This window comes from Harpegnathos saltator, unplaced genomic scaffold (genome assembly GCF_003227715.2).
Source record: "Harpegnathos saltator strain DR-91 unplaced genomic scaffold, Hsal_v8.6 scaffold67, whole genome shotgun sequence".
In the NCBI taxonomy this organism is placed as follows: Eukaryota; Metazoa; Arthropoda; class Insecta; order Hymenoptera; family Formicidae; genus Harpegnathos; species Harpegnathos saltator.
The window spans coordinates 67,180-211,358 of record NW_020230504.1 but is presented as its reverse complement, the minus strand read 5'-3'; the positions used below and the strand labels follow the sequence as shown (position 1 = coordinate 211,358).

General features: G+C 36.6%; 8 protein-coding genes and 1 long non-coding RNA gene across 12 annotated transcripts; 8 read left to right on the top strand and 1 right to left on the bottom strand.

The window, feature by feature from the left end:
* Window positions 1–16,930: 16,930 nt before the first annotated feature.
* On the top strand, window positions 16,931–17,575 carry LOC112589951 (uncharacterized). The gene is made up of 2 exons (XM_025305053.1): window positions 16,931–17,025; window positions 17,164–17,575. The coding sequence occupies exons 1-2, from the start codon at window positions 16,931–16,933 to the stop codon at window positions 17,573–17,575; spliced, it is 507 nt and encodes a 168-aa protein (XP_025160838.1).
* Window positions 17,576–31,197: 13,622 nt separating this feature from the next.
* On the top strand, window positions 31,198–65,084 carry LOC105180516 (phosphoglycolate phosphatase 2). 2 transcript variants are annotated; one of them, XR_003113879.1, is made up of 7 exons: window positions 31,198–31,471; window positions 34,141–34,304; window positions 49,133–49,267; window positions 61,201–61,402; window positions 61,730–61,874; window positions 64,071–64,319; window positions 64,925–65,084. XR_003113879.1 is itself a non-coding variant. In XM_025305040.1 (6 exons), the coding sequence occupies exons 1-6, from the start codon at window positions 31,381–31,383 to the stop codon at window positions 64,258–64,260; spliced, it is 927 nt and encodes a 308-aa protein (XP_025160825.1). In that variant the 5' UTR covers window positions 31,198–31,380; the 3' UTR covers window positions 64,261–64,331. The 2 variants fall into 2 exon arrangements, 1 of the variants encoding a protein (XP_025160825.1); XM_025305040.1 differs by lacking the exon at window positions 64,925–65,084 and having other exon boundaries at window positions 64,071–64,331.
* An 8,511-nt stretch (window positions 65,085–73,595) lies between these two features.
* On the top strand, window positions 73,596–82,252 carry LOC105184621 (mitochondrial amidoxime reducing component 2). The gene is made up of 7 exons (XM_011143513.2): window positions 73,596–73,769; window positions 78,387–78,696; window positions 79,048–79,319; window positions 80,782–81,045; window positions 81,142–81,280; window positions 81,551–81,756; window positions 81,942–82,252. The coding sequence occupies exons 2-7, from the start codon at window positions 78,685–78,687 to the stop codon at window positions 82,072–82,074; spliced, it is 1,026 nt and encodes a 341-aa protein (XP_011141815.1). The 5' UTR covers window positions 73,596–73,769; window positions 78,387–78,684; the 3' UTR covers window positions 82,075–82,252.
* A 163-nt stretch (window positions 82,253–82,415) lies between these two features.
* Window positions 82,416–89,632, bottom strand: LOC105184617 (uncharacterized). Its single transcript, XR_849891.1, has 2 exons — window positions 89,564–89,632; window positions 82,416–83,603 (listed from the first exon to the last, which is right to left on the bottom strand). It is a non-coding gene; the product is annotated as an uncharacterized LOC105184617 (long non-coding RNA).
* LOC105184616 (uncharacterized) lies at window positions 83,625–87,713 on the top strand. Its single transcript, XM_011143510.1, has 7 exons — window positions 83,625–83,959; window positions 85,264–85,396; window positions 85,494–85,713; window positions 85,825–86,076; window positions 86,162–86,297; window positions 87,047–87,258; window positions 87,461–87,713. The coding sequence occupies exons 1-7, from the start codon at window positions 83,939–83,941 to the stop codon at window positions 87,642–87,644; spliced, it is 1,158 nt and encodes a 385-aa protein (XP_011141812.1). The 5' UTR covers window positions 83,625–83,938; the 3' UTR covers window positions 87,645–87,713.
* On the top strand, window positions 88,750–95,825 carry LOC105184618 (mitochondrial amidoxime-reducing component 1-like). Its single transcript, XM_011143511.2, has 7 exons — window positions 88,750–88,943; window positions 89,258–89,381; window positions 89,493–89,706; window positions 89,825–90,076; window positions 91,050–91,185; window positions 95,021–95,232; window positions 95,426–95,825. Exons 1-7 carry the CDS (start codon window positions 88,923–88,925, stop codon window positions 95,535–95,537), a joined length of 1,071 nt encoding a protein of 356 aa, XP_011141813.1. The 5' UTR covers window positions 88,750–88,922; the 3' UTR covers window positions 95,538–95,825.
* A 2,704-nt stretch (window positions 95,826–98,529) lies between these two features.
* LOC105184615 (mitochondrial amidoxime-reducing component 1-like) lies at window positions 98,530–105,134 on the top strand. Its single transcript, XM_011143508.3, has 8 exons — window positions 98,530–98,707; window positions 98,813–98,937; window positions 99,477–99,612; window positions 99,708–99,912; window positions 100,029–100,280; window positions 100,362–100,497; window positions 104,523–104,734; window positions 104,949–105,134. Exons 2-8 carry the CDS (start codon window positions 98,917–98,919, stop codon window positions 105,064–105,066), a joined length of 1,080 nt encoding a protein of 359 aa, XP_011141810.1. The 5' UTR covers window positions 98,530–98,707; window positions 98,813–98,916; the 3' UTR covers window positions 105,067–105,134.
* Window positions 105,135–111,211: 6,077 nt separating this feature from the next.
* LOC105184614 (mitochondrial amidoxime-reducing component 1-like) lies at window positions 111,212–117,400 on the top strand. Of its 2 annotated transcripts, none has more exons than XM_011143506.2 (7): window positions 111,212–111,445; window positions 112,520–112,649; window positions 112,747–112,945; window positions 113,062–113,310; window positions 114,668–114,803; window positions 116,140–116,348; window positions 116,544–117,400. In XM_011143506.2, the coding sequence occupies exons 1-7, from the start codon at window positions 111,425–111,427 to the stop codon at window positions 116,713–116,715; spliced, it is 1,116 nt and encodes a 371-aa protein (XP_011141808.1). In that variant the 5' UTR covers window positions 111,212–111,424; the 3' UTR covers window positions 116,716–117,400. The 2 variants fall into 2 exon arrangements, with proteins under 2 accessions (XP_011141808.1, XP_011141809.1); XM_011143507.2 differs by having other exon boundaries at window positions 111,369–111,445; window positions 112,546–112,649.
* Window positions 117,401–121,258: 3,858 nt separating this feature from the next.
* LOC105191277 (mitochondrial amidoxime-reducing component 1) lies at window positions 121,259–140,253 on the top strand. Of its 2 annotated transcripts, none has more exons than XM_025305050.1 (7): window positions 121,259–121,472; window positions 121,855–122,008; window positions 122,103–122,310; window positions 137,651–137,902; window positions 138,000–138,135; window positions 139,683–139,894; window positions 140,069–140,253. In XM_025305050.1, the coding sequence occupies exons 1-7, from the start codon at window positions 121,413–121,415 to the stop codon at window positions 140,196–140,198; spliced, it is 1,152 nt and encodes a 383-aa protein (XP_025160835.1). In that variant the 5' UTR covers window positions 121,259–121,412; the 3' UTR covers window positions 140,199–140,253. The 2 variants fall into 2 exon arrangements, with proteins under 2 accessions (XP_025160835.1, XP_025160837.1); XM_025305052.1 differs by having other exon boundaries at window positions 139,683–139,918; window positions 140,069–140,135.
* The last annotated feature ends 3,926 nt before the right edge of the window (window positions 140,254–144,179 follow it).

The window sequence follows — 144,179 nt, the reverse complement described above, 5'->3', positions numbered from 1 at the left end:
CTAAAACTTGAAACTTACATGTTCCCAATCCAAAACCATATGTGCCTTATCAGTCAACCAACAAAGCTTACTTTACTGATAGTCGTAAAATCTGATCTGAGCCTTTGATTTACGGCATTTTGATTTTTCTAGCCGGCCACTTGTATACATTTCTCTATCTCAAGAATCCACCACCTCCACGCTTGTCGCGCCTAATTCATTCAGCCAATCATATCATATCCACCTAAAACTATGAGACACCCACGCTCCACCCTTTAGCCCTTCCATAATCATATCTCCAAAAACTAACTGTCTCCTTCCACGATGTCTTTTAACTTCGCTAATGGCTGAGACTTTTTCCCACTAAGACCAATTCACCCCTTCCTCAAAGGCCATCTCTCTACCCACCCTGATAGCTTCTGCCTCCGATTATCACTATAAAAACCGCGGTAATTCGCCTCCGCGACACTACTTCTATTCTGAGAGACAGGAAAAAGAGCAGATTCACATTCACATAGATTCTAGATTCAAAAGTCAGACCTGTAAAAACGCGTCCTTAGACTCAAATTCGTCTTCAGTTTTGTTTCGGCACTACACATACTCTTACGTCCTCTGTCTTATTTTTTTGGGGACAAAAATAAAAATTTAGAATCAGTGCTATTGTGCCATAATTGGACAATTGGAAGGGAGTCGCACAACCCATCCCAACCTACAGAGCAGGAGCCGCCTATCAACCGTTATATCTTGTTCATTTCTCGCATCCCAGGAATCACCAGTAAGTTACATTTTCTTTACTTACTAACTCTTTACTCATATTCCTTCCTTTTTTTATTATTTCCTCCTTCTTTCACTTCTCATACACACACACATACACACAATATCATTCAAGTAAGTTGTAATAAACCGCGCCGCATAACTTTCTGTTGTCACTCTTATTTTAATAAATTTGGTATTAATTTATTTCCATCAGTTAATTTCAAAATCACCCCACCCTTCCAACAGTCAACTCATGGTCCTATCCCCGGTAAAGGGATTCGCGTCCCTGACCGAAAAACGGACCGCTCGTCGTACGTCGGTGCCCGAGTAAAGGGACCCGTCGGGTCCCTGACCCGTCCACTGACACGCGTGTACGAACGAGGTTCGTCTTACTCGCGAACGAAAAGGTTGCGTTCCTCCTCTAGGACGTAACAGTACTATTCATCGTTTCGAGGACATTGGTAGCGTTAACAGCCGCCCAAGATCTGGTAGACATAAAACAGCAACAAATAATAATAAGTCATTAGATGTTTTACAGTCTTTCGTTGAAAGTCCCCACATTTCCATCAATCGCGTTGCACAAGAACACGAAATCGGTCATACATCTGTCAGTAAAATTCTGAAATTGAATAAATGGCATCCATACAATCTCCATTTGGTCCAAAAGTTGTCCGAAGACGATTTTGATAGATGCATCGAATTTTGTGATCTTATGATGGAGATGATTGTCGACGATCCTCTATTACTTAATAATATCGTTTTCTCTGATTAGGCAACATTTGAACTGACCGGAAATGTAAATAGACACAATTGTAGATATTGGGGTGACGTTAATCCTCACTGGAAAAGAGACAATCATACCCAATATCCACAAAAGTTAACGTATGGGCTGGTTTTCTTAATGATAGACCAGTTTGCCCTTTCTTCATTGAAGGCAATTTGACAGCACAATTATACACAGTCATGCTTCGCGAACAAATTGTTCCAGCTATTCGAGACATAGCTGGTGGAAATATGGATGAAATTTATTTCCAACAGGATGGAGCTCCACCTCATTATGGTGTCATTGTCCGTCAATATTTGAATGAGGTCTTTCAGGACAGGTGAATAGGGCGAAGGGGTCATATTGAGTGGCCACCTCGGTCTCCGGACTTGACCCCACTTGACTTTTTTTGTGGGGTTACTTGAAAAGTAAAGTTTATGCCACCAAGCCTCAAGATATAGATGATTTAAGAAGGAGAATAACTCGAGAGATAGAACTAAGAGTTAGATACCGCCGGAAATGTTCCGGAATGCGGTTTCAGCTGTTTATAACAGATTGGTACATTATCAGGCTGTTGAAGGGCAACAATTTGAACATTTGTTGTGAATTGTTTGGTACAATTGAATATTTTGCCCAAGCTGACCAATTGGAATGAAATTCGCCTTAACTGGTCGGAATCACACACCACTCTTGCCTTAACTGGTCGGAATCACACACCACTCTTGCCTTAACTGGTCGGAATCACACACCACTCTTGCCTTAACTGGCCGAAATCACACACCACTTAACAAATTGTTAACTTCAAACCTTTATAATTCAAAAAGTACTTAATGAAAAAATGTTTCATTATAGTGTTTTGGAAAGCTCTCGAGATAAGCTATAAGAATATGTAATAAAACGTTGGAGGTTATATTTAAAAAAATAAGGTTGACCTTGAAATGACCTTGAAGAACATGGTGAAGGTCAATGTTAAGGTCATCATCTTACTCCCCGCTGGAAACATATAACTTTGCTGTTGGACATTTTCTACAAAATGCATTCTAACTAAATATATTAGAGGGGTCCGATACTTTTCGATGACCCTGTATATAATATATATACAGGGTGTTTGATAGCTAATCATGCAGACGAAAGTTGGAGATAGATTGGGTGTAGCCGAGAAGAAAAGTCATGTACCATAATGTCAAATTGGCAATAGTTACCGAGTTTTTTTATTACTAATTTTTTTATTATTAATTAAAACATGTGTGCCAACGAGCGCGTAGAGAGCGGAGGGCGGCTGCAGTAAGCACGTAGACATTTGATACAGACGAAGTCAGCGAGTGGTGATAGGCCAGCGCGCGCGGCGAGGGGCAACGTAAGCGACAAGAGGCGATCGCGCGCGACGAGGAGCGAGCGAGCTTTTTCTTTATATAGCTTTTTCCTGATAGTTTGCTCGCTCGCTCTTCGTCGCGCTCGCTCGCCTCTTGTCGCTTGCGCTCGCTCGCTCCTCGTCGCGCGTGCTCGCCTCTTGTTGTTTACGTTGCCCCTCGCCGCGCGCGCTTGCCTATCACCACTCGTTGACTTCGTCTGTATCAAATGTCTACGTGCTTACTGCGGCCGCCCTCCGCTCTCTACGCGCTCGTTGGCTCACATGTTTTAATTAATAACTCGATAACTATTGGCAATTTGACATTATGGTATATGACTTTTCTTCTCGGCTACACCCAATCTATCTCCAACTTTCGTCTGCATGATCAGCTATCAAACACCCTGTATATATGGTTTGAGATAATGAAATTAATACATACTACATGGGCTGAAAAGTCTTTGGCTTAACAATGAAAAAACGATTTTTTTAATGAAAAAAATGTTTTATTCCTCGACATAATCTCCATTTAGAGTAATGAACTTAGTGTAACGGTCCGCTAATATTTCGATGCCTGTCTTATAGTGCTCGGTGTCAAGTCCCTCAAAATAGGCATTTGTTTCCAACTTGACCTCCTCATTCGAGTAAAATCTTTTACCAGCGAGCCACTGCTTCAGTCGGGGAGAAAGGAAATAGTCGCTGGGGGCCAGGCCTGGAGAATACGGGGGATGCGGGACCAATTCATAGCGCAATTTCTTTAATTTATCGGTCGTATCGCGAGCCGAGTGAGCTGGAGCATTGTCTTGGTGAAACAAAATTTTTTTCTTTGCCAAATGTGGCCGTTTGACCTTGACCTCGTCGTCCAATCGATCCAGTAATGTACAGTAATATTCTTTATTGATAGTTTTATCATGTTCAAGATAATCAATGAATATTATGTTATGCGCATCCCAAAAAATACTGGCCAAAACCTTGCCGGCTGATTGTTGTGTCTTCGGGCGCTTCGGACGGCTTTCACCAGGCAACCACTCCGCTGACTGCCGATTGAACTCCGGTGTGTAGTGATGGATCCATGTTTCATCCATTGTGACAAATCGACGCAAAAACTCCTTCTTATTGCGGTTAAACAGGGCCAATTTTGCTTTGAAAGTCGAACACGTTCCGCTTTTTGCTCATTGTCAAACAAACGTCGGACATACACCATGAAATGATATGACCAACGCGTTCCTTTGAGATGCCTATGATGTTAGCTAGCTCACTCAATTTCATTTTGCGGTCATTCAACACGATTTCACTGATTTTCTGGATGTTTTCTGGAGTAACTGCCTCATTTGGCCTTCCTGAACGTGGTGCATCATTTGTGCTCGTACGGTTACGACGAAACTCAGCAAACCAATATTTGATGGTTGAATTCGGTGGGGCAGATGTGCCGTAACATTTATCAAGCCATGCCTTTGCTTCAACAGTGTTTTTTCCCATCACGAAGCAATGTTTAATCAAAACACGAAATTCACTTTTTTCCATAGTAAAGATAAATTCAGAGGTAACGTCACTTCGAAAGCTATAACTTGTACATGAGTCAACGAAATATCATGAAATTTTTACAGCATCTAAGTTAAGATTGGTACTCTATAGGAAATATAAGGATTTTTAGTTTGTGGCGCCATCTATATGTCAGGCCAAAGACTTTTCAGCCCATATAGTATATGTAAGAAAGACATATATATATATTGTTAAATCAATAAACATATATATATATTGTTAAATCAATAAATAACATATATGTTGTATTGTGAAGGAACATCTGACGACGGATTTTCTTAATATGAAATTTACACTTTTCATCTTTGGCTATAAATAACTCAGTAACGAGAACATTTAGGGCAAAAATAAATTTTATTTCCAATACTACGTAAAAGCTCCTGTTGATTCGATTGCGCCTACTTAGAACTTGATCCGACCAACCGTTACAGAGCTACAGCTATTTGTTTATTTCCTAACTCAAGCTGTTGCGTAAAGTTTGCGCTCATTTGCTCGCTTCGCGTGCACTTGGCGCGAGATACTACCGTATCTCTTGATTTATTTATGACATGGTAAATAAGTTGCATATTATATTTGTGTCGCGTAGATTGCTATTACTGATTGCCATTATCAGAAACAGCCGAGACAAAATGCAAAGTTTTGCGTTCAAAGTACGTCGTATTATGTCAGACGAAAATATTAAGCGGATCAAGTGTGGTACTACGAAATCGGGTAACTAAGTACATCAGTTTATATACTATCGGTACTGTTGTAACGACATTTTATCATTCATTAACCTTTCTGAAATATTTAAGAGATCTTTATATGCAACAATGAATAAACTGTTAACAAACTAATGATTAATTAGCCTTCCCCCGTTATTCCCATGCACGTTCCATTAAGGATTGGAAAATTTATAGCAAATTGCTGCTCGTCGTCGACCGTACGAGTAATACTGTGCGCAATTGCAACGTTCCGATCGTAAAAGTTTAATTGCATACTGCTGTCGCTGATAAAATGGCTGTCGCGAATGATACGCGATGTCTTTTAGAATTGTTAAATTAAATTATATAAAAATATAATTAAGTTTTAAGAATTAGTTTTTAATATCTTTTAGAATATTTTATTTTGCTATTAAAGAAAGGTAAAATTAAATATATTTCTAATTGTGTATATATATTAGTACTTGGCTTAACTTATTTGATATCAGATATTTTGTAGAAAATACTTTTTTTGTAGAATTTTTTTAAAAAAGGTTATTGGTACACTTGGCGCTTTTTTTAACCTTATTTTAAATAAGATAAGTTTTTTATGAGTTCTTCATTAGGATATCTTTTATCAGGATATCAGTTCTTTTTTTGAGTTTGTATGTAATATAAATGAAATAAATTTCATGTGGGTGTGTGTATATATATATATATACAGGGTGGACCATTTTAACCTTTAATGGAGAATAACTCGACCAGTGAGCGAAATAATGAAAAAAGTTTCATACAAAAGTTGTTGGACAAGGAGGGGGACGTATGACCATATCCTTGAATTTGACCTTGACTTTGACCTTAGGGGTTATTTGAAGGTCAAATAACATTTTTTAAATAGAATTGCCTATTTTCGACCCCGGATTTGGAAAGAGCGGGAAATTTTAGAATAGGATATGGTATGATCGATAAGATCAAATGTCATGTTTTGAGGTCATTTCAAAGTCAAAAGGAACTTGTACGTGTATTAATGCGAAAATCGTATCTGTATACGGGGATTTCTAAATTATCTTCTACACTTAGCATTACCCAGAGACAACGATGTGGACGTGGTAGAATTCTGCCTCTTGCGGGGTGCTTGTTTAGAGTGAGTCCCCTTGCCTCTCACTATGCATACTTTGCTATTGTTAATCTAGCTATTCAAAAGGTTTTCGAAAGTTGCACCGTTAGCATTTATGCAATAATTGAGCCTTCTTTGGAAATGGGCCACTGTGCTGAGCAAGACATTTCGTGGAATCGCTTCGTCTTATGCGATTTTCCATATCTTCTCTTGTTGTTGGTTCTTCTTTGAAAACAACTTCTTTCAAATAGCCCCAGAGATAAAAATCGAGTGACGTCAAATTAGGAGAACGAGGAGGCCATGCAATCGGACCCTCTCGACCAATCCATCGGTTCCGGTACCTTTCATCTAAAAACCTCCTGACTATACGTGCAAAGTGCGGTGGTGCACCATCCTGTTGGAAGAACATCCTTCTCCTGGTTTCCAAGTCTACGTTCTCCAACAAATGAGGGAATTGGTCTGTGAGCAAATCGAAGTACGTCTTTGCATTCACAGTACGTTCAAAAAAGAATGGACTGACCAAGTATCCATTAACAATCAACACCGCTGGAGCCTCAATGTCTGGTGCGGGATTGTTAATGGATACTTGGTCGATCCATTCTTTTTCGAACGTACTGTGAATGCAAATACGTACCTCGATTTGCTCACAGACCAATTGCCTCATTTGTTGGAGAACGTAGACTTGGAAACCAGGAGAAGGATGTTCTTCCAACAGGATGGTGCACCACCGCACTTTGCACGTATAGTCAGGAGGTTTTTAGATGAAAGGTACCCGAATCGATGGATTGGTCGAGAGGGTCCGATTGCATGGCCTCCTCGTTCTCCTGATTTGACGTCACTCGATTTTTATCTCTGGGGCTATTTGAAAGAAGTTGTTTTCAAAGAAGAACCAACAACAAGAGAAGATATGGAAAATCGCATAAGACGAAGCGATTCCACGAAATGTCTTGCTCAGCACAGTGGCCCATTTCCAAAGAAGGCTCAATTATTGCATAAATGCTAACGGTGCAACTTTCGAAAACCTTTTGAATAGCTAGATTAACAATAGCAAAGTATGCATAGTGAGAGGCAAGGGGACTCACTCTAAACAAGCACCCCGAAAGAGGCAGAATTCTACCACGTCCACGTCGTTGTCTCTGGGTAATGCTAAGTATAGAAGATAATTTAGAAATCCCCGTATACAGATACGATTTTCGCATGAATACACGTACAAGTTCCTTTTGATTTTGAAATGACCTCAAAACATGACATTTGATCTTATCGATCATACCATATCCTATTCTAAAATTTCCCGCTCTTTCCAAATCCGGGGTCGAAAATAGGCAATTCCATTTAAAAAATGTTATTTGACCTTCAAATAACCCCTAAGGTCAAAGTCAAGGTCAAATTCAAGGATATGGTCATACGTCCCCCTCTTTGTCCAACAACTTTTGTATGAAACTTTTTTCATTATTTCGCTCACCGGTCGAGTTATTCTCCATTAAAGGTTAAAATGGTCCACCCTGATATATATAATTTATATTTATTAGCAACACGTTTCAAGAAAAGTATATAAAAATTTTTAGAGTTGTTTGGCCATTTACTTTTTCTAATTTGCATATCATCCATTTCAGTCCAAACATTAGAAGTCCCTTCTCTACATATATTAGTATAATGACCATTATCGATATATGAGCCACGATGAAATATACCACTTATTACTTTATAAATCTGTCCAGCTATTTTTGCTTTAGTTGTTGGAACAGCGTGCAAATTTATTTTAAGTGTTTTTTCAAATTTACCATTTTTTAATTAAAACAGTATAATATGTATTATAATTGTTTTTGGATAATATTAATTCATTTTTAATTATAATGTCATTTCTTGCACACTGTTCACATAATTTACTAAATGCTTTATGCCAGTGTGAGAACGTAATATTTATCAAATCCTGAAGATTATAACTTTTTGAAGATTATAACTGTATTGTTAAATCAATAAATAACATATATATTGTGTTGTGAAGGAATATCCGATGACGGATTTTCTTAATATATTTACACTTTTCATCTTTGGCTACAAATAACTCAGTAACGGGAGCGTTTAGGTCAAAAATAAATTTTATTTCCATATATACTATGTAATAAGCTCCTGTTGATTCGATTGCGCTTACTTAGAACTTGATCTGACCAACCGTTACAGAGCTACAGCTATTTGTTTATTTCCTAACTCAAGCTGTCGCGTAAAGTTTACGCTCATTTGCTCGCTTCGCGTGTATTTGGCGCGAGACACTACCGTGTCTCTTGATATTATCATAGTGCAAACCGTCGTCTGAGTGTAGCATAACGACATATTTGATGATTATAAGATAGAAACGACGCGAATGCTTCACTGAAAATGGCAACTTAGATAACAAATCTTCAGACGGGACGTGTTTTGCTGGAAAATTATTCGTTGAAATTTAGCTTTACGTACAGCGATACGTACAGCGAAATCTACAATACAGCCGAGAAAAAACAACCAATCCTACGGTTACAATTTAAAGCGGACTTTTGTCGTGCTGAAATTTCTCACATCTAATTTCGCCGCTTGTACATAAATATGACTAATGCGAGCGGCGGGCTACTGATGTGTCAATTTCAAGTCGAAGGCCACGCGGCGTGTATCTTTGCGTGCTAATGAAAACTAACCGACCTTCAAAATAACGTTAAACAATATTTTGCGTTATCATTGTATGCGATGCGTTGCCGATAACGGATTGCAATCGCTGGTGACATCGGCGACAGAATAATTAATGTAGCTTCCATCTTCGACGGACAGAATATACAGGGTTCTCAAAAAGTCTTCGAACGATAAAATATCTCGAAAACAATCAGTTTTTGGAAAAAATGTTTCAGGCAAAAGTTGTAAGGTTTAAAATGATCTATTTAATGCTCTTATCAGCTTGACCTTGGCAAGCGTCAACAAGGTCAGGACAAAGTTACCATGAACTTTTCAAATAGAACGCCCTACTTTTTTTGGCATATTCTTATATCGTATTTCAAGAGCTTTCCAAAACACTACAATAAAATATTTTTTTGTTAAGTACATCCCAAGTTATGAAGCTTCAAAGTTACAGTACCGTCGGCATTACCCAAGGTGTACCGCGTGGAGGTAGCACGATCGGATTTACACCTCTTGTGTGTGTGTGTGTGTGTGTGCGTGTGTGTGTGTGCGTGCGCGTGTGTGCGTGTGCGTGCGTATGTGTGCGTGTGCGCGTGTGTGTGCGTGTGCGCGTGTGTGCGCGTGTGCGTGTGTGCGTGTGCGCGTGTGTGCGTGTGTGTGCGTGTGCGTGTGTATGTGTGTGCGCGCACGTGTGAGTGTGTGCGCGCGCGTGTGTGTGTGTGCGTGTGTGTATGCATGTGTGTGTATGTGCATCTGCGTGTCATGTAACAGAAACAAGGACCCCATGGTTCGTCACTCCGTAGTATTTCATGACTCCAAACCCTTTCTGTTGTGTAAAGTGACTTTATCTCATCTTTTAAAATGTGCAACATTTTTCAATTAATTAAATGTTCAAATTGTCTTCCTTCTACCATTTGACAATGAGCTAAACGTCCATAGGGATAGCAGTATTTCAGTAATAATTTGGCCACACATACACACACACACACACACACACACTCACGCACACACACAAGAGGTGTAAATCCGATCATGCTACCTCCACGCGGTACACCTTGGGTAATGCTAATGCCGACGGTACTGTAACTTTGAAGCTTCATAACTTGGGACGTACTTAACAAAAAAATACTTTGTTGTAGTGTTTTGGAAAGCTCTTGAAATACGTTATAGGAATATGCCAAAAAGAGTAGGGCGTTCCATTTGAAAAGTTCATGCTGACTTTTCCCTGACCTTGTTGATGCTAGCCAAGGTCAAACTGATAAGATCAGTAAATAGATCATTTTAAACCTTACAACTTTTGCCTGAAACATTTTTTCCAAAAACTGATTGTTTTCGAGATATTTTATCGTTCGAAGACTTTTTGAGAACCCTGTATAAAATAGTTGATATAACATTCTTACAAATAATGGTACAAAAAGGGTACAGTTACAAAATTTTGAAATTACATAGTTTCTAATTATTTAGTCATATAATATTTACATGTGTTCAAAAGTATTGAACCGTATTCTTGTTGTGACTTTATGAGCCTCGTTTGTTTACGTTTCTTATAAAACTCCTTTGTAAATATTTGCTTTAACTAAGTTTCAGTCTATTGTCTACCGCAATGCCGAAATATACAAGCCTTCAGTAACGCAAAGCCGTGATTAATCTTTTTTAACAAGGAAAGGTTTCTCGCGAAATTGCTAATTGCTTATTAATTGATAAAAAACTGTAAATAGGATTATTGTTAAATATAATATAAATATAGTTGATGAACTCTCTAGCTGATAAACCACAAAACGGTAGACCTCGCAAAACTACAAAGCGCGTCGATAAAATGATGAAAAGAAAGACGATAGCAGATGTTAGGAAAACTGCCATGGATATTTCTCGAGAATTAGGAGAAGAAAATCTTGCTGATATTAGTCGAAGTACAATATCTCGACGTCTAAAGGAAGTAGATTTTTTAAGACGTGCTGGTGTAAGAAACCATTAATTAATGCAAAAAATAAGAATGGTCGATTAAATTTTGCAAGGAAGTTTGAACATTGGACTGAAGTTGATTGACGAAAAGTACTTTTCTCTGACGAATCAAAGTTTCAGTTATTTAGAAGTGACGGTAGAAAGTATATATGACGTCCAACAGGCACAAGATATAACTTAAGATACCAAATTCCTACCGTAAAACCATGGTGGAGGTAACGTGATGGTTTGGGGATCATTTTCTTATAATGGAGTTGGTCCATTAGTTGAGATTACTATGGTTGAGGGTACTATGGACGCTATAATGTATCGAAATATATTGACACAGCATATATTGCCATATGCAATTCGAAATATGCCGTGGTTGGATTTTCCAACAAGATAACGATCTCAAACATTCATCAAAACAAATAAAAACAAAATAAATTTTTCATCGTGAAAAAAATGTGAGTTCTTGACTGGCCCTCGTATCGCCGGACTTGAATCTTATTGAGCATTTGTGGTAAGAACTCAAACTACGCTCTCCCGGGACGCCACCTTGCCGTGGTGGGGGAGCTTGAAGGTCCCGAAGCGAGGAGCTATACCAGCGGGATATCGACCCCTGGAAGGTTCTATCATGCCAGGGAAGTCCGAATGGAGGGACTGGACTAAGAGCGTCCATAGTACTCCTGGATGGGCAGCTGCCTCCAGGTTTTATCAGGGACTGGAGGGTCTCACTTCGGTGCGGCCCAAAAGTCCTTACAGCGCGGGCAGAACGGGCTCGTTAGCCTTGTGAAGGCAACCATTCTAGGGGAAGGAAAATCCTGATTGCAAACCCGTATTTGTAAGGACGTATAACTTTACACTATGGGAGGGGCCAGGGTGTTTCGGCACCCTAGTACGGGGAATCCAGGCAAACCCCGGCAGACCCTAGCCTATCACACCGTAACCCTAGGTCATGTCTCTGAGGCCGGGGGTCTTGCCTTAATTGGCCCGACCGCGAGGCGGGTCCTCTATAAAATACCACGTAATCCTACGGTTGAGGCATGCCACGCCTATGGGATGAATGGCAGGTGCGTGACCTGTCGCTAGTGGTTCCTCACCTGGGGCACCTGGCGAACCCCAGGGACATGCTAGCCTTACCCCGGGTAATGCGGGGGCTCTACCCGGGGTCGACGCCCACTTCCCGCCGAACTCGTGGGACCAAAAATGATCTCAAGTAAAATTTCTTTAAACAACCCTGAGTCTTCGGACTCAGAGTCCCGTACGGGCGGGTGCAGCAACCCGCCCAAGGACTAACCATCTGCTCAGGCAGGTGATTTTTCACAAGAGAGAGAGAGAGAGAGTGAAGAGATAAGGGTGGACGGAAATCAACCGGCGGGTGTTATCTCCCCACCCCCGGGGGTGGGGAGAGAGTGCAGATGGACCTCGGAGGACTAGCCTCCGAGGGGTCATCCCTCGAGGGAAGTCCATCCCCCTCAACGGCTGCTGACGGCAGTAGCCGGGAGTACCGCCCTGACTGCGGGGTTAGTGGTACGGTGAGCCCGTCGGATAGGTGTTTACGGGCGGCCACCCAACACGGGACACCAAAGTCCCTGGGGTCCGGGGTTTCTCCGGTATCAGGGGCCAACAAGCCCGGCCTCCTCTGCTCTAAGAAGGAGCAGAGGGGGTCTGCCCCCAATGAGAACGCGGGGGCACTTGGGGCCAACTCGGGAAGGGAAATGGCGGGAACCAGGAAGAGGGAGGGGATGTCGGAGTGGAGGACCGGTGGTTCGGTCATCCGTTCGAACATGCTCCTCTCTCAAGGGTCGAGAATACAGGTCCGAGGAGCAAGGGGGCGGCGCCGATACAGGAAGCAAAGGCCACCAACGTCAGCGGTGGCGAGAAGAGGAAGGCCGACTCCACCATCGTCGGGACGAAGAGGGCCAGGGTGCCCACCAGCAGCGAATCGTCGGCGGCGGATGCAGCGGAGGTCCCGGTCCTGATCCCGGAAAAGAAAAAGCAGGGAGGCCTGCCACGACCGGGAAGGGAGTGGGCCTAAAGGAGAAGTGGGAAAGGGAGAGATTGGAGAGGAAAGAGGAGCAGAGCAGGAGGTTGGAGGAGGAGGCTTGGGGACTCCTCGACAGGGGGCTCTTCCAAACTTTGAAGGACAAGCGCCCTGCCGAGGAGGTGTTCCGAGACGCTTCCTCCTTGAACCTCCTCAGGGAGGCGAGGTCGCCGGAGCTGGCGGCGGAGGTGGGCCAAGCCCTAGGAGCTATTAAGCTTGTGGCAAGGTGATCGAACACCTTAAAAGGGACGTTCGTGAGCTTGTTGAACATGGCAGTGGCCACCTCTCAAGCGGCTCTGGCGACCTTGATTGCGAGGACGGCGGAGCTGGATGAGAGAGAAGGAGAGGTGCCAGAGGTAAGAAGGGAAACGGAAGAACTCTGTGAGGAGATAAGGGGGCTGAGGGTGGAGAACAAGAGGCTCCAGGAGGAGCTCCAGGCCAATAAGGCCTTGGTTGTTCCCACCCCGGCCCCCCTCTTCCTGCCTCCCAGGAAGAAGAGGACTTATGCTGAGGTGACCAGCGGAGCGTCCACCTCGACGGAGGAGGAGACGAAGTCGGAGAAAAGGAGAGAGAAAAGGAGGAGTAGGAGAAGGGGGGTGAGAGATCACGCCTCCTTTTCTTCCTCCAGGGTAAGGGAAGTAGAGAGAGAGGGGGTACCCCCGGAGGTCGGTATTCCGGTATTGGACGACAGATTTCCGGAGGAGGCTCACCCTCCCATAGAGAAGCCGGATTTCGGAGAGGTGCAGAGGGCCCTGGACGCCTCTATAGCAGCCACGGCTCGTGCATCTGGTGGCGAGGAGGAGCAAGGTCTGATTCGCCAGATGGCTCACCTCATCGCCAGATGGGACGAGATCCGGGCTGCCCGAGAGGCGGGGACCTTTGCACCGACTTGAACCGGAAAGGGAAGGGAGGGGGGGTGGAATGTTCCAGGAAGGAGATTCAGTCCCAGGCTCCGTGCACACCGACGGGTCCCAGAAGGAAGGAAGGGGAAGGAATGAAGGTGAGAGCCAAGGAAGGGAGGAAGAGGAGAAAGGCCAGGGCGAAGCTCCGAAAGAAGATGGAGCGGGAGCAAGCCCAGAGAGGAAGGACAGCGGGCATCCCAGCCAAGGATCTCGTGGGGCTGGGATCATTACCGGCTGCATTGGAGTGGGTGCTTGGGACCAAAGAGAAGAAGCAGGAGACTTGGTCCCAAGTGGTAGGAAGAAAGGAGAGGAGGAGGGGAAAGGAGGAGGAGAAGAAGACTCCTGCTCCTCCCCCCTCAAATCAGGTAGGGATAAAGAGGGTAGTGAAGGGGGCGAGGCCGGGTAAGCCGAAGCCGCTAAGAACAGCGGCCGTCACCATTACATGCTCCCCGGATAGGTACCGGGAGTTTATGGCTGAGGCGAGGCGCCGGATCAAGCCAGCTGACCTTGGAATAAATGGTTCCTTAAAGGTCAGCCAGGCCCTGAATGGGGCCATGTTGATTAAAGTGCCTGGCCTCAGCCAAGCGGGGGCAGCCGTCGACCGGCTTGCGGACGCGCTCCGCAAGCTGGCGGCTGAAAAAGGCCCCGGTTTTCGCGTCCAGAGGTCGGTAAAGGTCGCCGCGTTGCTACTTTCCGGCCTGGACGCGACGACCGGGGCCGACGAGATGGCGGTCGCTGTGGCCCTCGCCGGGGGGTGCTCACCGGAGGAGGTATCCTTCGGTGAGGTGGTCGCCTCCCGGTAGGGGACGGGGTCGGTAGTGGTGCGGTGTCCGCTGGCGGCAGCTGCGAAAGTTGCCGCTGCAGAACGGGTCCAGATTGGTTGGACTCGTGCTGGGGTGACGGCGCTGCCCGCTCGCGCAAAGTTATGTTTCCGGTGCTTGGAGCCGGGACATGTGCGCGAGCGGTGTGCCAGCGCCGTCGACCGCAGCGGATTATGTTACCGCTGCGGTAACCCCGGCCACCGCGCCAAAGAATGCCAAGGGGCAGCTCGCTGCCCGGTCTGCACCGAAGCGGGCAGACCCTCGGATCATGAGATCGGAGGGCCTGCCTGCAAGCCCCCTTCTGGAAAAAGAAGGGTGGCAAGATGAGGAAGGACAAGCATGGGGAGGTGGAGAAGAAACTCCCAATCGCGGTCGGGGGGACCAAGGAGGGGGAGGCTCGAACCCCTTCCCGAGGACCCTGAGGATCGGACCCTATTGAAGAAGGAGGTGAGTCCAGCCCCCTCCACAATGAGGGAACAGGAGGAACACCGGGAGGGGAACCAGGACGAGGAGGACTCCTCTCTTACGTCGTGGGGACTTCGACCCGGGAGGACATCAACTCCGGTCCCAATGGAAGCAGAGGCCGCGCCTCTTTCACAGAGGAAGAGGCGAGTAACGGAGAGGAAGGAAGAGAAGACGGACAGGACCAGCGGATCGTCGGAAGAAGATACAACGGTCAAGTTGAGGAGGGTGCAGTCCTCGGACTCTCCCCCAACCACCCTAGGAAAAGGGGAGCCAGTGGGCGTGCCACCCCTGTCTCCCCTGGTAGTTGTTGACAATTTCCCCTCGTACCCCCGAGAGGAGGAAGTTGTCCAGGTAGGGACTCCCTGTAGGCAATCGTTCTCGGCGGAGGTACCTGAGGATGTAGCCACCAAGGTCGAAGTCCCCTCTGGGGAGACTGAGGTGGCGTTGCCGCCAGAGGTCTCCCAAGAGGGGGCGAATGTAGTCAGCCCGGAGAAGGCGTGAAAGGCCTAGCCTTCACGCTACTCCGGATGCTACAGGTTAACCTCGGCCGCGGCGCCCAGGGCCATGATCTGTGAGTTCACAGAATCCAGGAACTGGGCGCCGGGCTGGGGGTGGCCACCAAGCCGCATTGGGTGCCGGTCAACAGTGATCGCTGGTTCGGCAGCCTGGACGGCTCGGTGGTCATGGTGGCTGACCCTGGGATCGGGGCATCGTGGCGTCGGCGTGCGACGCCGCGATGCTCCGATCCCATCCCCGTTGGCGCCGGGCCGCGTACTGGTGGTCGGAGGACATCGCGAGACTTCGCGAGGCCTCCGGCCGTGCCAGGCGGGCGTACGTCCGGGCCCGGCGACGGGGATGTCACGAGGGCAAAGGAGGACTACCTCGCGGCGAGAGTGGTCCTCCGGAAGGCCACCAAGGAAGCCAAGCGAGTAGCCTGGGAGCAACTGGTGGGCTCCCTGGATGAGGATCCGTGGGGGCGCCCTTACAAGAGGACGATGGGGAAGGTTCGTCCATGGGCGCCCCCGCCGACGGAGACTATGGACTCCCAGGCCCTTGATGGGCTCCTGGACGCCCTCTTTCCGAGGGCGGAAAGGGGCCCTCCCACGATCCCTTCCCCTGAACTGGGAGAGGGAGAGTGAGAAGAGGGCCTGGAGGTCACTCCAGAGGAGCTCACCAGGGCCAGGGAAAAGCTCGGTGGCAAGGGGAAAGCCCCTGGCCCCGATGCGATTCCGGGCCGCGTCTGGGCTCTCGCTTTGGCCGAAGGAAATTTGTCCACGGCCATGCGCAGGGTCATGACCGGGTACCTCAGGGAGGGGGTATTTCCCCAGAGTGGAGGAGGGCCAAATTGGTCCTCCTCCCTAAAGAGGGCAAAATACCCGGGAGTGCGTCGGCCTACAGGCCGATATGCCTGCTGGACGAGGCGGGCAAGATGCTTGAGTGCATCATTGCCGACCGCCTCGTCCAACACCTCGTCCTCGGAGGGGCCGAACCTCCACGATCACCAATATGGGTTCAGGCCCGGACGGTCCACGCTGGATGCCATCCAGTGGGTCCGAGACCTGACCCGGGTGGTCGTGGAGAGGAGGGGCGGGGTATTGCTGGCGGTGTTGTTAGACATAACAAACGCCTTCAACACCCTGCCCTGGCCGGAGATTGGACGGGCCCTCGTACATCACGGGGTGCTCGTATATCTCCGGCGGATCCTGTCGGCCTACTTCGGGGGCAGGGACCTCGCCTTCACTAAAGAGGGCGGAGTCCAGGGCTGGCGCACGATGGAGCGCGGTATCCCGCAGGAGTCGGTACTCGGCCCCCTGCTATGGGACATCGCGTTTGACCGGGTGCTTCGCACTCCACTCCCTGACAGCTGCCACGTCGTCTGCTACGCAGACGACACATTAGTGGTGGCCGAAGGGGAGAACTGGGGGGATGCCCGCCTCCGAGCGGAGGCGGCAGTGGTTATCGGTGGTGGGTATCATCGGAGACCTGGGTCTCAAGGTGGCGCCCCTCAAGACTGAAACCGTGTACTTTCACGACGGCAGTCGGGGGGCGCCGCCGGAGACCCGGGTCCTGGTCGATGGCGTCCACGTCCGCGTTGGGCCGACGATCAAGTATCTTGGCCTGACGCTGGACAGCCGATGGGGATTTGGGCCTTATTTCAGGCAACTGGCCCCCAGGGTGCGCAAAGCGGGGACGGCAGTTGCCAGCCTGCTGCGCGCCCAAGGGGGCCCAGGATGGCAGGCTCGCCACCTGTACGTCGGTGCGGTTCTCTCGATCGCCCTGTACGGGGCGCCTATATGGGCGCCCCAGTTGCAGGTCAGCGCGGCGGCCAAGCGTCTGCTACGGCAGGCACTAAGGCCGCTGCTGATCAGGGCGATCCGGGAGTTCCGCACCGTGTTGTACATGGCGACGACCACCCTGGCCGGTTCCCCGCCCGTGGAGCTCCTAGCCGAGGAGCGGTATATCCTCTACTGGAAGGTAAAGGAGCTCCACGAGGCGGGAGAGTTGACGGCCAGGGGCCTGAAGGCCCTGAAGACCCAGGCCAGAGCCTGGAGAGGTGGGAAGGCGTATTAGCCGATCCCCGAGGGTCCGGGCTCGCAACGGCCGAGGCTGTCCGCCCCTGCCTGGCCGAAGTGTCAGGCAGGCGGGGACGTAGAATGTCCTTCCATCTGGTGCAGATACTGACGGGGCATGGTTGCTTCGGGAGGTATCTGCACCGGATAAGGAAGGAGCCCACCGCTCGGTGCCACCACTGTCCAGAGCCTATGGATACGGCGCGGCATACCCTGGCCGCTTGCACGACATGGGACGAGCAGCGCCGTGTCCTGGCCGGGGTGGTGGATTGCCGAGAGGGGGAGCTCTCGCTCCCGCACCTAGTCCGGGCTATGTGCGGGAGCGAGGAACCGCCTGGGAGGCGGCTCCTTCAGCAAAAACGTGATGTCCCTGAAGGAGGCTGCCGAGTGGAAGCGTCGACCCGGGGTACGTCGTCACAGAAGACGACAGGGCCGGCGCTCCCCGGGGGGGAGGGGATCCATAGCGGGCCCGAGGTGGCATCGGCCGAGGAGATGCCGCTGACCTATACGGGTCGGCGCCTCCCTCGGTCGCCTCGGGCTCGACTCCGTCAGTCGGGGGGGAGTGATGGGTCGGGCCCCAGGTGGATCACCCAGTTGGGGCTGGGCCCACCTCCCCGATTCTCCCCTCTCCCTGGGATTTACAGGGAGAGAGGGGATAAGGGGGGTGGATGTCCCCTTCTTCCTAGGCGACACCAGAAGGCCAACCGGCGGGGCAACCCGCCGGGGACCGCGCCCTCCCACTAATTCCCTGAAAGGGGAAGGGGGTGCGGTACACGGGGCGAGGGGCTCTTAGTTTAGAGCCCTGGGGCCAGGGTGTTGGAGAGGGAATGCGGGAGCAGTTCCCCTGACTCCTCTCACAACGGTCCGACAGGTAGACATCCCGCAGCGGTTTTAGTTGGTAGGAGTCCGACATAACCTCCCCCCAAGGGGTAGGGGTATCCATGATAGATTTCCCCTGCGTGAACAAAAAATAACAAAAAAAGAAAAAAAGAACTCAAACTACGTACAGGAAATAAGAAACACTCGAATAAAGCTGAATTGTGGCAAGATTTGTAAACTCAATAGCAAAATTTACCTTATGACCACATTTATAATTTAATAGCATCAATGCCTCGCCGTTGTGCTGCAATGATTGCTTCTAAAAGCATGGCAACAAAGTATTAAATTTAAAAAAACGTTAACAACATTTTCTGTTATAATTTTTCAATAATATATTTTTCTTATGCATAAGAACACTTTTTGGCGCAATAATTTTGCACTGTTTGTAACAAGACATTGTATAAAAATAAAGTATTTAGAATTATTAAGAGTTTGTAAAGTTTATATAATTGTAGGACAAATAAATACATTTTGTTTATATATATGTGTAAAGTTTTTAGCGCTCACTATGAAATGAATATACAGGATGTCCCATTTTAAGTGTCCACTCCAAATATCTCTCTTACTTTTGATTTTAGAGAAAAATGGTTCAGACACGTTTTATATGGTTTCGAGGGGGCCATAAGATGGTACCATTGATTTGACCTCCAAGAGTCATTTGAAGGTCACGTGAAGATTACCTCAATTTTTTTAAATAGCACTCCCTATTTTTTATTATATATTCTTGAGCTTTCCAAAACACTATAATCAAATGTCTTTTGGTGAAGCACTTTTCGAGTTATAATACTCCAAAAATTTACAAAATTTACAAATTTACAAAATTTTGATAAAAATACAAAATATTTCGTAAAACATTCACTTTCGAATAGTCTTATCTTACATGATCCAACCAGTCAAGGCAAGATCCGAGCATGATCCAACCAGTCAAGGCAAAATCCGAGCATGATCCAGCCAGTCAAGACAAGATCCGAGCATGACCCAGCCAGACAAGGCAAGATCCGAGCATGATCCAGCCAGTCAAGGCAAGATCCGAGCATGATCCAGCCAGTCAAGGCAAGATCCGAGCATGATCCAGCCAGTCAAGGCAAGATCCTAGCATGATCCAACCAGTCAAGGCAAGATCCGCGCATGATCCAACCAGTCCAGGCAAGATCTTCTTTTGTGTACAATTACTTAAAGTGTTCAAAAACTTGGCCATTTACTTGTATGCATAGCTCTAGTGTATGGTAAAAGTCGTCCCTAACTTTTTCAAGAACACCTACATTAATATTTCTGCAAGCCTGTCTGATCCGGTTTTTCATATGTTCAACGGTTGTAGGCTTTTGCGAATAAACTATATCTCTAATGTAGCCCCAGAAATAAAAATCTAGGGATGTCAAGTCGGGTGATCTTGGAGGCCATTCTTGAACTCGGCTGCCTATACCAATCCACATATTCGGGAATCTATTATTTAAATATTGTGTAACAGCTCGAGATCTATGAGCCGGTACTCCATCTTGTTGGAACCACATTCGTCTGAGTAAATCATTGTCGATAGGTCTCAAGAAGTTGGGCAGGTCATGTTGAAGAAATCTTAAATAGATTGCCGCATTGAGATTTTCTTCAAAAAAATATGGACCAACAATAACATCTCCCAGGATGCCTGTCCAAACGTTAATGGACCACTGCCGTTGGAACTCTTGACTTCTCTGCCAATGTGGATTAGCATCTGAATAATAATGGCAGTTATATCTATTAACGCCTCCTCTATTACAAAACGTGGCTTCATCAGGAAAAAGCGTATCAGCAATGAACCGGGGATTTTGTTGGATTTGATCTCGAGCCCAGTTACAAAAACGTACACGACGTTGATAGTCCCTCTCTTTCAATTGCTGAGTTAGATGAATATGATATGGGTGAAACTTGTTGAGCTTGAGTACACGATTGGCTGTTGATTTAGATATACCGTATTGCCTCTCAATTTGTCTCGTAGAGATTTGAAGATTCTAAGCAACGGCACCTATAACAGTCAATGATGTGACTTCATCAGGGCCCAATTTTCGCCAGTGTCTTCTAAGAAAACCCTGTTCAGCTCTGTCGCAGTCTTTTTATTATTTTCCTATCAGGATGGCGTCTGTCTGGAAATCTTTCAGCATAAAGCCTTTCTGCTGCCGAGTAATTATTCCTGGCCTCACCCAAAATGCGAATCATGTTCACAATTTCATTTGGTGGATAAGCAGCCATAATTATATTAGAAAAAAAGCGCCAAAAAACCAAAAATTCCTGTCTTATAGAAAAAGTCAACGGATAATAAGATGCGTCTATCTGAGACTTCGCCAAAATACCGACAGTTGCCAAAGTAAGTAATTTGAAATAAGCCTCTTGATATTTGTTTTATTAAAAGAATTGACAATTGCACTTTTACAATTGTTACAGTTCATTGATTATCAGGCAATACAGGATCTCGTCTTGACTGGCTGGATCATGCTCGGATCTTGCCTTGACTGGTTGGATCATGCTCAGATTTTGCCTTGACTGGTTGGATCATGTAAGATAAGACTATCAGAAAGTGAATGTTTTACGAAATATTTTGTATTTTTATCAAAATTTTGTAAATATGGAGCTTTATAACTCGAAAAGTACTTCACCAAAAAACAATTGTTTATAGTGTTTTGGTTTATAGCTCTCGAGGTTAGCTACAAGAATATGTAATAAAAAATAGCGGGTGCCGTCTAAAAAATTTAAGGTAACCTTCACGTGACCTTCAAATGACTCTTAGAGGTCAAATCAATGGTACCATCTTATGGCCTCCTCGAAACCATACGAAACGTGTCTGAACCATTTTTCTCTAAAATCAAAAATAAGAGAGATTTTTGGGGTGGACACTTAAAATGCGACACCTTGTATACAGGGTGTTTGAAAGCTTATCATGCAGACGAAAGTTGGAAATAGATTAGGTGTAGCCGAGAAGAAAAGTCATGTACCATAATGTCAAATTGGCAATAGTTTCCGAGTTATTAATTAAAACATGTGAGCCAACGAGCGCGTAAAGAGCGGAGGGCGGCCGCAGTAAGCACGTAGACATTTGGTACAGGCGGAGTCAGTGAGTGAGAGTATGCGAGCGCGCGCGGCGAGGGGCAACGTAAGCGATAAGAGGCGAGCGCGCGCGACGAGGAGCGAGCGAGCGCAAGCGACAAGGGGTGAGCGAGCGCGACGAGGAGCGAGCGAGCGAGCGAGCTTTTTCTTTATAGCTTTTCCCTTATAGCTCGCTCGCTCCTCGTCGTTCGCGCACGTTCGCTCTTCGTCGCACTCGCTCGCCTCTTGTCGCTTACGCTCGCTCGCTCCTCGTCGTTCGCGCTCGCTCGCTCCTCGTCGCACGCGCTCGCCTCTTGTCGTTTATGCTGCCCCTCGCCGCACGCGCTCGCCAACTCTCACTCGCTGACTCCGCCTGTATCAAATGGCTACGCGCTTACCCTCCGCGGTCGCCCTCCGCTCTCTACGCGTTCGTTGGCTCACATGTTTTAATTAATAACTCGGAAACTATTGCCAATTTGACATTATGGTACATGACTTTTCTTCTCGGCTACACTCAATCTATCTCCAACTTTCGTCTGCATGATAAGCTTTCAAGCACCCTGTATATACAATATACAGGGTGTCCCATTTAACCTGACAAATCGTAATATCTGGAAAACTACATGTCGGATAAAAAAAAGTGGGTAATGAAATTTGTTCATCTCGAAGGGGGACATCCAATGATATCAAACTCGATCTCCCACCTCACTCCCGTGGGGTGGAGGTGGGGGCAACTTTGAAATCTTAAATGGGAACCCTCATTTTTTATTGCAGATTCGGATTCTACGCCACAAAATACGCAAGTTTCGTTCGAAACTTCTTTTTTTATTCGTGATAGATGGCGCTGTAATCACAAAAAATTAGATTTTCTGCAATTCTCCAGAAATGATCATTGGATTGAAAAATAAAAAAATACCTGTTCAATATTTTTAAAAATATTTTTAAATAACATAATAACAGTTATTCCCCCCATCCCCTCGGGATAAGGTGGGTGGTAACGTTCAAATTTCAAATGAGAACCCACACTTTTCATTGCAGAATTAGATTTTACGTGAAGTTTTTATGGAAACAATTTTTTTCATTCGTGATAGATAGCGTTGAATTTTTCCGAGAAACTACTTTTAGCGTTACTCAGGAACAACGACGAGGATGTAGTAGCTTTCTGTTCCCTTTGGGGTGCTTGTTTTAGGTGAGTCCCTTCGCCTCTCATGGGGGGGAGAATAACTGTCATTATGTTTTTTAAAAATATTTTTAATTTTAAAAATATTGAACAGGTATTTTTTTATTTTTCAATCCAATGATCATTTCTGGAGAATTGCAGAAAATCTAATTTTTTGCGATTACAGCACCATCTATCACGAATCAAAAAAGAAGTTTCGGACAAAATTTACGTACTTTGTGGCGTAGAATCCAAATCTGCAATAAAATATGGGGGTTTCCATTTAAGATTTCAAAGTTGCCTCCCACACTCACCCCCCCGGAGTGGGGTGGGAGGTCGAGTTTAATATCATTGGATGTCCCCCTTCGAGGCGAACAAAATCATTACCCACTTTTTTTGATCCGACATGTAGTTTTCCAAATATTACGATTTGTCAGGTTAAATGAGACACCCTGTATATACACAGGGTTCCCAAAACCACCAGTCCACCCCTTCTAAAATCTAGAAAATTAATTTTTTTGGGGATCTGAAAAATATTTATGACTGTGTCGGGTACGCTCTTTTGATTGGTGATATCAACTTCCTGGTCTGATGTAAGTTACCAGACCGGATGTAAGTTATCCAGACCGGAAAATGGTTTTTTTAAATGGAACATGTATATTTTTATGGCGGATTCCAATTCTAAGCATAAAAAAACGTAATTTTGGTTTGAAAAATTTTTTCCGAATACGTCATTTTTGATCTCTAAATGACCTTTACATTTGAGCTTGGGTCCGATCCACACGAAACCCTTTTCAAACTTCAGGGATTGAATTGTCGAGAAAATAACAATACTATCTTTGCTGTTTGTTAACATTCGTCGTTGTACTTTACAGTTATTTTGTCAACAAATCAACCCCTGTAGTTTGAAAGGGGTTTCGTGCGGACCGGACCCAAGTTCTAATGTAAAAGTCATTTAGAGGTAAAAAATGACTTTTTCGAAAAAAAATTTTCAAACCAAAATTACGTTTTTTTATGCGTAGAATTAGATTCCGCGATAAAAATATACATGTTCCATTTAAAAAAACGATTTTCCGGCCTGGATAACTTACATCCGGTCGGACCAGGAAGTTAATATCACCAATCAAAAGAGCGTACCCGACATAGCTATAAATATTTTTCAGATCCCCAAAAAAATGAATTTTCTAGATTTTAAAAGGGGTTGACTGGTGGTTTTGGACACCTTGTATATACAAGGCCTGCCAAAAGTCCGGAACGACTAATTATTTCAAAAAATAATGATTGTTTAAAACAATGTTTGAAACAAAAGTTGTAGGGCTTAAAAAAAGCTATCAGATATCGATAATTGTTTGACCTTGGAATGATCTTGAGAAACGTTATCAAGGTCGACATAAAAATCTTAAATAGAAATTTTAATTTTTTATTGCACCGTCTTTTTCCACCAATTAATTTGAACAACTTTTATCTGAAACATTTTTTTATTTGCCTGATATTTTTTTAGATATTTAAGGATAACTTGGTAACTTTTTCAATATTTAACTTACCATATCTCGCTAACTGTTCGTCGGGATAAAAAAATGGTACTAGACTTTTCTATTCTACTTGGTCTCAAGAATATATTGTTACAATAGTGCCCTGACTTTTGTTAATTTAATGATTTGGAAATTTCGAAAGATCGATAAATTAACAAAAAATAAAGCATTATTGTACCAATATATTCTTGAGACCAAGTAGAATAGGGAAGTCTAGTACTATTTTTTATCTTAACAAACAATTAGCGAGATATGGTAAGTTAAATATTGAAAAAGTTATCAAGTTATCCTTAAATATCTCAGAAAATATTAACTAAATAAAAAAATATTTTGACGAAAGTTGTTCAAATTAATTGGTGGGAAAAGAGGGTGTAATAAAAATTGAGGTTTCCATTTTAGATTTTTATGTCGATAACCTTGGAATGACCTTGATAACATTTCTCAAGATCATTCCAAAGTCAAACAATTATTAATATCTGATAGCTTTTTTAAGCTCTGCTGCTTATGTTTCAAACATTGTTTTAAGTAATCATTATTTTTTGAGATAATTAGCCGTTTCGGAACTTTTGGCAGACCCTATATAATGTTATTTTCATGTTATATACATATATACAGGTTGCGTGAAAAGTTCGCGGAGCGGCATCTATAAGTAAACGGTAGAATTATAAATTGTAGTCCGTTATATAGAATCACTCTTCACATGAACCTAGGTTAGGTTTCATTTCCATCTGTTAATTCTTTCTGTGTTTATAAGCCAATTGAAGTTGACGTGTCAGTATATTTGTTTGCAATGGAAAATTTGAAACAGCGTGCAGTGATTGAGTTCTTTGTTAAAGAAAGTTTAAAGGCAATGGAAATTCATTCCGAGATAGTAAATGTGTTAGGGGAATCTGCTCCTTCAAAAACAATGGTTTGTAAATGGGCACTTGAGTTTCAACATGGTCGTACAAGCATTGAAGATGATCCACGCAGTGGACGTCCAAAAAGCGCATCAACAACAGAAATCATTGAGCAAATATATGTTATTGTTTCTGAAGATCCAATGTGACTACGCGTGAAATTGCTCATATCATAGGCATATCAGAAGAACGGGTACGGCATATTTTGCATAAAGAATTACAAATGAAAAAGGTGTTTGGAAAAGTAGTGTCGCATATGTTAACAATTCAACAAAAACTCGCTCGAAAGCAAATTTCTCAGCATCATTTGGGTCGTTTTAAGGAAAATAAAACCGATTTCGTGCATCGTTTTATAACTATGGATGAGACTTGAATCTATCACCGTGATCCTAAATTGAAACAGAAACGTTTACAGTGCACTGAAGCTGGATGTTCAGCTGCAAAGCAAACAAAGCATGAAAAATCGGCAAAAAAGGCATCAGTTTTTTGAGATGTTAAAGCGATTTTGTTAATTGATTATCTGGAAAAAGGTAAAACAATTAACTCTGAATATTATTGTAACCTTTTGGATCAATTGGACGCAAAAATTCGTAAAAAAAGACCTGGTTTGCAGCACAAACAAATCATTTTTCACCAAGATAACGCACCTGCTCACAAAAGTGTTTTGTCAATGTCTAAATTCAATGAATTGAAGTACAAATTGCTTGATCATCCACCGTATTCGCCAGATTTGGCCCAGCGACTTCTGTCTGTTCCGAAACCTGAAACAATCCCTCCGTGGAAAGCATTTTTTGTCGAATGAAGAAACTATAGCAGCCGTAGAGGCATATTTCGCAGACCTTCCAGAAACACACTTCCGCGATGGAATAAAATTATTGGAGAGCTATTGGGCCAAGTGTATTGAAGTTAATGGAAACTATATTGAAGAATAAAATCATTTGTAGAATTAGGTATTCTTTATTTCAGTTTCGCTCCGCGTACTTTTCACGCAACCTGTATATACATATATATATATATATAGAGTCCGGGATCTTATGGAAATGAAAAACAGTAAAGGTTAATTAGATCAATTAGAAAGAAAAGTCAAGTACCATTCTGCAAAAATCGCAATAGTTATAAAGTTATTAATGATTGAAAATGACCACATCTGGAGATTCTTTTAATGGATAACTTGAAAATTTGCGTATTTATTTGCAAAATGGTAAAAGACGTTTTTGGTCAGAATGACTGCTATTGTTATATGGCGGCTATTGTATCTAGTGATAGATATGAGTATATTGAACTTTTTGAGGAGGGAATGTGATATCGATTTTCCCCAGCTCCCCCACTCTGGCCCGGCTGGTAGACACTGCAGGGGGCTTTTAGCCGGTAAGAGTCCGATATAACTCTCTCCTACTCAAGAAGGCAGAGATATCCATGAAAATTTCCCGCGTGAACAAAAAGGAAAAGTACATTGAACTTTGAAGTCTGAATCTTGGATCTGTTGCTACGCACAATAGCCGTCATATAATTGTCGTTAGGTCATTCTGATCAAAACGGTCTTTTACCATTTTGTAAATAAGTACGCAAATTTTCACGTTATCAATTAAAAAAGACATGGCCATTATCAATTATTATATTATTATATAATAATAACTTAATAACCATTGCGATTTTTGCAAAATCGTACTTGACTTTTCTTTTCATTTTGATCCGATTAATCTTCAAATTTTTCATTTTCATAAGATTCCAAACATTCTATATATATATATCCCACACAGCACTGCAATATTGCAGCAATATTGAAGCAATATTATAATATCGTAGCAATATTACAAAATCACAAGATTATTATATAATATTCCAGCAATATTATCACAATATTACAGAGTGATATATCAGATTACAATATCACTGGAATATTATTGCAATGTTACAATGTGACTATCGTATGGCAACATAGTGACAATATTACAACAATATTGCGAGATGATAAATCTCATTGCAATATCACAGGAATATTGCCGCTATATTCCAGCATGATAGACCGCTACGTAATATTTCTGAATATCGCAGTAATACTTCAATGTGATATATCAATCTACAATATCGCAGGAATATTATAACAATGTTGCGGAGTGATATATCAGGTTACAATATCACTGGAATATTACTGCAATGTTACAATATGACTATCGTATGGCAACATAGTGACAATATTACAACAATATTGCGAGATGCTAAATCTCATTGCAATATCACAGGAATATTGCCGCTATATTCCAGCATAACAGACCGCCACGTAATATTTCTGATTATCGCCGTAATACTGCAGTGTGAAACAATTTATATACAGGGTGTCCCATTTTAATGTCACATCACAAATATCTCAGAAACATTGCGTTAAATAAAAAAGTATTTCAGACAAAAGTTGTTTGGCTTGAAGGAAGACAAGAAAGCGATAGCATTTTGTTTATAAATGGCGCCACTTTTGAGATATTCACTGACAATCAATTTTCATAAATGGAAATCTGAATTTTTTATTATATTTTCTTTTTCTATCAATTAATTTGAACAATTTTTGTCTGAAACATTTTTTTATTTGGTTAATATTTTTTGAGATATTTAAGGAAAACTTGGTAACTTTTTCAACATTTAACTTACGATATCTCGCTAACTATTCGTCGAAAGAAAAAATAGTATCAGACTTTTTTACTTTACTTACTATCAAGAATATATTATTATAATAGTGCCCTAACTTTTGTTAACTTATCGACCTTTGGAAATTTCAAAATTATTAAATTAACAAAAGTTAGGGCACTATTAATATATTCTTGATATTAAATAAAGTAAAAAAGTATAATACTATTTTTTCTGTCGACGAATAGTTAGCGAGATATCGTAAGATAAATGTTGGAAAAGTTACTAAGTTTTCCTTAAATATTTCAAAAAATATTAAGCAAATAAAAAATGTTTCAGACAAAAGTTGTTCAAATTAATTGGTAGAAAAAGAAGATATAATAAAAAGTTGGAATTTTCATTTATAAAAATTGATGGTCAGTGAATATCTTGAAAGTGGCGCCATCTATTAACAAAATGCTATCGCTATCTTATGTCCCCCTTCAAGTCAAACAACTTTTGTCTGAAACATTTTTTTATTTAATGCAGTGTTTCTAAAGCGTTGTCTACAATGGCCGTAAGCAATAAGAAGAAAGCGTGAACAGTAAGAAATGGGCCAACCATAGTTGGTTATTTTTGTCATAATCGACTGTGATTGGTTTATTTCTTACCGCTTACGCTTACTTCTTACTGCTTACTGCCATTGTAGACCACGCTTGAGATATTTTTGCGAGATTTATGCCTAGGACATTAAGTATTTTTGCAATATTGCTGTGATATTTATGCAATATTTCAGTAATATTCCTGCAATATTGCAGCAACATTTAAGAAATATTGTAGCAACATTCCTGCACGATTGCAATAATATTTCGGCAATATTTTGCAATTTTTCTGCAGTATTGTGGCTATATTTCATAGGTATTCCTGCAAGATTGTGGCGATATTTCAACAACATTGTGGCAATAGTCCTGTGATATTGTGACAATATTCCTACAACATCATAACAATATTCCCGCAATATTTCTGCGAGACTTATGCCTTGGACATTAAATATTTCTGCAATATTGTTGTCATATTTATGCAATATTTTAGTAATATTCCTGCAACATTTCTGTAATATTCCTGCAATATTGCGGATATATATATATATAACATTGATATAAAGACAAAATAATGATACAAGATATGATTACAAAATTGATATTTATCTAACATACTAGTTAGATAATATACTAATTACGAGGTACTCGTACGTATCTCGATATTAATATCGATATCATTTTTATCGATATAAAACTTTAGTTTGTAGACAAAGCTTTCTCTTCTGTCCAAAAAGCTGAAAAATCAGAGACAATTGTTAAGCAATGACACAGTAATTAAAGATAAAAAATATGTAAGTCAGCTTAAGTATTTAATTGTCTATAATGTAAATGCGAGTTCATTCACACAATCGCAGAAAATTTCGAATCTCCATTACTTGACTCCGATTTTCTCATTCCTTGCTGTCATTTGATATTTATCCTAAGAAACAGTTGAAAAATTGAAGCCGTATTTGAAATTTACAATGTTCCCCTCATTGCATAATATACAGTCTATAAAGTAAGAGCGTGTACGGCATAAATGGCAGTTGGCTTCAAATATCGTCCTAGTTTTTTGTGAGCCGATAGATGAAATCTTTATCGTGAATGCTTTGTCACAAAAGATTCAGTTGGCGTCGAACTCTAACCTGAGAAACATGTTAACCGCCATGAGTGCCGCATACGCATCGCGCTACGAGCCTGTGTTTTTTTGTTCCCACCTCAAAGGACCAAAAATGTCATATGCAGTGGCTGCTAAATACATGGGAAAGTCAAAATCGTTCGTCGCTAAATGGGTTCAGGAATATAAGAAGATTAAAAATGCCGATTATTTGCCAGAACGTGACTCGATAGGCAAAGTGACGCCGAATATGGAAAAAAAATTGTGAATTTGTTTAAGCGCAACCCGACCTTAATGCTTAAAATTTATGAGAAGTGTTTGTTGCCGATTGCTGACCGATGCTTCATAAAAAGAAACGAGGACTGGATCTTACAAGAAGACAACGACCCAAAACACCGGAGCAAGCTTTGCACCGAGTGGAAAGAGTAGTCTGGCATCGTCACACTTGATTGGCCATCGCAGTCGCCAGATGCAAATCCCATTGAAAATGTGTGGGCATATCTCAAGCAGAAGCTTCGAGGAAAAAGAGTGTGCACTTTGAAGCAACTGACACGACAAATTCGTCTCATTTGGAGGTCTTTACCGAACGAATACGCAGTCAACTTAGTGGAAAGTATGCTTTGGAGATGCCAGGCAATTATCAATGCCGGTGGTGACTGGACTCATTATTAATGGTATAGCATTTTTCTGTTCATGGAGTACAACAAATCCATGTACTTAAAAATCATTAAAAATAAATTTTTCTATACATTAACCCGTGCACACTCTTACTTTACAGACTGTACCTCTCATTGATGATTGGTCTTTCGTTAATATCGCAAAATTTCATGTGATTATTTTACAAAATAGTAAAGAAATTTTTGTTTAGTTTGACACAATCTACCTGCACGCAATGGAATTGCTTCAAATTTTTAGACACCCTGTATTTCACGCTTATTCTATTCATTTCAGATTTGCTTTTATTCCTTCCCGATTTGCATAGGTCGAGATCCCTATTTACGCGCTATTTTGTAAAATATGACAAGACGTACTCTCTAAGGTGTGAGGATTCAAGAAAAATGCATTGAAAATCGTAATGTAAAAGGGTAGAGAACCGGGAAGTCAATTAATTGCGAAAAGCCTTTTAAATAAATGGTAATTAAAGTATTCCTATATCATTCAAAACAAATTATACTATTCTAGCATTACTCCAATAATATTACATGCAATATTTGTTGCCTCGAGCATCGAGCATTTATCAATTTTCTTTTCATAAATTAGTAAAATTCTTATTATCTTTATTTACTGACGCATATTTTACATCGTATTTTCTGTATATTTTAGTTTTTGCAATCATGAGAATCTTAAATAAGCGGTGCAGGAAACTTCCATTGCTAGTGGTAACATTTTAAAATAGATATACTTAACTTGATATACAATTGGTATTATTTATAATATTATTTATAATATTTGCTACTATTATTGATAAAATTATTTTATCGCACTAAAATTTACACATTTGCACATATATATGTATAGGAATATATATGTGCGAGATCACTTGTTTGCACTATTAATAAAACCATATCTACATAGAGTAACAGAATGTTTCTAAAGTAAAATAATTGAAATTAATAAACGTTAATTAAAATTAAAATAACATTATGAAGGGTATATGTCTTATCATATGATGTCATAATATCCATATTTGTGTTTGTTACGTCAGCATTTGCGAGCTTATCGCAACTCTAGTCTGCGAACGTATATTATCAGATGGAATACTCAATTACTTCCATTCGCATATGTTAACTGACTAGATGCGTTAGACGGGTGGGAACGATTGTATATAATCCACTAAAATACTTCGTCGTTTCAAAGTAAGCGCCATTTATTCTTGGAAGACTCGAGACTTCAAGTCGTAAAGTTGAAAGGAAAGTTTATCGAACCAACAGAACGACATTTCAGTTATTCCAAAAATAAGCAGTGTCTTTAGCAACAACAACGAACTATGTCAAAGGTTAAGAATCTCGCTGAATTCTCAGCCAAAGAATTAAATAAATTTTTCTCATCTTTTGATACAGTATTTTCCGACATCGATGGTGAGTGACTCTTCATAATGTAATTTTTCTTTTCGAGATAGTGCAGACACAATCAGCAAAAGGATAGATATTAATTATCAGACAGATATTAGATTTATGTCGCGCTTTCAAGCGCGAAGGTTCGACTGATAACGTATTAATACGCAATATAATCTAATGCAATGTTAAGCAACCGATTTCATTTTTAAGTGTTCTTCTATTGCTTGTTTATATTTAACTAATTGTAATAATATGTAAATATTATTGTGACATTAGTATCAGGTGATTAATATTACGTTATCGTGACACTCTAAGTTTTAATTAATAAAATATTATTCAAGATAAATAACATAAGCCTTACAAAAATTAATGTAAGTGAATCTTACAGATTTTTGAATGCTGAAAATAAATCTGTCCTTCAAATGACTTTATCACGTCAAGTTTTGAAGTGGTGAATGATTGAGACTCAAAGAAATCGTAATTTTGGTCAGTTTTGGCCATAAATTGTTAAATTTATATACGATACTGAAATTAGTATAGATAATTCTTATAAATTTTTGAATGTTGAAGACAAATGTTTCCTCCAAATTAACCAACATGTCAAGCTCTTTAATAACTATTAACTGCAATCCCAAAAACCGTAATTTTGGTCATTTTTAATCGTCTATAAATTATTAAATCTACGTGAACAGAAATTAGTGTAATTTTTGATAGATTTTTTGATGTTGAATACTAGTTCATAGTCTAAATTATTTAATCATATTTTTTTACTAATCTAAAACCTCAAAATATATTACTGTTAAATAATCTGAGCTACAAATCCGTGTTCAACATTATTTAAAATATTATATGATATACAGGGTGTTTGATAGCTGATCATGCAGACGAAAGTTGGAGATAGATTGGGTGTAGCCGAGAAGAAAAGTCATGTACCATAATGTCAAATTGGCAATAGTTACCGAGTTATTAATTAAAACATGTGAGCCAACGAGCGCGTAGAGAGCGGAGAGCGGCCGCAGTAAACACGTAGACATTTGATACAGGCGGAGTCAGTGAGTAGCGGTAGACAAGCGCGCGCGGCGAGGGGCAACGTAAGCGACAAGAGGCGATCGCGCGCGACGAGGAGCGAGCGAGCTTTTTCTTTACAGCTTTTTCTTTATAGCTCGCTCGCTCCTCGTCGTTCGCGCTCGTTCGCTCTTCGTCGCGCTCGCTCGCCTCTTGTCGCTTGCGCTCGCTCGCTCCTCGTCGCGCGCGTTCGCCTCTTGTCGCTTACGTTGCCTCTCGCCGCGCGCGCTCGCCTACCGCCACTCGCTGACTCCGCCTGTATCAAATGTCTACGTGCTTACTGCGGCCGCCCTCCGCTCTCTACGCGCTCGTTGGCTCACATGTTTTAATTAATAACTCGGTAACTATTGCCAATTTGACATTATGGTACATGACTTTTCTTCTCGGCTACACCCAATCTATCTCCAATTTTCGTCTGCATGATCAGCTATCAAACACCCTGTATATACTCTGCATGGATGTGCATATAAAATATATCAATTTGTGTAAATAATATATGATGATGATGTGCACATGAATAAGGACCAGACGAAAATTCAGTGTTTATGAAAATAATTCCTTTCTTATTCTGAACAAAATTATTTATTTAAACATTACTATTTTAAAACTTGGTTGAGATATTTGAATGCAATTGACTGAATGAAAACTTTCTACAAAATTTTTTCTGTTTCTACAATCAAAATTTTGTCTAATCTCATAATAAAAATTCAAGTACATAAGCTAAGCTTGTACAAAAAAATGTTCTTTAATATTTTGCAAATAATCATAATAATTAATGAGATATTAATTAAATAAAGTTACTCTGGCAGAAATAAATAGTACAATACAAAACAATGTAAGTGAGAATAAAAGTGATGAAAGTGTTAATTTTTTACTTTGTTTCGAGAGAGTTTAATATTTTTGTGTTATTATTTTCATTTCTTTTTTCATATTTTTGTGCACTTTTACCGCACTGACCATCACTCTTCATTCTTTTTTCACAAGATGAAAGTATCAGTGAATTTTTATTTCATCCATAAAAGACACATTTTCTATATTCTTTATCCCTTTATAATGTTCTCATTGTCGAAATTGCAATACGTTTTTTTAACCGTTATATCTTTTAAAAAATACTATATTTTATTCAAAAAATACTATATTTTCGTCATTCTCTGTTGTACGTTCTTGCTTACATGTTACAAAGAGTTCCTCAGTTTTTCATAACCCTTTATTCTTAAAATTACCGCGTTAAATTTTATTCTCAGATCTCTTCAATTATTTAATGCACTTTTTATCTAATATTACTCTCATTGTATTTTACTGTAATTCCTTATAAATATCGCATATGCACTTGCAATATTCTCTGTTATTCTTTATCGCGCCTTCTTTCAATTCCCTTTTTTGCATTTTTTCATTTCCATATCAGGCAAAAATGAATATATGTGATGCAATGTAAAATCTTATTTGTCAAATTGCTATAATTAATAATTATTATAATTGTTACACAGTGTAACAAAATAATACAAGATTTGTACATTTAATTTAATGAATTTCACTTGCACACGATATGAAGAGTCACATCAGCAATTATTTTATCTCAGAAGAATGTAAAATGAATCAAATAATCAATGCTCTCAATCTTTCAGGAGTCATAGTAAACTTATTTAGCACACCCATCAAAGGTGCTTTAGAATCTTTAACAAAATTAAGTAAATTGGGAAAAAATGTGTATCTGGTAACAAATAATACCTTATATGAAGCGGAACACTATGCGAAAAAATTTCAATGTAGCGGATTTGAGATAAGTCCGGTAAGTATCTCTGTTACGATTGATTAATTTTATTTTATAAGAAATTATTATCAGATTGGTGCAAGATTGGTGGTTTTTTAATTAAATTTTGACTTACTTAATATTTCAAAAAGTGTCATGATTATTCTGTTACGTCATATGCACAGCAAAGAAAATCTGCTATATCTTATTTTTGTGACATATGTATTTTTATGGATTCGTGCAAGCATAATGTACACACACGCACACACACATTTTTTTTATAACGGTGGGGAAATCCATCATGAATACCCCCGCCCCTTGGGGAGGACGGGGGTTATGCCGGACTACCACCGGCTGAAACTCCACCGGGGTGCCTACCGATCGGACCGAAGTAGGGAGAGTCAGGGGAACTACATCTGCATTCCCTCCCCGACACCCCGGCCCCGGAACTCTAAGAGAGCCCTTCGCATAAGTACCGCACCCTCTCCCACAAAGGGAGTCTAGGGCGCGGTGCTCCGACCAGTTGCCCAGCCGGGTTGGCGTCCCGGTCTAAATTAGCAGGGAGGGGGACACCCGCCCTCCTCGCCACCGCCTTCACCCTTCCCTACTGGGTAGGAGAGGCAAGGGAATGGAGCCATGCCCCAGCCCGGTCTCAACTCCCCCTCTCCCTTCCCTTACCGACGCTCGCTGTGGGTGGGAGGATTCAACCCCCCCTCTCACCCACTCCCGCCGCGCTGCCGAAGGCGGGCCCGAGGCGGTCAAGGGAGCCTCCAAGAAATCGGAGGCCGCTCCTCGGCCGGCGCCACCTCGGGCCTGCTCCCCACGCCTGGGGAGCGCTGCTCCCGTCGTTCCCTGCGACACGCTGTTGGGCGGCACTCCCACTCGGCGGCCTCCTTGCGGGACATCACATCCCGACAAAAAGAGGCCGCCACTCCCCATACGTCTTCGCTCCGAGTGAGTCCCAGATGCGCACAGAATAAAACGGACACAGCACGTTGAATGAAACAGACACAGTGACAAACAGACACAGTAAGAAAAGGACACAGTAACAAACGGACACAGTAAGAAACGGCCACATGGTGGTTGCAATCGGACACAGTGACAATCGGACACAGTAGGAAACGGACACACGGTGGTTGCAATCGGACACAGTGAGAAACGGACACAGTAAGAAACGGACACAGTGAGAATCGAACACAGTAAAAATTGGACACAGTATCAAATGGACACAGTAGGAAACGGACACATCGTGGTTGCAATCGGACACAGTAAGAAACGGACACAGTGACATTCGGACACAGTAATAAACGGACAAGGTAGGAAACGGACATACGGTGGTTGCAAACGGACACAGTGAGAAACGAACACAGTAAGAAACGGACACAGTGACATTCGGACGCAGTAACAAACGGATACAGTAGGAAACGGACACACGGTGGTTGCAATCGGACACAGTGAGAAAAGGACACAGTAAGAAACGGACACAATGACAATCGGATACAGTAACAAACGGACACAGTAGGAAACGGACACACGGTGGTTGGAATCGGACACAGTGAGAAACGGACACAGTGAGAAATGGACACAGTAAGAAACGGACATAGTGATAATCGGACACAGTAACAAACGGACACAGTAAGAAACGGACACAGTGAGAATCGGACACAGAAAAATGGACACAACATGAAACGGACACAGCAGGAAACGGACACACTGTGGTTGCAATCGGAGACAGTAAGAAACGGACACAGGAAGAAACGGACGCAATGACAATCGGACACAGTAACAAACGGACACAATAGAAAACGGACACAGTAGGAAACGGAAAAAAGTGAAGAAAAAGTAAAATCTGATCGTACGTGCATTATTTATGTGTATTATTGCTGAATCGACTCATCTTTTCATATTGTGCGGTCACTTCTGCACTTGTGCAGATTGTTCTAGTTAAATCATGCGGGATAGTGATGATGTTAAAACTTGTTCAATTTGCAAAGCACAAATTTCATCGGTGTACAAAATATATATGCCATAAACATGTCTTACTTTTATTTGAAGAGTATAAAAACATTTAGAATTGTCAGCATCTTTTTTAATACATATTCTTTATGACGTTTATCGCACACATTCTAAGACAGTAGATTTGTTGCCAATATAACAGTATTATATATGTTAAGCATTACGTACTGAAATGTGTTGTAGACTAAGGCTGTATGCAAGATTAGGTTGAAAGTATTTACTGCTAATTTCTCACAATACTTTAAGGTGAATTATATAAAAATTACTTATATGCTAATATTCAAAGTTATTTTCTTTAATAATATATATTATAAACATTTCCGAAACAATGTGTGTTACATAATTACATAACAATTATATAACAAGCCAACAAAAGAACAGTAGGAAGCACGCATACTAAAATATAACGTATATCTTAAAATATATATGGTTATTTTTATCTGCAACGACTGCAAGGTTGACGTGCTTTCCGTTTTCGTGTAATCTGGAACATTATGTAAATGTTTCAATGTGTAAGTATTATATCTGTCGATAATGAGTAACGTTTCAATGTATACTTACTTTTGATGGAATAGTGTTTTCAATAAACGCTAATAGTTGCTGACTATTCTTAATATATTTTTCGCAGTCTTGACGTGTGAGCTTTATTAGAGTAATTTTAGGTTCTAATAGATTTATTGGGATATCTTCGAGATCTATAGTAAGAGATCTATAGTAACTTGTATTTTTTCTTCACAATTTTTTCCAGTATTGTCTATCAAAGATATATTTGGAATATTTTCGTTTCCTGAAGCGCGATAAGGCAAATTAATAAGAATGTAAGTCAGACATACATAATACAGTTAATACTAACTTTGCATATTTATATGTTGTTCATAACAAACAGTTTCAGGTAGTCCGACAAATAATTCCTCTTCATAATTCTTGTCATTTTTATTTTGCAAAGATATGTCTAATACATTTTCCTTCTCTAGAGCATGATAAAGATAGTTATCTTTTTAAAAAATAATTGTTAGTAAAATATAAAAATTATTGTTAATACTAACTTTGCATATTTACGTGTTCTTGATGTAGAATGTTTTTAGATATTCCGATAAATATTCGCAAAAATTATTCAATGGGTAACTTTGAAAAATATTTTAGTATAACGTTATATATATATATATATGTGTGTGTGTGTGTGTGTGCTTGTGTGTTCAACTAATGTTAGAGAATAATTCTTTTTTGACGGGGCCTGATATTCATCTTATACAGGATGCTAAATTTCAAACGTAACAGATAAAAAATTTTGAAAACTATGAAGGATATTGAACAAACTAAAACACGTTTTCCATGATTTCGAAGGGGAAAGAGAATGGCATTATCAGTTTTTTATTTGGAGGGCATTTTCAAGGTCAGTTGAAGGTCAACTTAATTTTTTTAAATAGAAAGTCCAATTTTTTATTATATCTTCTTTTTATACCAGTTAATTTTAACAACTTTTGTCTGAAACATTTCTTTATTTGCCTAATATTTTTTTAAATATTTGAGGGAAACTTTTTGAGGTAACTTTTTCAACACTTAACTTACGATATCTCGTTAACTATTCATCGAAAGAACAAATAGTATTAGACTTTTGTACTTTATTTACTATCAAGAATATAATACTATAATAGTGCTCTAACTTTTGTTAATTTAATAATTTGAAATTACCAAAGGTCGATAAGTTACCAAAAGTTAGGGCACTATTATAGTATTATATTCTTGATAGTAAATAAAGTACAAAAGTCTAATACTATTTGTTCTTTCGATGAATAGTTAACGAGATATCGTAAGTTAAATGTTGAAAAAGTTACCTCAAAAAGTTTCCCTCAAATATTTAAAAAAATATTAGGCAAATAAAGAAATGTTTCAGACAAAAGTTGTTAAAATTAACTGGTATAAAAAGAAGATATAATAAAAAATTGGACTTTCTATTTAAAAAAATTAAGTTGACCTTCAACTGACCTTGAAAATGCCCTCCAAATAAAAAACTGATAATGCCATTCTCTTTCCCCTTCGAAATCATGGAAAACGTGTTTTAATTTGTTCAATATCCTTCATAGTTTTCAAAATTTTTTATCTGTTACGTTTGAAATTTAGCATCCTGTATAAGATGAATATCAGGCCCCGTCAAAAAAGAATTATTCTCTAACATTAGTTGAACACACAAGCACACACACACACACACACATATATATATATATATATAACGTTATACTAAAATATTTTTCAAAGTTACCCATTGAACAATTTTTGCAAATATTTATCGGAATATCTAAAAACATTCTACATCAAGAACACGTAAATATGCAAAGTTAGTATTAACAATAATTTTTATATTTTACTAACAATTATTTTTTAAAAAGATAACTATCTTTATCATGCTCTAGAGAAGGAAAATGTATTAGACATATCTTTGCAAAATAAAAATGACAAGAATTATGAAGAGGAATTATTTGTCGGACTACCTGAAACTGTTTGTTATGAACAACATATAAATATGCAAAGTTAGTATTAACTGTATTATGTATGTCTGACTTACATTCTTATTAATTTGCCTTATCGCGCTTCAGGAAACGAAAATATTCCAAATATATCTTTGATAGACAATACTGGAAAAAATTGTGAAGAAAAAATACAAGTTACTATAGATCTCTTACTATAGATCTCAAAGATATCCCAATAAATCTATTAGGACCTAGAATTACTCTAATAAAGCTCACACGTCAAGACTGCGAAAAATATATTAAGAATAGTCAGCAACTATTAGCGTTTATTGAAAACACTATTCCATCAAAAGTAAGTATACATTGAAACGTTACTCATTATCGACAGATATAATACTTACACATTGAAACATTTACATAATGTTCCAGATTACACGAAAACGGAAAGCACGTCAACCTTGCAGTCGTTGCAGATAAAAATAACCATATATATTTTAAGATATACGTTATATTTTAGTATGCGTGCTTCCTACTGTTCTTTTGTTGGCTTGTTATATAATTGTTATGTAATTATGTAACACACATTGTTTCGGAAATGTTTATAATATATATTATTAAAGAAAATAACTTTGAATATTAGCATATAAGTAATTTTTATATAATTCACCTTAAAGTATTGTGAGAAATTAGCAGTAAATACTTTCAACCTAATCTTGCATACAGCCTTAGTCTACAACACATTTCAGTACGTAATGCTTAACATATATAATACTGTTATATTGGCAACAAATCTACTGTCTTAGAATGTGTGCGATAAACGTCATAAAGAATATGTATTAAAAAAGATGCTGACAATTCTAAATGTTTTATACTCTTCAAATAAAAGTAAGACATGTTTATGGCATATATATTTTGTACACCGATGAAATTTGTGCTTTGCAAATTGAACAAGTTTTAACATCATCACTATCCCGCATGATTTAACTAGAACAATCTGCACAAGTGCAGAAGTGACCGCACAATATGAAAAGATGAGTCGATTCAGCAATAATACACATAAATAATGCACGTACGATCAGATTTTACTTTTTCTTCACTTTTTTCCGTTGCCTACTGTGTCCGTTTTCTATTGTGTCCGTTTGTTACTGTGTCCGATTGTCATTGCGTCCGTTTCTTCCTGTGTCCGTTTCTTACTGTCTCCGATTGCAACCACAGTGTGTCCGTTTCCTGCTGTGTCCGTTTCATGTTGTGTCCATTTTTCTGTGTCCGATTCTCACTGTGTCCGTTTCTTACTGTGTCCGTTTCTCACTGTGTCCGATTGCAACCACCGTGTGTCCGTTTCCTACTGTGTCTGTTTGTTACTGTGTCCGAATGTCACTGTATCCGTTTCTTACTGTGTCCGTTTCTCACTGTGTCCGTTTCTCACTGTGTCCGATTGCAACCACCGTGTGTTCGTTTCCTACTGTGTCCGTTTGTTACTGTGTCCGATTGTCACTGTGTCCGATTGTCACTGTGTCCGTTTCTTACTGTGTCCTTTTCTCACTGTGTCCGATTGCAACCACCGTGTGTCCGTTCCTACTGTGTCCGTTTGTTACTGTGTCCGAATGTCACTGTGTCCATTTCTTACTGTGTCCGTTTCTCACTGTGTCCGTTTCTCACTGTGTCCGATTGCAACCACCGTGTGTCCGCTTCCTACTGTGACCGTTTGTTACTGTGTCCGAATGTCACTGTGTCCGTTTTTTACTGTGTCCGATTGCAACCACGATGTGTCCGTTTCCTATTGTATCCGTTTGATACTGTGTCCATTTTTTATTGTGTCCGATTCTCACTGTGTCCGATTCTCACTGTGTCCGTTTCCTACTGTGTCCGATTCTCACTGTGTCCTATTGCAACCACCATATGTCCGTTTCCTACTGTGTCCGTTTGTTACTGTGTCCGGTTGTCACTGTGTCCGTTTCTTACTGTGTCCTTTTCTTACTGTGTCCGTTTGTCACTGTGTCTGTTTCATTCAACCTGCTGTGTCCGTTTTATTCTGTGCACATCTGAGACGCTCCCCTCGCTCCCGCACATTGCTTTGAGCAAGCACGGGCGCGAGAGGACCCCCTTTTGACACCCCACTGCCCGGGCGAGGACACGGCGCTGCTTATCCCACGCTTGGCATTCCGCCAGGGTGTGCAGCACCGTTTCCTCCCGCGCCGGGCAGTGGTGACATTCCATGGTGGGCTCCCTTCCAATTTAGTGCAAATACCGACCGAAGCAACCATGCTCGGTCAGCACCTGCACCAGATGAAAGGTGAGTCCATGTCTCCTCTTGCCTGCCATTTTTGGTAGACAGGGGCGGACGGCTTCGGCCATTTGGAGCCCGAATCCTCGGGGGTCGGCCAGAATGGCCGACCACCGTCCCAGGATTCGGGCTCCAGCCTGAGATCTCAGGGCCCTCAGGCTTCTGGCTGATAAATCCTCCTCCTCCTCGCGGAGCTCCTTCACCCTTCAATAAAGGATGTGCCTTTCATTGGCTAGGAGCTCCACGGGGGGGGAGAGCCGGCCAGGGCCGTCGCCGCCCTATACGGAATGCTGAGGTACCCCCGGATCGCCTTCACGACTACCGACCGCATGGCTTGGCGCAAAAGCCTTTTGCCGCGGTCGGAGGCCATAAGCCGGGGCGCCCATATGGGCGTCCCGTAGATCGAGAGCACCACACCGATATAGAGGCGGCGAGCGTAGCCCCCCTGGGTCTTCATCAGGTCAGCCAGTGCCAGTCCTGCTTTTCGGACCCGGGGGGCCAGGCCCTTGAAATGGGCCACAAAATCTCACCGGCCGTCCAACGTCAGGCCTAGATACTTGATCGTGGGTTCGACGCAGACACGGACTCCGTCCACCAGGAACTGGGTCTCCGGCGGCGCCCCCCGACTGCCGTCATGAAAGAACATGGCTTCAGTCTTCTGGAGTGTCCACTTTCAGTCCCAGGTATTTGATGAAGCCCACCACCGACACCAGTGCCGCCTCCGCTCGGAGGTGGGCTTCTCCCCCCCCCCGACCGCCACTAACGTATCATCTGCATAGCAGACGTGGCAGCCAGGGGGAAGGGGAGAGCGAAGCACCCGGTCGAACGTGATGTCCCATAGCAGGGGGCCGAGAACCGACCCCTGCGGGACACCACGTCGACCCTGGACCCCGCCTCTCCCCGAGTAGGCGAGGTCCCTGCCTCCGAAGTAGGCCGATAGGATGCGCCGGAGATAGACGGGCACCCCGTGATATTCGAGAGCCCGTCCAATCTCCGGCCAGGGCAGGGTATTGAAATTATTAGTGATGTCCAAGAACACTGCTAACACCACCCCGCCCTCACCCTCCACGACCCCACGAGCCAGGACCCGGACGCGCTGGATGGCATCCAGCGCGTCCGGGTCCAGCGTGGATCGTCCGGGCCTGAATCCGTATTAGTGGTCGTGGAGGTTCAGCCCCTCCGAGGACAGATGCTGGACGAGGCGATCGGCAATGATACGCTCGAGCATCTTGTTCGCCTCGTCCAGCAGGCATATCGGCCTAAAAGTCGGCGCACTACCGGGCACTTTGCTATCTTTCGAGAGGAGGACCAGCTTGGCCCTCCTCCACTCTGGGGGGAATACCTTCTCTCTGAAGCACCCGTTGATCGTGTCCCGAGTGGCTGCGGACAAGCTTCCCTCGCCGAGGGCGAAAGCCCAGGCGCGGCCAGGAATATCATCGGGGCCAGGTGCTTTGCCTTTGGCCCCGAGTTTCTTCCTGGCCATGGTGAACTCCTCTGGGATGACCTCCAAGCCCTCTTCCCAGTCCCCCTCCCGCGTCTCAGGAGCAGGGATCTGGGGGAGGGTCCTCTTCCACTTTCGGAAAGAGAGTGTCCAGGAGCTCCTCGAGGGTCTGAGGGTCTAACAAGTAACACTACCCAAATAATACTCACCGATTTGAATGAAACTTAACATACTTATTAAACACCGAAAAATATTAAATATGTGTTTCTTTGTTTCGGCTAAATAAGCTTTTTAGGGGTAGAAAGCATCCCTCAATCCCTGGAAATGGAAACAGTTATGGCTAATTATTTCTGAAACGATAAATTTTCTGGAAAAAAGTGCTTAGGACCAAAGTTGCAGAGTTCAAAGTGATGCACTTGATGGCGACTTAGAAGTCGACCTTGAGGTCGATTTTCAAGGTCATTTGAAAATTATTTCATGTTTTTCAAAGGGGGAAGTTTACTTTTCATCCCGAGAATCGATAGAGCGTAAAATTTTTACATTCAGAACATTGGTGGTTTGTAAATAAAACAAGCCTCTACAATTTAAATTGTTCATTGATCCAACCAATTAAGACAAGATCAGTCAATAATTCGATCAATAAAGGAATTGAAAGTTAATTATTCATTCAAATAAGGCAAGATGTGATCGAGATCCAGCCAGTAAAGGCAAGATATGGTCGAGATCCAGCCAGTGAAGGCAAGATATGGTCGAGATCCAGCCAGTGAAGGCAAGATGTGAGCGAAATCCAGCCAGTGAAGGCAAGATGTGGTCGAGATCCAGCCAGTGAAGGCAAGATATGGTCGAGATCCAGCCAGGGAAGGCAAGATATGGTCGAGATCCAGCCAATGAAGGCAAGATATGGTCGAGATCCAGCCAGTGAAAGCAAGATTTCATAATTTCTTTTCATAATCTATGAGTATATCCATGATAATTGGCTTTATTCTTTATATTCATGGCAATAATGAGGAATAGCTTTATCTTCTTTCGCAAAAAAATGCTCCATACACAGAGAGTTAGTACACAACGCACATTTTATTAATGCAATGTTATTGCAGATTTTGCAGACTGTCCCGCAATTCTTTAAACAGAAATCAACAGGCGTTTCACATCTATCTGGTTTTTCTTCAATATATCCACTTTTCCACCAGGCATATTTAATCATGTTTTGGAATTGGGGTGATGAGAATTGATTGTGGATTAATGATTGAATTTTGAGAATGTTATTTCTCAAATGTAGGTTATTATCATAGTTGTATAAGAGAATTAAGCCCGAAAATTGTTTCAGGAAGTTTTTCCACGGTCTGAATACGTAGACATCCAATGGTTGAGTGAAGCCAGTTGTTCCCGCAGGAATTGTAAGGATTTTTACTTCTTTATTACCCTTGTCTATATTTTCAAATTTCTTTTCTGTTTGTCCTAACCAAGAGTCCAGACACAAAATAGACTTCTTGTCAGCATTAGGCAAGAAGACATCTTCAAACCATTTAATAACAATGTCGGATGTCAATTTTCCAGATTTTGGGGCGAAAACGAGGATATTATCTGCTTTGTACATTGACTTCTGTATTATCGGTCCGAAACGGCCATTTGTTTCTTGCAGAACTATTAATAAGGGGGATTTCAAGATACCATCAACAGATATTAAAGTTTGTATTGTGTAACTGTAAGTCAAGGAATTCAAAGATTGAGCAAGACACTCCACTTTCAAAAAACCCTTTGAGGCTAATGTACGACTAACATATGTTTCCAAATTAAACCCTGATTGATCTGAATTGTAAATGTTTGCTGTTCCTAGCAAGCCTATCTCTAGCTTAACTTGACTCACATAATTGGAAGATTGTTCCAATAGTTCTGCTTTATTTAAAATATGCGCTTGTGTCACAAATTTATTTATTTTTCTTGAAACAATACCATGTTGTATTTTAAAGTTGTGTATCCATTTTGATAAACCTGTAAATAATTAAGAAGCAAATGAACTACCTCTTTTGCTTTCAAGGTCCATCTCTGTAGATCTAAATCGTGAATAGGTAGATTTCGATCAGATGCACTGTTAAATTGTTTTAGAACGTATTGAAAGATATACGGTGCCTACCAAAAGTTCGGGGCCACCTAAATAATTTTTGAACGGTTTGAAATATAGGATTGAAATTTATAAGGATTCAATGGGATCATAAAGTCTATTATTTAACCACAAAAACACCCACCTCCACACCCCCGGGGACTGGGGAGAGGGGGGAGCCAAAAAATCTCAAATGGCATGTTGGGTTGAGTGAGGACTCGTTCGAAAGGGCTTTCCGAGATGAAAACAAGGCGAGGTCGCCGAAGCCTCTACGATTTTTTTTCGCAGAGTTATAATCATTTGAACATTGAGATTTTGCGAGGGCCTACAGCGACAACAGAGGAAAGGTCAGGCTTCGCGCGGGCACGCGCGTTCCTGTGTGTGCATGCGTGCGTGCGTGCGCGCGTACTTGTATGTGTGTGTGTGCGTGTTCGGCCAACTAAGGTAAGACCGCTAGCGTGTCCGGCCAACTAAGGCAAGACCGAGATAGGAACACTGGCGTATGTGAAGGAATAAAAACACTAATTATTTAATAAAATGTTCAAATTGATGTCCTTCGATAATTTGGCAGTATCTTAAATGAACGTAAAACGTTTCAATTACGTTAGTTAAAAAATCGGGTGTGATTGAATTTGAAACGTTCACTATTTTTTCCCGCAGCTCTTCTAAATTTTCGGACCTAGTCTCATAGACCTTTGTTTTCAAATACCCCCAGTAAAAGAAGTCTAATGGGGTCAGATCTGGTGATCTCGGTGGCCATTCTATTGTTCCTCTTCTACCAATCCATCGATCAGTGAAAATATCGTCTAGAATATTTCGAGCTTGCAGAGAAAAATGAGCTGGAGCCCCATCCTGCTGAAACCAAACATTATGGAAAGCTTCTCCAGCAATATCTTGAATAGCCAGTATCACTTGGTTTCTTAGCAAATTGCAATAATTTTGAAAACAAAGGTCTATGAGACTAGGTCCGAAAATTTAGAAGAGCTGCGGGAAAGAATAGTGAACGTTTCAAATTCAATCACATCCGATTTTTTAACTAACATAATTAAAACGTTTTACGTTCGTTTAAGACTGCCAAGTTGTCGACGCCAAGTTGCCAAGGACATCAATTTGAACATTTTATTAAATAATTAGTGTTTTTATTCCTTCACATACGCCAGTGTTCCTATCTCGGTCTTGCCTTAGTTGGCCGGACACGCACACACACACATACAAGTACGCGCGCACGCACGCACGCATGCACACACAGGAACGCGCGTGCCCGCGCGAAGCCTGACCTTTCCTCTGTTGTCGCTGTGGGTCCTCGCAAAATCTCAATGTTCAAATGATTATAACTCTGCGAAAAAAAATCGTAGAGGCTTCGGCGACCTCGCCTTGTTTTCGTCTCGGAAAGCCCTTTCGAACGAATCCTCACTCAACCCAACATGCCATTTGAGATTTTTTGGCTCCCCCCTCTCCCCGGCCCCCGGGGATGTGGAGGTAGGTGTTTCTGTGGTTAAATAATAGACTTTGTGATCCCATTGAATCCTTATAAATTTCAATCCTATATTTCAAATCGTTCAAAAATTATTTAGGTGGCCCCGAACTTTTGGTAGGCATTGTATAACAATTTATCAGTCCTTGATTCACCCTCAGCAACTTGTGCTTCCCATCGGTACAATTACATTTATAACTTTCTTAAATCGGTTTTTAACTGATTCTTTTCCTTCTTTTCTTTTGTCCAGATCGCCAAAATTCAATTACTCTCTTCTTATAATCAATGTCTACAATTTCTCTGAATTTTGTATCGTCTTGCACAACTTCCGAAACATCTTCTGAATTGTCTTCAACTAAAACAGCATCAGGAATCACACTAGCATCAGTACAGTTCAAAGTATCATACGTCTCTTTAAATATATCAAAATTGATAGCGTCTTTTATCAAATCTGCAAGTTGAGAAGCGATTGATCTTTCTTCATCTGTTATTCTAGATTCTATATTGTACACTGGGTCCTCGAAAGTGAGGCATAATAACTTTAAAATATTTTTTTGGGTTTAATGACATTATGAAATTTTACAGATTAACAATGCTTTAATAATATTATAACAGAGATTCAAAGTAAATTCATAGAAAGCAGAGTTTATGATTGTAGAAGCCTAAATGAAATTAACACAAAAAATAGTCGTAGGAATAAATGATGGAAAAGTGCTTGCAGTAAATACTTTCCGAAAGAATTTTGAAAACATTCACAAGAAACAGCGGTCGTAAGAACAATTGACGTAAAACTATAAGCAATGAACACTCGCCCAAGTACAGATGTGAAAATGATGATTGATGGTATATTCGAACGAAATTCACGAGCAAGATAGCTCATAGTAAATAAGTGATCAAGAAGTAATTTTGGAAAATGCTTGCTCAACGACAGTCGGGAAAATAATAATTGATCATGTCCGAATGAAATCCTAATACAAAATAAAGAGTAAGAGGTATTGTGAATAACTCCAGAGTAGCAATAAAAATTTAAAAAATTTGAAAATTTCTAATATAGCATGAAGGTAATGTTTAACTTACAATTAGAGTGACATTTTATGTTTTCTTATCTTTACTTCTATTCTGAAGTTACTTACAAAACTTTTTTCTCCTTCTTATTTTTTTCTATAAATTTGCGTCTATTTTCCCATTACGTCAGGTTTTTTCTTTTTTTAGGAAAATAACGCAACATATCAATTCTGAAGACAGATTTAGTCAACACATAAAATTACTGATTATAGATACAGGATGTGGTCAAAGTCCGGCAACGGCTAATTATTTCCAAATTTAATTGACCCTGAAAATCGACTTCAAGGTCGACTTCTATGTCGCTATCAAGTGCATCACTTTGAACTCTACAACTTTGGTCCTAAGCACTTTTTTCAGAAAATGTATCGTTTCAGAAATAATTAGCCATAACTGTTTTCACCTCCAGGGATTGAGGGGTGCTTTCTACCCCTAAAAAGCGTATTTAACCGAAACAAAAAAACACGTATTTAATATTTTTCGGTGTTTAATAAGTATGTTAAGTTTCATTCAAATCGGTGAGTATCAGTTAGGTAGTAGTAGTGTTGTAAGACCTCCGTTGTTGCGGGCGCCCACGGACGGATCTTGCCGATCGCCCGTTTGTAGGGGCGCCCCCACGGATCCTCATCCAGGGAGCTCACCATTTGCTCTCAGGCTCCCTTCTTCGCCTCGACGATGGCGGTCTTGAGGGCTTCTCTCGCCTGGAGGTAGCCCTCGTTTTCCCTCGCGGCTTCCCCGCCATGTCGCCGGGCCCGGGTATACGCCCTTCTGGCTCGGACGGAGGCCTCTCGAAGTTCGGAGAGAGCCTCCGTCCACCAGTATGCGGCTCGGCGCTGGCGGAGGTGGGATCGGGACATCGGGGCGTCGCACACCGACGTCACGATACGCACTAACTCCCTAGCCCCCTCCTGGAACACATCCAGTTGATTGATTGCCCACCTTCTGGGGAGGGGAAAGTTCCCCTCCCCTGGACGGCGGTCCAGCACCCGCGGAGAGTCGGGGAGACCGATGGACCACACTATATATCTGTGGTCCGAAAGCGTTTCGCTCTCGGTCTCCACCGACCACTCTCGGAACATCCGGGCAGCCGAAGGTGAAGCCCATGTCAAGTCAATGACGGACTCCCCATTCGGCCGCACACAGGTGCTGGCCGACCCCCTCCCTGTTCATCAACAGGAGGTCGAGACACACCGCCCAATCGATCAGGGCCTCGCCCCGAGAGTTCTCCTGCCGGGGAACGCAACCCCACTCCGTGGAGTGGACGTTGAAGTTCCCGGCTATCACGACGGGCCGGGGGTGGCATCGTCATACTACCTCGTGCTCCCCGACCTCGTCGAGGACCCCCATGATGCGAGCAAGATCACCCACACGCACACACATATTCACAACAGATGCACAAGCAACCTTCACGCGGTAAATATTACATAATATTATTGACGACGATATTATAATTTTTAAGTCTCATAAATCAAAAAGTGTTCGACAACAGAATATTTCACTGTAGTATTTTTAAAAGTAATAAATTTTCAAAAGTCTCGAGATAAGTTAGGAAAATATGCAGCAAAAAATAAACATTCTTATCGAAGGAATTGAAACTAACTTTCATGTGATCTTGAAACAACTATTTGAAATTAAACCAATGGTATCATCTTATATCTCCTTTGATACCGTAAAACTGTTGTCTGAAACATTTTTTTCTAAAACCTCATAATATCCAGATATTTCACTGCTAAAAATAAAATAAGACACTGTATATAAATTTGAACTTTGGTATAAATATATTTCAATTATGCGACATACACATATGTACATATAAAAGTTTTCTCCGTGTAGAGTAGAATAGGTTTTAAGTTTAGCAGCTGTTAAAACAATGTTTTCATATTGTTATGTGTTGAAATATCCAGTAGATATTTAAGTATGTATTGAATGTATTGAAATGCAAATATAAAAAAATATGTACTTGACGGAAGGATTAATGCAATACCAATAGAAAATAACAAAAAAAGATTATATTTTTATAGGAACATATAATTAATACATCAAAAGTAGTAATATGGTACTTGAAAAAGATCAATTTTCACGGCGATGCATATATAATCGCTTCAGATTGGCAAAGAAGTTGTTTCCAAAAAGCAGGAATACAAACAGTCGAGCAGGTAAGCGAATAAATCGAATAGTTTTCTGAATTTTCTCTCAGTTTTTTATTGTAATCAATCATCATGATAATCGTTGTTATCAGTTGAGAGACTGTAAACATTCCCAATAAGCAAAAAATCATTACGACAATGTTATTATAACGATATTCAGTAACATATAACGTTTTAAAATATGTCATCTTACATGTTGTACACTGCTCAAAAGAAATATGGCATAGATAACACAGGCCTGCAAAATTTCAAAAACTTTATGCGTTTTGGATTTCAAAAGTCATTTCCTACATAATTTTGTCCGCTGAATACGAATCCGGCCTTAGCATTTTCCTATTATGTTAGGTTTTCGAGATAATTAGGTTTAAATAGCCAAAAAATGCCGTTTTTCACTAAGCTATCCAGCCACTGAAGACAAGGCTAGATGATTCAGCCACTGAAGGCAAGATTAAAAGGCTGCCCAGCCACTGAAGGCAAGGCTAGATGATCCAGCCACTGAAGGCAAGATTAATAGGCTGCTCAGCCACTGAAGGCAAGGCTAGATGTTTTAGCCACTGAAGGCAAGATTAAAAGGCTGCCCAACCACTGAAGGCAAGATCAGATGATCCAATTACTGAAGACGAAAGCGAAAATGTTAATAAAAGAGATTTTATTTATCCAGAAATAGAGTCAAAAGAGCGTTTCTTGGACTTTTTACTATGAACCACATCAGGAATGTTTCGTTTAGTACTCCAACAGTAATCTGCTAACATATGAATATCCCATCGACCCTGATATCTTTTTTCCATCTTTTTAATATCCTGATGAAACTTTTCCCCTTGTTCCTCGCTTATGCTTCCCTAAGCTACATTTGGGGAAATAGTCAAGATGCCTTTTAAAAAAATGTATCTTTAGATTCATATTGCTTCTTAATTTCATAAACTTTTCAAGCGTGTTACTCATCAATTCTTAACAGTTAGAATCTTTTTGTTTCTCAAGAAACTCAGAATCATTTTCTTTAATGAAACCCAAGCTGCTCTTTCTAAACAAGTCATTGTTTTTTCAAACTTCTCGTCTTTAATAAGTAATCTAATTTGAGGCCCAATAAAAATGCCTTCCTTAATCTTTGCATCACTGACAACCAAACCTTTTTCTTTTGTTCTTTTTTTTTTTATCACGGTGGGAAATCCTCATGGATACCCCTGCCCCTTGGGGGGGCAGGGGTTATGCCGGACTCTTACCGGCTAAAACCCCACCGGGGTGTCTACCATTCGGGCCGGAATGTGGGGAGTCGGGGGAACTGCGCCGGCACTCCCTCCCCGACACCCGGCCCCGGGGCTCCAATGGAGCCCTACGCCCAAGCACCGCGCCTCTTCCCCGAGGGGAGTTGAGAGACACGGTGCCCCGGCCGGAGTCCCGGCCGGGTTGGCCTTCCGGTTCAATTAAGAAGAGGGGGGACACCCACCCACCTCTCCTGCTAAGCCTCCCTCATTACTTGAGGTAGGCTGGAGGGGTGGGGCCCGTCCCCAAACAGGCCACCACCCTCCATTTCCTACCATGTCTGTGGCGCGGGAGGAGTCGAGTTAACCCCGTCTCCCCCCGCGCTGACGGAGGCGGGCCCGAGGCGGCCGAGGAGGCCCCCGACGAATTGGAGGCGGCTCCTCGGCCGGCGCCACTTCGGGCCCACTCCCTAGACCCGGGGAGCGCCTCCTCCTCCCCCGTCGCTCCCTGCGACGGGCTCCGGGACGGCGCTCCCATTCGGCGGCCTCCTTCCGGGTCATTACGTCCCTGGAGAAGGAGGCCGCCGCCTCCCATGCGTCCTCGCTTCCGCACATGGCCTGGACCATGCGCGGAAGCGAGAGGGCCTCCTCCGCGCAACCTACCATTAAATTCATGTGGTTTCTCTTGTAAATATCCACTTTTGTACCACGAATACTTAAACATATTTATAAACCTAGGAGAAGATAGTTGATTATGAATGAGCGATTAAAGTTTGATAATGTTGTTTCGTAAACCAGGCACGCGATAGCCCCGAAGAGCGTTCGTATTCAGAGATGACAGACGGAGGACGTGGCTTACAGCCCGCAAATGGAGTATAAAGCCCATTTTTAATTCTACAATTTTTACATCGAATTTGTTCTCAGCGACATGAAAATCCCTTATCATTTCCTTAGATTTCAAAAACATCTGTAATAACCTGAGCTTAAATGCAACGAATTAATTATTCGTTCTTGTAAATACAAGAGGTAGTTCCTACAAAATCGGTGAATGACACAAAGGTAGATTTACTTGTAAAAGACACGTATTTTTTTATACGTGCCTAATCTTACTTTTAAGGGGTAAAACATCCCCTGAAGGTAATTTGTTATATTTGGTTTTGGGGGAATATCTTCGAAACCGTGAAAGATAAAAAATTGTTTGAGGTAAGTTTAATGGTAATTAACGTTCTTGAAAATGGTATAATCAAATTTTGTAACAATTTGATATTTTGCAAAATACCACCATAGCGAGTTGTTTACGGATTATTTTCCAAAAATGGCATTTCGGAAACCAACTTTGTTATACATGGTTGAATTTGGCGTGAAATTTTCTTTAATTTTTATCCTAAAAAATTTTTTAATTTTGCAAAATTAATTGATGGTGGTGTGGGTATTTTGCAAAATATCAAATTATTGCAAAATTTGATTATACTGTCTTTAAGAACTGTCTTTAAGTTGATTACCATTAAACTTATTTGAAACATTTTTTTATCTCTCATGGTTTCGAAGATATTCGCTCAAAACCAAATATGTCAAATTACCTTTCAGAGGGTGTTTTCATCCTTAAAATTGCACCATTGCCGATATAAAAAATACATGTCTATTATTTTTTACTACTCTACAAGTATACTGAGTTTAAATAAAATCGGCGATTGACACAAAGGTAGGTTTGCTTGTGAGATGAGCATACTTTGTACAGAGGTATTTAAAACAATTTCCTTCCTTATGCAGAGCCTTCACGAATTGCTTCATTAGACTCAATTTTATGTGCAACGGAGATAACAAAATTTTATTAGGATCAACTAACGTTTCATTTATAACATTTTTCACGCCAGGTTCCAAGCTTTTTCTTACTTTTCATTTTTTTTCTGTTCTGTGAAGTTCTTTGGCTCTACTATCCCATTCACAAAGAAAACATGGGAATTTAGTGAAACCTTGCTGCTGTCCTAGAAGCATACATAAAATTTTCAAATCACCGCAAATTAACCAATTGTGTTGTTCATAGTTAATATATTCCAACAGTGTTTTTAAGTTTTCATATGTTTCTTTTAAAGGAACTGGGTGTCCAATAGGTACTGATGCATATATTTCCCCATTGTGAAGGAGAACAGCTTTTAGGCTTCGTCTTGAGGAATCAATGAAAAGTCTCCATTCATTAGCATTATAAGACTTTAATCCCAAAAAATGCATCAAGTCAAATACATTATTGTAGAAAACTAATGAATCTACCATAGAAAAAAAGGAATAAATTCTTTTTCACGATGTCTGCACCAAGAAAACGTTGTTTCTGATTCTAACAAATGCCTCCCTTCCAATCTGGATCCCAATAACTCTGCACTTTCTTTAGATAGACCTAAATCTCTTACAAGATCATTTAAAGCAGACTGATTGAAAGGCTTTGGACTATTGTCATCAACCGGATCTATTTCATAAGTTTCAAAATCTACATTGTTCTCATCAATAGGATTGTCGTTGTCTAAAGATGGTAAAGAAGGGTTCATTGGTGGAGAAGGAATAGGAATATCAGGTCCACGAAAAACAGGTCTTGTAGCGCATGAAAATGTTGTATAAGAGATGTTTTTCTTATTGCAATCATTATAGCCCGTGATTTGGCATGAGCAAAAGTAATAGCTAGTTATATGATCAGTTGATTCATGCCAAATCATTGAAATACCAAATTGCATGCCACTTCTTTTTCCTTTCAACCAATATCTAAATCCTTGATAGCAAGTTGTACAAATTGTATGAGGAACCTATAATTTATCAATATTTTTTATTTCAATATTAAAATATTCAAGATAACATGTTTTGATATTTTATAGTTATAGGAACTTTTTGTTTTTGCGGAACATATTCACCACAGATGTAGCAAAATTTATCAGGATCGTTTTTACACATTCGCGAAGACATTTCATTAAAAAATATATATGTATTAAAGAACAAATGAAATATGTAAATACTCTACACACTTTTAATGATATGTTATAATAAGGAGGAACAGGATATATGAAGTTATTATTGCAGCATAGTGTTACAAACGTATAGTCTGTAAAGTAAGAGCGTGCACGGGTTAATGTGTAGAAAAATTTATTTTTAATGATTTTTAAGTACATGGATTTGTTGTACTCCATGAGAAGAAAAATGCTATACCATTAATAATGAGTCCAGTCACCACCGGTATTGATAATTGCCTGACATCTCCGAGACATACTTTCCACTAAGTTGACTGCGTATTCGTTCGGTAAAGACCTCGGTAAATGAGACGAATTTGTCGTGTCAGCTGCTTCAGAGTGCACACTCTTTTTCCTCGAAGCTTGTGCTTGAAGTATGCCCACACATTTTCAGTGGGATTTACATCTGGCGACTGCGATGGCCAATCAAGTGTGACGATGCCAGACTGCTCTTTCCACTCTGTGCAAAGCTTGCTCCGGTGTTTTGGGTCGTTGTCTTCCTGTAAAATCCAGTCCTCGTTTTTTTTATGAAGCATCGTTCAGCAGTCGGCAACAAACACTTCTCATAAATTTTAAGCATTTTCGGAGCATTCAAATTGTATGTAAACAGATGTAATGCTCCAAAACCCTGTTTCGAAAAGCAGCCCCAAAGATGAACTTTTACAGGGTGTTTAACAGGAGAAAGAGCAGTTATATTAATCTATTGGTCAAGGTTGACCAGTAACGTCGGATGGCAGTATATCCCCAAACAGAAGCTTCGTCCGTAAAGATCACGTTGCTCCAATCTCGGTCCAAATTCTCCTTTGCCCAAGCGAGTCTTTTCGTCACATGTTTTTCGCCTAACAGTGGTTTCTTCATTGTGCTTCGATATTTGAGGTTATGCGCAAAGAGATGGGTTCGAATAGTTGTATGTGATACCCTTCTGTTTTAATTTTGCTGCTCCTTGTCGCAATGTTAAGGTCGGGTTCCGCTTAAATAAATTCATAATTTTTTTTCCATATCGGCGTCACTTTGCCTGTCGAGCCACGTTCTGGCAAGTCATCATTTTTTATCTTCTTATATTGCTGAACCCACTTAGCGACGAACAATTTTGACTTTCCCATGTATTTAGCAGCCACTGCATATGACATTTTTGGTTCTTTGGGAATAAAGGAACATAGCCTCGTAGCGCGATGCGTATGCGGCACTCATGACGGTTAATGTGTTTCTCAAGTTAGAGTTCGACGCCAACTGAATCTTTTTGAGACAAAGCATTCACGAGAAAGATTTCATCTATCGGCTCATAAAAAAACTAGGATGATATTCGAAGCCAACTGCCATTTATGCCGTACTCGCTCTTACTTTACAGACTATAATACTGCATTAATTTCACGTCAGTTCTGTGAAGTTACTACTTTTATCAATGAAATAGCATTAATTACGCAAGTAGTTCAAAATAATCAAGAGCTTATTGTCATGATTTCCTAAAATATTTTCACCATGTTAACCATGTTAACAATGATGTTTTTGGTTAGTATATAATATTATAAAAATAACTTCCAAAGAATCCTATCTTTCTATTTTCATTTTTCTCCTATTGTATACAATAAAGTATTATATTTTCTTTTACTTTATTGGTTTTAATTTTTTTAATTTTTAACTTATAATTATCTCGAAAACCTGACGTGATAGAGAAATTCTAAGGCCGGATTCGTATTCAGCGGACAAAATTACGTAGGAAATGACCTTTGATATCCAAAATACAAAATCATATAGACCTGTGCAATCGGTTGAATATTGTGAAAAACAGAATTTTTTGGCAATTTTAACCTAATTATCTCGAAAATCTGACGTGATAGAGAAATTCTAAGGCCATATTTGTATTCAGCGGATAAAATTACGTAAGAAATGACCATTGAAATTCAAAACTCAAAATCATGCAGACCTGTGTAATTTATTGCCGAAAATTGGCCAACTTTGACTAGTGATTAATTCGTGAAAAATTATTGTAGACTAATAATCTTTTTTTCAAAATGAAGCTTGAAGTCTCTACTTTAAGAATGTATCTCCATTTTTTGCATGCGATGCATTCCTACCCCTGTAACCCCTAATATCTGAGGGCATGTTTGGTGTACTGAAAATTGCAAAGTTTGACGGAATGCACGAACGTGGACAATATTTTTTTCGGGGACGCCGTTTCCATTGTCATAAAGTTCAAATTTTACCGTTCAATTTGAAAAAAATGAAGTCGCTACAATTCTTTCTTGCAAAGTTACAACCCTTCAAAAATATTTTTGTTTTCAACCTTCTTGCTTGTGTTTTGACCACAGCCAACATTCCTAGCATCGGCAAATAAACTCTCTCCGTATTTTCCACGGCTCCATACGATATTTTTGAAGGGCTGTAACTTTGCGAAAAAAAATTGTAGCGACTCCATTTTTTTTTCAAATTGAAGGGGAACATTTGAACTTTACGACGATGCACACGGCGTCCCCGAAAAAAAATTGTCTACGTCCGTACATTCCGTCAAACTTTGCAATTTTCAGTATACCAAACATGCTCTCAGATGTCAGGGGTTACAGAGGTAGGGGTGCATCGCATGCAAAAAATGGAGATACATTCTTAAAGTAGAGACTTCAAGCTTCATTTTGAAACAAAAATCATTAGTCTACAATAATTTTTCGCAAAGTAATCACCAATCAAAGTTGGCCAATTTTCAGCAATAAATTATCTATGCCATAATTCTTTTAAGCAGTGTATATAATAATAAATCATTGTGAACAAACTTTGACACTGATTCGGAGATAATGTTAAAGTTACAAATGTTATATTGTCTTAATTCATATAGTGTTTATGTTTTTTTAATTATTTAAATTGTTTCTTTCTAAATTAAATTTATTCATTAAGAATTCATTCAGAATTACCACTCTAGTAATACTAGGTGCACAACTAAGTTTCCGGGTTTTACACATGGATGGCGCTGACGACATATGTAGTCGACATACATGTCTGAAGTTGTGTTTTTTATAGCTTGGACATCTGTTAACAATAACCAGTCGTAATACCAACACATTTCGTAACGCAAAAATATTTTTTCTGACAACGAAGATGTCGAGTTTTGTGCCGAATAAATAGCATTTGCGGGAAGTTTTGCTTTTCTGCTTTAACTTTAAAAAAAGTGCAGCTGAAGCACATCGTTTGCTTGAGGAGGCCTACGGCAAACATGTACCATCGAAAACTACCTGTGAAGATTGGTTTAAACGCTTCAGAAGTGGCGATTTCGACACTGAGGACAAGAAGCGCTCCGAAAGACCAAAAACAATTGAGGACGCCGATCTGCAAGTGTTATTGAATGAAGATGATACGCAAACTCAAGATCAATTTGTTGAGGCATTAAACATGATTCGCCAAGGTATTTCCAAACGTTTACATGCCATGGGAAAAATTCAAAAGGAAGGAAAATGGGTGCCGCATGAGTTGACTGAGAGACAGATGGAAAATCGAAGAGCCACTTCCGAAATTTTGCTTTTGCGGCATGAAAGAAAGAGTTTTCTGCATCGAATTGTTACTGGCGATGAGAAGTGGATATATTTCGAGAATCCCAAACGCAAAAAATCGTGGCTTTCACCTGGCGAAGCATCAACATCGACGGCACGGCCAAATCGCTTCGAAAAGAAGACATTACTCTGTATTTGGTGGGACCAGAAAGGAATCGTGTACTATGAGCTGCTGAAACCGGGCGAAACTGTCAATGGGCATCGCTACCGACAACAACTGATCAATTAGAACCATGCATTGCTCGAAAAACGGCCAGAATGGGACACGAGACACGAACGAGTGATATTGCAGCACGACAACGCTCCGTGCCATCGCACTTTCATCGTCCAGGACACCATCAAAACGCTGAAATGGGATCTGCTACCGCACCCGCCGTATTCGCCAGACCTAGCCTCTTCCGATTATCACTTGTTCCGGTCGATGGCGCACGGCTTGACTGGGCAACACTTGGCCAATTTCGAAGAAGTGCAAAATTGGTTGGATGAATGGTTTCGGTCTAAAGACGCGTCGTTTTATCGTTGCGGTATTCATGAATTGCCAGAGAGATGTCAAAAATATATAGCTAGCAAGGGACGATACTTTGAATAAACCATTTTTTGTATTTCTCTTGAAATTTTCCATTTTTCATTGATCAAAAAAACCCGGAAACTTAGTTGCGCACCTAGTATTTGTCAGACAATGTTGAATAAATGATACGATTTTATATTAATGCCAGCATTGAAATATTATTATAACAACTTCAAAGTGTATAATGTTAATTCCAATGTTTATTTAAATTGCTTTTGATATTTTATTCTGATTATACAGGGCGAAGCGCCTAAAATAGTCCATTTAAATAACTTCAAAAATACGCAAAATAGAAACAATATTAAATACAGAAGTTGTAGAATTTTAATGTATCACATAGTGATACTAATATGACTGCATCATCAAGGGAAAGTCATCTTGAATTTTTTAAATAGAAACTTCTATTTTTTATCATATCATCTTTTCTACTAATTAATTTGATTATTTTTATCTGAAACATCTTTTTATTTACATTTTTTAACATGTTTTCAATAAATTTACGAAATATATATTGGTAATACATAAAAATAAATGTTGAAATACGGTTAATATTAATGAAAAAATGTAAAAAGTGAACTCCTTTTGAGAAAATGTATATAGTCTGTCTCAGATCCAATGAGACTGGTCTAAAAAAAATACAAAGCGTTTATTATTTTGCTTTTTTATTCTTGTTTATTCAAAATAGTCTCCTTCTGAGTCAATACAGCGCTGGAAACATTCAACAAATTTTTCGAAACATTTTTAAATCGGCTGGAATGGCCTTTAGTATGGCGGTCGAAGTCTTTTGCATGACCGGGATAGTATCGAAACGATTTCCTTTCATCGCCAATTTCAGTTTGGGAAATAGCCAGAAGTCGCACGGAGCCAAATCAGGTGAATACGGTGGATGATCGATAACAATGATGCCTTTTTTGGTCAAGAATTCACGTACCATGATGGCTTTGTGCGATGGTGCATTATCGTGCAACAAAAACCAACTGCTTGGCTCTCGATATTCCGGTCGAACTCGTCGAATTCTGGCCCACAATCGTTGTAGAACTCCCAGATAATATTCTGCGTTCACCGTCTGACCTTCTGGGACGAATTCACTGTGAACAATTCCCTTTGAATCGAAGAAAACGGTCAGCATTGTTTTGATTTTGATCTTCTGAAAGCGTAATTTTTTCTCTTTTGGCTCTTCTGGTGACTTCCATGCCGCACTCTAACGTTTTGTTTTTGGCTCGTATTGAAAATACCACGTTTCATCACCAGTTACAATGGCTGACATGCTTGCCGCATTCCTTCGGGACATTTTTAACATGTCTTTGCAATGCTGAACTCTCCAATCTTTTTGGTCGTCTGTCAGAGTGTGTGGCACGAAGCGCGCAGACAGACCTTCCGTCTGCCCAAATCTTCGGTCAAAATTCGATAGACTGTGCTTTTCGATATCCCAGTTTCCTCTTCGATGAGTCTCGCAGACACACAGCGGTCGCTTCGAAGAATTTCTTTGACTTCCTCGATGTTTTCTTCATTGCTGAGTGGTTTTTGGCGGCGGTGCTCGGTCATCGTCTGCAAGGTCCTCACGACCGTCACGGAATCGGCGAAACCAACGGAAAACCTGTGCACGGGACATGCATTCATCCCTGTACACATTTTTTAGCGTTTCGTACGTTTCTGCACCACTTTTACTCAATTTAAAACAGAATTTAATATTCGCTCTTTGTTCCATGTTGGTTTTTCGACCAACGTACACAAAGTGACTTTAAATAAAATGTCAAACCACAGTGAAATATCAATCGATTTCGCTCAAATTTTGAGGTTAAGTAGATGAAGGGTAGAACATTCACCTACCATCATTCACTCATAGATGTCGCTGCGTTAAGAACTTTGATGGGACCAGTCTCATTGTATCTGGGACAGACTGTGTATTCTTTTCAATTCAAAATATATATTAATTTCATCATTCTTAACTTCTTCACATTTTACTTCTATTAGTATTCTTCTCATAAAAATTAAACGTACTAAACTTTATGTCTATTAATAAGTATTAAAGTAACATGTATTGATTTCCTTAACATCTCTACATCATTTTATAAAAAGTTTGAAAGATTAAAAAAAATATATTTTGTGTTATAATTGTTAAATTTTTACCAGTAAATTATGAAATAATCATATTAAACTTGCATGTAAGGATTGAAACTCATTGTTACAGGAGTGAATATATCAGGTTGTCTAAAAAGTATTGAGCCTTTTCCGCACGAGATAGCGTTAGTGTCTCAAATCTCAGAGTATATGAGTTGCAACAGGTCAGGTCTAACATCATTTGACAGGTAACAGTTGAAACTATTAGACGTACAAGAAGTGTTGGAATTCTTATAATCAGACGTAAGGTATTGCGCCGTGAAAATGAGTGAACTTACCGCAAAACTGTGATATATTTTACAATTTTATTTCGATAAAGGCGCAAATGCTGCGCAAGCCTGTGAAGAAATTTGTACTGTTTATAGGCAAGATATGTTATCAAAAGCAACAGCCAAAAGATGGTTCAGTCGCTTTGGTTCTGGAAATTCAATGTCCAAGATGCTCTTCGTAGTGGGCGACAAAAAGAAAAACACAGAAAAAGTGGGTGATATTCTGGCAAAAGTCGAGCAAGACCGGCATGTAAGCAGTCATGACATCGCCAATGACCTAAATATCCATCACCAAACAGTGTTAAATCATTTGGAAAAAGCTAGCTACAAAAAGAAGCTCGATGTTTGGGTGCCACATGATTTGACTCAAAAAAATCTACTCGATCGAATTTCTATCTGCGAATATCTACTAAAACGTAATGAAGTCGAGCCATTTCTGAAGAGGTTGATCACGAGTGATGAAAAGTGGATAACCTACGACAATAATAATCTACGACAACAATGCGAAAAAGATCGTGGTCGAAGCGAGGAGAAGCTCCACAGTCTGTGTCTCACAATAACGCCCAGGAAGGTTATGCTGTGTGTTGGGTGAGATTGGAAGGGCATCGTGCATCACAAGCTGTTACCGCTAGGCAGAATGATAGACTCGGACCTGTACTGTCGACAATTAGCGCGATTGCACCTAGCAATTCAAAAGAAACGGCCGGAATTGGTCAATAGGAAGGGTGTGTTATACCACGCTAACAACGCCAGACCGCATACATCTTTAATGACCCGTCAGAAATTGAGAGAACTTGGCTGGGAGGTTTTAATGCATCCACCGTATAGCCCGGACCTGGCACCGTCAGACTATCGTTTGTTTCGGTCTCTGCAGAACTCCTTGAATGGTGTTAAGTTAGTTTCAAAAGAGGCCTGTGAAAACCATATGTCACAATATTTTGACCAGAAACCACAGAAGTTCTATAGCGACGGGATTATGGTGTTGCCGGAAAAATGGCAGTAGGTCATCGAACAAAATGGTGCATATGTGGTTTCATAATGTTATTTTCAAATAATAATAATGTATTGTCAATTTGACCTCCAAAGGCTCAATACTTTTTAGGCAACCTAATATTATCTTGACAATTTTATAGTTTCAGTAATAGAATATATATTTTTAACGAATTTGTTACGTAGACAAATTGTTGTAAACAAATAAATTGAAACAGTCATACTTACCAATTACTATGATTTAACTGAATCAAATTTTTATTTCGCAGCCGAAGATTATGAAGAACATGACTGAGACCATGGAGCAACTTTTGGATCGACCTTCCGTTAAAGCTGTAATTGTAGACGCCGATGTGAACTGCAATTGGGCAAAGATGGCTTTAGCTATATCATGTCTTAAACGTGAAGAAGTAATCTATTTAACAGGAGCGCCGGATGTTTGGTTGGGCGACAAACAAAAAAAAGTTTTAGGTTAATATTAATAATATTGTTCGAATAAAAATTTTGGCTCTAATTTTCTTTACCCAATATATTCAAATATTTAGTGACCCTGTGCCTCTTATAAATGATTACATATTGGACACATTTATTATTTCTGTCATTGAAATATACCATAAGAAAGCTTCTTATAAGTCATTATTCCTTTACGTCTATATAAAAAGTAGAATTTAAACAATAATATTGCTTTCACACGACGAGGTACAAAGAGCGCGTGTTTTTGACATAGAGTAAAATTTACATGAAATCTATTGTCATATCAAATTGACTATGTAATAAAATATTTTCTTTTGTCGCCAGCTTTAGGGCCAATAATAGATCTAATCAGCAAATGTAGCGGAAAAAAACCTACTACATGTTGTAAACCTGGCCAAATCTTGAAAGATTATATTTTGAACATATGCAACATAAGCAATCCTCAAAGATGTTTATTTATCGGTGACACGTAAGTGATAATAAAATGTTCTAAGTCTCACTGTACATACATATTTTTACGTATATATTTTTGCATACATACGAAACTTATATTTGCAAATTTATATTACATTACATGCATGAAATATGAAATTATTGATATACATACGAGGACGGTCCGATAAGTACTTAGCCTCACCGCCCGATGGCTCCACTATCGCAAGAGAAATTTACTATCGTGTAGTACATTCTCGTAGACGGCTACTGTCGAAATTTCAGCCGAATCGGACTCGTAGTTTTGTTTTGACCGCGTGTGGAAGCGGGCGTGTCCGCGGATTTTAGAAAAATGGAAAAAGAGCAATATCGGTCGGTGATTCGATTCTTGTTTTTGGAAGGGAAATCGCGCAGCGAAATCAAAGAGCGCTTGGATGCTGTGTACGGTGACTCTTCTCCTTCGATGGCGACCGTCAAAAATTGGTTTAACGAGTTTCAACGTGGTCGCACGTCGGTTTTTGATGAGCCACGCCCAGGTGCCCCGAAAACGGCTACCACGGAGGATAGCATGACAAAAATCCACGATCTTGTATTGGTAGACCGCCGATTGAAGGTGCGCGAGATAGCTGAGACAGTAGGCATCTCAAAAGACCGCGTGGGTCATATCCTGCATGAAATTTTGGGCATGAGAAAGCTGTCGGCGCGATGGGTGCCGCGTTTGCTCACTCCGGACAACAAGCGCAACCGTGAGACCACTTCAGAGCAGTGTTTGACGCTGTTTAAGCGCAATCCGAAGGAGTTTCTGCGTCGTTTCGTGACCGTCGACGAAACATGGATCCACTGGTACACACCAGAGACCAAGGAACAGTCGAAACAGTGGACTTCACCCGGCGAACGTGCTCCGAAGAAGGCAAAGACTGTCCTATCGGCCGGAAAGGTGATGGCCACCGTTTTTTGGGATTCACAAAGTGTGATCTACATCGACTACCTGGAGAAGGACAAAACGGTCACAGGGCTGTACTATGCCGAATTATTGGGCCGATTCGACGCCGAATTGCAGAAAAAAAGGCCCCATTTGGCGAAGAAAAAAGTGCTCTTCCACCATGACAACGCATCGGCTCACACCTCCACCCTCGCCACGGTCAAATTGGTCGAATTGGGCTATGAACTGCTGCCTCATCCACCGTATTCTCCAGATTTGGCCCCGTGTGACTTCTTTTTGTTTCCAAACTTGAAAAGTCACTCGCCGGGCAGAAATTTGAGTCGAATGAGAAGGTCATCGCCGCCACGGAGGCCTACTTTGCAGACCTCGAGAAAACGTATTTTTCAGACGGGTTAAAGAAGTTGGAGCATCGCTGGGTCAAGTGTATCGAGCTAAAAGGAGACTATGTTGAGAAATAAATCGCCACTTTTCCAAAATTTTCGTTTTTCTTTTGTAAGCTAAGTACTTATCGGACCACCCTCGTATATTCGTATTGCACAATTACTTTTTTTTTTATTTGAACTAAACTTGGGAAAATTATTTGCAAAGAGTAAAGCGTTATTGTTATTCGTTATTCATCGAAAAAGTAACTCATTGTTGTTACTTTTAATTTACTAACAAAAAAAAAGGGTCATTACTGTTGTTGTTACTCAACTTATTGTTATTCGTTACTCGTTATATTTTTTTACTGACTATACTTAAAGGTAACAAAAATGTCAGATTCGTTTAACCAGATTTATTTAACCAAATTTTCAAGATTTAGGGACCATAGAAACAGTGGTAAAAGGTTTACCACAAAATTGGTTTACCGTCATTTTAAGTTACTTCCTAAAGATTGCCAACAAAATCCTCTTGCCATTGTATTCTTAAGGCCATAGAACATAAACCTGCAAGTTTGGTTGAGCAACTTTGTGTTTGACACTTTTATTGATTTTAGGCATGATCCTTCCGAAAATCTTATTTTGAAAATTCACTTCTGTCTATTCTATTAATATATATTTGTATTTTATTTGTGCAAAATAACGATTATATTCATTAGTTGTTGATCGAAAAATATAATTGCATAATTGTTATCATTGCTAATGAAAAACAAAATAACGTCGTTACTAACTTACCGAACGTCATAAAAAAAATATACCGTAATGGCAATGACGTTACAAATAACGCATTACTTTTCAGTTTCGATTTTAACATGTCACATCGAATAATATTGTGAAGTAATGTCTTGTTTATTTAAAAAAATAAATATAGGATTCAACAGGATATGAAGTTCGCTTCAATATGCGGATTCACGAAGCTATTTGTAGAAACGGGAAACGATACCTTGGAGGATGTACAAGAGGAGGATACTCGCCCCGACTACTATATTTCCAGTTTAGGTCAACTATTTACTGCTTTCAAGGAAACTCAAAAACAGCATACCACCAATCACGAGATTTGATTTATTAATTTTTCATTAGAAAAAGGAAAATAAATTCACTTTTAACACAATTTTCGAAGGTGATTGTCTATTTTATTTATTAATTATCAAAACACTAATAATCAAAACAAAATTATTAAGAGATCATCTGTCATGGTGATTACCGATAACCGGAGTTATAATATTGCTGCATGTCATATTGAATAAAGAATAAAGTTTATATTATTTAATTTAAGGTATAACATTTATACTTTTGCATGACATTAATGAATTAAAAAAAGGAAAGTTTACTGCTTTTACAACATAAAACATCTCTCTAAACCTCATTTTTAGTTTAGTTTTTTAGTCATTTTACTTTATATCTCTTTAAATTGTGATATAAAAGCCATAAACAATAGCATTAAACAACGGATTCGTATTAGTGATAAAAAATACGTCGAAAATGATATGCAAAATAAGGTTAAAATTTGTCAGATAGTATAATTAGCAAAAATAATCAATGGAGAAATCATTATGACAAAGTGAGCGTGTTGAACTTGCAATCAATATAGCAATATATTTTAAGAATCCTTCTCAGTTTAGAAAGTTGAAAAAATCGATATTTTTTCATAAATTGATAGTTTTAGTTATGCAGAATAACGTTTTAAATAATTTTTTCAATATATTGTTGTGTCCGTGCTATAAGGTGTGTGGCAGTGTCCCTTGTCCGCGAGCCTCAGGCATCTGATATAGATTTCGATAGTTGAAGAATGATTGTCTGGACGACGAAAAATCGATGGAAAAACAACAACAGCGGAGAGTCGCACACGAGCCATCGTCGAAGGCTGACGTGTGGCGATTGTATTCTCGAGTTCTATTTTGAGCGTCAGAAGGTTGTAAATATCTCTGTAAATATTAGAAGTAAAGCGTAGCTTTTATAAAAGTGTTGTGTTGTTAGCTTATTTCACGAACTCGGTATGCGCGAGACAGTCGCGTGTAACAATATAAAATATTTTCAAAGTTATTCAAGTTAGGCCCGTGCAAGTCATAACGCGTTCAGGTCAAAAAGGGATGCAGCCGCCTGTTAGTCGGGTTCCACATCTATATGCACTCATACAGTTGACTCATTGTATTCGGAGAAAATCCCTCATTTCAAACTAGTGTTAGTTGTCCCTTATAATCATTAAATAATGAAGGTCCTATATATTAGTAGGGTCAGTTTATTTCTGAGCATTGTTATGAAGAGATATATACTCAGTGGTTCGTTTCGAAAATATGAATAGGAAACACAGTTCTAACGACTGGCAACGTCCGTTACATATGCGGAAACGAAAGGTTCATGGTAATAAATATACTATCGAAGCAGAAACTAGTTTTGCTAGTACGTCAGCGGAAAAAATTATAGATAGTTTAAATGAAGAGTTTGTAATTAACAAAATGCACGGGTAACGCTTAATAAATTTTATAAAACTAATCTATAAAATCAACCTATGAAGATTTAAGGGGTTATATATATAGTCAGGAGACCAAAAAAGTGAGATTTTTGATGATTTTTTCTAAAAAAATTAAAAAGTTTTCATTTTTTACAAATATATACATTTGAAAAAGTAACATTTTAAGAATGTCCAAAAATTTTTTGGAATCGAAATTTTAATTCATAAGCATGTAGTAGCCAGTCTCTGCAGGTGCCCTTTTAAAAAATGTAATGTGCGGTGAGCAACGTAACTGAAAGCCTAATCATCTGAAATGAAAAAATCAAACAGATTTCATTAGTATATAATAATAGCTAGTAATTAATCGTTCGGTTTTGCAAAAAATTCATTTATAACAAAATGGCGATTTTTTTACATTAATGTTTTATTTTTTATTAAAAAAATTGCCTATTTTCTGATTGTAAAATAGAAAATATTTATCGGAAAAATGAATCCAACGACTAATCACGAGATGTTTATATTTAAAATAAGTACATAAAATTTCAGAGTGATCGGTGCTGTAGTTTTCAAGATATCTTGCTCACCGACTTTGAAAATGTCATTTTGAGAAAAACGCGTTCAAAGTTTCTAGTTTAGTTCAACTATTTTTAACAGCAAAATTTTGCAATTTATCTGTAGGCGGCAATTCCGGAATTGAAGTATCTTCCATCAGTGGCAGCATTGCTCCACGAAGACCTCTGTTGACAGCGAGCAATTTTTCCTTCGCGCGTCGTTTCTTGCGCTTGTACTCAGCCACATCAATGCGCATTTGGTCTTGATATTCACAATATGTGGCATAATTGTGACCAATATTGATTTCTAATGCATGCATTATTAAGGAATAAAGTCACTCTAGGATTTTTGGAAAATCGATTTTTTTGCTTAAAAAATGCTTTAGGGCCTTAAAATAAGAAATAATAGGTTTTATAGCAAGAAAAAATCCCAAAAAGATCGTTTTCGTAAGTTGCGCCAAGGCACCCCGTTGTGCGCTTTAAGCACTTTTGACTCGGTTCGTTCGAATCAGAACTTTTTATAATCACTTTATCTGATAAGGATTAGTTACCTACAAATTCCAGGATAGTCTAAGATTCATAGAGTAGCTTATAGATGGCACAAGTAGTATAAATACAGTAAAGTTTATTGTACAAATAGTACAGCCATTGACAGGACGCCGTTCGCATGCCGCTTTGCTTTATGTACTTTTTCTGTTAAAAATATTGGCTTTTACTTTATTATTAGTTATTACACATTAGTAATAATTAATAAAAATGAGTGACAAATCGCATTGTCGTGATCGCAAGGGATCAAAGAAGAGTAGGATTTTCAAAGAGACCGAAATATAGGCGTCCGTTGAACATATTTGAAATGGAGTCGCCGCAGCCCGAGAGCGTCAATACTAGCGTCTACTAAAAAGCTGAAGCTGTCTGAAGATGCTCGTAACGTTGAAGTAAATGAAATGTTTAGCTATCGTTTAATAAATTTTGTGGCCATGTTTTCTACAATTTCAGAAGTTGTGTGCAAAAAATTCAAGTCAAACGTGACATTTACCGAAAGTGACAAACGCGGACTAGGATTCAAAATCGTTATTTCTTGTGCAAATTGTGATAAAATTGAAATTTCCAATAGTCCATTTGTTGATCATGCATATGAAATTAATCGAAAAATTATTCTTGCCATGCGATTATTGGGCATTGGTTTAAATGGAATACAAAAGTTTTGCGCATTTATGGATCTTCCGCGGTCGATTTTTCACTCATTTTATGATAAATTTATTCGCACTATTTTTAGTGCAATGGAGATTGTTTGTAAAGTTACCATGCAAAAAGCAGCACAAGAAGAGAAAGTGAAATGTACTGAAAATGGACAGATAAATGGATTAATAGTATCAGGCGATGGTACTTGGAGAAAACGCGGATTTTCATCTTTGTTTGGATTGGTGACGCTTATTGGATGGTTTACTGGAAAATAGATATCCTGGTAAAATCCAAGTACTGCAAGGCTTGCGAGCATTCAGAGAAAGAAGCTGCCACTGAAGAGTATGCTGAGTGGTCTGAAATATATAAAAACTAATTCCAAGCAAATCACGAGGGGTCAGCAGGAAAGATAGAAGTCGATGCGGTTATTGAAATATTTAAGCGCTCTGAAAGTTTACATCAAGTGCAGTATGGCAGTTACATAGGAGACGGCGACTCAAAAACTTTCAAAGGAATCCTAGATGTTGAGTCCTATGAGAATTTAACTGTACAGAAAAAAAGAATGCGTCGATCACGTGCAGAAGAGAATGGAAACTCGGTTTCGAAACCTGAAAAAAAAAGTAAAAAGTCTCAGCGGAAAAGGGAAGTTGACAGGTAAATTCATTGATGAGCTGTCCATTACTATGGTTTAGCCATTTGAAGAAATCATGATTCTGTCGAAAAAATGAGGAATGATATATGTACGATGCTTTATCATAAGTTGTTGACAGACGAAAAGCTGCAGCACGATAAATGCCTGCCCGAGAATCCGTGGTGTTCATGGCAGAAGGCAAAAGTGACCAATACCTTGGCTGATTTTAAATACAAGCCAGCTCTTCCAATTGAAGTTTTTAATGCCATCAAGCTGATTTATGAAGAACTGAGCAGTGATGATCTCCTTAACCGATGCATAGGCGGCTATATTAAAAATAGTAATGAGAATTTTAATGCCACTATTTGGTCAATGGCTCCAAAAACACTCTCAAGTGGGAAAACTGTGCTTGATATTGCAACAAATCTTTCCGTGTGCAACGATAGTTTATCGAGTATTATGCATGTTATGCAGATATTAGGCATAATCATCGGGCCTAATTGCTTTAACTTCTGCGTGGAGACCGACGAACGCCGCATTAAGTTTTCAGAGCGATCGCTGACTGATGCGGCAAAAAAGGCTCGGCTCTCTTTAAAATCAGACAGGAAGAAAGAGAAAGAGGAGAATATTAATTTGGAAAGTCAAATATATGGTGCTGGCATTGGAGATTAAAAGTAAATTGAAAATTTCGATTGTTAAATGTTAATTAAAACGTTAAATGCGTTTTTCTCGAAACCACGTTTTTTCAATCGGCCGGAAACATAACACTAGTAAATCTGCACCGATTCACTTAAAATTTTAACGTTAGCTTCTTAAGTGCATTCTCCATAGAACCTCGTACGGATTTTGCGATTAGTTATACATTTTTTTAGTTACAAACAATTTTTATGTGATTTTTTGTTTAAAATTGAAACTTTTTGTTCAAATGTGTATCATTTTTTAAAAAAACGGTATTTTTAAATTCCCGCATGAGGTTCTATAGCTCCTTATACATATTTTTTAAAAACCTTTGGATTTTTGTCCTAGGTTGAAAACTGTGGAAAAAACCTTTCCAGTCGCGGAACGCTTTGTGCGAAAGCTGTTTTGCGGTCCTGGGCTCTGACGCCGCCATTTTGAATTAAAAAAATAAAAAAAAATTTTTTTGTATTCTTTAAACTATACATGATAAGGTTTTCTAACTAGATTTTCTACTGCTCTTATTATATTCCTTAAAAAAATTCTCAAAATTAGCGTTTATTTTGAAGAGCTGGCTTTACCCTTTAAATACACAGTCTGTCTCAGATACGATGAGACTGGTTCCATCAAAGTTCTTAGCGCAGCGACATCTATGAGTGAATGATGGTAGGTGAATGTTCTACCCTTCATCTACTTAACCTCAAAATTTGAGCGAAATCGATTGATATTTCACTGTGGTTTGACATTTTATTTAAAGTCACTTTGTATACGTTGGTCGAAAAACCAACATGGAACAAAGAGCGAATATTAAATTCTGTTTTAAATTGAGTAAAAGTGGTGCAGAAACGTACGAAACGCTAAAAAATGTGTACGGGGATGAATGCATGTCCCGTGCACAGGTTTTCCGTTGGTTTCGCCGATTCCGTGACGGTCGTGAGGACCTTGCAGACGATGACCGAGCACCGCCGCCAAAAACCACTCAGTAATGAAGAAAACATCGAGGAAGTCAAAGAAATTCTTTGAAGCGACCGCTGTGTGTCTGCGAGACTCATTGAAGAGGAAACTGGGATATCGAAAAGCACAGTCTATCGAATTTTGATCGAAGATTTGGGCAGACGGAAGGTCTGTCTGCGCGCTTCGTGCCACACACTCTGACAGACGACCAAAAAGATTGGAGAGTTCAGCATTGCAAAGACATGTTAAAAATGTCCCGAAGGAATGCGGCAAGCATGTCAGCCATTGTAACTGGTGATGAAACGTGGTATTTTCAATACGAGCCAAAAACAAAACGTTAGAGTGCGGCATGGAAGTCACCAGAAGAGCCAAAAGAGAAAAAATTACGCTTTCAGAAGAGCAAAATCAAAACAATGCTGACCGTTTTGTTCGATTCAAAGGGAATTGTTCACAGTGAATTCGTCCCAGAAGGTCAGACGGTGAACGCAGAATATTATCTGGGAGTTCTACAACGATTGTGGGCCAGAATTCGACGAGTTCGACCGGAATATCGACAGTCAGGCAGTTGGTTTTTGTTGCATGATAATGCACCATCGCACAAAGCCATCATGGTACGTGAATTCTTGACCAAAAAAGGCATCATTATTATCGATCATCCACCGTATTTACCTGATTTGGCTCCGTGCGACTTCTGGCTATTTCCCAAACTGAAATTGGCGATGAAAGGAAATCGTTTCGATACTATCCCGGTCATGCAAAAGACTTCGACCGCCATACTAAAGGCCATTCCAGCCGATGAGTATAAAAAATGTTTCGAAAAATTTGTTGAACGTTTCCAGCGCTGTATTGACTCAGAAGGAGACTATTTTAGTATAACCAAAAGAATAAACAAGAATAAAAAATCAAAATAATAAGCGCTTTGTATTTTTTTCAGACCAGTCTCATTGGATCTGGGACAGACTGTGTATGCGACAACACCTTTATTAAAAGTGCATGCAGCAATATTGATTACAAACAATTACAGTCTATTTTTTCGCTAGCTCAACAACTTTCGAACTGAATTTTAACGGTTTTTCCTTTTTTTACGTTAGCAAAAAGGAACATCGAACAATAAAGACCCGAAACCAGTGCTTTCAGAAGCACAGAAGAATGCTCGTGAATGCTCTACTGTCCGCGTCAGGTAGCAGAATTCGAGCGCTCGAACGTTCGATCCCGTTTTACACAACTTCGCTATTTTTGCAGATATCGACATGAAATATTCAGGATATATTTTCGAAATTGAAGCTTTAAGATAATGTAAAAAAGAATCGATTTTTTAACCCTGCTAAGTGTATATAATCCCTTAAGCAATCCAGACTTATTAAAAAGATGTGTTGGGGGTCATACTCAGAACAATAATGAAAGTTATAATGCCGTTATATGATAAATATCTCCAAAACCCATAAACACTGGAGCGGAAATTATAAAATTACAGCGTATTTGGCAGCTTATTTTTTCAATCATGGTAATACAACAATTTTACATATGCTCCACTTAATGAGAATAAAAATAAGACACATAGACAAAAACTATGTTAAAAAGAAGGACAATACGCATTTGAAGACGGCGCAAATGACTTCTGCTTCTAAAGAAGCGAGAACTATTCGAAGAATAGAAAAAAATGAATTAATGCAATATCCAAAAGATGAGGAAGAATGTTTATATGGCCCAGGAATCGCTGAAGGTAAATATTGAATTAATAATGAAAAATTTTTCATCAAAATTTAAACGCGTTTTTCTCGAAATGCTGTTTTTCAACACTATGATATGGATAACTCTGGAATTATTTATCCGAATGACTTGAAATTTGTTACACACTTTTCAATTTATTGTCCCTACTGCATGAACTATCATGGTGCATGTATTTTTAATATTTTCATTTTTTTTATGAAAAACCGAAAATTTTGTGAAGAAATGATTTTATTTCTTTTATATAACGTCATTTTGTTAATAATGATTTTTTTAAATTTCTGTACTTCATGCAATAAAAGATACCTTACGGATTAAACGAACATCGGTATTATGTTGCAGCTCAATTTGACGAGAAGATTTCTACACTATTACCGTAGAGCCATGCGGATATCATCAGCTTCTGTTAGCTTGAGCATATCATTGTCGATACGTATTATATTTAAATGCTATATGTATTAATTTTATATTTAAACTATGTTTAATAAATAAAGAAACTCTCAAACACTTTTATCTTATTCTTCATTGAGCAAAAAATTATTTAAAAACCTTTTTTTATTGCACTCTAGATAAAAAAGGCTTTTAAATTCTTGTTAGGAAATCCTCTTAACAATATCAAAAAATTTTCGGTGTATGTTCCAAGATATATAATACTAAACAAATGGTAATAAGAACAATGCCATAATCAAACAATGGTTGAACAATCATTATGATATTCTGATATGATGATATGAACTTTTATCAACAGAATAATTCAAAGCGATAACGATTATCTCACACAATTAGAAATTGAACTATGGAACTATGGAACAAGTATCATACTACTTCTTTTTCTTCTCTTTTACAATTACCAAAAGAAAAGAAACCCGAAGAAAATCTAAAACTTTCAATAAAGATTTCTACCATTAGCTATTGGTGTAGCTATTGGTGTAACTATTGGTGTCGCTTTTTCTAAGTAAAGAAGCTGTTTCGTGTATTTGCACGATAAAGGCTGCGTTCCGATATTCACTGTCAGTACTGAAAATATATAGTTTATGTAACGTATACTATAGATTTTCAGTGCTGAAACGCAGTCGCAGTAGATGCGCGCGCATAGCTTTAGTGCGCACGCATCTACTGCGTCATGAGCAGTGGCGTATACCTAATTACTACTCTAAGCCGCTTTGTGCGATAAAATACAATAGAATGCGGTAGAGCGGATGATTTCCGTGCCACACACATATAAGCTGCGTTCGGAAACGTTACTTGGATGCACCCACTGCGACAAAGACATAAAAATGAGGTAAAGAAAGAGGAGGAGTACCCTCTAGGGTAACGTTTCCGAACGCAGCCATATACATGTGCGCTATTGGAATTTCAGGCAAGTCAGTAGAATGTCAGTAGAAAAAAAACAGACGTATTACTTTCCGTCTCTTATTCTCGTTTGAGTAGATTATAATATCATGGCAATATAATATTTAACTCTGACAATAAATAGATAAGGCGTGTGCGTTATATTTTTCCATTTACAGCCGATAAAGATTGAAATCCCGCAATGTATATATATATATACATATATCAACTTTCTTTCTTAAAAATCACTATATTTTACAATTTAATTAATTGCCTTTAACAAATTAATTTTTTTAACAAAAATATTAACAATCATGCAATATTTGTTACACGTACAATATGAAATAACCAGAAATCGACTTGATGTTTTTAATTATTTATTATAAAATTTGAACATTGTTGTATAATGTTGTGGATTCATGTAAAACATTAAAAACAAATAGATCGCATATTATAAACATTTTACAAAGGAATAATTTGTTTTATAAAAACATTTAATATTACGGAAAGGACAGAATTGTATTCGCCATACAAATTCAATTATTGACACAGTATTTATTACGTTTTCTGTTATTTAAGAATATAATACAATTTATATATTACAAATTCATACTCATCAAAGTTGATATGTAAACATGAAATCTTTTACGATGTCAATCAGTTATGTTTTCCTTTAAATATTTATAATATGAAATGTTTTTTAAAATAAATTATTCTTTTTATAGAATGTTCATGTGGTGTAATTTATGCGTTCTTAATATTTTTACATTAATTTTCACTCACAATATTATATGCCTTAGTCCATTTATTATTACAATTGAATATTCTATTGTTAACGACGTCGATTCGTTCGAGTGAGGATAAAAGAAAGACAGCAGATGCTATTCCCGTTTACAGATATTCCGAAATTCCGAGCTCACACGTACACGGTACGCATTTGTGTGCGGCACAAAGGAAGCCATCCCTGCAGTCCTGCTAGCGAAGTCAGTTACTTAGCGTCACTAGTTCGTGCATTTTCACGTGAGACACATCAATGTGCTTTTATATTTGAAAGATTAAATGAAGGTTAGTATATGTGTACTTACATATATTTTCATTCTTTTTTATTTAATTCTCTAATCCAATTCTTTCTATATTTTTATTTATTTTTTCATATTCCACGTGTCTCTTATTTTCTACCAATTTCTTATAATAAAATGATATAACATGGGAAAGAATAGTAGAGAATAGTATATGAAATGAAAATAGAATGGTATGTAAAGTGGAGAAGAAAATTTAAATATTTTTTTTTAATTCGCTCTTATATTATATTATATTATATTATATATTATATATAATATTTACCTCATTGTAAATTTTTTTCTATATTTTCTTAATTCCTTAAGTCCTGTCTTAGTTTTCTCATATTTGTTCTTTTTATTTGAATCTTTATTATTTACTTTTGTCTTTTTTCATTCTAAATCATTCTTTCTAATATTCTACTCATTCGCAAAAAAATGTGCCATTAAATTTTAGCACCGTTTTGTAACATCTTTCATTAACAATAACAGCCAAAAATCATCGTAATGAGATGAAACAAAGCTCAAATTAATGCTTGGAGATTTCTTGTCGACAATCAAGAATCTAAAAGTAAATTATAAAAAATGTTTTACAAAATGGCGGATGTTGAAGATAGACCTCGATTAATAGGAAAAATATTTGTTTTTAATTGTTGCATTGCTCAGAGGAATCGGTTCTCTGGTACAAAAATGCATGAGATTTTAAGCTTATTTATTTCCTAACAAATCCATATTTTAGTCATTTTTCTACGACTTGTTTGAAAGTTATGCCGTTTTGAAGAAAATATTACAAAATGGACAATCTTTTCTTGTAAAGTCTACGGTTCAGAATTACCGTAGACAAGATTTTTGCGGGTGAGTGTATATTATATTTCTTATTATTTATCTTTTTATTATTCTTTTTTACCTTTTTTATTTATTACCTATTTCTAATGTGTTTATTATTATATATTTATTATTAGATAGTAGTAAAGAATGAGAAAGAGAGAGAGAGAGAGAGAGAGAGAGAGAGAGAGAGAGAGAGAGAGAGAGAGAGAGAAAGAGAAAGAGAGAGAATAAGTTGTGAAAAACGGAAATATGAGAGAATATAATAGAGAATGATAGGTTGATAGAAAGTGGAAGAATAAGCCCTGATTTTATTACTTATACAAGTAATAAAATTACTTATTATCATTAGCCAATTTATTACCGCCAGTAATAAAGAGTGAGGCCAAAAATCGCCTGTTTCGCCACCTTTGAAATCCGACTTGAATTTGGTGTTAAACGATAGTTATATATAAAACATTGATCCTCTTCTGAAAGTTTCAGATTAAGCCCACTCTTTATCTTCAAGATATGAGGGATCAAAGTTTGCATTGTGCATCAACGGTCTTGAGCCATAGTATGTTTAGGCATGGACATAGGCGGGATAAAACTTTGGACTGTTCATTGATTATTTTTTTGTTGCTTTTTTATAACACTTGCAATCTTCGGCCTGTATGGAACATTATTAACATGTGATTTCCTCTGTTGAATGAGGATTTTTGCAATAAATTGTTTGAACAATTCAGTTATGGACAAATTATTTTGACAATATTTTTTCGGCAATAATTATCATTTTCGGTTACATCGTATATCCCGTAGTCATTTTTATGCAAACCACTCTGGGCTACCTATGGGAATTAATGAATTAAGAGAGTATGACCCATACACGCGCGCGCGCGCGCACATACACACACGCACACGCACACGCACTCGACACACACACATACATACATACACACGTATGTACGTATATATGTAAGATCTTATTCTTCATGACATATATCATGATCTTATTTTCTGCATATAAATCTTATTGAAGCAGTAGATAAGGCACTTGATGCACAATGCAGACTTTGACTCATCATATCTTGAAGATAAAGAGTGAGTCACTTTGAAACTTTACAAGGATTAATGTCTTGTATAGAACTATCGTTTAGCACTAAATTCGAATTGGATTTCAAGAGTGGCGAAAGCGAAATAAGCGATTTTTGGCCTATTTGTTACATCACTCTTTCTGTAAGGATTCTGTAAGGAACATGAATGAATGAAAGGAAATAATAAAGAATGGCACAGAAAAGAACAAAAGTAGATATAAGTAGATTAAATAAAAAGAGGAAAAATAAAATAAAATGCGAGAGAATTTAAGGAAATAAGAAAATTAAGAATGTGAAATAAGTTTTTCTATTCTCTTCCATTCTTTACTGTTATAAGTTTTCTCCTATATTTTTTCAATTCCTCAAATTCTTATATTTTTCGTTCTGTTCAGATCTCTTCTTTTCATTTTTATATTCCTTTTTATCATACCATTCTTTTTATACTTCCTCCACTCTCTTGTACTTTCACTTATGCTTTTGCATTCCACATTACTTTTTCTTATATTCTCTATTAATCTTTTATAATAGAATCTTTTATAATCTAATAAAAGTATAGCGTCGAAAAAAGGAGGAGAAAAAAAGGACTAGAAAATAATTAGAATGAAATAAAAGTAAAAATAATACTTAAATAGAAAAAGGGTAAGCGAGAAATAGGAAATGCGGAATAATGAATAACGGAACAATGAAAGAGAGAAGAGAAATAGACAAGAACAAATAACACAATTCATAATTAATAGTTAATAATTATCTGTGATTCTATAATTAATAACCGATGATTGAAAAGTAATAAGTAATAATTAATAGTTGGTATAAGGACAATTAATAATTGATATTAGGTGTTTACAAAAATTCGCTTGATATTAAAGTCATTTTATTTATTAATAATAATCAGATGAGATATAATATTTTAATAAAAATATTGGCTATTGTTATTAATAATCTTTCGCCATTTTTCGCACAACAGTTTGATTCCGCGTCGATCAAATGATTCATATTTTAAGGCAATCCATTCGACTCATTCTCACACTTTCTCAGCATATCGGAACTATATATCAAATAGATCGCGTTGCATTGATCTGAATAGTTGAAGGTATTAAGATACATAGGATAGGATATATGGAGTGATACATAGGGCGATATGTCTGGAGAATATGTTGGGTGCAGGAGTTGCCAATCTAATTCGAACAACGTCTCTTTAGTTGTGATAGCAACATGCGGTTTGGTGTTACCGTGAAGCAGGATGATTTTACGCGGATTCTATTTTTTAAGGGCATTTTTATTTCATGGTTTAATTTAAACATCATACTTAATTGTTGACTAAAGCGATATCCTTGGATCAGAACAAAGAAAAGAATTTTTAATTCAAATATTAATTTTTATATACTGATGCGTTAATGAATCTACGGAACATAATAGAATTTTGTTTGCAGTTTTCTTGTCTCTTTTTTGCAAAAATCGATTTTATCTGTCATTCCATCATTCCATGTATAGAAGTATTAAAATAACGTTACAATAAAATAAGTAATTTGCAAAATATTTCATATCTTATACAAAAATATTAGAACATAATATGAAATATCTCATATTCACTTAAGTATTCACTTTTTTATTTCTTTTTACTCCAATTCTTTATGCATAGAATAATCAGAGAGGAATTGATTTCAGTTAAAAAAAGTAATATGATTCCATTTATAAAATTAAATATTATAAAACATTATAAACATTTTGACATTAGGAAAAGGACAAGCAAGTAATATCATTAAATGTTCTCCTTGAAACTCTATAATTTTTATCTGGGGCTATTTTCTAAAATATACATTTTTTCTAAGACATTAATCTCATCCATTTTATCTAATCCACTCTATATATATCTGTATATATGTATATACAATTTAGTTTACGAAATAAATAAAAGGCATAAAAGCGTGCGCTGTATGCTAGTGTAGATAAAATATAGAAATTATTTAATCTGAATGTTTTATTTGAATATTTCTACGATTCTTTTTTTAAATAGCAGTGAATGCTGCTTATTAACGTATAACAATTAGTTTTGTTTCTTTGAATAAAAATTGATAAGAGAAATATAGAAGAATTCTTAACAGAATAGAAAACCGTGCATTATTCCAAAAAAAGAAGAAAAAATACACATACACATTGTTACATATTTGAAAAATTTGGAATGTGCAAAATGTATAAAAAGTTTATTTTTTTGTTTATTTTTGTGCATTACCACCTCTCTTATATATATTTTATAAAAGTTAATTTTCTTGTTATCTTAATGCTTAATATATATATATATATATATATATATTGTAATCAGGAATTACTTGCGTACAGCATTAAAAAAATATATATATACATATATGTATATATATATATATATATATATAACATATATATATTACAGGAAGAAATAATCACATTGCTCATTAATGTTTGCGTTTACTTTACGATATTCGCAGCATATATACATTTACGCAAAACTTTTAAGTAAAAGAAATATTGTAATAATCGCCGTAATAAAATATTTGTGTATGTATGTACGTATGCTGTGAATATCATGAAGCAAACACGAACGATCGTTAGTGAACGGCATGATTATTTATTTTCCTGCGTTGTTATGAGTTTTTCTGATATATATTATTTATGTTTCACGAAGAGATTATACATGACTCTAACGGATTCTAACGGAGCTTGAGAATTAAATTGTAAATATATCCCCACAGGATCTGTGGACGCAATATCAACAATAAGAAGAAGCGGGACATAAGCGACCGTCTAAGACATGCCTTCACTTTTAGTATAATAAGAACATTCGAACGTCTTAAGCAGAAGTCAAGATCAGAGGGAGCTTTGTGTCTAGTAAATTACACCTAAGAGAAAAGAACCATCACTTTCCAAATATCACGTTGCAGCACATCATTGGCAGCTCTGAACGCGAAAGAAATAATATTGGAACAATCAACGGTCTCAGAATAGAAATAATATTAGAATAGAGTCAGCGGTGTTACCATAGACAACATCATGCCTTACACGGTAAGTCATGCCTTTTATTATCTTTTCAGGTTATTTATATACATCCGAAAGCGAAGAAATACTCGTTCAAATAACTTTATGTAAATTTACTTATTACCAATCGATAAATTAATTAAATCCAAAACTTAAGAGTTGAAGTAAATTCAAAGAGTAAATTTACATTTTGGTGAAGCTTAACTCCAATTTCGAGTTCAGACTCGTTTCGTGATTTAAAGCTTCACAAGTCAACGAATTGTGTTCTAATTAATATTAGACAATAATCATATTGTAAAAATTAATGAAAGATAAACGATATTTTACGACAATATTACGAAGAGTCGATTTTGCGATCGATATGTTTCGTTGTTTCAGGCTATAACGGTTATGGCAGCGGGTTGCGTGGCCGCGGGAGTGGTAACTTTAATAACGTTGCCAAAAATATTTAAACGACTAAAGAAATTTCAATCACCATCATTAAAAATGATTGAACTGGCAAAAGAAGAATGGGTTAAAATTGGTACTGTTAAGGAATTATTCGTATATCCGATTATGTGTGGCAAGGAAATTGAAATTAGAGAGTGCGAATTTCAAGAAAATGGACTTAAAACAATAATAGATATGAATGAAGGTTCACTTCGTGACAAGTAAGTCTTCAATATATAGAGTGTCTCAAACCTCTAAACTTTAATTGTGTTGAGAAGAATTTGAACAATTGTTTATTTTTCCTCGGCGAAAACAATGAGCATTAATAATTTCCGATATACAAGTTATTGAGAAAGCGAGGATTTTCGTAAATTAGACTTTCAGGACTAAATGAACAATAAAAGTATCTTCTTCGATTAAATTCATATGAACTTTCAAACGACTTACTTTGTTATAAGGATATGTTAGGTTGAAGATTAGAAAGTGATCATAAACAATGATCTTTTTCTAATCTCAACAATTCCGAAGAAAAAGCGCCCCTAGATTGTTTCGAGAACCTATAGATAAAACGAAAATTGCAAGATATATATATATATATATATATAGAACAATCTGTATATGTGTATACATATGCGTATATACTGGAAAACAAAATGGTTCCGACATTGGTAATTTGTGTAGTTGTGAATTTGAGAATCACTGTCCAATCAAACTGCGCAAACCAAAAGATCGCTCTCTCTTTCTCTTGTGCAAGTTCCTGAGCAGTGATTCGCAAATTTCACAACTAAACTTGTTACTAACGTTTGTAAAAGAAAAGGAACTGTTGAAACCGTTTTGCTTTTCAGTGTACATGCACATATGCGTACGTATGTATATGTATGTACACAATATGTTACGTATCGTTATATTGATTTTATTGATATATTGATATAGCACTGATAGGAAACTAAACGATAACATAGCTCCACAAAAAAAGGTAGACAGTGCCATACAACTTTTATCTAAAATATTTTTTTGTATCTTTTATAGTTTTCGAAATATACTTTCTGAAAACCAGGTATACCGATATACCTTGTAAGGGTGATTTTAACCCCTAAATATGAAATTGGGCACGTATAAAAAAATATGTATTTCTTATTTTTAGCTACTCCACAACATATAATATATATTAGATACAAAAAGAAGATACAGAAAAATGTTTCTGATAAAGGTTATATGGTTTTTGACACTCCTTACAACTATGTAGTTAGATTTCTTAAAAATATTATATGTTTTTATATTCCCTTCCCACCAGCTTTATTTTTGCAAATTGAAAATTTTTGTAATAACAAGAATTGTAGCATTTTTTAAGCTGAATTCAACTATATATTGATACAACTTAATTTTGTTAAGTGAAGTTATGATCAGTTTTTTGAGGTTAGGGACGATAAAGCTAGCAATTGTCCAATTCTGACCTCAGATTCGGATTCAGCGGATCAAAATATATAAGAATATACTTGTCCGGTTTTAAGCAACGATCACTTTCTTTGTGTGTGTGGGGGGGACTGTGTAATTAGATAAATTCTTATAAACAAAGCTGCTATTGCTGCTGCTATAATTTACTAACTACTGTTGCTGTATAATTTACTAAAAATTCTGCTATATAATTTAATAAAAATGTTAAATTTTTATATTGTTTTTCAGAATGTTCGTAATATACGATGAGGAAACCCACTGTGTTCAAACTTGCAGAAATTTCACGGCAATGCTTAGATTGCGAGTGACAGCCATCGATAAATACTTAATACGCTTTAAAGAAGATAATGATTATTTTACTGTGGACTTGCGGTCTAGTAATCTGAAAAGCCACAATGTTGTAGAGTGTAAAGTGTGGAACAATCCGAGCGAAACATTATACTATCTAGAGTGCATTGATTGCGGTTCCGAAGCCGCTTCATGGATATCCGGGTATATATATTTAATAATTTTATGCATATACGTGTATGCATTTTGTTCATGATAACTTTGTTTGTGAATCATATTAGATAATAAAATAATTTACAGTGCTTTAACGGGTAAGAGTACTGGTCTACGTTTGGGATATTACAAGAATAAAACGTTGAAAATATTGACTCTTTGGGATAGCTTCGGTGGATTACGCGAAATAAAAGATAGTCTAAAGAGGCCTATTGAAAGTGAATTGGTAATAAAATGTTTTTAATTATACAAATAATTATATATTAATTAATTAAGTATCATTAATTAAGAGTGTCAATCGACTACTTATGTTTCCTCAGTCTTAAGTTTCTAAGCCTATGGAATCAGTATGATGTATGAGTGCGAGAAATTTTAAAAGGCTTAAATAGAAATTATTATATAGCAAATGTGGATCGAATTTAATATCTTTCAAAACACCACATTGACATTGAAACGAATATTTTAATAAAACAACTTAACACATCTCTTTTTTTAGGAGGAAAATAAACAATTACCGGTTTACACGATGGTAGCGCAACAATCATTAGAAGAAGTAAATAAATCATTGTTAAACCAAAGGACGTCTCCCGAACTCGGCGCTAATTTTGTCATCTTGACTCAGAAACCTTTCTCAGAGTGCCAATATGATTATTTAAAAATCGGCGAAAATGTAATGGTGGCTAATATAAAACCATGGAAAAGGTAATTACACAAAAAATCAATTTATTGAAATCCGTCAGTACAGAATATCTTTAATATTTTGATATCTCGAGCTTTTTCGGCTGTCGCTTACAATCAAATTTCTTAAATGAAATCATAATATTACATTATAATATTCACATGTATCTTTTCTTTTAATATATTTGTATATCTTTTTTTGCATACAGGCCTCGGATTAATCCGATGATGATCCCGAACGACTTGAAAATTAAGTTGCTGTCAGTTCATTGCAAAGTGATCAACCCAGGAAAAGTGAAGGTTAATGATGACGTGTATATACGTGCTTCTTTAGACGAGTGAAAAACGAAGAGAATATTTTATATTTTATTTATATGTTGTTTGATGGAATTGATTATCGGCTAAAGGAAACGATCGAGTGAAATCGAATTTCCTCTAAGGTTTCATAATTTTATGTTTGAGTGGAGTATTAGGTACCTAATGATACTAGATTTACCGGACGATAAACTATTAGACATGTTTCGTGTGCGATTGATTGTGTTGGAAACGATGAACTTGCATACCAACGTACATATATACAACTTAGGTTATATGTACAGGTATATTATATATACATTTATTATGTATATATAATATGTTCTGAGATATATTGTACATACATATATATAGAAGTATTTGTCGTTACCGATGTGACGAATTGCTGCGTAATATGACCGTTCGATAGATCAAGCAATATACATGTTAATCTAAATATAATGACACAATCCAGCAATAAAAGATATGAAATCTAGCTGTTCCTATTGTGTAGATTATAATCTCAATAATTTACTTGTATTCGTTTATTATCAATTATATTTATTAATATTTGTCTTATTTTGTCATTAACAATAGATTATTTATGATATATGTTCTGCACAGGGATTTTACTGATTTATTCTCACATAATACGCATGTTTCAAAGACGTCCAAAAAGATAGGATGTTCTTTGAACGTCTTTAAATCATCCTTGAAACGTGTATATTGCGTGGGGTTATTGTATATATCAAATTTTTTGAATTTTGCACATTTCGTTTATCTGTTTGTAAATCTTCCGGAGAAAAATCGAAATTATATAGTTGCCTTATTAATATCATAAATCCTTGTAATATCGTAATCTTTGTTATCTTCCGGTAGGAAACTTCAGGATTGCTGGCCCTTATATGCACATGTACGCTCTTTTAAAGCAATCTATTCACTTGATTATATAAAATTCTTTTTTTCCAGTGTCTGAATATCCTAATGTAAAATGCACTTAGATAAACTATGTAATATGTATGTATAATAAATAAAACATTCCATATTAAATATTCTGGAACATGTATAGAGCGTATCTACATGCCAAATACACAATACATTCTAATTTATAAGCACATTTGCAATGAAAATTCGTTGATGTTAAATGTAGGTAGATTTATATCTTACTGAACGATTGCCTCACTATTACGATTATTTGATTTAATTTATTAGTAATTATATCATCCGCATGTATATATACACAATACCCTCTATATGTTTATTCAATAATAAATTTACAAGACTCCGTATATTTACATTGTACGTTACATTCCACGTACGTGCAATGTAAAGAAAATCTGTAAGATTTTCTGATGTAAGAAGTCCTGTAAAATATAAGAAACCATAGACATCAACGATTACAATGATAAAATAAGTCTGATAAAATATGGAAATATATTATAACGCCCATCTCTACTGCGCGCGCGTTTACGGTTTATAACGACATTCCATTTGCAGGTTGATATTCGGAAGATATTGAATCCGCTCGTCATTGGTACACCTTCTCAGGACACAAACGGTAATGGTCACAAAAAGATCTAAAACACGAATAAAAGTATATTTTAGTTATTATTGTAGAGACCGGATACAAAGACGCAAATAGCGATGATAATAAAACGTTAAACGCGTGCGCATATATTACTGACATAAAGACGGTCTTAGTATACCACAAAGACTCGTTTAGTTAACATAATTGCAAGAGATTAGTAAATTCGGTAAATTCGAAAAGAATTGCACAGCTGTTGTTATAGCATAATGCTTGTACGACAAACAAGTGAACACGAACAAAAACTGTAAAACAAATTGCAAAATTGAAGATATAACTCAGCGTAATTAAACAAGGATAATAGCGGTATTAACTAGAAAAACAAACATGAAAGAATTTATCCCTCATGTAAGTTATATTATTTTTTTATCATTTTTTTTTAAACTGCTCGTATACTGAGAAAATTTGCACATCTGCACATATATAAATAGAACTCATCCTATTGAACGAAGAAATCCTTCACTATTTTGCGAATAATCATGATAATTATTGGGGTATTAAAGAAAATTTATGAATAATTGTATACAATGTGGTGAGACAAGTTTTTTAAGCGAAATCTCATTCAAAATATTTGAATATATCGACTATCTCTTGGCAACAACTGACAATATGTAATATCTGTTTTAAAAATCCAATAAAATAATTCTATAAATTTATGTAGGAAAATATATGTAAGTAAATATGTAACCGTATTTAACGCGTATATAAAATATATGCTTCATAAGAATTGAAAGTAATCTATCATGTTTTTAAATATTCAATTCATAAAATTCAAGACATATGATATTTGCTTTTTTAACGGCTTTACTTACAAAATCCGATGAAAATGAATAGAAATACATCCAAATTTCATTGAAATATCGTATGATTTTATTTGAACTTATTATTTATATCTAGATAAATATCTACCCATTTAATACGATACGATAAGGAAGAAAAGAATGTGATAGCTTATTTGAAAAGTCCGATATGATAAGTTTAGATCAAATCATAGAATGTTTCATAGAATGTCATCATAGAATGCATGTGAAGTTTGGATTTTGTAAGCATGTGAAGTTTGGATATATTTCTATCAATCTTTATTGGATTTTTTTTTAAGTGGGGATTCTGGACATACATTATAATACTATTCCACCGTATCACATGCAATCGTTTGTAAATTTTCTTTAATTTATACTATCGTTGTTTGCAATTATTATTGTTGTTTGCAAAGCAATAATGAAATTTTTCATTTAGTATGACGAGTTCTTCTCACACACTAGCGGATATATGAGTTATGTGAGATATTCTGTATATCAGAATTCAAGAAGAAGTATGTGTTCTTGTATTCTGATATACAGAATAAAAATCGTTTTATTAATATAATATTAGATAGTTATTAGAATACATAAAATCGTGTATTGCAACAGAAAATTCCTCCAGAAAATCAACTTCGGATTTGCATGTATAACTCTTCTTGAAGTATCACATTGATTATGAAAATCTCAGCTTCTTTCGCAGCTTATATAAATTATACACGTCAACGAAATTAATATATAATAGTAGATTAATATATAATAGTAGTTATCAACAAGATAATTATCAAAAAGTAAATATCATGCTAAAAAGTTGCGGAGAATAAATCTTTTAATGTATATGATTTTAAAATGCAGTTTGGAGCAGTTTTTATTTTCCACTGTATATTAATCTTGGCATTGTACATAATTCGACGTAAGAGAGGAAAGAGACATGAGATGAAAGTCAAGAAGGATGAATTAGCAACAGAAGTTGCAAGTAATATACAAGGTTGTTCATATTTTGCAAGCTATTAGAAGATAAACAACATGTGGTAAGATGATCTTTTGGAGAATGTATTTTTTAACGCACGAGTTTGATGTTTTAGATGTCTCAGAAAATATTTCATCGGAAGAAAAAGACAATTCCTCAGTTGTTTCTCAATTACCAGAAATGAGATGGGTAAAAGTTGGCGAAGTCGTAAATTTGCAGATATATCCATTAATATCGGGTAAAGCATATGCCGTTGACGAATGCCACATGTTCAAAGGGATATTTTTTAAAGGAATGAAAATGTTCAAGGAAGGAAAAATAATAGATTGGGATCGGTTGGTATAGAATTTGAATATTTACTCTCTCAACAAACTGCTCGCAATATTCCGTTTTATTATACCACATCTAACGAAATTAACGTTAATTCTTAAATCCTATACCATCAGATCATTCCTAATATATGATATGACAACCAATCACATAATTACAACGGGTAATTTCCCGGAGCTACACGAGCTGGATGTGTTGATTAAGAAAAATAAAATAATTTTACAAGCCGGAGGTATGCCCCCTATACATGTCAGGCTTATACAAAGTAAACTTGTCGAATGTACTTTCTGGTGCGATGAAGTATTGGAAAAACCAGGGAAGATAGTTTGTATCGATTGTGGCGACAAAGCTGCTAAGTGGCTATCCAGGTATACTCTTAAAAATTTCAAGCGTACATTATGGTATTTTATACGATCTGTATATTAGAATGTATGAACGTAAAGTGTTTTACAGTTTTTTATGTGGGTTAAACACCGGTGTACGTTTAGGATATGCAGTAGATGCCGTTAGAGAAATGGGCATATCTTGGCAATACTGGCTCAGAGACTGTATACTGCATCAAAGAGTGAAGTGTAACAGAAACTACTTGGTAATTAACATGGCTGATTAATACGTTGAATACCGCGATGGTTATCGATGAGCGAAAATATGATCGGCTGTGTCGCATTTAGCTGCATATAGAGTATGACTAATTGAGTATAAAAGATTGAAAACAAAGCAAAGTATGCATTTCAAATTACATCCACCTAGATAGGCAAATGCGCGAGCAAATTTCGAGAAAAGTTTGCTATCAATTTTTGATGGCAGATAAGTAACAAATTCGATGCAAGATCTCTGTTATCAAATTCTGTTGCTAAACTGCCGCAAATATTCAACTTCAATATTCAAGGGCTTGCTGCCGGACAACTTGCAGCAAAAACCGCGAAAATCTTGCTGATACTTAGCGCTAGATTATGAGCAGCAAGGTTTGCATGCAAATTTTGCTGTAAATTTGTTACAAATTACCCGGCAGCAGGCTTTGATACTTTGAGTTGAATGCGGACACAGATAGCTATGATTTGGTTTAAGTTTTTAATCTGATTTGGTGCAAATTTACAGTCAATTTGCTTATTGGGTACTTTTTTAGTAATTTGATTCTCAATTAAACTTTCTTGCAATCAATGAAAATCATCATAAAAGATAATATATTTATTAAGTAATATATACACATACACACAGAGAAAATTGTTTACTGTGTGCGTGAATCTACTGTTAATACGTGTATTTGTGTATATGTGTATTTGTAAGATTTTAAAATGGTACCCTTTTATCAAACAAATAAATGTTTCATTTTTTCAGGGTCCGTTTGCAAGTGTTTTACACAGTGTGGTACTATCGTCTTTATCATATGACGAAATATCGAGAAAATTGAAAGAATATAATCCGAATCAAATGATTTGTCCGAACATCATTGTTTCTGCTTCAAATCTTTACGCGGACAAAGTATGGGAGTGGATCAAGATAGGCGATGTAATCATTAATAATACACAACCGTTGGTAGTTTGGCCGAAGTAATTATGTTTATGCATATCATTATTTATATTCCTTTCTTCTTTATTTTCATGTGAGAGAAATATAAATCTAGAATCTACTTAGTATCGTACGTCGTACTTAGTCGTAGACTGTACGACTCGAAAATAATTTTGAGTCTTCGTGACAATTAAGAAGTAAGCCTCATCGAATTTCTTTAATTAATATATTACTTGTTTGTAGGGAAGGTGAACAAAGTGAAGTTATAAGATTGTTTGGTTTGGGAATTAATTGCCAAGTGTATCTACCAGGATGTGTTAAATTAAATGACAACGTATACCTTCATATTCCAAAAAGTGAGGAGGAAATGAAAAGCAAAGAGAATATTACTGAGGAGAGCAATGTAACGCAACATAGTAATTTTTAATATGACTCGATTATTATTAAATTCTTAAAGTTCACAGCTTTAAGGTTCACCTTCTTCCTTATCCTTACATCCGCATTGTATTTAGAAATTTGAATAGATTGTTTATTTCAAGGTTCTTTGAAATTTTACTAAGATTTGACTTGATGTTAGATAACATCAATATATTCAAATCAGAATATTTCTATATAACTTTTACTTATCTATAAACGCAACTGTATATACTTATAATGTAATGTAATATGTAATGTTCTTCCTAATATATATGATGTTGATATTCATATTTCAATTGATTTCATTTTTCGATCTCTTTAAGTAAATATACTGCAGCAAGTCTCTAACTTTCAAAAACTCTTATTATTTTGTTCTTTAAATACCAACTTAAACTTTTAACGTAGAATATATGTATACAGGAGAGATACTTAAAATAATCCGTCTTAATAATAAAATAAATAAATCTTAATGATAATCTTAATAAATCTTAAAGTAATAAATTTTAATAAATCTCAATAATAAAATAAATAAAAATATCTTTTGATAAACTGTATTCATACTTTAAAACTGTCTTTCTAATTTGCACTGTCAATTCCATCTCATGAAACTATGAAACTAATTGTAATTAATTTACTGTTATTTCTTTTTCGAAATACAAATTTCTTGAATGTGTGCTTATTTATTATTTATTACTTTACATCACTACGAAACAACTGACCTTAAACATTTCAATGTTAATAGGCAATTATAATTGGTAATTATGATCAAAATACATTTAATCAAATTTCATAATATTTATCTATCATGGTTTAGAGTAAATTCACATTTTCAAAATGATTTTTGGAAAATATAAAAATATAATTGCGTCTTTTCAAAATACATACAGCAACGAAAGTGAATCCAAAATTTCGACGCAAACGCTTCTTTAGCCGTTATTTCGATTAATACGAAAATATAAGTAATAATAACAATAACATTACGTATAAAGATACAATTTCAGTACGAAGGACTTTGGTATATCGCGGCAAGGAGTCTACATAACGAATCAAAGCGAATATAAACATAGAAATCTTCAGTGAACGTGATTTTAGTTAACTAGATATATTCGATAAACTCTACTTGAGGAAAAATTATTCTTTTAGTTCTTTCCTTTACGATTAGTTCTTGGGGTAACGTTTATGTTAACAAATAAGTACGAATTGCTATGATACAAATAGAAACTGTTAAAACGAAATAAGTAACTATCATCTTGGAAGAAAACTAACTGCGATATTAACGAAACAAATCATGAATATACATTTCATTCCGGTAAGTCATACTTCTCTCTTGTAATTTCTTCAAGCTGCTCAAGCATATCCAAATGCGAGAAGGTACCTGCTAGAACAACTAATAAAATCACTTTCGACAACAACTGAAAGATCAATTAGCGAGTAAAACTTTCCTCGGAGTCATATCAAAGATATGAATGCAAATTTCTTTCGTAATTTATATGATACACACGTTAACGAATTCTATTTGAAGCAATATGACCAATAGTTGGCACGATAATAATCAATCATGACATGTCGCAGCAATAGATTTTGAAAATTAAGTTTTATAATACATATTTGTTTAATATATAGAGTGTAGCTACCGCAATTTTTTCTTGTGGTCTGGCAACCTTGATATGCCGCATAATTGAACATAATAGGAAGAAGAGATACAAGATAAAAATCAAGGAAAACAAGTCAAATTCGAAAATCGCATGTAATATACAAGCTTATTTGTATTTCACAAAAGCTATTTAAAGATAAATGATATGTAAGGTAATTTTGGAGATTGTATCTTTTAATGCATGATTTCAATTTTTTATTTTAGACTTTAAGAAGCATCCAAACAATTCGCCAAAACAAATATACGACGTCTTAAATACTCTTGAATTGTCAAACCTGATATGGGTAAAAGTCGGTAAAGTATCAAACATGTACATATATCCATTGGCAGCGGGTAAACAACATGTTACTGACGAATGCTACATCACAAGTTGGAATATAAATATGTTCAAGGAAGGCCAATTAATAAAAGGGGATAGGTTAGTACAGAATTCGGATATTTTTTTTTTAACAAACTATAACTTTTCCTTTTGTACCACAAATCAACTACGAAAAGCAACATTAAGACAACATAAGAATTGTATACTATGCCATCAGATTATTTTTAGTATATGAGATAGGGACCAATTATGTAATAACTACTAGAATGGCTCCGGCACTACGTAAGTTGGAATTGTCGATCGTAGGTCAACATATAATATTAAAAAGCGAAGGAAAGACCACTTTACATATCAATTTTGACCATAGAAATATTGTCTATTGCAAGTTTTGGTGCTGTGAGAAATTACAAACGTACCCAAAAATTATTTGTACCGATTGCGGCGACGCAGCAGCCCAATGGTTATCAAGGTATGTATTCAGAAATGTACGCATACAGAACTGTAATATTGGGTCTGGGAAAAAGTTTATGGCGTTTTTTTAGTAAAATTCAACTGGTTTTCTTATAGTGTGAAAATGAATTTATTTAAACCAAATATGCTCCATTATTATCGACAATGTTTCGCCATTTTTCGGGTAGAGTCATGATGCCATTGGTGAAGAACTATGGTTTCTGGTTGAAAAACTGAATCAAATAGTTTTCACAGGCTTCTTTTGAAACCAACTTAATTCCATTGAGAGAGTTCTGCAGAGATCGGAACAAGTGATAGTCAGAGGGTGCTATGTTTAGACTATACGGTGGATGCATCAAAATTTCTCAACCAAGCTTTCGCAATTTTTGACAGGTCATAAAAGAAGTGTGTAGTCGGGCGTTGTCATGATGGAAGACAACACCTTTCCTATTATTCAATTCGGGCCGTTCTCTTTCAATTGCCTGGCGTAATCTCTCTAGTTGTCCACAATAGAGTTGAGAATCAATCGTCTGACCAACTGGAAGTAGCTCATGGTGGACGATTCCCTTCCAGTCCCACCACACACACAGCATCACCTTTTTCGGCGTCAATCCTGGCTTCGCAAACGCTTGTGACGGCCACTATCCCTTGTCCACGATCTTTGACGCTTCCGATTGTCGTACGTGATCCATTTTTCATCACCGGTTATGACACGTTTCAGAAATGGCTCGATTTCATTGCGTTTCAACAGCGCATCGCAGATGTTAATTCGGTCTATCATGTTTTTCGCGCTCAACTCATGAGGAACCCATACATCGAGCTTCTTTTTGTAGCCAGCTTTGTGTAAATGGTTCAAAACTGTGTTTCCTGAGTTATTTGCAATTGACGCCATGTATCGGGAAAAATGCCACGAACTTTTTCCCAGATCCAATATGTACTACGGTATTTGATATTATCTATACATTAGATATGTAAGTCGAAGTAATTTACAGATTTATATACGGAAGAAATTATGGCCTACGTCTGGGTTATGTATTGTATAACAATTCTGTTATGAAAACATTTTGGCCACACTTGTTGAGTGACTTCACATTGGATACGAAAAGCTGGCCGGATAGACACAATATGGTAATTAGCTAATAGTAATGGATAATTAATGTGTAGCATACCATGTGTGTCATCGACGAACGAAAATACATAACCGCGTTATATTTACATATGAAGTAGAACTATATAATTGCATCTAAAAAATCAGTTGCATGACCTATAAATAATAATCTATAAAATAGATATAAAAATTAAATATATTTCAAACTCGTTTTATTTACTCTATTTTCAATAATTTAGTTATCAGTTAAATTTTTTTTAATAAAGATCAGTGGTTTTCTGTGAATATATTAAATGGTCACTTGGGTTATTTTAATCTTGATGCACAGAACACATTCAAATTATAATTACTTGAATTATAATTTTTTTCATTTTTATGCATAGCACGTAATTGATATGTACATGAATTTATCATATATCACTTATCATTTATATCTATTATATATAGATAAATATCTAACCTTTAATAACATATGATAAAGAAGGAAAGAATGTGCTTATTTGAAAGGTCCGATATGATACATTTAAATAAAATCATAGAATGTTTCAGCGAAATTTCGATATATTTCTATTAATCCTTATCGGACTTTTTTCTTTAAGCAGGGACTATCGGCCTGCATACATTTCTTCCAATGAGAAATAAGTTTGTTCATTTCTATTGGGAATACAAATTAGTTCGGTCCGTTTTTTTGTGTTAAAAGATGTATTTATTTCAAATCAAAATGAATGAATAGATCAATTAAAGTATTTTCCATCGCTGGCTACTACTTTCTTCCATTTCTCTGGCAATTTTTGAATTCCATCTCGAAAAAATGACTCGTCTTTTGAGGCGATCCAAGTTTGGAGCCAATTTTCGATTTCTGTGAAAGAAGTGAACCGGTGACCTGCTAAATCGTGCTGCATCCTTCGGAACAACCAGTAATCAGAAGGAGCAATGTCCGCAGAATACGGCGGGTGCGGTAAAACGTTCTATTTGAGCGTTTCCAAATATTTTTTTATGACTTTTGCGACATGAGGCCGAGCGTTGTCATGAAGAACGCCTTTCAACGTCTCTTGGTTTCAGTTCATAAGGCACCCAATTTCCTTGTTTTTGAATAATTCCCATGTCTCTCAATCGTAACGGAAACGGCTTGTTGAGTCACTCCCAATAATTTTGCAAGCTCCTCTTGCGTTTGACTCTGATCTTCTTCGAGTAATGCCTCTAATTCTTTGTCCTCGAATTTTTTTCGCTGTCCAGAGCGAGGCTTGTCTTCGACGCTGAAATCTCCATCCTTGAAACGTCGAAACCATTCCCTTCATGATTTATCAGTTGGAGCAGCGTCACCATAAACTTCAACAAGCATTCGATGGGTTTCGGCTGCACTTTTCTTCCAATTAAAGCAGAAAATTAAAACCTCCTGCAAATGCTGCTTGGTTAACACAAAATTCGACATTTTCAGCACTGTAAAAAGCAAGGTTTTTGTATGAAACTCAAAGCGATATAAATTGAATATTATTGGCAGATGTCTAACCTCTCTGAAACCGCCAAAATCGGCAGTCACTATGAACCATTCATAACAGCCGGAGCCATCTTTTGAAAACGGACTGAACTAATTTGTACACCCAATATAAGATAGAATACTGGAAAAGATAACGGTAACTGTAGAAAAATCGGAGCCAAACTCAAAAATCACAATTATTTTTGCACCAATCTAATACGAAAAATTTTAAAAACGTTTTATAATTTTTATATATTGGGTGAGTGCAAAAGTTCGTGCGGAGTTTGTGAGTAAAAGTCATACAGTGATTAGGCAAACAAAAATCTTTATTCAATCAATGATATATTCTCCATCGTTTTCTATAATCTTTTCCCAACGTTCTGGCAGCATACGGATGCCTCGATCATAAAAACTGCGCGGTTTAGATTCGAAGAACGAAGAGACGCCGTTTTTTAAGGCCTCCAAAGAGTCAAAGTTTTTTCCATTTAAATAATTTTGCAATGACCGGAACAAGTGATAGTCAGATGGTGCGATATCAGGAGAATACGGTGGATGCGTTAAGACATCCCATTTCAGGCTCTTCAGTTTGCGCAGCGTCTTTTTCGAAACGTGTGGTCTGGCGTTGTCGTGATGAAAGACGACTCCCTTGCGATTTGACAAAATCGGACGTTTCTCTTTTATTTCTCGATTCAGATTGGTTAATTGGCGACAGTACTTGTCCGAATCAATCGTTTCGCCAGCGGGGAGAAGCTCGAAATAGATTATGCCCTTGCAATCCCACCAAACAGAGAGCATCACCTTCATCGGGTGCAAACTGGCCTTTGGCATTGCGTCATCATGCTCACCTGATTGTTTCCATGTCCGTTTGCGCTGAACATTGTTGTAGAGGACCCATTTCTCATCGCCCGTCACTAGTCGATCCAAAAACGACTCGTTATTGAGCCGCCCGAGTAAAGAAACGGCTGCAGAAATTCGCTTGATTTTGTTCTTCTCGGTCAGCAAATGGGGCACCCATATATCGAGCTTCAAATCGAATCCCATCTTTTTTAAACGAAAAGCGGTTGATCGGTCAACGTTTAGTGCTGTAGCAACTTCTTCTGTTGAAATTCGCGGATTATTGAGCACTAAAGTACGCAAAACATCGTCATCAATGTCAGAAGGTCGACCAGAGCGTGGCTCGTCTTCAAGGTTAAATTCTCCGCGCCGAAATTTAGCAAACCATTTTTCCACAGTTCGTTTAGCTGGTGCTTCATCCTGATAAACATCCTAAATGTTTTTTACGGCTGCGGCAACGTTTATTTCCTTCCGAAACTCGTAAAGCATAACATGCCGTAAATGCACCTTATCGATACTCATTTTTAAAGTGATATTTCTCGAAGCAGTTTGTATGAAAACAAATGATTTTTTTTTTAATAACAGCTGAAGACGTCACCTTTCCAACGTTATATAATATGTAGATGGAAGTATTAATGACAACACTTTACGACGCTTATAACTCCATCTATTGAAACTCCGCACGAACTTTTGCACTCACCTAATATATTCAATAAGATAATAGTTGTAAAAATAGCATAATGTCATCGCGAAATTACAGAATGTTCTGAACTTTGAACAGATAATATAAATATATTTAAAATCACGCATATAACACGCTATTTGCTATATGCAATATAAATCCGCCTTTTGTTGTAATTCGATTTGTCATTGCTAAATAATAGTTCACAAACTCCAAACATGTCTTTACAGACTGCCTAAAGTGAATGTTCTAACCAGTGACAGTATCCTAATTCATGACAATTAGTCTGTTCTTTTTAGCTATATTGTTGAACTGGTGCAAGTTACGGCGAGAAAAGCTATAGTTGTTTCACTTTAACTTATTACAGCAGTATAGTTGTCTCATTTTAACTTATTATACTAGTTCAACAGCTAAAACGAGCAGACCAAATTATACATATTTTACTTAATAAATCGGCTAATACCAGTTTATATTCGTTTTAAACATCTGTTTCTGAAAATGAAAATGGCTTGATAAAAAATTGGCAACTAATTTCAAAATAATTTCACTGCTGTTTAGCGATAAACAGCTATATTAAAGACATGGATTCGTCAGACATGGAAAGTATCGCTGTTTTGCAGCACCATTGGAATAAGTTTGTCAAGCTAGAAGAAGACTTTATTAGACAATAAAACGATTTGTTGTCCAGAAACATAACGGTTTCTTGGTGAGCAGTTCGAACGATCCATGTATATCCTGACACATTTTGTATACTGCCAATTTTACCGCCAAGTTTACCGCCAATATTTACACATGCATGTATGTTTGTATATCATTTTCAAATGTTATATTATTATAAAATTAATAATTTTTTTCTTTCCAGAATCCATTTCATTATTTATTATACAGCATACTAATATCACAAACACCTTACGAAGATATGATTGAAACATTAGACAAATCTATGTCAAGCATGATATCTTGTCCAAGCATGGTCATTTCTGCTTCAAATCATTATATGGGTAAAATATGGAAATGGATCAAAATCGGTGAAGTAGTTATCAAGAATATAGAACCGCTATCGATTTGGCCAAGGTAATTATGTGCGTGCATATTATCACTTATATTCATCTCGCATCTGTGTGCACGCGAGAGGAATATAAACGTGAAATCTGTTTAACATCGGTTTTACAAATCAGAAATATTTCTGACAAATGTTTAGGCTTTTCAACAATTATAACGAAATCATTGAATTTCTTCTCAATGTATACATTTTATTTCTGTTTAGGAACAAAGAATTGCATAAGCATATAAAATTATTTGGATTGGGATTTAACTGCGAACTGTACATTCCGGGATATGTTAAATTAAACGACAACGTATATGTTCATTTTCTTTAAGATAATTAGAAGATGAAAAGCAAGGAAGATACTAAGGAAAAGAAACACACAAACTCTCTTTCTCTCTCTCTCTCTCTCTTTCTCTCTCTCTCTCTCTCTCTCTCTCTCTCTGTGTGTGTGTTTAACACAATCCCTTTGACATGTTATTAGTTTGCAGTTTGTGCCGGTCGCTTTTACCTTATTTTCTACGTCTATACTATGTTGCAATATTTTATAAAAACCGCAGAATATTTTAAAAACTTATAACAATATTTTAAAAATGTTTTTTAATGTTTCACTGGAAATCTGGAAAATCCGATATTATAATGACGAAGTCATGATACATCTTTTAATTATATCTTAATAATATCTTAATTATATCTTAATAATTTTCAAACGATATTACGTATAAATCTCTCATGTCCATACACAAAAGTAGACGTATATGTGATGTATTTATCAATTACCTATTTGTGATGTTTGGAGAAACTGACATTGATTTTCGTAGCTTATCCGATTGCGTTTTTGAAGCTTTAAATACTTTATAGCAATCAACGATACGAAAGCAAAACCTTGAGATATTCACTACAATAGTTTATTTAGAGGCTTCTTCCTTATACAATGTCTCATATTTTTTCATATAATTATCTAAAATAAACTTTGTTTATGTAAACAAGAGAAGAAAAATTATCGCTATCACACATATGTGATACTGATCTCTTGTGAGCAAACTCTCGTGAGATTAAAGCTGGCGTATATATAGCGACCAAACACATGTACTTTTGCGAGTCTTAACGCGTACGATATTATTATTTGTAAAATTTAATCGTTTATAATTCAGAAAAAGGACTTTGATTTTATGATTTATCTTTGGTTCTTTTAACATTGTTCATATATATTTGTACATTATAATTGTCGATTATGCAAAGGAATTCCAACAATACATTACATACTATTCTTTTTCTTGACATAATTTTATGTATCGTAATTTATATGATTATAATAAATAATAAATAATTATTGACATGTAATTATATTCCATGTTTTATGTAATATGTAACTATATAATATGTAATATATTATATAATGATATATTATATAGTGATTATATTATTATATATATTATAGTATTATATATATAATCCAATAATTAAAATATCATTGTCCATCAAATAATACACAATCATAATGTACCAATATCTACGTACGATACGTAATTGAAAATTTCTAATGATCTTGTGCCTAGGGAATGTCAAACATCAAAATTGACGTATATACAATATTCAAATGTCGAATCTTATGAATCTTTGTGCGTAACATTCTGCGTGACATACATTTATTTGTAAAATTAAGTTACTTATAATTAAAAAAAGAAATATTTATATCGGGATGATCCGATGCTTTATGAGAAAAAAACTTACGCATTATGCGACCTATTTACAGACCACATTATGTCTAGAAACAGTTAAATTTTAATTTTTTTTCAGTCTTGACATCGATTGCATTATTACTGCAATATGCTAGTAAACTATCTTTGTAATTCCTTTTTATCTCTGTACTTCTTACTGTGAAATACATAATCCAAATTTAAAGTTGATATGCATTTTATCGTAAAGCAGATGAATATATTTCTACATGAACTATTTTTATTCATATTTTAATATACTTAATATATTACAATTTCATACTATGCGCATTTAATGAGTATAATTGGAATACAGTTAATAAAATTGCATTGCTTTCTGCCAAGTTCAAGTTTATAACGAGTAAGTAATATTGAGCAATGTTTAATATGTAAATAAATATTCAAGAGATGTTAATTTGTTTATATTTATCTTTAGTAAAGCGAATCTTTAGCTTTACTAAATTGATCTTGGATCTACTGTATATTAGAAACGGAAATTTTATAAAGATTAGTTAATATGCAAGGTTATTAAAGGTAATTACAAAGGTTTTTGCTAATCTTCGCTTTAATCTTCGTAAAATTTCCATTTTTAGTATACGGTAGAATTAAGTTAAGTTAGATTAGGCTCGTTTAACTTAGTGTTAGGTTTGGTTTGATTAGGTTGGCTTGATTTGGTTAGGATTAAGATTAGGGTTTGGTTTGGCCCTTTGCAAATAATTTCTTATCATTCCTATAATATATATTTAATTTCAATAAAATTGGTGAGGTGTAACCATTTATGTATCTTTACCTTTTAAAACTTTAAAGTCATATATCTCGGAAACTATAAGTGACTTCCATATAATTATATTAGGAAAACTTAGAATGTAAGATGAAAAAATCAGAGAGGTATTACCTTTTATGCATATTTACCTAAGATATATATATATATATATATACATATACCCATAGCTTTATTAACAAGTGTATAAATCTATGGGGACATAGCATATCAATCAATGCTGATGTCAATCCTCTGACGTTATTGTGTTTATCGCATTGTTTCCAGATTCGCACGCTTTTGGAAATACCACATTTGTAAGGCGAACGAGTCGAAAGAAGTCGATTATTTCTCTTCTATCTTTGAAAAAAGTCAGGTGAATAATTTTCTGAATATACAAGCAAATATAAAAATCATCGAAAAGGCAAAACGCTTATTGATATATCATCATATGAAGTGTGATACATTTTACAGAAATTACTTTATTATTTATATAAAAAATTTGTGTTCGTTTCGTTTTCCTTCTTTAGAATATTTTTCAATTCTTCACTACATGAGAACTTCATTATAGTAACTGCAAAATCTCAGACATTTCCCTTTATTCTCTGGAAAAAGTTTCTTACCAATAGAAATATTTATTTCATATACCTGCATCGCGTCCGTTAGAATATATTTTGACACGTCGAGGATAGTGGGCACGGAAAGAAAATCCTTTGAGACATTTGTCCTTTTGTCAGGCCTCTTCCCTCTCCAATGTAAGAATCAGAGGCCATAGGCGTGACATTACATCAGCCCCTTCCCTCCTCCCCACAAGGACTTTCTTCTATTGTATACTACAACGAGTTCATATCTTCAGCAGAACTGTCGAGAGATACAAGACCCATGTGTTTCGGAATAAGAATAGCAAGTTTCACATAAAACAATACTAAAATGAAGTTATTACATAGAGTGACGATATAAGTTATCATAGAGAGTAAAATATAAGTAACAGTAATAATAATAATATTAGACATACGGATAATTTCGGTATGAAAAGCTTCAGTATACCGCGATTTGTGCGATTAGGTCGAACATGTAATCTCGGTAATATTATTGTATGAAATTCGGCTAATTCGGCAAATTTCATTTAAGGAAAATCCCATAGCAACTTGTGAAATATCATTTGTATGACAAACTGATCACGAACAAAAACTGTTAAACAAGAGTACCATTAAGTGATATTAACGTAACGCACCATGAGCCTTAACATTATCCATGTAAGTCATATTTCTCGTTTATTATTTTTTTAGGTTGCTTATATAGATTTGAATGTGAGAAGATACTTATTAGAGTAACTAATAAGAGTACATACTATACACATATATACATATACAATAACCGAAAAAACAATTTCAAATTTAGATGTAAGACTTTTATCAAAGTTGTTCAACGTCTCTCTCAGTTATGAGTGGAAATTTCTCTTTTGCAATTTCTATAAGTTACTGTATATTATCTATAGTATAAATATACTGTATATTATGAACATATGTTGCAAAAATCAACGTGAATTGCGTTCAAAGCAATATAAAATAATACAGGATAACTATTAAAGAATACATCATGGTAGATGATTTTGAAACATAACTCTTTTAACACATATATAATATATTATATATAACACATATACATACGCGTGCGCGCGCGCACATATATATATGTGTTAAAATATCTATAACATATAAACATTTAACATATATATATTTTTATTTTATTTTAATGCGTATATATATTTTATACATATATATTTAAAATGCAGCGTGCAATAGGAGGGATTGTATGCGGATTGATGGCCGTAACAAACTCGGTATTTCCGAAAAGAAAAAGAAAAAGTATATTCAATATCGATACCGATGAAGAGGAATTAATACCAGAAGTCGCATCGAATGAAACAAGTTCGTATTTCGAAAATATAACTACTATTAAATGATAAATGCATGAGATAAAATGATCTTGGAGAATGTACTCTTTGATGCACATGTTGTTCCAGATCTTGTGAAAGGTATTTCATTCAAACCTACTAACTCCCTAATTATGTCCGAATTAAAGAATCTAAATTGGGTCCACGTCGGTAAGGTTGCAAAATTACACATATACTCATTGTTATCTGGCAAACCATGTCCTGCTGATCAATGCGAAATAACGTTTGACGACATGCACTTATACAAAAAAGGCGAATTGATAAATTGGAGCCAGTTAGTATATGAAATTTATATACTTGTTTTCTTAACAAACTGTCGACGTAATAATTTTTCTTATTATATCGTAATCTGCTAACAATAACGTTGAACTTTGAACTACGTGCCATCAGGTCATTCGTAGTATATAATAAGAAAACTAAATGCATGGTGACTACTAATAATTTCCCGGCGTTACGCGAAATAAGCTTGTGGCTGGAGGATATTTACGCAATATTACAAGCTACTGGGATGCCCACATTACGCTTCGTGTTAAAGAGTAGAGGATTCTTCCACTGTATTTATTCGCGCTGCAATGAATTTCAGATATATCCGAAACTCATTTGCACCGATTGCGGCGACGAAGCGGCCGAATGGCTATGCAAGTATGTAGAAATTTCAAAGATCTACTGCAGATCTACATCTGACATCATCTGTACATTAGATACATGTGAAGGGATTTACAGATTTTTGTACTGCAAAAACTCAGATCTACGTTTGGGATATTCCTTGAACAGGGTCAATTGCATCAGGACGTACTGGCAACCTTGGATCGGAGATGACATGTTGTGCTTGGGGGTCATGTCTGACGAACACAGTTTGGTAATTAACACTAGTAATTATTAATTAACAGTGAGTAGTTATGGCTGATTCATATTTCGACGGTGACCGATAACTACCGATGAAAATATTATATTATTGTGTCTTATATTTCGTATGACGTATTAGGAGTACAAATAAGTTTCCGCCGTTTTCTATCAAAAATTAGGAATTTATTGTGAAAGAACAGTACATTACGTTTTATTCAAAGTATTGTCCATCACTAGCCACTACTTTTTCCCATCTTTCTGGCAGCATTCGGATACCACGTCGGAAGAACTCTTCATCTTTTGAGGCTATCCACGAATCGATCCAATTTTTAGTATCTTCATATGATGTAAAGCGCTGCTTATACAGGCCATGTGCCATCGACCGGAACAAGTGATAATCGGAAGAGGCAATGTCTGGTGAATATGGCGTGTGGGGTAGGACTTCCCAATTAAGTGTTTCCAAATAGGTTTTGACCGGTTTTGCAACATGTGGCCGAGCGTTGTCATGTAGGAGAATAATTTTGTCGTGTCTGGAGTAGTAATGGGCGCGTTTTTCCTTGAGTGCTCGGCTCAATCTCATTAATTGTGTTCAGTAGAAAGCTCCAGTAATGGTTTCGCTCGGTTTGAGCAACTCATAATACACGACACCAAGCTGATCCCACCAAATACACAGCATGAGTTTTTTCCATGAATATTCGGTTTGGCTGTCGATGTTGAAGCATGGCCAGGTGGTTCCCATGATTTTCTCTTCTTTGATTTATCGTAGTGGATCCATTTTTCATCACCAGTGACTATACGATGCAAAAAATCCTTTCTTTTATGCCTGGCAAGCAGCATTTCACACGCAAAGTCGGCGTTCAACGTCTCTCGGCTTCAGTTCATATGGAACCCAATTTCCTTGTTTTTTAATCATTCCCAACGATTTTAAACGATGTGAAATTGCTTGTTGAGTCACTTCTAATGTAAGTGCAAGTTCTTCTTGCGTTTGGCATGAATCTTCCTCCAATAATGCTTCTAATTCCGTGTCTTTGTACACTTTCGGCCTTCCACTACGTTCTTTGTCTTCCACGTCAAACTCACCGTTTTTAAACTTTTGAAACCACTCACGACAACTTCTCTCACTTAAAGCAGTCTCACCATATGCTTCTACAAGCAATCGATGCGCCTCAGCTGCAGATTTCTTCAAATTAAAGAAGTAAATCAAAAGTTCCCGCAAATGACGCTTATTCGGCACAAAACTTGATATTTTCGCACGAAAAAAATTATGTGATGCTGATACGGAGTCACTAATACTTCAAGGTTATGTTGTTACCAGATGTCCAAACTTACGATATTACGTTTTACATCTGATAATTTCAACATAACCTTCTGATGGGGCCATCTTTTGTCAAACGGCGGAAATTTATTTGTACTCCTAATATAACTAACTAATTAATTAATTGCATTCAAGAGATTATACGGTCTACAAAGGGTGTATAGCCCATAAAGGTTGTACAATCCATAAAGAGCCGATGAAAGATAAATACATCAAATTAGAATTATTTATTTACTATATCCTTAGTAATTCAGTCGTCAGTTAAGCTTTTTATTTTTAATAGAAAACAACGCGACAATCAATATATCGAGTGGTCGAGTTTTCTTGATATTTGCATACATGTATGTATCATTCAAATTGTAGTTATTTGAATAATATTTTACTGAATTTTATGATCAATTAAAGTAGGAATTTATATGAATGAAAAAATATTTTACACTAATTAATATATTGATTTGTATTAGCGATACGCTGTCAAAAAAATATTTTTAATCATTTGCATTGTCAACTGCTTTACTTTAAAAGAAACATACGTGCCAAATTGGTTGACAGTCTCTCAATAAAATTGTCCTAAGTTTAAGTAAAATCACAGATTATAACTGGTTATAAATATGATCGCGAAATTATCATAGATTATAATTGACTGTTGATAATGGATTTTTTTTATTTTTAAGAAATCGTGCAAGAGCAGCACTATTTAATTTAAAATATGTTTAAATATACATAAATATAGAGTGTGTTTAGTACAATACATACATTATTTTTACATATGTAGAATCAAACTGAACAAAAGAGTCCTGCATCATTTTATGAAAGAAGATAAAAATATTTTTAGATATTGATTAAAGAAAATCAGCGAATAAGTGGATCACGATGCGATAGGAAGTGCTCTGCAAGGTAGTTTGAAAAAATACGTCTTGGGCTTGTTTCTTTGTTTCTTGACACCGTCAAATATAGGCGCGAGGCTAAAAGAAATGAAAAAGTGATTATATGTGATGTGTATATGAATTTTGCTTCTACATAGCCATATCTACAGGATCTTTGAAAATTCAAAATGCACCTATCGAGTACAGGTAGATTGAGTGAACAGAAGTGAACAGAAAATTCTACTATTTTTTGGAAACAACCATATAAAATTTCGCGATATTAATAAGAGAGGATTAACTAATCAGTGATAGGATGGAATAAACTCTCATGAGCATGATCTCATTAAAAATAACTTCGACTTGTTATCCATTAATATCTCAAAACTTTATATGGTTTTACAAAATAATAGAGGAATTTGTGATTCAATTCGAAGTTCAATGCAGTTTTATTTATGCACAACGAGTATGTCTTGAATTATCAAATATCCCATATAATCATATATTGAGAAATTAAAAGTTACTTGAAGCATGGTACAGATTTGGCCGGGGGAATCGAACCTGGGACATTTCGCTTTCCGGGCGAATGCTCTTCCAACTGAGCTACCCACATAACACCATGCTTCGATATATCATCTTCCTTTTATTCAAGACAGGAAAAGTTCATATGTCTCAAATTCAAACATACTCGCTACATCAACTGGTAAGAGATGAGAAATTAAGAGTTACATACAATCATATATAATTACGTGTATATATTTGTAAGGAAAAAAAATGCTATTAAATAAAAAAGGAAAGATGATTTCAATTACGATATAATTAACACAATGAAGCATTGGTATCCTTTACAAAAATATTTTACCGTTTTTATCCTCATATTGCCCGTTTTTAGCCCGTTTTTATTCCGTTATCTGCCCATTTCTTCATTTTTATGTCCGTTTCTTGCACTTTCAAGCCCTCGCAGCGTATAGAGCGAATAATTATGACAAATATACGTGAATATGCGCAAGTATGTATGAGTATTTTTAAGTAGATTGCCCGTCTTTAATACTCTTTTTTTCAGCTGATGAGTGGCTGCATGTTAATACGTACCTCTTTTACTCAAGACGTTGAAATAAATTGAGTAAAAACGTACGTATTAACGTTCTGTTACTCGCAGCTGAAAAAAGAGTATTAAAGACGGGCAATCTGCTTAAAAATACATTTTATGGTACGTTTTAACTACTCGGATATACTCGTTTTTACTACTTGACAATCCGTTTTCACCACTCCGTGTTTAAATAAAAGTACCCCTTTCCGACCTAAAAATGGTGTCATATTCGTTAAGTTGAATGCATATTTTTTACAACTCAAATTTATAATCAAAATCGATTTTTGAGGGCTAAAAACGGTGAAATATTTTTGTAAGGGCTGTCATAAACATAAACATTTATTTTAATTGTGTTCGTATAATAATATTCTGTTTGAGGTATGGAAAATATAACTACATATGATTATATTAAATATTATCACTTCGACTGTTCAACAAAGCACATTTTACAGCATCGCGCTCATCGATTTGTCAGTCTTCCATTGTTAATATCTCCGAAATTGTCGTAATTGTTTTTAAAATGTTAAAAGGTTTTTTCATTAAATTTGATAAGCTCTACCTGCGTATGAACATTGCTACATTTAAGTCAAGATCTTCTATATAATGCTTAATTAATTTAACGGTATTTATATGTAAATTGTCAACGTCGTGCGAAACTCTACAAAAAATGCTCAATACTTTAGTAAACAATATATTATCGGTTCGCTAATCGGTTTACTATGTATAATTTTAAAATTTTATACTTCTATCGAGACTTTCTATCTCTTCAGGGTCCGTTCATAAGTGTATTAAATAGCGAGAACACACCACAAGTACCGAGAGAAGATCTATCTGAAGCATTAGAAATATACGATCCACTAGATATGATTTGTCCAACGATCGTCATTTTTGCTCACAATATGTACACAGACAAAATATGGAAATGGATCAAGATCGGTGATGTAATCATCAAGAATTCAAAATCAATAATAGTTCAGTCAAGGTAATTACATATGTGTGTATCATTATTTAGATCATTTGGATTTCTCTCGCATTCGCTTGCATGAGAGAGGAAGACAGACCTGGAATCTGTTTAATATCGATTTTCGACAGTATTTGTACGAATCAAGAATATTCCTAACAAATTTTGAGATTTCGCTACAATTACCGAAACTTCAATTGAATATATCTTTAACATATACATCTTTTTTGTTTAGTTTTAAGGAAGAAGAAGTGAATAAGGCTATAAAATTTTTTGGAATAGGAGTTAATAGCATTGTGTACGTTCCGGGATTTATTAATTTAAATGATAATGTATACGTTCATTTTTCCTAATATAAGAAAAAAGCGGGCGATACAAAAGAGAAGTTATTTAACCCGATTCAGTATTATTAATTTAGGATTCATACTATTTCACCTCTCTATATAATGTTCAAACATTTTTTTTATATACTATGTTTTATACTGTTTCATATTTTTTTATATACTATTATTTTAACAACATTTTTTCATGTTTCCTTAGAAAATCGAGAATTTTAATATCAAATTGTCGAAATTACGGTACATTCTATATCATGTTTGACTATAATATTTGTATAATATCGTATGCAGATCTATCGCATCCATATCTGCAAGTAGATATGCGCTTAATGTACTGATTAGTTATTTATTATTAATCTTAACAAAATCTGATATTGATTTGAACTAATTTTGTTTTTTAATGTCTTGTAAAGCTTTAAAAGCTCTGAGTATGTTATAGTAATCATTTTTCGAAGACAAAGCCTTAAAACGTTCGCTATTACGGTTTATCAAAATATTGGCCTTCTCATAGACTAGTTTTTATATTCTTTATGCGACTGTACCAAAGTTTATATAAATATATAGGAAAAATATATGGCTGTCACAAAATGTAATCGGCGATCGGTACTTCTACGTGTGACGAAGGTAGCGAACGTATTAAAAAGTCGAAAGATAGAAACAACCAAGATGTAAAAATAAATAAATAACAGATGATTAACAGATTTATATATAAATTGGCTTAATAATAGCCTTAACGGCCTTAACACAAATTATATCTTTCCGGAACACATAATGTATATTTATTATTCCCTAAATTTTTTTAGTGAAATTGTACTGAAAAGCGTGAGTACTGAAAAGTTAAGTAGTGACAATCGAAGCACGCAAAAATGACTTCTCAATTTTCCGCTTTGAATCGTTAAGTGAATATTTTTATTCGGTACTAAAAATCGATCTAATATATTCCATTGTTATAAAAACGAATTCATTCTAATCGATTGAATTATTTGCTTGTGTAGAAAATAAGTTCGAGTGAAATTTTTGCTTGTTTTAAACGAGGTTTTACTTAAAGAAATTTAGACAACATGGAAAATTTTTATATCATATAATTTCATGTGTTAACATTATTATGCCAATTTGTGTACAATCGCCTATATTGTTCTTCTGACGCTTACTAAATACACAGTTACTAGAAGTTTTCAATCATACACGTTATGTACATATTCATACATTATTATTGCTGTTATTCAAAGGAATAACAATAATATTTTGCATATTATAATATGTAGTATAGTGTAATTGAATAATATATATATATATATATATATGTAGTAAATATAATTGAGTATTATCATTTCAAATTGTTCCATTTTCTTTGAATATTTAATTGTTATAATGTACGAATATACAAATATAATTGAAAATTTTTAACAATTATGTACAAGAGGTCCCAAAAATTCAAGATATATCCATCGTATGCAGATAGAACGGATGAAACTGAATAGGGAAGTCATATACTATTTTGAAAATTTCGAAATAATTATTACGAAATTAATTATAAAATATAAACCAATAAGAGCACAGAAAATCTGTGTTCGAAAAACATGCTGATAATATACTCCCCAAACGCATCTTTGTATGTCGTCGTACTATATTTTTCTCTTTCTATTAGCTGAGCTGTTGCCGCGAATGTGCTCATTAATCTGACCTTGCGATATTGACAAAATTTAATTTTCATAATCTGGAAACTTTTCAGACTGTTAAATTATAATTTCAGATTTATTCAAGCATTACAATGAGCTGTTATGAATTATTGTAGATACTTTTTAGACATCTTATATACTTTAAACGAGAAGTTCACAACTTTCTGTAATTCATAAGTGTATATGTCCAATATGACAATTTATATTTCTTCACTTATAGTTGTAAAAAAAAAACCATTCATTTTTGTATTAAATATTCTTAAGTATTATGCATTCTAAGGCATGTAAATATTTTAATTTATGCTGTGATATTAATTTAAGTTAAATTGTAATATTAAATACAAAATAAAATTTTAATATTCTTTTGGGCATCCTAATATTGCAGTATTTTTATAAAATACACAACAAAGTAATATTTTATGATACGTTAATTTAATAAATACTTCTTAAGTACTAAGTGAATAACTCTTAATAAATTATTATTATACTTGAAACAATATCTATTAATTTATATGCATCAACAGCTTTATTCTATTTAAAGTAGTAATTTCTCTTTCGGTAAAAAATAAGTGTATACGATTATATATGAATCTTGTCTCTATATGTTCATACATAATTATACATGATTATATAGGGTGTTCCATTTTAAGTATCCACCCCAAATATCTCTCTTATTTTTAATTTTAGAGAAAAATGGTTCAGATACGTTTTGTATGATTTCGAGGGGCCATAAGATGATACCATTGATTTGACTTTGAAGAGTCATTTGAAGGTCACGTGAAGGTTACCTCAATTTTTTTAGATGGCACCCGCTATTTTTTATTACATATTCTTGTAGCTGACCTCCGAGAGCTTCCCAAAACACTATAATCAAATGTTTTTTGGTGAAGTACTTTTCGAGTTATAAAGCTCCAAATTTACAAAATTTTGATAAAAATACAAAATATTTTGTAAAACATTCACTTTCCGATAGTCTTATCTTACATGATCCAACCAGTCAAGGTAAGATCCGAGCATGATCCAACCAGTCAAGGCAAGATCCGAGCATGATCCAGCCAGTCAAGGCAAGGTCCGAGCATGATCCAGCCAGTCAAGGCAAGATCCTAGCATGATCCAGCCAGTCAAGGCAAGATCCGAGCATAATCCAGCCAGTCAAGGCAAGATCTTCTTCTATGTACAATTACTTAAAATATTCAAAAACTTGGCCATTTACTTATATGCATAGCTCTAGTCTATGGTGAAAGTCGTCCCTAACTTTTTCAAGAACACCTACATTAATATTTCTGCAAGCCTGTCTGATCCGGTTTTTCATATGTTCAACGGTTGTAGGCTTTTGCGAATAAACTATATCTCTAATGTAGCCCCAGAAATAAAAATCTAGGGGTGTCAAGTCGGGTGATCTTGGGGGCCATTCTTGAACTCGGCTGTCCATACCAATTCACCTATTCGAGAATCTATTGTTTAAATATTGTGTAACAGCTCGAGATCTATGAGCCGGTACTCCATCTTGTTGGAACCACATTCGTCTGAGTAAATCATTGTCGACATGTCTCAAGAGGTTGGGCAGGTCATCTTAAAGAAATCTTAGATAGATTGCCGCATTGAGATTTTCTTCAAAAAAATATGGACCAACAATAATATCTCCCAGGATGCCTGCCCAAACGTTAATGGACCACTGCCGTTGGAACTCTTGGCTTCTCTGCCAATGTGGATTAGCATCTGAATAATAATGGCAGTTATGTCTATTAACGCCTCCTCTATTACAAAACGTGACTTCATCAGGAAAAAGCGTATCAGCAATGAACCGGGGATTTTGTTGGATTTGATCTCGAGCCCAGTTACAAAAACGTACACGACGTTGGTAGTTCCTCTCTTCCAATTGCTGAGTTAGATGAATGTGATATGGGTGAAACTTGTTGAGTTTGAGCACACGATTGGCTGTTGATTTAAATATACCGTATTGCCTCTCAATTTGTCTCGTAGAGATTTGAGGATTCAAAGCAACGGCACCTATAACAGTCAATGATGTGACTTTATCAGGGCCCGATTTTCGCCGGTTTCTTCTAAGAAAACCCTGTTCAGCTCTGTCGCAGTCTTTTTATTACTTTCCTATCAGGATGGCGTTTGTCTGGAAATTTTTCAGCATAAAGCCTTTCTGCTGCCGAATAGTTATTCCGGGCCTCATCCAAAATGCGAATCATGTCCACAATTTCATTTGGTGGATAAGCAGCCATAATTATAAAGAAAAAAAACGCCAAAAAACCAAAAATTCCTGTCTTATAAAAAAAAAGTCAATGGATAATAATATGCGTCTGTCTGAGACTTCGCCAAAATACCAACAGTTGCCCAAGTAAGAAATTTGAAACAAGCCTCTTGATATTTGTTTCATTAAAAGAATTGACAATTGCACTTTCACAATTGTTACAGTTCATTGATTATCAGGCAATACAGGATCTCGTCTTGACTGGCTGGATCATGCTCGGATCTTGCCTTGACTGGTTGGATCATGCTCGGATCTTGCCTTGACTGGTTAGATCATGTAAGATAAGACTATCGGAAAGTGAATGTTTTACGAAATATTTTGTATTTTTATCAAAATTTTGCAAATTTGGAGCTTTATAACTCGAAAAGTACTTCACCAAAAAACATTTGATTATAGTGTTTTGGGAAGTTCTCGGAGGTCAGCTACAAGAATATGTAATAAAAAATAGCGGGTGCCATCTAAAAAAATTGAGGTAACCTTCACGTGACCTTCAAATGACTCTTCAAGGTCAAATCAATGGTATCATCTTATGGCCCCCTCGAAACCATACAAAACGTGTCTGAACCATTTTTCTCTAAAATTAAAAATAAGAGATATTTGGAGTGGACACTTAAAATGGGACACCTGTATAGGGTATCCCATTTTAATGTTCCACTCAAAATAACTGTTCAGTATTGAAGTTTCAAGGAAAATGATTTGAATAAAAGTTGTAGAGATATAAGTGAGCTACCTTATGATGATCTTGACTTTGACCTTGACCTCTATTTTGAAGGTCATTTGAAGGTCAACTTGCGTTTTTAAATGGGAACCTTTATTTTTTATTACACTGTTTTTTCGACTAGTTAATTTGAATAACTTTTGTCTAAAACATTTTTTGTTTAATATTTTTTGAGATATTTGAGGAAAACTTGATAATTTTTTCAATATTTAACTTACGATATCTCGCTAACTATTTGTCGAAAGAAAAAGTGGTACTAGACTTTCTTGCTTTATTTAGTCTCAAGAATATATTGTTACAATAGCGCTTTGATTTTTGTTAACTTACTGATTTTTGGAAATATCAAAATCGTCAAATTAACAAAAATCAGGGCGCTATTGTAACAATATATTCTTGGGACTAAATAAAATAAGAAAGTCTAGTACTACTTTTCCTTCCGACAAATAGTTAGCGAGATATCGTAAGTTAAATATTGAAAAAGATATCAAGTTTTCCTCAAATATCTCAAAAGCTAATAGATAAATAAAAAAATGATTTAGACAAAAACAGTTCAAATTAACTAATAGAAAAAACAATGTAATAAAAAATAAGGGTTCCCGTTTAAAAATGCAAGTTAACCTTCAAATGACCTTGGATATAGAGATTAAGGTCAAAGTCAAAGTTATCATAAGATAGCTCACTTAAATCCCTACAACTTTTATTGAGATAATTTTCTTTGAAACGTCAATACTGAAGAGTTATTTGGGGTGAGACATTAAAATGGGATACCCTGTATATGTTTATAATGAAAAAATATTGTCTTATATACATATATTACATAATTCAGGTAACTGTATGCTTATATTTATTACACGTCATGATATAAATATATGATTAAATAAGAATATTTTTTATTTTCTTTATCTAACAACGCTTTTTCAGTGCGAACATAATTGCACATAATTGCATATAATTATATACATATATATATATATAATTACATGCAATTATATTCAATTCACAAGATATATACACATACATAGAGAGTTTCATCATTTTATTCAATACATGTAAATAAAAGAAGTTTTTCAAAAAATTGTTTCAGGCAAAAGTTTTATGGCTTCGAGGGAGAAAGATGATGATATTATCAATTTAATTATAGATGGCACCACCAATTTTAATTTATGAGTAATTGACTTTAATTATAATAATTATAATTATAATAATTAATTTATTAATAATTGAAATACGATATATATATATATATATATATAATCTTATGGCCTTCTCCCATGGTATCAATCACAGTCGCAATGAATTCATATTTCCTAGCTTATCTCCAAATCTACAGAAGCCATGCGTAATAGCTATGCGTAATCTCTTAGAATACTAATAGCGCGCTCCACAAAAGCAATCCTTAAATATTGGCACGACACATCCCAGCTGTTATTACGCAGACTAATACAAAGATGTAGGTAACGATGATAACAATAACACGTATGCGGACGATCTCGGCATCAGACGACATAGCTTCAGTATACCGCGACAACTCGCCCGGTCAAAACGAAATATAATCCGAAGTGATCAGTAAACTTGGTAAATTCGTTAGACTCTATTCAAGAAGAATTGTGTAGTAACTATGTATATATAACCACATACCGCTTGTGCGACGAACCAGTGAATACAAATAGGAACTGTTACAAAAACGAGATTGACACTGATATTAGATAAATTATGAACGTACATATTGTACAAGTAAGTCATACATTTCGCTTATTTTTTCAGTATACATCTAAATGCGAAAAGATGCACGGAGAGAAACATCTCACAGTTCGTGTAATTGAGTAGGAAGCAGACGAAAACTCGGTGACGAGAAAAGATTTTTCTATTGCCACGCAACCGAAGATATTCGCTTGAATATTCGGGCTCTTTAAAACTTGGTTAACATTTTGACAGCCATTGTGATGTATACGTGATTTCATCCTGTCAGTGACTATCATCTTATAAGCAAATATTTCTTGATAACAATAGTTTACAATTGTACGAACTATATAAAGAGAACTGTATAAAGTTAAATACATATAGATTTATGTACGTGGGAGATATTTGACTTATTAAATATTATTTCTAAACAAGCTATCAAAATTAATTGAAAGCAATCGACAATTTTCCTCACAACTGCAGTCGTCAAATTGTAATTGAAAACAGTTGACTGAATGAAAACCTTCAATCATAATTCTGCATTAAATGGTTAACAAATTTTGATCGATTACTTAAAATATTTAAAATTAACATCAAGCAAATCGTACATTTAATAATTGTTTCAATCGATTACTTTGATTTGTTTGATCATACACTGATTAATTGATTTTACGAACTGATAAAATTATTCATAATTAAACATATAACAATTAATTAATTTTGATTCTTAATTTGTCGGTACTTTAGTCAACTAAGATTTTAATCAATTAATGCCCAACACTGTCTTTTATAGAAACTTTTCTGGTTCTAAAATCGAGTTTTAATCTTGACTCTAAGTAACAAAAAATTGATTATACGAACTAATTTTTTTTGTGCTTATTAAGATGACTAACATAAAATCACTTGTGCTGCAAGAACTGAGAAATCAATTTAGAATTCGCGAACCAAGTTTTTCTTACAGTAATGTCAATTAAGAATGCAAACATTTCGCCATTTACATAAGTACATAAGTCAGTGAATTACATTCAAAGCGGTAAAACTGATGCAGGATAACTATTAAAAGAGATATATTACGCCCGAGGATTTTGAGGAATAACTAATATAACTATCTATTTATTTGAAATGCAGTATGCAGCGGTTGCAATTATTTGTAGCTTGGCATCCGTCACGTTCTGCATGATGGCACAGAATAAGAGGAAAAGACTACAGGCAAAAAGCAGAGAGAATGATATAAAAACACGAGAATGCAAATTACAAGGTAATTCGTGCAGAAGCTATTAAAATATAAAACTCATGTCATCGGACTCTTTTGAAATATGTACCTTTTTCCATTTACATACGATTTGTTGTTTTAGGTTTCACAAATCATACTTTATCGAAAAATGTAAAGAATCACAAACGTCATCAGTCATCGAAATGGGTAAAAATTGGTAAGGTTACGAATCTTCACGCATATCCGTTGGTATCAGGCAGACCAAGTGCCGTTGAGGAATGCCAAGTAAAATTTGAAGGAATGTACATGTTCAAGTACGGCAAATTGATAAATTGGGACCGGTTAGTATAGAATACGAGTATTTGTTTTATCAATGAATATCCGCAATATTACTATTTATCACAACATAAGCCGCTGTAAAAAACGTTAATTTTTAAATTTTGTTAAATACCACCAGAGCATTTGTAGTGTACAATATGAATACCAAATGCATAATGACCACCAGTAATTTCCCATCACTACATGAAGTGAACTTGTCGATCGAGGACAATTATATAATGTTACAAGCCGCCGAGATGCCTACATTATGCATCAAGCTAAATGATAATGAAATTATCGAGTGTACTTATTGGTGCTGTGAGAATATACCACTCCCAAAATTTGTTTGCTCCGACTGCGGTGACGAAGCGGCTCAATGGCTATCCAAGTATGTGTCTAGAAATTGTAAAATGTTAGGAAGTTTGAATTAATTCTGGTTTTATTTTGTTAATTTTTTATCATTATTTTAAAGAAATAGTTAAATTTCCATCAAACAAAATATTTTCCGTCGTTAGCTGTGATTTTTCCCATCTTTTTGGCAATATAGTGATTCCGCGACAATAAAACGATCTTTCGAAACAATCCAATCAGACACCTATTTTTTCACATCCTCATAATTATTGAAATGTGTATCTGCCAAAGCGTGTTGCATCAATCGGAATAGATGGTAATCGGATGATGCTAGGTCTGGAGAGTATGTTGGGTACGGAAGGATTTCCCATTCGGGCTCTAACAATGTTTGTTTAACGAATGAAGCAACATGTGGACAAGCATTATCGTGCAAAAGAATCACTTTGCGTCTGTTGTTACCTGTCATTGCCCTTTGTTGCATCAATTCATCATTCAATTTGTTCAACTGTTGCTGGTATCGCTTCCCCGTAACTGTTTCATTCGGTTTTAGAAGTTCATAATACACCATACCTTCCGTATCCCACCAAATATAGAGCATTGTTTTGTGACTGTGAATGTTCCGTTTTGATGTTGATGTTGACGGTTGTCCTGGATCAATCCATAATCAACAAATCCATAATTTTTCTTCGCTTTGGATTATCAAAATAAATCCACTTTACATCTCCAGTTATAATTTGCCACAAAAAACTCTTTTTCTTCTGTTTGGCAAGCAAAGACATGACAATATTCAAATAAGTTGCAATGGTATTTTCACTCAATTCGTGTGGAACCAATTTGCCTTCCTTTTGAATTTTTCCCATGGGGTGTAGGCGTTTAGAAATTGTTGCTTTTTCGACATTGAGTCGTTCAGCCAATTTTCCGTTTGAGCGGTGTTTTCATTTGATAAAGCTTGCAATTCAGAATCTTCGAATTTTTTGGTTGACCAATACGTTTATTGTCACTCAAATCAAAATCTTCACTTTTAAATCGTTGAAACCAAAATTTATAGTTGGAATACGATGAAGCTTGATCATCATAAGTTATAACAAGCCTTTCATGAGCTTCAGTTGCCGATTTTTTCAAATCAAACAAAAAAAGTAATGAATGTCGAAAATGCAATTTTGTACGATCCGTTTTAGACGCGTATAAACAATATAACTATCAGTAATAATAACATGCAAACTGCCATATGTCATCGAGAAATGTCAAGTCTTTCAGTGTTGCCAAATTTCAACATTTGTACTAACTATTTGTTATTAAAGCCATCCATTGCTAGGGACCAGAACTAATTCAACTTCCTATAATATAACGGTATCTGACATGAGTATATTAAATATGAGTGACATGATTTACAGATTTTTATGGGGACGAGATACCGGGGTACGTTTGGGATACACGATAAACGCCGTCGGTTGTATGGGTATATACTGGCAACTTGTACTCAGGAATTGTATATTATACCAGAAGACGAATCAAATTAAATGCAACTGGGTAATTAAGTAGTAGTAATAGCTGATTAATTAATTTTCTCTCTCTCTATCTCCCTCTCTCTCTCTTTCTCTTTCTTCACTTTAAAATATGTTTGAGTGTAAAATATTAATAATAAGATTTCTTGATAATATAAATAAATATTATGCAAAATAATGTTAATATTATGCAAAAATATCCATAGAACGTGCTTAATACTTTAATATAAAAATTACACTAGTTTACAAGTTTCGTTCTAATGTTCGCTGTGCTTTAATCTGTCATTTCGGTTCGATAACGAGGGATTTAAATCTGAGTTCGAGATATCTTTATCAGATCACGTTTTGAGATGTAAGATTATGTATATTTTTTAGTATGTAATGCATTTTTATTGAAGTTAGAGAACAAATTAGAAATATGTAGTGTTCTATTTTTGTCTTTTATATGAATTTGGATCTATTTTAGATATTAAAGTTGAGTAATAATTACCTCCAGCATGTTTTTGTCCAAACATACTTATTAAGAACATCCCTCAATTGCCATCAAACTTTGGTAGAACCGCTTGCCTTACACTTCACTTATGTTACCTATATTATTCGGGATGCAAAAAAGGGAATGTTTACTTATATACATTACGCGATAATTTATTTAAACAAGTTGCACAAAAGAACTAGACAAAATTATTAGCTGATATTTCGTTTGAACAAAAAGCTTTGCTGCTGACGATACATTTCAGCATATTTTATAAGATATTTGTTCTTCGCATTTATTCTAACGACTTTCCAAACAAAAATAATAGTCGGTATCGTGATTGATAAGCTGTCTCTAAAATATAGAATAACGTAAGACAAAGAAACTTTCTTTCCGCTTACTCAGTTATATAAAATGGTGTTGTAATTATTACAAAAGAACTGTAATATCTATTGCAACTGCAATATCTATTGCAACTGCAATATCTATTGTAGCAAATATAACTACAAATACAATAGTTTGGACATAATATTCTCGACATTTCTATGGCATTTCTATAATATTAGCCAAAGTAACAAATCCGTGCAATATTTTTATGAACAAACAAGCATACAAATCATGTAACAGTATAAAATTATTATCAGTTAAACAACAACGCTACCAGCATATTATATCTAAAAAATTTAACCTGATGAATTTTTTTAACGACAGACTTATATTTAGCACTAAATACATTAAAAAATTGTTTACATTTCTTGTGCCAAAAATTATTTAAAATTAGTAAACTAGTGTTATTTTTATATTAGATACGTCCGTTGAGTTACCACTGTATTATGATATCAAAACGTTACATATTTATCACAAAAATTAATACGTTCCACCTTTTCAGAACTCATTTATAAATGTGTTACATAGCGTGTTAATATCACCTGTACCGTACGACAACATAACTGATATATTGAAAATGTTTGAGCCAGGCGAGATAATTTGTCCAAACATTGTTATTATGACGTCGAATATTATTATGGAGAAGAAATGGGAGTGGATCAAAATCGGCAACGTAATCATCAAAAATACTCAACAATTAGTTTGGTCGAGGTAATCTCGATATATTATTATTTGAATTCCTCTCGCATCTGTTTGCACATGAGAGGAGCACAAACTAGGAATCTATTTAGTATCAATTATACGAACTAAAAGTGTCTCTAACAGACTTTGAATCTTCTCGCGATGGTCGCAACAAGATCTTAATTGAAATTTGACTTGACATATACATAATTTTGTTCGTTTCAGGAAAAGTCCGAAAATTGCGTACATGAAATTATTTGGTTTGGGATTTAATTGTGAATTATATCACACGGGATGTGTTAAATTAAATGACAACGTATACCTTCATATTGCCGACGATGAAAGTATAGAGGAGAACAAGATAGAAGATATTAAGATAAAGAAAAAGTCTACTTAACGCGTTGCTTTCAATATCGCTATTGTTTTATACTATGTTGTATTATTGGTTATTGGTCTTTGTTAATTGCTTGTAAACTTAATTGCAAAACGATTTATACAATGAAATTATACAATGAAATAAGGAGTTCCTCAAATTTTTATGATTTAGTTACCACTGATAGGCGCATATGCAGTAATTGGTTGGGATAGAAGCTAAAGCTTTAGTACACGGTGTAAATTTTGGATCTTTATTACTTATCCGGAAGATTTATTTGAAAAATGACACTGTAAAAATACGTTTTTGCTAAAACAGCGTTGCTACTTCCGTTGTTGTGACATTGAATGTTTCATATACTATCATTTTAGTTTTTATTATAACCGATTACTGTACAAACCCATCAGCAGCAGCTCTTAATCGTAATAATTTGACGAGTACTTTATTGTGTCTAAATCGTTTTGAAAATATACACTTGTTTGCATAACAATTTTCGTAAATATTTTCTGATGAAATCAGGAACACATCAAATGGTCACAATTGCGAATCACCACTTACGAGCTTGAACGCTAATTAGGAGCTAATTAGTGGCAACATATAGGACAACTGACGTTGCAAATACCATGAGGGATTTATGAAAAACGTAAGTATCTTTATTATATTATCATCTATCAGGTGTAAATATAATAAAAATATTTGACTCTCTCTCTCTCTCTCTCTCTCTCCCTCTCTCTCTCTCTCTCTCTCTCTCTCTCTCTCTCTCTCTCTCTCTCTCTCTCTCCTCTCTCTCTCTCTCTCTCTCTCTCTCTCTCTCTCTCTCTCTCTCTCTCTCTCTCTCTCTCTCTCTCTCTCTCTCTCTCTCTCTCTCTCTCCTCTCTCTCTCTCTCTCTCTCTCTCTCTCTCTCTCTCTCTCTCTCTCTCTCTCTCTCTCTCTCTCTCTCTCTCTCTCTCCTCTCTCTCTCTCTCTCTCTCTCTCTCTCTCTCTCTCTCTCTCTCTCTCTCTCTCTCTCTCTCTCTCTCTCTCTCTCTCTCTCTCTCTCTCTCTCTCTCTCTCTCTCCTCTCTCTCTCTCTCTCTCTCTCTCTCTCTCTCTCTCTTCTCTCTCTTCTCTCTCTCTCTCTCTCTCTTCTCTCTCTCTCTCTTCTCTCTCTCTCTTCTCTCTCTCTCTTTTTTTTTTTTTTTTTTTTTCTCTCTTCTCTCTCTCTCTCTCTCTCTCTCTCTCTCTCTCTCTCTCTCTTATTATAACCAATTATCACATAAACTTACAAGCAGTCGCAAGTGTGATTATTTAACGTACTTTTAATTTTATTGGAAAAAAATAAATGAAATCCATTTCTTTTTGTACACATAAGTGTACTTTATCTTCATCTCTATACGGTGTCTTACAAAAACTATATAATATTCTCTGAAGTGCCATTAGAAATTCGAAAATTAGGAATTCGAAAATAACTTTAATATTTTATTAATATATTGGCATTACACAATAGTTTTTGTATCATATGCGATTTTAATTTACGAGTGATTCCGCATATAGATATCGTGCGTCCATAACCGCAAGTAAATATACGTATAATGTATTAATTAATTATCTGTTATCTTGTTATCTTTCCAAAATCTGATATTGATTTTTACGGCTCAGCTTATTTCATTTTTTGGCTTCTCAAGATACTATATATGCCATGGTAGTCAAATTGCGAAGGCAATGCTCTAAGAAATAAAAAGTTGGAAACAGCTAATTATCAGAAATAAATAACAGATGACACGCAGAGCTATACATAATACACAAATGTAGGTACTCACGAATCGCAATAGACGGAATCATCGATCAAATTTTTTATCACTAATGATACAAAAACGCAAATTTTTTGTTAACATTTTTTACTATGCTCAAGCAACAGAATATGCTGTTTCGTAAATAATTCTAAAAAGTTTCGTAAATAATTCTAAAAAGTTTCGTAAATATTTTTAGATTACATCGTATACAAAATAAAATGCAGTCTTGACAAAAATTTATATAAGATTCTACATGAATTTTATTTCTATATAGTTTCTATATGATCATATACGAACATATACAATTATACACAGTGCCCGATACCTTTGGCAAACAAAAAGTTATGGAGATTAATCAGATTAAATTGAAAGAAAAAATTAAGTACCATTTTGCAAAAATCACAAAAATCGCAAAATAATAAAAGATTTTTTTGTTTAGAATGACCTAATCTGTAATTATATGACGTCTATTGTGCCTAGCGACAGGTTCAAGATTCAGGGTTCAAAGTTCAATATACTTATACCTATCGCTAGACGCAATAGTCATCATGTAATTGTAGATTAAGTCATTCTGAATAAAAAAATCCTTCACCATTTTGCAAATAAGTACGCAAATTTTCAAGTTATCGATTAAAAGAGTCTCTAGATGTGATCATTTTCAATTATTAATAACTTAATAATCATTGCGATTTTTGCAAAATGGTATGTAACTTTTTTCTCAATTTTCATCTTTGATCATTTTCTGATTATTTACATTATATTATATGCATTATCATATAGCGATAAAATTCATATATGAATCATATATAATAATATATAATTTATGTATAATTATATATGATTTATATGTAATTATATATTTAATTTTTTTCGAAATGTAATTATTAATATTTTTTAACAGTATATATTTTTATCTGTCGACATTGACAAAAAATTATCACAGTAATAAATTACTGCCTTGACATATTGTTCTTCCTTTCTCCTTTGAGTAATTATTAAATAATGAACCTACAATGTACATAATCAGAAAATTCTAATAATCTAATTGCAACACATATTAAAGCTGTCATATCAAGTTGTATACTTGTCTGCAAAATAATTTAAACATATTTTTTTCAATAAAGTTAGAAACGCATTAAAGTTCATCATTGCGAAACACTACTTGCAGGTTTCTGTAATAATCAGTAATTATAAGAATCAAAATATCACAATACACTATGTAAATATTGTTTTTTTATTATACACACACACTCTGATCCAATAGATTAGAATATAATAAAGATACTTACATTTTTCCTAAATATTTTGTTACAGTTGTAACGTCAAATGTGTATATGTGTATACCAGGGAAAAATAATTATATATAATTATGTAAAATTATATATAATTATACATAAATGATATATCTAATTATATACATAATTTATATATAATTTTATCTTTATAATAACATATTGTAACTATATATAATATATATAATATATATATATATTGTAACTATATATAACTATATATGTCGATGTGGAAAAAAGTTCTGCTAAATAGAAAAGAGAAAAAAGTAGTTTGATTTAATTAAACGTCATCATTGCTACAACCCTTACAGAAATTTATTACTGGCTGTAATAAATTTCTGTTAGAGAAGCATAAGCATTTACTCCGATAAAAAAGTGTTATTTTTGCAATAGCATTCTTTTCCGTAAACATATATAATTATATATAATTATATATATACGGCCGTATATATAAAAACAAAATTCATATATAAACATTTTTCCTCTGTCACTTTGTTCCTCTTATAACAATTTACTGTGCAGATTCGTGAATAATGGCTCACAATCATAACCATTTAATATACTTATAATTTTATTAAAAAAGAACATTCAAACTATTTTGCAAACGAATGTATGTATATTTTAACACAAAACAAGTGAGTTTACCTTTATATTAATCATTATTGAACAAATGGCACGTAGCAAAATAAAAGCGGAAAATTTGAAAGGATTGAAAATAAGCGAATTAATCTATCATATTTGGCAAATATCGAGAATATTATAAAAATATCATATTGAAATTCTCGATTATGATTGGACAATTCGCTTGCTGCTTAGGTCTTCCGGCTTATTTTTTCTGTGTGCTATGGTCTTTAGGATTATTACTGTTTTCTTTTATACTATGTTATGTTATTATATATTCTGTTGTATATCTTAATATGTTGTAATTTCAAAAAATTAACACGTGATAAGACAATATAGTGTCATTAAATACATTAATTAAATATTTCTTAATATTTTATATAATCATTTTTATTTTTTAAAACAATATTTTTATCATTTATGCTCTGGCAACGCATTATGTTATCCGTAACGAAACGTGTGGACACATTATTATCACTTTTCTGCAATAGAAAGTTATTATCTTGATGTAAGCCATTATTTATAGACACATACACAAGGTTACTTGTTATTAAATATCAATTTATTAATCCACTATTATTACTCGGTTTAAGAATTTCATCATTAAATAGACACATAAAATCTTTAATAGTAAGTATAGTACAATTAATATACAATTAATAAAACTTATTGCCTTTTTCCAAGTATCATGGTTTCCAATAAGTTTATATTTTCAGGCTGACCTTCAAAAACTACCGAAGTCGCACGTGATATTATGTCTTCTTAAAAATAGCTAGTTTTATAAGAAAAAAAAACCCAAAACATCACAGTGTGAACTCTTCACCCAACCGTTATTACATAAAGTAATACAAATATATAAATAACAACAATAATAATAAAATTATGTATAGACGATATATCGTGAAAACTCGGTTAGTCCATTTCAAAAATACGTAAGATCGGGAGACAGTAAGATCAAATCGCAGAAGAATCGTGTAACGTTTCTCTTAAAACGCATAAAATTTGCATCTGAAACAAATAAATATTAGTATAAACAATGAACTTACAGTTGACAATATTATTAACGAAACGAATCATGACCGAACGTAGCATTAGGGTAAGTTATTCTTCGGTTTATTACTTCTTTTGATTGCTTGTATACATCCAACTGTAAGAAAGAATTTATTGAGTAGCTAATAAAAGTACTTGCTGCAATAAACGCGATTGAGATTCCTGTGTCGCATTTTCTTCGATGCTATGTACCTGAGTTTCAAAATATTTTGAACATATTTGTTCGGACAGTAGATGTGTCCATTGAGAGAATAGGTTCTCTTATTGAAAAAATATTCAAAATGTTTTGAAATTTAGTAAAAATGTCGATTGCAAATGCGAATTTTGCTCGGAATTAAATTCTATTGCAGTCGGGATGGTAATAAATGACGCACAATTGTTAGAAAGTTTTGAGGAATAATCTTTGTCACGATATTTTTGAAACATAGGGATCGATATTTGCAATTATTTGTGGCCTGATGACTGTCACGTTTGGCGTGATCATGAAAAATAAACGGAAAGGGTGGAGCAGCTGTCAAGCAGAAAAGAATGAGACAGATGTTAAGCAGAGAGAAGTGGAATCGAAAATCAAATTCACAATAGGTATAGTTTATGTTTGGGGAAAAACTATTGGAAAATAAGCGATAAGATGGTTTTGAAGAATGTATCTTTCAACGAACGAATTTGAATATTTTAGATGACAAAAAACATAGTTCATTAGAAGATAAAGTTGATCACACAGTTATTCCCGATTTACAAGATCCGAAATGGATCTTAATCGGCAAAGTGACAAATTTGCACGCTTATCCATTGATCTCGGGCAAGGAATATGCCGTTGATGAATGCAAAGTGAACTATAAAGAGATGAACATGTTTGAGGAGAGCATACAGATGAAGTGTGATAGGTTGGTATGAATATACATTTATTTATTTCATGAATTATTCGCAGTACTATTGGAAGCGTGTAACATATCGTGTAATTTTGCGCGTTGTTACAAATGGTTGAATATTTAACGCAATTTATCTACATAAGCATGATTAACTTTCCTGTTAATGCACGGGTGTTTTGAATTTCGCATAAACCATCGAGCATTTCATCCACAGATTTTTATATACTAATTTGCCGATTTCCCATTTTCTGTAACGTGTCTCAAAAAAAGATGAAAAGGCATGAAACGGATGTAGAACGCTATATCATTTTGAATGTATATAGTACACAAGGTAATTGAAAACATGTGAGTACCATTATTGATTACAAACAGCACATGTCTATAGACAATAAAAATGTACTCAAAGTACATGAAAAAGAAAAACAAAATATAAAAGGCATAAAATAAATATTTGTGGTTTTAATAAAACGAAATATAAAATACACTACTTTTCTAATCAGGGTAGTCGTGAATGGATCACATTATACCACATCGATGTGTAGATGGTAGAAGACATGCATAGATGATATAAACGCATATTATAAACACTCAAAATGATGTAACGCTTATCTCCAGCTATTATTCTATCATATAAAGTCAGCAATCTAGTTATAGCAAATTCGGTCATTTATGCCAATGCATACTACAGCCATTTTCATAGCCTTATATTTCACTTTAATTTCATATTCAGATATTCGATGAGATAAAATGCTTTAATAAAACAATCAATACAGTATCCGAATATAAACCTAAGATGATCATAAATATAACAACAGACTATGAATATAGTCTGTTGTTATTATAGTTTTAATGCGCATTGGTGCGTTCTAATGCAAGCGATCATTAAGGGAATTTGTTATTAATATGTATAAATCTATGATTTAATCGATACGGGTTACGTATACTAAGTATCTTTATTATGTATCGGATATTTTCTAAAGCACAATAGAAAAATATTCGAGACTTAACAACTGTTACGGTAATGTTATGTATTGAAGTATCCAATAAGTATCCAGATATTTGATGCATTGATGAAAAATTATGCATTGGTAAAATGATTAAAAGAGTTCAACTCAATTAAAAAACACATTTCCTTATAATTTTACGATAAATAGGTCCGTAATTGCTTTGTCTTGCTTTAACTGGTCGGACGATGTTTGGTCTTGCATTAACCGGCTGGGCAGCATCACAGTCTTACTTTCAGATCGTTTTTAAGGATTTTTGAAGTCCTTTTTGTAGTTTGGGAACAATTGTGACGTTCCAGGGTGATCATAGTATATAATTTAGACTCGATGAACCAAATACTAGTATTAGAACCTATTTCGAATGGCTCTATATCCAATACAGTATCGGAGTACCCGCTTTTGATCGTTTTTAGAGGTTTTCGAGCCGTTTTTTGGGATTAGGTAAGAATTGCGACGTTTACGGGCAATTCTGGTCTTAGATTCGGATTTAGCGGATCAAAATATATGAGCAATCGTATTTTCTGTTGAAAATTTGGAATTTCTCATGATTTGATTGAAAATATATTATGGTTCTCGTGCGTCTTTAGGTATATTTAGTACCATCTGGAAGCCACCACTTTGAATTTCCGGAAAAGCCATGTTGCTTCTGAAAGTATTCGAGTAGACAAACAATTCAAGCTCTCATACGTTCCAATACGATGCGTCAATTTTTGAGGGCGCTGGTAATCCGGTTGACGCGGGACGTACCATATATCAGGTTGTCTAAAAAGTATTGAGTTTTTTGCTCACGAAATAACGTTAGTGTCCCAAATCTCAGGATATATGAGTCGCAGCAGGTCAGGCCTAACGTCATTTGACAGCTGACAGTTGAAGCTAGTAGACGTACAAAAAGTGTTGGAATTCTTATAATCAGACGTAAGGTATTGCGTCGTGAAAATGAATGAACTTTCCGCAAAACTGTGCTATATTTTACAATTTTATTTCGATAAAGGTGCAAATGCTGCGCAGGCCGGTGAAGAAATTTATGCTGTTTATGGGCAAAATACGTTATCAAAAGCAACAGCCAAAAGATGATTTAGTCGTCTTGGTTCTGGAAATTTCGATGTCCAGGATGCTCCTCGCAGTGGGCGACCAATCACAGAAAAAGTGGATGATACTTTGGCAAAAGTCGAACAAAACCGGCATGTAAGCAGTCATGACATCGTCAATGACCTAAACATCCATCACAATATAGTATTAAATCATTTGGAGAAAACTGGCTACAAAAAGAAGCTCGATGTTTAGGTGCCACATGATCTGACTCAAAAAAATGTACTCGATCGAATTTCTATCTGCGAATCTGTACTGAAACGTAACGAAGCGAACTATTTCTGAAGCGGTTGATCACGAGTGATGAAAAGTGGATAACCAAATTGTTGTCGCACAACAATGTGCGAAAAAGATCGTGGTTGAAGCGAGGCGAAGCTCCACAGTCTGTGGCAAGACCCACACGCCCAGGAAGATTATGTTTTGCGTCGGGTGGGATTGGGAAGGGCATCGTGCATCACGAGCTGCTGCCGCCAGGCAGACTCGGATCTGTATTGTCGATAATTAGCGCAATTGCACCTAGTAATTCAAAAAAACGACCAGAATTGGTCAACAGTAAGGGTGTATTATACTATGCTGACAACGCCAGACCGTATACATCTTTAACGACCCGTCAGAAATTGAGAGAACTTGGCTAGGAGGTTTTTATGCATCCACCCGGACCTGGCACCGTCAGACTATCATTTGTTTCTGTCTCTGCAGAACTCCTTAGGGGATCCTGGAGTCGTCTGTTTTACCGACACATTGATTCAATCTTCTCAAACATTATTCTTTTTATTAGCTGGACAGCTTGGAAAATTCTTTTGCACAATGAAAGTATTTATAATAACGAAGTTCGGAAGACAAAGTTTTATGTAAAATTCAATGAAAAATTACAAAATTACAGTTTTGTTATCATGTTTTGTGTCAGCTCGTAACTTTGCTTATTAATTATAAAAGTTCTGCAGTTTATCCATGCAAAAGCTTTTGCTTCCGGACTAGTCATAATATGAAAGAATAATACTGAAGTAACAGAAATGAGTTTAGAAGTCAGTGTAAAAAGAATAGTGTTTGAGAAAAATGTAATGCATACGGAATTGTGTTTGCTACATTTTTGGATAAAACAGAACAGTAGATTAGTTCTGCATAATGGATGGAGTTGCGGACAGACACAATCGTACTATCCTTGTCTGTTTCATGCATGGAATAATGTTATGACAAGGAAACTGTAATTGTTAAATTTTTCATTGAATTTTACATAAAACTTTGTCTTCCGGTCTTCGTTATTATAAATACTTTCATTGTGCAGAAGAATTTTTCAATCTGTACAGCTAATAAAAAGATTAGAGTTTGAAACTTTCTCGTATCTTTGTTCCCTCGATCGCACGCTCATTAGGTTGCATTCACAATCAGGCGGAAAACGTTGTTATATTTCACACGTATGTTGTACACACCAATCACAACCTCACATATAATGTCTTAAATTAAATTAGATATATATATACATATAAATATATATATATATATATATATAATTTAATTTATAACTTACGAAAGTTGTCCCAAAAGTAATGCACAGTTGGCTCTAACTAAAAAAATATTTATTGAAGAAGATACAAGTGATTACAGTACCTTCAATATAATCTCCTCCTTTATCAATGCACGCTTGCCAGCGGCGCGGAAGTGCTTGAATTCCGTTCAACGTCCCGTTCTTATTGAGCATCCGAATCTGTCGGGTCACTTCTCTTCGGAGCACTTCCAGCATCGGAAAACCCCCCGAAGGGGTTCCTTCATCTTGGGAAAGAGAAGTTAGGTGGGCTCAGATCAGGACTATGAGCTGGGTGGCGGAGCCGTTCCCAGCCGTATTTTTCGAAAAGTTCGATGACCGGTGCACCGATGTTTGCTCGGCTGACAAGAAGTGCGGTACCCACCGCGCCGCCACCTTTCGTTTACCTAGCACCTGTGTTAAAATGCGATGCGCGCTCGTTTTCGAGATTCCTGTCTCCGCCTCGATTTCTCTTACTGTGATTCTCCGATCTTCGTCGAGCAACGTTGCAATGATTGAAGCGTTTGTGTTGTCAGCTGTTACAGTAGACGGCCGCCCCGCACGCAGATCGTCTTCGATGCTTGTTCGACCTTCACGAAACTTCGTGTGCCACCTCTGTACTGTGCTACGACTCACAATAAACCTTCCACACGCTTCTTTTAACGCGGCTTGAATTTCGGGCATTTTTTCACCGCGCACTGTTTCGATGCGAATATACGCACGTTGCTCTGTTGCTGAAATCCGACCCGACGGACTGTTCTCGTTGTCTTTCCGAATTTTTGGCATTTTCCCTTTAAACGAATCCCACTACCATATGATATTACCATATGACAATACCAACGTGCTCTTGAGACTTCAATCTACACACTGACGTTTCGATCAGCTGTCTACGTTGCCTACAACGCCCGCTAGAGCGTGCTGTTCATTACTTTTGGGACAACCCTCGTATATATAGGGTCATCGAAAAGTATCGGTCTCCCCTAATATCTTCAGTTAGAATGCATTTTGGAGAAAATGTCCAATAGCAAAGTTGTATGGTTTCAAGCGGGGAGTAAAATGATGACCTTGACTTTGACCTTGACCATGTCCTTCAAGGTCATTTCAAGGTCAACCTTATTTTTTTAAATGGAACCCCCAATATTTTATTGCATATTCTTATAGCTTATCTCGAGAGCTTTCTAAAAGACTATAATAAAACATTTTTCATTAAGTACTTTTTGAGTTATAAAGGTTTGAAGTTAACAATTTTTTGACACAAAATGTAAAATATGTTGTAAAATATTATTTAGTTTTCAGTAATTATAACCTTAATACTTTTGTGCGCGAAATAATCAGACCAATTAATTGGTTTAAAGAAAATACATTAATAGAAAAGTATCGGCTCCCCCTAATATTTTCAGTAAGAATACATTTTGGAAAAATGTCCATTAGCAAAGGTGTATGGCTTCAAGCAGTTATGCTAGTAGGCTATGGCGGAAAACTGCCCGAAGATGATCGCGAGAAGCTGCTCGAATGCGTGATGTCCGAAAGCGTTAGTAGGAATCTGCTCGAAAACGTTGGCGGGGCCGATCTTTATTGTCTCACTCTCGCAGGCACCGATAGTAATACAAGCTCTTGAGCAAACAATGCGGATCACTGATTTGAATCTTTGATGCAGTGCTGTCTTCTTCTTAGCGAGCAGCAGTCACCTCGTGGACGAAAACGAACAGCCCCAAAAATTATTTCTGTAACAAAAGAAGCCATTGCGCTTCAATTGATTGTCCCAAACATCTTCATTTTGTTTCCAATAGCCCAGAATTTTTTCGTAAATATTATTAATTGATCTATTAGATTTTTAGTTGCTCAACGAGCTTTTTGCTAGTGTTGGTTGAAATACACAAATCGATAGTTGGACCAACACTTAATAGTTAGTATATTTCTCTACTTAATTATTTAGATCAATTTCCTATCACTTACCTGATTAATTCTTCTTTGCTCTATTAATTAAGAATGGCGGAGCTTTCTGAAAGAGATCGAATAACACTGTTAATGATGCGAGAATGGGGAGATCAACAAAGAGGGTATAAAACAGTAACGCGATTATTTAATGAAAATTTTCGGAATGGAAATAATAGGATCTCCAAAAGTACTGTAATACGTACTATTCAACGTTTCGAAGACATTGGTAGCGTTAAAAGCCGCCCAAGATCTGATAGACGTAAAACAGCAACAAATAATGATAAGGCATTAGATGTTTTACAGTCTTTCGTTGAAAGTGCCCACATTTCCATCAATCGCGTTGCACAAGAACACGAAATCGGTCATGCATCTGTCAGTAAAATTCTTAAATTGAATAAATGGCATCCACACAAACTTCATTTGGTCCAAGAGTTGTCCGAAGACGATTTTGATAGACGCATCGAATTTTGTAATCTTATGGTGGAGATGATTGTAGACGATCCTCTATTACTTAATAATATTGTTTTCTCTGATGAGGCAACATTTGAACTGACTGGAAATGTAAATAGACACAATTGTAGATACTGGAGTGACGTTAATCCTTACTGGAAAAGAGATAATCATACCCAATATCCACAAAAAGTTTACGTATGGACTGGTATTCTTAATGGTAGACCAGTTTGCCCTTTCTTCATTGAAGGTAATTTGACAGCACAAGTATACACAGTCATGCTTCGCGAACAAATTGTTCCAACTATTCGAGACATAGAAGCTGGTAAAAATATGGATGAAATTTATTTCCAACAAGATGGAGCTCCACCTCATTATGATGTCATTGTCCGTCAATATTTGAATGAGGTCTTTCAGGACAGGTGGATAGGGTGAAGGGGTCACATTGAGTGGCCACCTTGGTCTCCGGACTTGACCCCACTTGACTTTTTTTGTGGGGTTACTTGAAAAGTAAAGTTTATGTCATCAAGCCTCAAGATTTAAATGATTTAAGAGGGAGAATAACTCGAGAGATAGAACTAATACCGCCGGAAACGTTTCGGAATGCGGTTTCAGCTGTTTATAACAGATTGGCACATTGCCAGGCTGTTGAATGGCAACAATTTGAATATTTGTTGTGAATTGTTTGGTACAATTGAATATTTTGTCCAAGCTGACCAATTGAAATGAAATTCGCCTTAACTGGTCGGAATCACACACCACTCTTACCTTAACTGGCCGGATCACAGACCACTCTTGCCTTAACTGGTCGGAATCACACACCACTCTTGCCTTAACTGGCCGGAAGCACACACTACTTAACAAATTGTTAACTTCAAACCTTTATAACTCAAAAAGTACTTAATGAAAAATGTTTTATTATAGTGTTTTGGAAAGCTCTCGAAATAAACTATAAGAATATGCAATAAAATGTTGGGGGTTCTATTTAAAAAAATAAGGTTGACCTTGAAATGACCTTGAAAGACATGGTCAAAGTCAAAGTCAAGGTCATCATCTTACTCCCCGCTTGAAACCATACAACTTTGCTATTGGACATTTTCTCCAAAATGAATTCCAACTGAAAATATTAGGGGGGAAAAGTTCAGTTATTCCCGGCCACCGAAGGCAAAGCATCTTGTAACTCGGCCTGAGATTACAAGAGATGTTCAAAATGTTCCCCATTGACCGTTTGACAGTGTGTTTGACAGGTCAAGGTTGAAAACGTCATATCCGAACGTAAAATTTTTCAATCTTGACACTTTTAGGTCAAGAGTATAGATTTTCAGTCCCAAAAAGTCCGGTTTGACCTTAATAATAATCTTAACTCATGACCTTGAGAATAAGGGCAAGGTCACGGCTGAATGTCCCTCGTTGACCTCTATATTCTTATTCTTATGCGTAACATTGCACCCTAGCAGGTACATTTTCGAAGATATTCGCGTTTTCAGCCTAAAACAAGCTTAGACCTTTATGTGACCTTCACAGGTCAAATTTGGCAGTGTTCAAGGTCACATCCGAACGTAAAATTTTCCGCTCTTTTCATTTCTGGGGTAAAAAGTATGGGGTCCCATTTTAAAAAATTGACCTGATCTTGAAATGACCTACAAGATCATTGTCAAGGTCAAATCCAAGATCACTTTCAGACAGCCAGGAAAAAATCATAAAAACTTAGTACTTCGCATTTTTTCTAGGAGTCATATTTTTCGAGTTATTCTGCTTTTCCGGGACTTTTATAACACCCTGTATTATATTATATATATAATATATTATATATTATATAATGCTGATATAATATATTATATATTATATAATACTGAGCTGTGAAATTTTTATGAGGATATATAAATTTAAAATAAGTTCAATAACAGTTTAAAAAAAAATAATACGTTAGATTTATATGATTCGGTTGCTTACATACCGTTTCATTTTATTTTCACTCTCTCTCACACTCTCTTTCTCTCCCCCTTTCCTAAATTTCAAACTGCCTAAATTTCATACGCCTAATACATCGTATGTTGGAGTCGGATATTATACTCATATTACACTACAGGGATTATTTTTAAGATTTATAATATTTATTCTAAACTTTATATGAATCAGCTAAGATGGCGCGCGCGTAAATAACAGGGACAGAGAGGGACAGAGAGGGGGAGGAAGAGGGAGGGGGTAAGAGAGAGAGGTAGAAGGAGAGAGAGGAAGGGAGAGTGTGTGAGAGAGAGAGTGAGCGCGAGAGTGTGAGAGAGAGAGGAAAGGAGGGAGAGAGGGGGAGAGAGAAGGTGAGATAGGGGGAGGGAGAGAGGTTTGGGGATAGTAGGTGAGAGTAGGAGAGGGAGGGGTAGACAGAGAGGAGAGTATGAGGGAGAGAGTGTGAGAGAGAGGGAAGGAGGGAGAGAGGGAGGGAGGGAGAGGGAGGGAGAAGGAGGGAGAGAGAGGACAGTGTAAGGGAGACAGTGTGAGAAGGAGGGGGAGGGAGAGGGAGATGGGGTGAGTGTGAAAGAGGAAAGGAAGGGGGAGGGGTGCGAGGGGGGAGGGGGATGAGTGAGTGAAAAAGAAATTATAACGCAGGGCCGATTGTCAAAAAGTAGGGAACGTTATCATCTGTTATCGACGTTGGTGAATTTTGGTATACATGTGTATATACAGAGTGTCTTAAAAATGTCGGATCCCCCGGAAATCTTTGCAGGATCAAGTTTTCATGAAAAACTTTAAACACAAAAGTTGTAGAAAATCGAGTAACGAACTTGATGGTGACCTTGAATTTAACATTGGCCATGACCTTCATTTGGAAGTTAACATGCGTTTTTTAAATGAGAACCCTAATTTTTTATTACAATGTTTTTTTCCTCTCCCTTCCTCCCCCCCTCTCTCTTTCTCTCTCTCTCTCTCTCTCTCTCTCTCTCTCTCTCTCACTCTCTCACACTTTCTCCCTCACACTCTCCTCTCTCTCACACCTCTCTCTCTCTCTCTCTCTCTCTCTCTGTCTGTCTCTCTCTCTCTCTCTCTCCCCCCACACACTCTCCTCTCTCTCACGCTCTCCTCTCTCTTACACTCTCTCACTCACACTCTCCCTCTCTCACACTCTTTCTCTGTCACACTTTTTCTCTGTCACATTCCCTGTTTCTCACATTCTCTCTCCCACAATTTTTCTCTCACATACTCTTTCTCACAAAATCTCTCTCTCATACTCTCTCTCTCTCTCTCTCTCACTCTCTCTCACACACTCTCTCTCTCTCTCTCTCCCTCTCTCTCTCTCTCTCTTTCTCTTTCTCTCTCCCTCTCTCTCTCTCTCTCTCTCACACTGTCTGTCTCTTACACTCTCCCTTTCTCACACTCTCTCCCTCTCTCTCTTCCTCTCTCTCTCTCACACTTTATCAGAGCCCTTTCGCATAATCAAAATACGTGCAAAGATGAAGCGAAACATTGCCATGCAATAGGATTTGAAATTCAGTCCAGTCAGTGCGACATAAATTTTCAATTATACATAAAGTTTTTCTAGGCTGATATAGAATATTAATTTCATATTGAGCAGTGCTCCGTTTCATATTTCCACACATGTACTTTACCTTTATAAAAGAATTCTCAATTCGGCGCATCGAATGCGACGTAAACTTTGCAAGAAACAGCAGTGTCCTATCGCAATAGTTTCTCATCATTTTTCCAAGATGTTTCTTATTACTCTTTTTTATTTTCGTACGAATATTTATTATGCGAAGCGAAAAGGTTTTCAATTTGGTACAGCCAGGGCGATATAAACTTTGCAAGAAGGACTCGTTGTCCTAATCGCAATAGTTACTCATCGTTTTTCTCAGATGATTTGCATTATTCCACCTTATATTGGCAGGAATATTCACTGTACGAAAATGTTTCCGTACTGCTAGTACAACGTAAACTTGACAAAAGAAGTCGTGGACACGATAAAGTGAGAAGCCGATTTACGTGAACATAAGCATACTGTTTCTGAAGAATCATTTTCTTGTAATAATATTCATTGTTCAAATTATTCTCTATTATGTTATACTATATATATCAGGTGTAGTAAAAAGAGATCCATTATTTCTGCATGAAATTGAAGGCTTTAATTACCATAGTTAGAATGATCCGATTTAGGTCAAATATGCGCCGTTTTGTTCGATAACTTGTTGCCATTTTGAAGGTAATTTCATTATGCCTCTCTCATAGAAGCCCTCGTCCCTATTGGCAAAAAATTGAAACAGTCGATTTTCACAAGCCTCTCTTGAAGCGAATTTTTCACCAGCAAAATTGTTCGCCATGGACAGGAACAGATGGTAATCACTTGGTGCCAGGTCGGGACTATAAGGTGGATGCATAAGAACCTCCCAACCAAGCTCCCGGAGCTTCTGGCGAGTCACTATCGATGTGTGTGGCCTGGCGTTGTCCTGATGGAACATAATTCCTCTCCTATTGGCCAAAGCTGGCCGCTTCTGGGCGATTGCTTCCTTCAGACGGTCCAATTGTTGACAGTACAGTTCCGAGTTAAGAGTTTTGCCGTAGGGGAGCAGCTTATAGTAGATAATTCCCTGCCAATCCCACCAAACACACAGCAGAACTTTCCTGGCCGTCAATCCTGGCTTGGCCACCGTTTCCGCCGGCTCACCGCGATTCGACCACGACCGTTTTCGCTTGACGTTGTCGTAAGTGATCCACTTTTCATCACTAGTGACCAACCGCTTCATAAATGGGTCGATTTTGTTGCGATTCAGCAGCGATTCGCAGATGGAAATTCGGTCCATGAGGCTTTTTTGCGTTAACTCGTGCACCCATCGAGCTTCTTTTTGTATCCAGCCTTATTCAAATGGTTCCAAACGGTTTTTTGTGCAATCTTTAGCTCTTGGACAATCGAAACAGTGCTTACATGACGGTCGGACTCGACAATGTCCATGATTTTATCGATATTTTCGACAATTGGCCTTCCAGTGCGTGGTGCATCTTTGACATCGAAATTACCGGAACGGAATCGACGAAATCAAAATTGCGCGTGATTGGCTGTTACAGTATCAGGACCATAAACACTATTCACATTTTCAGCCGCCTGGCTTGCGTTTTCGCCTTTATCGAAGAAAAACTGTAAAATATAGCGTATTTTCTCTTTGCTAGTGTCCATCTTTGACGCGCGCTCAAACAAAACTGAGTCAACTAATCACAAAACTGTCAGAAAAGTTTTTTTAGTACGAAATCTCATCTTTCTAACGCCATCTAGTGGAACCCGATCGGACTTATACAACGCGAGATATAGATAACTAAAGCCATTTATTGGAAAAATAATGGATTTGTTTTTACTACACCTGATATATCAGCAAGTCGAAGAATCCGAGAAGCAGCAGCAAAATGCATATTTCGGAGAGAAGGCAAATATCGGCAGCGTTGCATGCACATTCATATAAGATCTGTGTGTAGAAAAGTCGAAATGACAATGTACACATATATTTATCCGAAGTCTGTGAGAAAAGATATATATGGAAAAATGCGATGAAAGGATAGCGTGATCGCATCAGCGCTTATCCGGCAATAGTATTTACTATTAGGTGCGCAACTAAGTTCTCGCTGTTTTTTTTATGAAAATGCAACTTTATTGTGAAAAAATGGTTACAAATGAATCATTCAAAATATTGCCCATCGCTAGCGACAACTTTTTCCCATCTTTCTGGCAGAGCTCGAATACCGTCACGGTAGAAGTGTTCGTCTTTTGAGGCTATCCGAATCAAGCCATTTTGAGATGTCTTCGTATGAGCGGAACTGCTGATTAGCCAGACCATGTGCCATCGAACGGAACAAGTAATAATCGGACGGCGCAATATCTGGGGAATATGGCGGATGGGGTAGGACTTCCTATTTGAGCGTTTCTAAGTAGGTTTTAACGGGTTTGGCAACGTGAGGCCGAGCGTTGTCATGTTGTAGAATCACTTTTTCGTGCCTCTGCTCGTATTGTGGCCGCTTTTTGCGCAGTGCTCGGCTCAATCGCATCAATTGAGTTCGATACCGTTCCCCAGTGATGGTTTCATTCGGTTTCAACAGCTCATAATAAATAACACCGCCCTGGTCCCACCAAATACACAGCAAAACCTTCGCAGCGTGAATATTCGGCCGAGCCGACGACGTAGAAGCATGACCGGGCAGTCCCCATGATTTTGTTCTCTTTGGGTTGCTGTAATGAATCCATTTTTCATCACCCGTAACGATGCGATGAAAAAAACCCTTCCTTTTTTGCCGCTGGAGCAGTTGTTCACAGGCGAAAAAACGACGCTCAACGTCTCTTGGCTTCAAATCATAAGGAACCCAAGTTCCTTGTTTTTTAATCATTCCCAACGCATGCAATCGCTTGGAAATGGCTTGGCGGGTAACTCCTAATGCTGAAGCAAGCTCTTTTTGTGTTTGGCACGGATCCTCATCGAGCAATGCCTCCAATTCAGCGTCTTCGAAGGTTTTTGGCCTTCCTTCACGCGAACGGTCGTCAACATCGAAATCACCGTCTTTGAAGCGACGGAACCAATCACGGCACGTTGTTTCACTTAGAGCAGCATCTCCATAAACTTTTTGGAGTTCTCGATGCGCTTCAGCCGCCGTTTTCTTCGAATGAAAGAAGAAAAGCAACACTTCCCGCAAATGACGATTATTTGGCACAAAATCAGACATTTTCACACAACCAAAAGTATATGACGCAAAAACAAAATCACTAATGTGTCAAAGCGGTTTGTTTACCATATGTCTAAGCTTGGTTCATGACGTTTTGGTTATGTCACAATCGACCAGCACTTACTACTGGAGCCATCTCTTGAAAAACAGCGGGAACTTAGTTGCGAACCTAATATATAAATACTATGTAAATATATATACACATTGTGTATCAAAATTCACTAACGTCGATAACAGATGATAACGTTTCCTACTTTTTGACGATCGCCTCTACGTTACCGACGCTTTGCAAGTTCGTTGACGACTCCAGCATTCCCTTAAGTTAGTTTCAAAAGAGGCCTGTGAAAACCACGTGTCACAATTTTTTGACCAGAAACTACAAAAGTTCTATAGCGACGGGATTATGGTATTGCCGGAAAAATGGCAGAAGGTCATCAAACAAAATGGTGCATATGTGGTTTCATAATGTTATTTTCAAATAACAATAAACGTATTGTCAATTTTAACCTCCAAAGGCTCAATACTTTTTAGACAACCTAATATGTAATATTTCTATTATATATATTGGGCACTTGAATAAGTTCTCCCTGTTTCCCGACAGATGGTATTATCTTAGCCTTTTGCAATCGGGCAATACTACAGCCAACTTCATTATGAAGCTCCACTATTAGGCCCGAAGTGACAGTACATGTTATTCCGCCAAAGCGTAAACAACATATTTTTTCATAGCGTTAAACACGACGAATTTCGTCCCAAAAAAAGAATATTTGCGGGGAATTTTACTGCATTACTTATTTCAAAAAAAATCTGCAGCTGAAGCACATAGAATTCTTGTGGAGACTTACGGCGACCATGCTCCGTCGGAAACAACATGCAGAGACCGGTTTTAACGCTTTAAAAATAATGATTTTGATGTTGAAGATAAAGAACACTCTGGCGCACCAAAAAAGTTTGAAGACAAAGAATTGGAAGCATTACTCGATGAAGACCTATGTCAGACGCAAAATGAACTTGCAGAATCATAAGGAGTTGATCACACAACCACAAAGTTGCCAAACGTTTAAAAGCATTAGGAATGATTCAAAAGCAAGGAAATTGGGTGCCGTACGAATTGAAGCCAAGAGACGTCGAACGGCGTTTTTCACGTGTGAACAGCTGCTCCAACGGCAGGAAAGGAAAGGTTTTTTGCATCGTATCGTGACTGGCGATGAAAAGTGGATACACTACGATAACTCGAAGCGTAGAAAATTGTGGGGTAAGCCCGGCCATGCATGAATATCGACCGCAAAGCCGAATATCCATGGTTCCAAGCTCATGTTTTGTATTTGGTGGGATCAGCTGGGTGTAGTATTTTATGAGCTCCTTAAATCCAACGAAACCATCACGGGAGATCGCTATCGACTACAATTGATGCGTTTGAGCCGGGCATTGAAGGAAAAACGGCCGCAATACGAGGAGAGATATTACAACTTTGCAGCATGACAATACTCGGCCACATGTTGCAAAACCAGTCAAAACCTAATTGGAAACGCTCAAATGGGAAGTCCTACCCCACCCGCCGTATTCACCGGACATTGCTCCTTCCGATTAGCACTTGTTCCGATCGATGACTCATGGCCTGGCTGAGCAGCGCTTCCATTCTTATGAAGATGCCAAAGAATGGGTCGATTCATGGATAACCTCAAAAGATGAGCTGCAAAATTACTTTGTCGTATCTCTCCTCGTATTGCGTAGGCCGTTTTTCCTTCAATACTCGGCTCAAACGTATCAATTGTAGTTGATAGCGATCTCCCGTGATGGTTTCGTTGGATTTAAGGAGCTCATAAAATACTACACCCAGCTGATCCCACCAAATACAAAACATGAGCTTGGAACCATGGATATTCGGCTTTGCCGTCGATATTCATGCATGGCCGGGCTTACCCCACAATTTTCTACGCTTCGAGTTATCGTAGTGTATCCACTTTTCATCGCCAGTCACGATACGATGCAAAAAATCTTTCCTTTCCTGCCGTTGGAGCAGCTGTTCACACGTGAAAAAATGCCGTTCGACGTCTCTCGGTTTCAATTTGTACTACACCCAATTTCCTTGCTTTTGAATCATTCCTAATGCTTTTAAACGTTTGGCAACTGTTGTGTGATCAACTCCTAATGATTCTGCAAGTTCATTTTGCGTCTGACATAGGTCTTCATCGAGTAATGCTTCCAATTCTTCGTCTTCAAACTTTTTCGGTGTGCCAGAGTGTTCTTTATCTTCAACATCAAAATCATTATTTTTAAAGCATCTAAACCAATCTCTGCATGTTGTTTCCGGCAGAGCATGGTCACCGTAAGTCTCCACAAGAATGTGCTTCAGCTGCAGATTTTTTTTTTAAAAGTAATACAGTAAAATTCCTCGCAAATACTTTTTTTTTGGGATGAAATTCGACATGTTTAACGCTATGAAAAAATATGTTATTTACTCTTCGGCAGAATAACATATACTATCACTTCGAACCTAATGGTGGAGCTTCACAATGAAGTTGGCTGTAGTATTGCCCGATTGCAAAAAGTCTAAGATAACATCATCTGTCGGGAAACAGCGAGAACTTATTCAAGTCCCCAATAAATCTTACTATATCATAATCTACCGGAAATAACAATTTTTATTCTATACCGATAGATCATTCGTAGTATTCGATAATTTAACCAAATATATAATAACCTCCAAGACTATCCCAACGTTGAGTGAGGTGAGCTTATCATTCGAACACAATCACTTAATATTACAAGCCGCAAAGATGCCCACTTTATGCACCGAGTTAAACCAATCAGCAATCGTCAAGTGTGATTATTGGTGTAGCACCAAAATGATAACAGTTCCCAGATTAATTTGTATTGATTGCGGCGACGAAGCTGCCAAATGGCTTTCCAGGTAAAACTTCATCAATGACAATTCATCTATGATATTTTATATCATTTATATCGTTTTATATCTGTACGTTATATGATATGAGTAATGTAAATTACAGATTTTTAAAAGAGAAAGATGATGGTGTACGCTTAGGATATATTACAAATTCTTTGTATTTAATGAGCACATTCTGGCACACTTGGGCAAGAGATTGCATAATATATCGAAAATCATTGCGAAATGAATACAATTTGGTAATTAATATAATTCACTAATATGTTGAATGCCATAATGATCACCGATTAGAGTAACTATATATACAGGGTGCACGATTTATCTGAAGACATTGAAATATCTCGAGAACTATGCATTGGATAAAAAAAAGTGGTTAATGAAAGTTGTTAGTCTCGAAGGGGGACATCCAATGATACCAAACTCGACCTCTCACCTCACCCCCTGGGGGTGGGGGTTGGGGGCAACTTTGAAATGTTAAATGGAAACCCCCATTTTTTATTGCAGATACGGATTCTACGCCACAAAATACGTAAATTTTGTCCGAAACTTTTTTTTTTATTTGCGATAGATGGCGCTGTAATTTTCGCAAAAAATTATATTTTCCGCAATTCTCCAGAAATGATCATTGGATTGAGAAATAAAAAATACCTGTTCAATATTTTTAAAGAACATAATAAAAGTTATTTCCCCCCCATCCTCTCGGGGTAGGGTGAGTGATAACGTTCCAATCTGAAATGGGAACCCGAATCGAAGAGGGAACTGCTCGACGCGCCACTGTGGGTATATGGCGAACTACGGCTTATTATAAAAAATTGTTTCAATGAAAAAAATTGTTTCAATAAAAATTTCACGTACAATCTAATTCTGCAATGAAAAATGTGGGTCCCCATTTGAGATTTGAACGTTATCACCCACCCTACCCCGAGAGGATGGGGGGGAATAACTTTTATTATGTTCTTTAAAAATATTGAACAGGTATTTTTTATTTCTCAATCCAATGATCATTTCTGGAGAATTGCGGAAAATACAATTTTTTGCGATTACAGCGCCATTTATCGCGAATCAAAAAAAAAGTTTCGGACAAAATTTACGTATTTTGTGGCGTAGAATCCATATCTGCAATAAAAAATGGGGGTTTCCATTTAAGATTTCAAAGTTGCCCCCAACCACCAGGGGGTGGGGTGGGAGGTCGGGTTTGGTATCATTAGATGTCCCCCTTCGAGACTAACAACTTTCATTAACCACTTTTTTTTATCCAATGCATAGTTCTCGAGATATTTCAATGTCTTCAGATAAATCGTGCACCCTGTATAATGGCATTATGTCGTACTTAATCATAAGTATTATGAAGAATAACTAATTACATTTCTAAAAAAATTGTCTGTAGAAAATCGATGAGACAAAATGAAAGATATATGCATCTTAAATTATATTTATTTATCACTAATCTTTAGTTATTTAATTGTCAGTTATGTCTATTTAATATTAATGGAAATCAACGTAGAGAAAGAGCATAGTCAATGCATGAAATAGTTATAAAAAGCGCGCACACATACACAAGAGATCTATATCATATATTTCTTATTAATTTGATGATATTTATAATCAAGCTATGAATGTTGCGTAAAAATCTAAGAGAAAAACTTGACATTTTAATAAAAATTAATATACCCAACATTTATATGTTATGTTATGTATCTTATTATATTAATTTTCAATATCATAATATAAAATAAGTGATATACGATTAAATGAAATAAATGATATCAATTCTTCCTTTTTTCAGGATCCATTTGTAAATATATTAAACAGCATATTAATATCGACGGTCCAGTATGAAAAAATGTCTGAAAAATTTGAAACATATGGACAGGACATGAAGTACTGTCCGAACATCATCATTTCCACTTCAAATCTCTATATAGGAAAAATATGGAAATGGATTAAAATTGGCAATGTAATAATCAAGAATAGCTCATTGTATCAAACATGGCCGAAGTAATTATATACATGTGTATTATTGTTCGTATTTCTCTTGCATCTATTTACTTCCCAATTAATTTTATATACCTTTTACTAATTAAAATTAATCATGTATTTTGAAACTTTATGACGAATATGAAAGAATAATAATTGACTTTTATCAACATATGTATCATTTCTTTGGTTTAGATGCAATCAATTGGAAATGAAACAAAATGCAAAATTTTTCGCGATAGGAGTTAATTGCGAGGTGCACCTTTCGGGAAAGATCAAACTAAATGACGATGTCTTCGTTCATTTTCATGAATATAAGAAATAAAGTATAATGAAAATGTTTCTTTGTGAAAGAGTTCTTTCTGCTTACCATAATACTTTCGACATATATTATTAATAATATAATTATTAATATAATTATAATTATTAATAAATTTATTTATATATATATATATAACATGATTATTAATACAATTAATAAAAATATAATTATAGTTTCTTTAATTAAAATTATAATTATAATATTAATACGTATTTATAATTTAAAATTTATGCTGATTGTTTTTATCTCACTTTATATGATTCGAAAATTATATGTAAATAGCATAATCTTTTTATAAAGTCTTATTTATTTTAATCAGAAATTCAGAAATTTTAATACTAAGTCGAGATCATAGCAATTTTTTAATTACATATTATTAAAATTTGCTAGTGATTTCGCGATGATTTCGGTTTTTTAAACTTATAAGTAGATGTGCTTGTGACACAAATTTATTATCTGTTTTCGATTTTGTCAGATTACCATAAATTTGCGTTAAATTTGTATTGTTAGACGAAAAGCAATCCTTTATTTTAAATCTAAGTTTTAGTTATAATTGGAATGTAATATTTAATTATTCTACGTAAACAAAATTGTTCCATGTAATCTTTACTGTTTAAATAAATAAAAATCCTTGTGATATTTTGATATAATCGTATATTTATAAGAGTCTTAATTATCTATTTATTTATTTTAAATACTCGATTGATACGAGTATGCTGAACAAGTGTATATTGCCTCTATATGTCTTTTCATTATATTTTCTAAACATATTTTTTTAATTTACTTAATATTAATTCGATGGAAAATACAATTATAATAAATATAAATTATGTATTTCAGATTTCTTTGATTTTCGGATATACTAAAGAGCAAAATTTTTAATTATGTGTATTTTAAACTACACGTAGAGGTTTCAAGTAGTTTCAAATAGTCCAATACAAGATATAGCACTTTAAAATATTGCAGTCTTATCCTGCATTATGTTAAGCTGCTTTTATTTCAAACTTCATCTGTATTATTTTTTTTTGTTTATAATTCTCACATTTATTTGAGCTACTTTCTGCAAAAATATTCTCCAAATTATTTTCTCCAATAAATTGATGAATCTATCGCATTAAGAGACACGATAATGCTTCAAGTGTGAAACGGAGCTGGTAGTATTATGCAATGCCTGTAATTACTAGGTGCGCAACTAAATTTCCGGGTTTTTTGATCAATGAAAAATGGAAAATTTCAAGAGAAATACAAAAAATGATTTATTCAAAGTATCGTCCCTCGCTAGCTACACATTTTTGCCATCTCTCTGGCAATACATGAATACCGCGACGATAAAACAACGCGTCTCTGGACCGAAACCATTCATCCAACCAATTTTGCACTTCTTCGACATTGGCCAAGTGTTGCCCAGCCAAGCCATGCGTCATTGACCGGAACAAGTGATAATCGGAAGGAGCCAGGGCTAGCGAATACGGCGGGTGCGATAGCAGATCCCATTTCAGCGTCTTGATGATGTCCTGGAAGATGGAAGTGCGATGGCACGGAGCGTTGTCGTGCTGCAATACCACTCGTACGTATTTCGTGTCCCATTCTGACCGTTTTTCGAGCAATGCATAGTTCAAATTGACCAGTTGTTGTCGGTAGCGATGCCCATTGACAATTTCTCCCGGTTTCAGCAGCTCATAGTATACGATTCCTTTCTGGTCTCATCAAACGCAGAGCATTGTCTTCTTTCCGAAGAGATTTGGCCGTGCCGTCGATGTTGATGCTTTGCCAGGTGAAAGCCATGATTTTTTGTGTTTGAGATTCTCGAAATATATTCACTTCTCATCGCCAGCAACAATTTGATGCAGGAAACTCTTTCTTTCATGCAGCAAAAACAAAGTTTCGGAAGTGGCTCTTTGATTTTCCATCTGTCTCTCAGTCAACTCATGTGGCACCCATTTTCCTTCCTTTTGAATTTTTCCCATGGCATGTAAACGTTTGGAAATACCTTGGCGAATCATGTTTAATGCCTCAGCAAATTGATCTTGAGTTTGCGTATCATCTTCATTCAATAACACTTGCAGATCGGCGTCCTCAATTGTTTTTGGTCTTTCGGAGCGCTTCTTGTCCTCAGTGTCGAAATCGCCACTTCTGAAGCGTTTAAACCAATCTTCACAGGTAGTTTTCGATTGTGCATGTTCGCCGTAGGTCTTCTCAAGCAAACGATGTGCTTCAGCTGCACTTTTTTTCAAGTTAAAGCAGAAAAGCAAAACTTCCCGCATAAGCTGTTTATTCGGCACAAAACTCGACATCTTCGTTATTAGAAAAAATATTTTTGCGTTGCGACATGTGTTGGTATTACAACTGGTTATTGTTAACAGATGTCCAATCTACAAAAAAACACAACTTCAGACATGTATATCGACTATAGGTGTCGTTAGCGCCATCCATGTGTGAAACCCGGAAACTTAGTTGCGCACCTAGTAAGTTGAGGCAAAATCAACGCAGTAATTCTAATCCAATTGAGTATCCAATAGGCTTAACCGATTCTTCAATCTTATTGTATAAGAAAACTGTCTATTTTTGCTAATATGCTTTATGAACAAAGCCTTATGAACATAACCTAATATAAAATTCATAATCACCAAGTTCTCGATAAAGAAGCATCGTAATTGGTCTACTATAGGAATTATAGTACTCAGATTCTATTCTATTACATAATGCTACAGGATGTGCAGTGAAACATAATCTAAATACGAAATTATTGAAAAACGTAATGTTGATAAAAGACTATAGCCAATTAATATAAATAATTACTTGAAAATTGTTAAATTCAATTAAAATAAAAAATAAGCAGTAAAAAATTAGTCGATTAAAATGAAACAAATAAAATAAAAATTGATTAAATCAAGCAGAAAACAAGCAAAGAGTTGGTTAAAATAAAGAAAATATTGATTATGCCCCCTACTATCTCGTCCGGATGGAGAACTATGTAGTCGTGCCCCTGCACGCGTCTTGGCAACAGAATTCAAAAAACCTCCACTCAGAAGAAAACGCCGCTCTGCGCCGTGGCGCCCCGACCGTGGCGCCTCGTGCTTCCGTGCGCTGCGCGCGCCGTTGATCTTCATTGTGTTCTGTTCGTTAGCCTTGGTGCGCGGATTAACTTTAGCAGTTTTCTTTAGTAATCTGTGTTATTCTCCTTTCAGTTATGCCTAAGCATAAAAAATCTAAAAGGGATTCCTCCTCGAGACACTCGAGGGAGAAAACACATAGGCACTGTCCAAAAGATTATTCTTGGGACAGGCGATTACAGGACCGTTCACAAAGCAGATCGAGAAGTGCACGTCACTCGCGTATCTCTCGAACGTCAGAAGGACGGTTTCCTCGAATTTCTCTCGTGGAAATTCCCGATCAAATGCGTGAGTTCATCACTTCTAGAGAGGTCGGACATAACCTCCATTCTAACGAGCACTCTCAGGAGGTTAGGTCGTCCTTCACGCCACAGGGCCCAGACCAGATTATAGAAGAGTGGCCGGTCGCACAAGCGTACCGGGGCGCTGTATCAGATATGTCCTTTTGTCGACCCAGCATTGTTCAATAAATCCTAGCAAAAAGAGGACATAACCGATTGTCTCTTCTATCTGTTCTACTCATCTACGCCGGTTTTTTCGCAAGTCGATAAAATAGAGCCTCAGGCTCCCGGCACAGTAGATTTTGCCCCCAGGGAGATTCCGGCACCACTCCCTTCGCTCATGCCACAGGGTCCATTCCAAATTGTAGAAGAGCAGCCGGTCGCACAAGCGTACCGAAGCGCTGTACCAGCTACGCCGGTTTTTTCGCAAGTCGACAACATAGAGCATCTGGCTCCCGGCTCAGTGCATTTTGCTGACTCTCTTGTCACTATCCTTCCGGATTCGGAAGATCCGCTGGCTGTTTCAACGTCTCAGGCTTTGATCAGAGAATTGTTTGGCGGATCAGAGGTTCCCCCAACAATATCATCTT

Bases quoted from the DNA above. Each gene is read 5' to 3' on its own strand.
- LOC112589951 (XM_025305053.1), top strand. From the start codon at position 16,931: ATGCCCGCCTCCGAGCGGAGGCGGCAGTGGTTATCGGTGGTGGGTATC. The intron at 17,026-17,163 runs GTACTTTCACGA...GCCTTATTTCAG, and splicing joins CCCCTCAAGACTGAAACCGT to GCAACTGGCCCCCAGGGTGC.
- LOC105180516 (XM_025305040.1), top strand. From the start codon at position 31,381: ATGTCAAAGGTTAAGAATCTCGCTGAATTCTCAGCCAAAGAATTAAAT. The intron at 31,472-34,140 runs GTGAGTGACTCT...TCAATCTTTCAG, and splicing joins AGTATTTTCCGACATCGATG to GAGTCATAGTAAACTTATTT. The intron at 34,305-49,132 runs GTAAGTATCTCT...ATATTTTTATAG, and splicing joins GCGGATTTGAGATAAGTCCG to GAACATATAATTAATACATC.
- LOC105184621 (XM_011143513.2), top strand. The intron at 81,281-81,550 runs GTAATAAAATGT...CTCTTTTTTTAG, and splicing joins GGCCTATTGAAAGTGAATTG to GAGGAAAATAAACAATTACC. The intron at 81,757-81,941 runs GTAATTACACAA...TTTTGCATACAG, and splicing joins AATATAAAACCATGGAAAAG to GCCTCGGATTAATCCGATGA.
- LOC105184616 (XM_011143510.1), top strand. From the start codon at position 83,939: ATGAAAGAATTTATCCCTCAT. The intron at 86,077-86,161 runs GTATACTCTTAA...AGTGTTTTACAG, and splicing joins GCTGCTAAGTGGCTATCCAG to TTTTTTATGTGGGTTAAACA. The intron at 87,259-87,460 runs GTAATTATGTTT...ACTTGTTTGTAG, and splicing joins CCGTTGGTAGTTTGGCCGAA to GGAAGGTGAACAAAGTGAAG.
- LOC105184618 (XM_011143511.2), top strand. From the start codon at position 88,923: ATGAATATACATTTCATTCCG. The intron at 88,944-89,257 runs GTAAGTCATACT...TTTAATATATAG, and splicing joins TGAATATACATTTCATTCCG to AGTGTAGCTACCGCAATTTT. The intron at 91,186-95,020 runs GTAATTAGCTAA...TTTTCTTTCCAG, and splicing joins GGCCGGATAGACACAATATG to AATCCATTTCATTATTTATT.
- LOC105184615 (XM_011143508.3), top strand. From the start codon at position 98,917: ATGAGCCTTAACATTATCCAT. The intron at 99,613-99,707 runs GTTCGTATTTCG...ATGTTGTTCCAG, and splicing joins AGTCGCATCGAATGAAACAA to ATCTTGTGAAAGGTATTTCA. The intron at 100,498-104,522 runs GTAATTAACACT...CTATCTCTTCAG, and splicing joins TGTCTGACGAACACAGTTTG to GGTCCGTTCATAAGTGTATT.
- LOC105184614 (XM_011143506.2), top strand. From the start codon at position 111,425: ATGAACGTACATATTGTACAA. The intron at 112,650-112,746 runs GTAATTCGTGCA...TTGTTGTTTTAG, and splicing joins ACGAGAATGCAAATTACAAG to GTTTCACAAATCATACTTTA. The intron at 113,311-114,667 runs GTATGTGTCTAG...CATGATTTACAG, and splicing joins GCGGCTCAATGGCTATCCAA to ATTTTTATGGGGACGAGATA.
- LOC105191277 (XM_025305050.1), top strand. From the start codon at position 121,413: ATGAACTTACAGTTGACAATATTATTAACGAAACGAATCATGACCGAA. The intron at 122,009-122,102 runs GTATAGTTTATG...TGAATATTTTAG, and splicing joins GAAAATCAAATTCACAATAG to ATGACAAAAAACATAGTTCA. The intron at 122,311-137,650 runs GTTGGTATGAAT...CTATACCGATAG, and splicing joins ATACAGATGAAGTGTGATAG to ATCATTCGTAGTATTCGATA.